A 144,179-nucleotide genomic window follows, 5' to 3' on the forward strand; every position below is an offset into this window, starting at 1 on the left:
AATTCCAAAAGACCTCACACACTCGAAACCTTGTTAGCGGGATGAGCATAGCTCAAAGACGGGTTTACAAGGCTTGTATTTTTTTTTAGTTTGGCTTTTGTAGTATTTCTCCTTTACAATTGCGAAATTTGTTATCACAACTGTCTTCCAAGAAAATAATTGTACGTATAGACTGCGTATAGTCTGCATATTGATGATTGATTGCTGTAATCTGCTTCTGTCAGTTCACAGGTGTGAACAGGGGCTTCCAGAGAGTAGTAAACTGAGTCATGTGCTGCTAAGTATGAACTGCCTTTATGATAGTTGTTGAAGATGACTTTTATGACTTTGGTGACTCGAGGAACTTGGAGGACTTGGAGTTTTAAGTCTTTATGACTTAGCTTGGATTTAAAGGACCTCAATATCTTCTCACCCAATTCGGCTCGACCAGTTCGTGCTGCCGCCGCCATTTGATGAATTTGATTAGGGAAGCTTTTAATTAAGCTTCTTTTGAAGCTTTATTGCTTATCCTTTAAGCTTGAAAAGCTATGGTAAAAATTTTCTTATTTGAGAAGAGAAAACCAACGACTTCTTCAAGGATATTCCCGCATGGTCCTCCGCCTGAGAGGCCGGTCCCTTGCGATCTGAGTGTACAGCAAGGGGTTCTTGACTGCCAGGAACACGCTGTTATCGACTGTTTGCCACGAGACTGACTGTAGAGCTCAATCGTTCCAGGAGCTCCGCCTTCACACGAGATGGTAAGCGATTAGAAGCTCTCGATCTCAGCTTCGCTCTGATACCACTGGTACACAGATCGGACGCCGTTGCACAAAAAACAATGAAGAAAGCTTGCACGACATGAACAAGAGACCAATTGGGTGCAATCTCCCCCCATGCCTTGTGTGAGCGCTCCACAAAGCATGTATTTTATATATTATTCATCTTCAAGCTCAAGAAATAGCCCAATTTACAATTAACACGCTTTAGCTTTTGTGTTTGCTTTTGTGCCACTAAAGAATTAAAGCTATTGGGCGCCCAAGAAGTCAGGCGGTACCCAAATACAATGTCCAATACAAATATTTAAATCATGTGCCCATGCGTATACAAAAATAATAAATAAATATCAAGCGCTTTAGTAAATAAGCGAGACAAAATATAGACGCCATGCCTAAGATACGCGCCCATCAAAAATTGATGATAATTTGAATACACGCTATCCTCCAATGCTTCCCAATGCCACCGCTGCTTGCTGTACACATCAACTGAAGCATTCACAATTGTTAGAAAAATAATAGAATTAAACCGACAAAAGTGAATACCTAGCAGTCTTCAGCTACAAAAATAAATTGGTTAGAAATCAATCCTAACCTTAATTTATTACGAGTGCGCACTCTAAACTCATAAATGTTTATTAATTTAAATATGTATTTTGCGGAATCACCCGCTATGGAATCACCCACTTACACATTAAATTAACAAAACGCTCGAAAAGGATAGGCGTCCCCATCAACTTTTCGCACAAATAATCCACCTTGTGTATGAGCCCTGGTAATAAAATTTTACGGAATCCACTGCAAAACCTCACGGAATCCACCGTGGAACTCATGGAATCCACCGTGGAATATGCCTCCCGGCATCAAGCACAAATCAAGGTCATTGATGAAGAACATGAGGTATGTGGTGTTAACATAACTTGGTTCAAGAGATGTAACCCACTTATATTGTGTATTAGGGGTGCACCCATAAGTGTGTGTGCTAGTGGAGTACACAAAGCATGTGTCACTCCCAAGGCATCCACCTCGACCAACAAGGTGACGAGTTACTGAGGGAGTTGCCTCTAGTTGCAAATATCCACCTTGAGTGGATTTTCCTTAAGCATGAGGATCAAAATGATCTCAATCTTATTTGGGAACAACAATACCTCGAGTAGATGGCATGCATGGTTATGGATTACTTCGAGCTACAACGAGGTTTATTAGCTAGAGCTACAAGATTGCCTTGAGTTGCTTGCCTATGACCATCTCAAGTAGCAAGGCATCAATTACCTCGAGCAAGAGACATCATTACCTTGAGCAGAATCCATGTGGGCGATTTTCAATTATTGTTGGCTAGCACTTGAAGTGCTTTTCCATAAAGGGTGTGCTTTTGTAGCCTAAAGGTGCTTTTCTTGCATAGCACACTTAGCAATCCTAAATTTTCCAAAAAGTGCTTCTTCTTTTTTTGGTGATCTCTTGGTACTCACTTCCCAAACATTTATGATTTTCGCAGCCTTGAGACAATGATGTGAGAGATAACCTCAAGGTGCAATTATGATAGCATTACTTTGAGCTAAGGAGATGGTGTTACATCGAGCAGATCACCTCAAAAGGATGTTATTGTTCACCACTTTGAGTTGCACTACCTCACTTGAAAACTCAAAGTTTGCCTCAAGTTGGTGTAGAGCATATTGTCTTGATGGTGAGCTACAATAGGGATGGATGATCTTAGCATAGACAAAAATGCCTCAAGAAGGCCAGGACAAGTTTGCCTCCAAGGCAATCATCACCTTTCTTCCTCAACAAGCAATAGTAATGTTGCTCTTATTTTTCTTGTCTCTTTTCTTTTTCTTGTGTTGCTAGAAAGCGCCTACAACTCGAGATAAGCATGATTGTCTCAATTAGGAGTAGGGAGTTTGTTTCAAGTTGATGATGGTGGTGATGTATCTTGTCTCAAAGTGGAGGCGGCTTTGGTTGTCTTGAGTGGCTATCAAAGAAAGTATCCACCTCAAGCTCAATAAGATGATTGTTTTGAAGGTTGTCAAGTTGCCTCTAACAAAGGTTGTAGGATATTGAATGCCGTGAGTGCATGATGGAGAAACACTACCTCAAGTTGGCTTGGTGTTGTGACCCTTTAGATCATGTAATCAAGCACATATGTGAATCCATGTACTCAATTTCACGAGTCGAGGAGTATGAGTCAAGCGGTGCTCAAAGATGTGCTCAAGGTATGTGAGTATGTATCGTGCAAGGTGATCAAGTTGGTTTGCAACTTGAGCTCAAATGAGTTCTTTTGAATAGATGGGCTACTTGTTTGAGCTGGTGCTTTTGATTCCACTAGTTCTCGACTACAAGTGAGTGACCTTTAGGTCAAGTTTACAACTCAAGGGTGGTAGCAAGAGGAATTTTAGGTAGGGTGTCATGTAGAACTCAAGGTGATCTTGAATAGACAATTTAGGATGGGTTAAGTCCATTGCTAGGCAAGTGGTGTGCACCAAGGGAGTCCCCACTCTATATGGGTCAAATTAGTGGTGTCGATAAAGATGGTGAACTTAAGAATGCTCACAAGATTTTAGTAATGGCGGTGCTCAACAATGAGCTCATTAAAGTTATACCTAAGAGGAGAACAAGAGCCAATCAAGAGAATGACCTTCTCTCCCTATGCTTTCCCCTTTGCATGTACCACATGACTTTCAAGATGCAACCTCTACCTTTGCAAAGCAAGTGCTGACACTATACCAAAATAGAGGTCTCTATCACTATGAAGCTAAAAGAGAGATCGAATGTATGATTCAAGACATAAGACGATCTTTGCAAGTCTCCCAAGTGGTTGGGATGCCAATTGGATGTCCAAACAACTTCTATGGCAACCATGGTGTAGTACCCTCCATGTTTAACTTCTTTGATCAACTTCACAGTGGTCATAAGTTGCCCCCTTTGATACTCAAGTGGATTTCAAAAGATGACTCGAAAACTTTTAGCAAAAATTCAATAAACAACTAGGCCACAAGTATCTCAATCCACTTAAGAATTGAAAAAGCAAGCCGATGACCTAGATTAGGTCTAGGAAGACTATCAATCTCTCTATCTTGTCAGTTTGTGTCACTAAGTATGGAAGGTTCAAAGTTGGTTCAAAACCTACAAGTTTCTATTCAAACCCTACAATTTTCATGATCTAAGTGATCCATGGGAGATTCAAAGTTGGTTCAAAACCTACAAGTTTCCATTCAAACCCTACAATTTTCATGATCTAAGTGATATCCTCAAACTAAGCATTGACATGGTCCTAAACTATTTCCTTGACATCCTCTAAAGACCGTGAGTATGCATGCAGTTGGGTAATAGCCTTCAACTAACCAATCCAGTCTCTACTTCAAAATTTTGCAAGAAAAACACTGAAATGAGGGTGTGGACAACTTCTCTCAATTATCTCAATTTAAGGCTCCCCAAACTATGTCGACATGGTTTGAGCCCTTTGGAAACTTGGAGATTTGCAATTTTCAAACCTACTTTGGTTACAATTTTGAGAGACAAATCAAATCTAGCAAACAATCCCAAACTTGTCAATTAATCCCTCTAGCTCGTTAGTATGTCTACTAGCTAGTTTGATATGAATCATGCTCAAAAACCAAGCTTGCGACATGAAATTTAATTTTCAAAAAATTTCAAAAACGTTTGTGTAAGTGATCAGAATTTTTGTAGTAATTAATCTTTTCATGATCACCCAAAACAAATTTCTCATAAAGTAGCCTACTAGTACTATTGATTGACTAGCTCATCACAATTATATCGATTTCCATAACTTGTCCCATCCATGACATTGAAATTTTAGAATTGTTTAGTGCATTTCTAGAAATAAACAACAACATTCTAGCAAGGTTCATGTGAATCTTACCCCACCAAAATTCAAGTAGCCTCTCACAATCCCTAGAAGGACATGCTCTCTAGTAATTACTCCAAAACCCTTACACATGTATTCTTTAAATCCATGAGAAATCCAAACTCTCAACACATAACCAACAATCCCAATATGTTTTTTTCGTTGTCATCCAACACTTAGCCCATGACATGTTAAAATTCTCCCATGAAAATAATAATAATAATAAAAAGCCAGGAACAACAAGAAACCTGTGATTTTTGTGATTTTTCTCTCCTTTTAAGTACACAAAAGATTGAAAGCACTTACCAGTTACTAAAATGCACATTTTGATGATTAATTGACAAGTGATGATGCTATTTTTAAAGTTTTTTTGATTTTTTATGAATCAAAAAAGGAGAATCTATGGTCAGAAGATTGACCAAGTGAGACTCCATCGTGTCTTGGCAATGGAATCAAAATGTAGTTCGAATCTACCTTGACACATTTAGATGGAACAATGCATATTGGATCATGCGCCCTTACTCAATCAATCACTCGTAGTCTCTCACCCTGAAAGGTCTCTAACCATAAATATCCACTAGCTCGACTAGCTACAAATAGAGTCCTTGGCTCTGAAGCTATGCAGACTAAGTCAAACCAATAGTCAAAGCAAGAAAACTCACCTACAGTTGTAGTTTCAGTGTGCCAAAGAGCTCCTAAGTTTTTAATGACCCCTTTGGCTATGAGGATCACCAAGCTCCATGTATCTCAATCTCCATGAACTCATCTTCACTTATGCCTCTAAGCCAAGCAAGCCCACTCTCTCTCTTCCCCCCCCCCTCTATCTCATCCTCTGGAGCTTTTCTGCTATGCCACAAACTCTCTATCACTCTACCTCTTAGTCTCATGCATGACCCAAGAAGATGAGGAGATGAGATTGAGAATCTTGCAACATAGAAACACAATCCTTACTTAAACCTACAAACTTGCATGCATAGAGAAGCTCCCACAAAGAAAGAGCCGTGAGAAGATAGTGAGAAAAGGATAAGCTTGTTTAATCTACAACCATTGGAATGAATTCATTAAGGTTTTTTCCCCACTTAAATATGGGTTTCATGTTTTACAACTAGGCAAGGCCTATTTTTCAAAGTGCTTGTAGTTCGAAACTTCCTTTATGCACTCCCTTAGGGTCACTAATGTCTCATCTTAGGTTTTCTCTCTTGAATTTTCCTAACACAATCATCTCTAACACTTGTCCATGTGCAATAATTTGAATTACAAGGTCCATTGAAGTGAGCCTCATGCTCAAAACATTAAAGAAAAAAACAAGGAGTCTTGACAAATGAATTTACAATTTAGTACATTTCTAGATCTTTGCTATTTCCCATATTTTTAGACTTTAGCAACTTCCATCTCGAGTTTTCAGTCTTCATTGCATCCTTGCTTCTCAACCATAAATTTTTTGTGAATTTTTCCAATCTTTGTTGTGCTTCTAGCTAGCTTCCCTTCTTTAAATTTTGAGTAAGCTCTTGATCACTCTTGGCTTTGCTTGTTGGACCTATATACGAGCTTGCATGCACTTTAACACCTTGCCCAAAGCTTAGCTTGTCTTTCCTTCCTTTGGAATCTATATAGACTTCCACATGGACTAGTGGTAAGTCTCGAAAATCTCAACTTTATAGTACAATATAGATTTCTTTCTATCATTTGGAGTTCTTGACCACCATGATGCACACATTGAAACTAGGTAAGATCTATTTCCATCAAAACTTGAGGATGCCATCTAGGGTTTATTTTTGCATATGGACATGTTGAATAATTAGCTAAAGTGGAAGAAAGAGTATGTGATGGACCAAAGGTCATGGGTTCCACTTTCTTGGGTAGAGACAAGGCACCACTAGGACAAAGGCAAAAAGGGCCTATGCAATGGTTCTTGATGGCTAGTTAGTTACCAAGGTGGACATTGTAAAAGGAATGGGAATGTTGGTTGGGTATCACAAGCGTTAAATGCCCTCAATAACAAGTTCTACACAATGTTATTGAAAAGTTGAGTTGGCTATCATGGGTTAGAACTATTAATACAAAGTATAGGATATAAGCCTCATATATTGAATTATTTCAATCTCATTATGCCTTAAAAAATTGGAATTTTTTCTGAGAAAACTTGAAATTTCAAAGATGCATTAAGGATATATCCAAGGTTATGTACCCCTTGTACATAACCACAAGTTCAAACAACTTGGGCTACAAAAGTTTTTGTTGTGATTTGTTCGGTTGGCCATCGCGGATATCATAAACGTGCCCTTCAAGATAAATTCGAGGATGAGGATTTGCGCTTAAAAAATTGGAGAATTTTCATGTTGATTTTTGCAATTAGCTTGATACAAAACCTTGGATGTCTAATGAGAATGATAACAGCAAAGCGTTATTTATACATTTACCATTCTTTTACTCTTAATTTCCTGAGGATGATCACAATACAACATTTTTAAAAATACACTTAACATTCCTATACTCTTGATTTGCTTCTGTCCGTATGCCAACTTGTTAACCGAGGAATTCCGTCCGAATCGCGTGCTGAAATGCGCTGCATGCCTTTCTGATGCCGCAGCAGGCAATCGATTTGGTGTACCGCTGTTGAATGTTGCAGTAATCAACCAGATTCCAGAGCTCATCTTCTCTCACCCGGACCATCTGAGGAGTTGATGTCCTTCTGTACCAGTCATGGTGTGCCTAACAGGAAGTGCTGCTCAAATCAGAGCACGGGAGACATGGCATGGTTAAGTTGTGCAGCCAGGACGTGAAGAATGGAACAAGCTACTGAATGAACTTTGCTATCATCACTTCCAAAATGAGCCTCAGTGGCACTCGTAGCATTTTCTCTTTGCAGCGATCTTTGGTCTCTTTTCTACATCTACAGACATACGCCCCGCCCGGGGAGAGTAATGGATAAATCCACCGTTTTCTGGCTCTGGCAGTCAGACAGGACCATGAATTTGCTGGCATTTTTGCTTTTGGTCCTATGCTTTGGTGTGCCTGTGTCAGCATCAAGGCGTGGTTCCGAAGAGTTTTCAGAAGAGCTGCTTCTGCGGCCGCTCCCTGATGGCAAAGTGATGACACATTTTCAATTTACCAACACGGTTCCGCAGACCAAACAGTATGGACATCATCACAGGCTATTCCCAAAGGCCATTTATCAGCTGGTGAACATGCTTAACATAATCTTTTAAACTGGAAGATTGTTTTTAAGTACCTCCTTTGATGTCACCAACTCTAGCACAATGGATGTTTCAGTACTGATCTTTTTGTTCTCGTATTTGCAGGTTCAGAAATTTCGGATTCGAGAGATGGAGGTCTCTTTCACTCATGGAAGGTGGAATTATGATCGGTGGGGGGGTGTCGACCCTGTGGCAGGAATGAATGCCAAACCTTCAGGTGTAGAAATGTGGGCAGTTTTTGCAGTGCCAGATGAACAGATTGACACTACTTGGAGAAATCTTACCCATGCTTTATCAGGGCTCTTTTGTGCATCTCTAAACTTCTTAGAGTCCTCAGCAATGATTGCAAATCCAGTCCGGGCATTCAAAACCAAACAAAGCAGATCAAATGGCAGACAAGACAGAGAGTTAAGGCATGCAACATATGGTGCCTTGCCACGAGAGGCAGTCTGCACAGAAAACTTAACGCCATGGCTAAAATTGCTGCCATGTAGAGACAAGGCTGGACTTGCTATGCTGCTTGACAGGCCGATTATTTACCGGGGCTCTTACCACTCCTTGCGTTTGTATGTTGCATCAGATGAGTTTGAGTCACAAGAAGCAGCAGGACTGAAAGGGACTTTCCTGCAACAGACCTTAACTCTTGTAAGTCAACTCTCTGAGAACACATTATCAAGAATTGGGAAGCCAAGGATGCAGCCTAGTTGGTCTCTTTCATCACTGTTTGGAAAAGCCCCATCTTCTGGGTGCCCTCTTGCTAAAACTAGTGCTGTTTACTTGGAGTTAGAAGGTGATTTACTTGAGAAGCTTGCTGCATTCGGTGTTGCCAGACACATGCATGAAATGAGCTCTTTATGTATTGAAGATGGTTCATCTTCAGACATTGTGGAGCTGCAAACAGACTTTACAAATAGAGGAAAGAACTGTCTTGTGGACAGCCAAAAGCCTTCTGGTCTTAATATTCTTAAATCTCTGATTAAGAATGATGCATATGCGTTGCGTGGAGAAGTAGGAAAGCTTTTTTGGGATTTCAAGGAGGATGCAGGAAATGGAAGACTTCCAAATGCTTTGCTTGGTTTTTCTGTTCCCATGCATGCAAACAGTCATGCTCCTCTTGATGTAGGAATATCATGGAAGGTCCCCTTGACATGGATGCCAGTTCGAGGACCTTATCGTGCAAGCCGTTTCTTGGTTGGAAGTGGCAATGCAAGGGGCTCCATTGCTATTCTTCTGAAATCCAATAATCTTAACACAAAAGGCTTAAGTGAGTCTTCAGAACCTGTAAGTCAAGCATTGCAACAATCAGGTGTTACAGATATAATGATTTTCCAAATTGTTCCATGGTACGTTCGTCTCTATCTTCATACATTCCAAGTCTTAGTCAATGGACAACAAAGGCCATTCCAAGAAGTGGTGAAATGGATGCAAGTTGTTCCCTCGGAGGACCGAAAATCACCAGGGATTATGGAGCTGGAGCTGAATGTTCCTTCCAATGCCTCTGTGATTGCACTTATGGTAGATTTTGATAAGGTTTGTCTCTTACTTGTGTTAGGGCATTGGTGCTCTGAAGAGTTTGTAAGTTTGATCTGGTATTTTCCTTTTAGTTCAGATTTTGATAAGGTTTGTCTCTCACTTGTGTTAGGGCATTAATGCTCTGAAGAGTTTGTAAGTTTGATCTGGTATTTTTCTTTTAGGTCAACTTTTATATGTTGTGAAGACTCTGTTATGTCAAAGCCCTGTGTGCTCCCATGCAAGTTGTTGACTGTGTCCTCCTGAGATTCAGTTTGATTTTCTGTAGGAACATCCTTTAAAATGGTTTCTCCCCATTTGTAAGGGAAGTCTGTTCGTGATGGTGTCATAATGGTGTGATTTGGGCAAGCCCTAGCTAGACCCTTGTGATATATTGTAGCAATCCATACCAAAAGATTTCCCTATATGCAGCTATAATATAGTTCCAATAGTGCATATTGTTCGCTAAGAGGATTGCTTTTCAGATGCCTTGGTATTGATCCCATGGTCCAATTATAGTGTTGCCATGAACTATGTATGTCAAGAAGGCCATGTTGTCATTCATTTAGGGGTTATATCCCCTAGGAAAAGATATTTGAGTCAAAGAAAGTGCTAGCTCATGAAAAAGAGCGGGTTGGTAAAGAGGTTGTGTAGTGCTAGTTTGGCATTAGGAGAACCCGTCAAAGTTTTGGTCTTAAGTTCTTGATAGTGACTTTGTGTCAATATTCATGAGAGAGTTTGTCAATTGATGATTTGTTGGAAATGGAGAGAGAGAGAGAGAGAGAGAGAGAGAGAGAGAGAGAGAGAGAGAGAGAGAGAGAGAGAGAGAGATGAAAAACAATAGATTGTACTTACTGAACTGGAAGTGATAAGAGTGAAAGTACAACCTTAGGTCTAAGGTAGATTAAACCCTAACTTAACTCAAGTTAGCTAAGGTAGATTAAACCCTAACTTAACTCAAGTTAGCTAACTCTAACTCTAAAAGTGGTGACAAAACTTATTAATGTAGTTGTGTTCACTCTGCAAACCAACTAACTAAAACGTTGGGCATTGCCTATAGAATTGGCAAATTGTGACACCCCCCCTGCAGTGCCAATGTGGTAGAAGTATAGGAAGATCGATCACCAAAGGGTAGCAAGTTGAAGGACTTTAAAAAATCCTCAAACCTCTCATGAGGAAGTACTTTGGCGAAAATGTTTGCAACATTCTCCTGTGTAGAGACATACATCAAACCAATATTTTCTGCATAGTATCTCTCTTTGACATAATGGCAATGTATCTCAACGTGTTTTATGCGAGCATGAAACACACGATTCTATGCCATTGCAATAGCACTTTGACTGTCGGAAAGAATGGGTGTAGGACCCTCCAAAGAAATCTGTAGATTAGCTAACAATCTACATAGCCATACACATTCCACTGTTGTAGTGAAGGCTGCCCTATCCTTAGCCTCACAAGATAAGGTAGCCACTATAGGTTGTTTCTTACTTAGCTATGAAATGCATGAACGGCTTAGAAAGAAAGTGTCCACTAGTAGACTGCCGAGTGTTTGAATCACTAGCCCAATCTGAATCACTGTAAGCCTGCAAGTGCAAGTCTCCCCTTTAGGAAATAATAAAGCATGTGATTGAGTACCTTGCAAATATTTGAAGATCCGCTTGACAACTTGCCAATGTACTGTTTGTGGGTTGTGTATAAACCTGCTCATTTGAGATACTACATACTGTGTGTCGTAAAGTAAAATAAGATAGCCAACATCTTGGCTGTAATTGCAACGTCAGACAACTCTTCACCATCATGCATGGACAACTTGAGTGTTGGCTCCATAGGAGTACACATAGGCTTTCAATCTTGCATATTGAGCCTATGCAAAAGCTTATTCACATCCTGTGATTGTGATGTGATGATGCCATGCTGATTTTGGGTGAATTGAATTCCCAAATAGTAGTGTAAACAACCCACATGTGACATAGCAAAAGTACATTTCAGTTCAGCCTTGAAATCTGCAATTTTATGCTCTTTTGGTCCGGTGAGCAGTATATTATCTACATATAGAATGATAACCAATATATCCCTCCCTTTCATTCACAGTGTAGAGAGTGGGTGCAGTTGAACTATTTGTGAATCCGATGTTGGCTAGATAAGCATCAATCTTAGCATACCATGCACAAGGAGCTTATTTTAAACCATAAAGAGCTTTATGCAACTTGCAAACTATGTGCTCTTTGCCTTTTAGCACAAACCTTGGAGGTTATGACACATAAACATCCTCATGTAGATCATCATTCAAGAATGCTGTCTTGATGTCCAATTGATGTGCCTTCCATCCATAATTTACAGCCATTGCAATAACAGCTAAATGTACTCATATGAGATGTAGGAGCAAATGTCTCGAATCTCCTCATAATCAATGCCCTTTTTTTGTTCATATCCCTTGGCTACCAAACGTACTTTGTACCTATCTATTGTACCATCAACCTTGCAACAATAGAATCCAATTTTTCTTGCATGGCCTGCATCCAATGTACATCCTGCTGGGCTTCTTCAAAGGAAGTAGGCTCATCATTATCTAACAGTGAGCTCATAAATGCATATTCATCACAAGAAGCCTTTACTTCCGAAAAATCAACAAAATGAGCCCCCCGTGCATGATATGTTGCATGTCTAGCAGCCCTTCTAGTGTGATGAGGTAAGGGACCATGCATTTTTACTTTCCTGGAGAGTCTATAGCAGCATCTTGGGAATGTTTTTGCTGCATTTACAGCATCTCTTTCTTGCTGTCTTGCATATTCCATTGCTGGAGGCAGAGCATCATCAAATCTTTGTTGTTCGGGAGCATGGGGTGCAGCAATGGCTTGCTGTAATAAATCTGTCTGGCCATTTTCAGCATGCTCAGACCCCATAGAAAGTGATACAGGTTGCAAATCATAGGTGGCCGGCATTTCAAACTGGTCATGTGAAAAGGCTGCATTTTCAGCAAAGATCATATCCTTACTGACTTTGTGCGTGGATCATATAAGTGATAGCCTTTGATTTTTGAACTATAGCCAATAAAATTGCATTTTATGGCCTTGTCACCGAGCTTGCCACAAAGTGCCTTTAGTACATGCGCATAAGCTATGCATCCAATCACTTGAAAGTAATCACCCTTTGGTTTCTTGCCATGCTAGGTGTGGTAGTCTTTAGTGCCCTTATAGGTGCACGATTCAAAACATGATTTGCGCACTGAAGACTCTCTAACCAAAACTTATGTGGCAGCCCTTAGCTCTTAAGCATGCATCTGGTTATCTCCATGAGTGTGCGATTCTTTCTTTCAGCCACTTTATTCTATTGAGGTGTCATTCTCACAAAGGCTTGATACGTAATGCCATGCTCAAGCAAAAATGTCTCAAATTCAAGAGACATATACTCTTCCCCTCTATCCGTAACACCCACATTGCCACGATCAGAAGCACATTCAAGGAAAAATTGGGTCTTAAACACTTTCATGTAAGTCACAAATGACCAATAGTGATAATATTGTGACATGGAAAGGATACGATGGACAAAGATCCCACAAACAAAACCATTAATGATAATACATTTGATAACTAGACCTAATAAATCAATCTAGATTGGCTACATGCATTAAAATTAGAAGTTGGACTTTCTTTAACCCTCTCTTTTGGAGAAATTATATAGGGTTATGTTTGTTTTTCTTTATTCTTCTAATATTAATGAAATCAATGAGATGCTTGCCTATCCTTGATTTTTTTTCAATTTTGCAACCAAGTGTTTGAAGTACATAAGTACATCTGATTTTGCCTCCAAGCCATATACCCAAGTGTACCTAGAGTAATCATCAATTTATGTAACAAAATACAAATGACCACCAAGTGCTCGAGTCCTCATAGGACCACACACATCAAAGTGTATGAGCTCCAATTTTCGGATAGCATGCATTGCACCATCCTTCTTGAAAGCAAATCTTTGCATTTTCCCAAGAATGCAACCCTCACAAGCATGGGGAGGTGGAGTATCCAAAGTAGGCAAAGCATCTACCGTTTGACTTTTGGAGAGTCATGAGATTGCCAAAGCTTATGTGACTATAGCGAGCATGCCAAAGCTCATGTGTTTTTGTATAGTGGTGTAAGAGTGTTAATTGCTAGAGCATCATGCGAACTCCTCTCATATGTGGCCAACAAAAATAGACCCTTATACAAGGTACTTGACAATTGAAGAGCATAGTTAATCTCTCTGTCTCTGACAATACACTTGTCATCCTCAAAAATAACCTGAAATCCATGCTAATTAAAAGCTGAAATGGACAATAAGTTCTTTGTGATACTAGGTACAAAGAAAACATCACGAAGCATGAAATCTGAACCATCTGGAGCAGTGATCAACACTGGACTTATACCACATACCTCATAGCTGCTGTTATTAGCACATGTAACACGTTTCCTTGCAAGGTTTGAATGCAAAGATGTGAATAAACACTTCCATGAATTGCTTTGCTTGGATGCTCCACTTTCAAAATACCAAGTATGCTGTGTTTTAGCAGGATTAAACGCACTATCAGCGATGGATGTGTCATAATTGCATGTGACGAGGGCATAGTCCTCTACAAAGTTGTTTATAGCATCCCCATTTGAAGATCGAGTGGGGGATGTCTCTTGAACAAACAAACTGGAGTTTGTATTCCATTTATGACTCGCATTGGAGTAACGAAGTGATGGGGCAGTTGAAGCTTTATTGGAGATATTCGTTTTCCTCTCCTTGGCCAACCTTTTCTTGCATTTATTAATGTAATGTCCTGGTTTCTTGCAGTGGTGGCATTTCCTCTTTTTCTTTGTCTTCTCTGACTCTTGGACAGCCTTGTTTGATTGCTGTCCCAAATCAACCTTTTATTGATTTTTAGCAAATTGTTTCGCTTTGCCCTTATATTTAGAGAGCATGACAATATCCCCTAACCTCATAGCAACATTCCTTTGAGTTTGTTTCTCTTGTAATAAGAGGCCTTTCAACTCCACACAAGTAAGGTAAAAAATAACAGGTATGCTTTGATACCATGTCAAAATAAGTGACATTGCAGAGAGACATTAGGGTTTGTGGGGAGTTACACAGTGTGTACGGCAAACACTGAGAGAGAAGATGAACTTAGAAACCCAAGAAGAACATGATGATGATGCACTAAATCATGCTATGAGAAGAAAAGCCAATACAGTGGAGTTGAAGCTCAAAAGATAACTGCACTGTCTTGTTTGAATCAGGTGGCAGCACCTACGGGAATTTGCACAATGAAGGGAGCAAAACGTAGTCCTTCAGGCAGTGGGCTATCAAAGTAATCACTGGAAGGTGAAGGACAGCTGTTGAGGGAGCGAACCGTTGTCTTTTGATGCCGTCAGAGATGTGGAGATGATCACCGGTTGTCGAGGAAGCGAACTGCAGTCCTCTGATGCCGGGGAGTGACTTGGATGTGAAGATATGCTAAGGTTTGCATTGAGGAAACACAACATGTACAACCAAGATTGAAACACAAAGACTCAGACAGAGATAAACGAAACTCAAATCCTAAACACAAAACGCAAAACGCAAAAACTCAAAACTCAAACATAGAGACAAACACAGAGAGAAGGAACTGCAAAGTGAATGAATGTTGTAAATGAATGTAAGAGTGTATAGAATGCCCAAGGGTGGAGCAGTGTAGTGTTAGAGAGTGACGTTCATCGGAGATGGATCCCAAGTGCTGTGACTATCAGTCAGAGTGTCGGAGTATGGGAAACACCAAACGTTGATCATTAGAGTTTAAGCGAATTGAGGCGACCAACAGGAGAGGTGTTTGTTGATGTAGATGGCCTACTGGATAGCAAAAACGCAAGTACTATAGTTGCATGGTGGGAGAGATGGCGGCAACTTGTCACCTGGCACCAGATGCTGAAAACGTAGGTTGATCAGGTGCTGTGATGCAGCAGATGGAGACCTCCAAACAGCAACACGATGGCTGAAGACAAGTTGCCTAGGGCTGGATAGTGATGGGCTACAGTTGGTGATGGCTGGACAGTAGATGGTAGGTGGTTGATGGCTGAAATCTGCACAGTAGAGTGAGAAACCTGTACAAAAGGATGAGGCTGAATGGTGGGCAGTGTGTCTATTTATAGATGTTGAAGGGTGCCCCAAAATATTAGGGTTTTGGGGGACCACTGAAACTCTCTCGAACTGTGTACCAAATTTGTGTTTTTCATCAATTAAGTGTGTTTTGGGGCTGTTTAAAAATGCCAATCAACTGTAAAGCATATTTTAGCTCAACATTGGACAGCAAGATGCAAATTCGAGAGTGTTGGTGCTGTCAAATGTAAGGAGAGCGGCCCATATGTTGACACCGAGTGGATAATGGTGACACCAAATGATGGAGGATGAGCCGGGCTACCAAAACGTAGGTCCCAGCAACATAGAAACAAGGAACGGCCATTCCTGCGTGTAGGAATGGCCTGTGAAGAAAATTGCTAGGGTTTGCATTGAGGACACACAGAGTGTACAACCACGATAGAAACACAAAGAGACAGACATAGACACAGAGGGCAAAACTCAAACCCTAAATGCAAAACTCAAAACTCAAACCCTAAACGCAAAACTCAAAAACTCAAACACAAATAGAAGAAGGGAGAGAGAGAACACAACTCTGAAGTGAATGAAAGCTGTAAATGAATGTAAGAGTGTACAATGTGCTCAAGGGCAGAGCAATGTCGGAGTGTGACGTCCACCGGAGACAGATCCCAAGTCTATGACCACTAGTTGGAGTGTAGGAGTGCTGAATAGTGAATGGTAACAGGCTGGTTACCAAAACACAACAGTCTAGAGGCCAGAAATTGGTAAATGCAGCAGTGTACCACCGATTTGAGGCTGGAAACTGTGCACAGTCTGCTGTAAACAGCAGGCTGAAACAGTGTCTGATGTGGCTGGCGATGACTGGATGATCAGATCGCAGCAGATGATGCTGTCGCCAGTAGCTGACGTCAGCATGGATGAAGGTGCCAGCAACAGGAGAAAACACGGATGGAGTGGCAATAGTCTGGAGGGCTAGATAGCCACGTGGGAGGAGGTTGATGGCTGAAATCTGCACGTGAAGTGAGAAACCTGCACAAACAGAATGAGATTGAATGGGGGCAGCCTGTCTATTTATAGATGTGGAAGGGCACCCCAAAAATTAGGGTCTCCACCAAACTCTCTCGAACCACTCCCTGTTTAGGGTTTTACTCTAAAAGAGCATTTTTTAGTGTGTTTTGGGGTTGTTTAAGAGGCTAATCAGCAAGTGATGCATGTTTTAGCTCAACACCCCATCTAGGCCCAAAACTTAGCCGAAAGGTTAGGCTAGCCATTATGATGTTTATTTACCCCAAGGTGTCCCACCCCAAAGCAGCTAGGGCATCAGACAAAGGGTGTACGTCGACTACCTAGTGGCCTACCAAGACTACAGAGGCGATGGTTATCATACCAAGGGAATCCAAGTAGTCACCCCAGAGAGGACAGGGCATCGGACAAAGGGTACACAGTGGTTGCCCAGTGGCCTACCAAGCCCTACAAAGGCGGATGGAACCACATGGAACCTTTTTTTTGATTGAATAAGTGAGGTAAATTTTATGGGATGTGGCCGATTGAGTAATAGTGACTGAGAAGATGGGAGTAGGGAGGGTACACCCAACACATCACAAAACAGAACAAGCTAACCCATCCACTCAGGGTGTCGATGGCGAGGAAAAATAGGTGATGAGGTATCCATGTGATGGAGGATGGTGGTGTGGTAACAACAGCCGCAGGTGGAAACAGCTTAGGATCCGCTCAAGTGGTGCTCTGCACAATGAGATGCAAAGTATGCTACATGCTGAAGAATGCTCATGCAGTAGGTGCCACTTGGACAGTGTCCCTTATGGAGAAATTGTTCACTTGCCCAAGCGCTCTAGTACAAAGATGATGAAATCATGCAATGCAAAGGGTAAGGTACAACAGGGGGGAGAAGCCGATGGCAAAGACAAAGTGCTGAAGCCTATAGAATACCAAGAAGGGTAGGAATCCCCTCTCAACCTGGATGTAGATGCCGAAGAAGGAAGAGGAGCCTGATGTCGGCCTTCATATGGTACCGAGAACCATAAGGAATGAAAGAAGATGAAGCACCCCGCTAGAAGAGCAAGGTCGATGGCAATGCCATGATAGCATCGAGAGAGATGCTGCACGATCCATGAAGCACCCCGCTAGAAGAGCAAGGTCGATGGCAATGCCATGATAGCATCGAGAGAGATGCTGCACGATCCGCCTCGGGAGGGGAAACTGCCATGCTGGAAGAAGAGCAAGCACTCCTAGGATGATGAAACCATGAAAGGAACGGTGCGCATCCCCATGTCTCTAGCCCAGGTAGGACCAAAGCAATCTGTAAGTTAGCCCTACACGGAAAGACAAAACCCTGTAAAAGAGATGAGAATTTGCAAACACAGAGGTTAGTGGTGAGATGGTCCAAAGCAAAACATAACAGAAAAAAAATCTAACTCAAAATAAATGCAATGAACGTGTATGTGTGTGAGTAAATGTAGCGGAAGTCAAAAGAATGGAAAAGCTAAGGACAATGAATTCTATGGGCCTGACTCTAAGAGTGCGAAAAATGAATGCTAGACTGACCTAGGGTCTAGAGACATGCTAGTCTAAGAAGGTGGCTACCATCACGTATGTCCAGTAGCAGGGCTCTGCTAAGGGAATGCCTGACGAGGTGGGGAGGAAGGTGAGATAGATGCATGAAGTGCAACGGGATTGGAACCTGCAAACCAATCAGCCAGTCCCTCTCAGGGGTAGTGAACGAGATGGGCTGCTAAGGCTATACTTGAGCCACATGTCCAGTAGCAATGGCGGGTGCTGAAGGAGCAGATGAAGCAGGAGCGGAAGGCATAGCCCCATTGGACTGTGCAGTCGCAGCGGTCTGCAGAGGCTTTTTAGGTGGAAGACCTTGGCCATTGGAGCGACACTCCTCGTCGACATAGCTTGCTCTCTGGCAGTGTGTGCAAAACCGGTTTTTCTTAGGGAGTTGTTGCCAAATAGGTCTAGATTCTTTGGTTCCATTTGAGGAAGAGGAGTCACCCTTTAATTGGCTTGCCTTTGCATCTTGCGAGTTTTTGCCATTGGTGGTTTTCCCTCCCTTTGATTGGCTTGCCTTTACATCTTGCGAGTTCTTGCCATTGGTGGTTTTCCCTCTCGAAGAAGAGGCAACCAACCCCCTCTACTCTGAATAAGGTTGTGATGAGGATTTCTTGCGGACTTGATCATGCAGTCTTGCGTAACGCAAGAACTGGCACTCAAACTCGTAGAAGGTTGGCAATCAAGGTTGGGAGATGATGTGTTGAAGGAAATTGAAGTATTTTTTGGGCAACTTATTCAAGAGGAATGTAACTTGATCTTCATCTGACTTTGGAGAGCGAGTAGTGGCGAACTCGGCAAGTAACTGCCTATATTCAGCCAGCTTGACTTTCAGATCATCCCCTTCCTTAATAGAGAACTCTTGAAGCTCAAAGTCGAGATTGATGCGTCGAGTACGATCATGAGCCGCATAGCGGTCAAGAAGGTGACTCCAACGCCCTAACACGAGTAGGAAGTGCTGCATCTGAGAGTGAAACTTAGGAAGCAATCCTTGCATCAGCTCAACATTGACTGTGGCATTGTGGGCTTTCCATTGACGGATGTAATCAGGGTGAGCTGGTCGAGGGTCCGCGGCATAGGCTCTAGACCAATGACAAGGTCCCAAAGACCCTGAGACTCAAGCACTTGTTGCATGAAATTAGACCAAGTGGTGAAATTTGACCCGTTAAAATGTGTCTTATCCGTGAAGGCATTCTTGACCGTTGCAACAGGAGTGGTAGTGCTCGGAGATGGATAGTGTGAAAAAGTGTAGTGTGGGTAGGATGGGGGAGTGGAGTACACTTGGGAATGGGCCATAGAGTTCCCACCAGGCATGCGGGTAGTGTGCAATGTGGATCCATAGGTAGGGATGGGCTGACTAGGCATGGGCATGGTAGCCACATGAGGAACCCAAGGAGGTGGAACGGGAACATGGGAAGCAGAAGATGGGAATTCCTACGTAGGTGTAACCCAAGGAGAGTGTGAGGATGGAAACCCTTGCGTTTGAGTGGTCATGTGAGATGTGAAGCTGGGGAGAGTGAGGGGGATGCCCATTATAGTTGACCCAGGAGTTATGGGTATGCTCATTTGCTGAAAGGTGAGAGGCACTGTGTTAAAGGGTGGCATTCCCCCTAACGAAGTACCATGGTGCAAAGAGGTAGAGAATGGGGTGGAGAAGGAAAAGGTTCTAGGAGCGGAGATGGAAGATCCAACCCCTAGGGTATGTGATGTAGATGTGGAGTGTAATCCAAGGTTTTGGAAAGATGATGAGAGGCGATCAAGGTGTAATATAGAAGAGGGTGGCAATGGAGGGAAGTGAGAAGTGTGTGTGATATGCTTAAATGAAACAGAAGTTGTAGATGTACCTGAGCTTTGTCTGCTTCCTGAGCCCCCTCTATTGAAGTTCACATACACAAAGCCATCCGGATCTTGTACCTCAAAAGAAGAAACATGCAAGGGTTTTGATTCATGCAACACAAAAGAATTGAATAAACCTGACATCGGACTTGGTTGAGATGATGAAGATTGATTGCCAGACGTTCCGAATGCCGTATGTCCTCCATGATCAGAGAGGTGGCCAACCTCACCAACCGGTCCGAATGTGGTAGCAAAACTAGTAGGAGGGGTGTAAACATCACCGTACTTGTTGTGATAGTACTCCTCAAAGTCCTCTGTCATGTTAGTGAAATTTGGTGAAGGTGGAGTGTTGTCCTCCTCACCGAGTCCATAATGCCGTCTCAGGGCCTCCAATGATGGAGAAGCCTGATAAGACATCATAGGAACTGGAGAAGAAGGTGTGTGGGACATTGTGATTCGGTTACGAGTTGTATTGTGTGCCTCGCACAAAGACTAGCTCTCCACAATATCCGTAGGATATTCTTTACAAGAGCACCGGCTCTAATACCATGTGAAGAAAACTGCTAGGGTTTGCACTGAGGACACAGAGAGTGTACGGCCACGATAGAAACACAAAGAGACAGACATAGACACAGAGGGCAAAACTCAAACCCTAAACGCAAAACTCAAAAACTCAAACACAAACAAAAGAAGGGAGAGAGAGAACACAACTCTGAAGTGAATGAAAGCTGTAAATGAATGTAAGAGTGGACAATGTGCTCAAGGGCAGAGCAATGTTGGAGTGTGACATCCACCGGAGACGGATCCCAAGTCTGTGACCACCAGTTTGAGTGTAGGAGTGCTGAATAGTGAATGGTAGTAGGCTGGTCACCAAAATGCAACAGTTTGGAGGCTGGAAACTGGTAAACGCAGCAGTGTACCACCGATCCGAGGCTGGAAACTGTGCACAGTTTGCTGTAAACAGCAGGCTGAAACAATGTGTAATGTGGTTGGCGATGATTGGATGATCAGATCGCAGTAGATGATGATGTTGCCAGCAGTTGATGTCAGCATGGATGAAGGTGCCAACAGCAGGAGCAAACATGGATGGAGTGGCAGCAGTCTCGAGGGCTGGACAGCCACGTGGGAGGAGGCTGATGACTGAAATCTGCACGTGGAGTGTGAAACCTGCAAAGACGGAATGAGGCTGAATGGGGGCAGCCTGTCTATTTATAGATGTGGAAGGGCACCCCAAAAATTAGGGTTTCCACTGAACTCTCTCGAATTGCTCCCCGTTTTAGGTGTTTCCATTTAACTCTCTCGAACAGCTCCCCGCTTTAGGGTTTTACTCTAAAAGAGCATTTTTTAGTGTGTTTTGGGGCTGTTTAAGAGGCTAATCAACAAGTAATGCATGTTTTAGCTCAACATGGCCTAATGCATTCCAAACCCTCCAAGGAGATGAAATGGCCAAGGAACATTCCTTGCTGTTCCCAAGCCCATTCCCTACCCTTCCCCACCGTTTCCTGCCGTTCCCTATCCGTTCTAGTCGTCTTGACCAAAAATTGATGATTTTCTTATTTTTTTTTCTTGCTTGTGTCATACCTCTATCACATGTTCATCCATCTCCATTGCCTAATGTGCATGCACCAATCTCTCTCTCTCTCTCTCTCTCACAGGTTGAAGATTCAAAGTGTCAAGACAAGTCACAAGCCAATCGTGAGTCCATGCAAAGTTCAAATTTGATGCATTATCAACTCTTGCAAATCACAATCAAATTTCAGCCCTATCCTCAATTCCAAGGTAATTAACCATTTTTTATTATCTAATTTCAAGGAAAATTAGGGTTATCGGGGCAATTTGGAGCAATGGGGATAGACATTTGGGTCAATTTGGAGCATTGAGGGGTATTGGGGCAATAAGAGTTTGGGGCATTTGGGAATGTGGCATTTTGGGGCGTTGAGAGCAATTTGGGGCATTTAAGGCAATTTGGGCGATTTGTAGCATTGGGGGGCTATTGGGGCAATTTGGGTCATGCAAGGTATATTTGGGGCACTTAAGATATGTGCCATTCTCCCCGTTCATGTTCCTTGACCTTGGGCGTTTTCCCTATTCTAGGGGGTCCTGTTCCAGTTTCTGTTTCCGTTCTCCATTCTAGGTAACTATGCCTAGAAGCCTCTGTGACAGATGAGTGACGCCAAGTAATGGAGGAGCCACACTGTAAAGCGCGAGTCCTAGCAACTCTTGTGATAGACGAATGATGAAATCATTGACGCTAGTGGTATAGATTGCCGCTAGAGGCTAAGATACTGATGCCGAGCTGGAGATGATGCCGCCAGGCAAGGAGATCTCCAAATTGAAAAATGCAGGTAAAGTGGAGCTTGAAGAAGGGTATTGATGCCAAGCAGATGATGGATGATGGTGTCTCGAGGTGGAAGATGCTCCAAACGTTAAGGCCTGATGTTGGAACATGGCGCTTGAAGGAGAAGAGAAAGGTTGAAGGCACCCACAAGCCATGAACTGCAATGTCCTCTTGAAGGGATGTGAGGGCAGTGGAAGGGGCTAGTGAGAGAAGGGAAGCGGTAGTGGTGGTTGAAGAAGTTGGTGAAGAATGACTGAAGAGAGTGGTAAAGAATGAATGAAGTGACTGGCTATTTATAGGCATAAGCCATCTAGGGTGGTGCACCATTGTGTGGGCGTCCATTGAAAAAGTGGCTAGAATGTAGGCACCAGCCCTTTTTGGGGCTATCAATGCGAAACCCTAAATGAAGTGTGTAGACTGAAGAAGTGGTTTCTCAACACCCCCCCTCAGGCTCAAAAAGAAATGAAGAAAGAGGAGCAAAGAGAGATACGACGAAGAAGAAGAGGATCCTAGAGATCCAAGATTTTCACATGAAAGGTAACGTGTAGTAAGGAATAGTAAACGGGATGAACTGTGGAACCCGACTCCACCTTGGGAGAAAAGCCACTAGCTTCATAACTCCATGTTGGAAGGAATTCGAAGGCCTTATCACCAAGTGTGGCAGGACCTCCAAGGCTCCAAACTAGGGGGTCTTTGAAGATCTTGGATATCAATAGGAGAAATGACTGCTCAAAGACAGCCATCCCCAAAGAGTAAATTGATGGTGTTGAACTTCAGGATGAGTAGGTGCTGCCCTAGAGGGTGGAGACATAGGGGCCCCCTTTGAAGCCAAAGAAGTAGAAGCCTTCTCTAAGGGCAAAGATAGTATATCCCTCTCTGAAGCCCCCTCTACGAGTGAGGGAATAAAAAAACTCATGGATCACGAACTCCAAATCATCTAATGACGAAGGAAGTGCCACCGGTTATGCTGAATAAGGTATTTGGGGTATTGAACATATCGAAGAACTCCTAGAGGTGGTCTCTTGAACCTGAGTAGTCAAGGGTGGGAAAAAGGGAGGCTTAGGCTAAGCCAAGGGTGGGGGCAACAATCCTACTATCTCTTAGTGGAGCGGATGATGGAGCCGAAGTAATGGAGGGTGTCAAACAATCACTGTCTCTCGAAGGAGCGGATTGCCAAGGGATGGTATCCAACAATCACTCTCTCTCGGGGGAGCAGATTGTAGAACCGCGGATTGTCGAGGTGGCATTTCTGAAACTCTAGAAGAAGTAGAAGCAACCTTCGTGGCGCATTGCGGTGGTTCCGAGACGGCTGTGGTACCGGATGATCCTCCTGTGGCTCGAAAGGGCTAAGTGCGCATCGGATGTGTCTTATTGCCTTGAGCAAAAAAATTTGAAAGACGGTGCAGAATAAACTCTGTGGCCCAAAAGGGAGAGGTGGCACGACGAGTATACTTTGGCCTAGGGGTAGACAATAGGGTTTGTGAGGAGTAACACAGAGTGTGTACGGCAAACACAGAGAGAAGAGGAACTTAGAAATACAAGAAGAACATGGTGATGATGCACTAAATCATGCTATGAGAAGAAAAGCTGATATAGTGGAGCTGAAGCTCAAAAGATAATTGCACTACCATGTCTGAATCAAGCGGCAGCACCTGTGAAAATTTGCACAGTGAAGGGAGCGAAATGCAGTCCTTCGGGCAGTGGGCTATCAAAGTAATCACTGGAAGGTGAAGGACAACTATTGAGGGAGCGAATTGCAGTCCTTTGATGCCGTTGGAGATGTGAAAGATGCTCACTACTACCTGTTGAGGGGGACTAGAGGATTGCGGTTCACAAAACACAAATCCTAGAGTGTTGGAGCTGTCAAACACAGGGAGAGCAGCCCAAATGTTGACGCTAGGTGGATAATGATGACGCCGGTTGATGGAGGATTAGCCAGCGGGCTACAAAAACACAAGTCCTAGCAGCCTCTGTGAGACAGACGAGTGAGGCCAAGTGATGGAGGAGCTAGGCTGCAAAAATGCAAGTCCAAGCAGCCCTTGTGATAGACGAATGATGAAATCACTGATGCTAGGTGGTGTAGACTACCGCCAAAGGCTTGGATGTTGATGCCAAGTTGGAGATGATGCCGCCATTAAAGGAGAAGTCCTCTAGACTGAAAAATGCAAGTGAAGGTGGAGCGTGAAGGAAAAGGGTGCTGACGCCAAGCAGATGATGGTGTTGCCAGGTGGAAGATGCTCCAAAGCAAGGCTTGATGCTAGAACAAGGCGCTTGAAGCAGAAGAGGAAGGGTGAAGGCAGCCACGAGCCACAAACCGCTATGTCCTCTTGAAGGGGTGTGAGGGTAGTGGAAGGGGTTGGTGAGAGAAGGGAAGTGGTGGTGGTGAAGAATGACTGAAGAGTGTGTTAAAGAATGAATGAAGTGACTGGCTATTTATAGACATAAGTTGTCTAGGGTGGCGCACCACTATGTGGGTGCTCATTGAAAAAGTGGCCAAAATGTGGACACCATCCCTTTTTAGGGTTGTCAATGCGAAACCCTAAATGAAGCGTGTAAACTGAAGAAGTTTTCTCAACACCTCTTCCCTCCAAAAGATAAATTCAGCAAGGTGTCGAAACCAAGACAAGACTCAGGGAGTGAGTTCAGAGTGACGTTCACCATTTCTACATCCAAAATAACCTAATCTATGTTCAATAGTTGCTCACGGATATCTCGTAAGTGTGTGAGGTGACCAGTCATGCTGTCACCCTCATCATTATGTGCATTAGCCTATTCTCTCTGTAGAGATTCTGGCTTCATTATGAGCTACAAACATGCGCTCCAAAATATCCCAAGTTGCTTTGGAGTTCTTGCATGAACGTATATGAGGTATGATGGCTCTCTTTGCTGACAACATAGAGATAGGGATCACCCGTTCCGGCACTTAGGAACAGATTAACGCGTTTTCGGAGGTTTGAACCCACGAAACGCTGGCAGAACGTTCCAGCCCGTTCCCTGCCCCATTTCTAGCCATTCCTTGGCCATTCTCTATTTGAAATAGTCGTTTGAGTGGGGCAATTAGAAAAAAAAGAGAGAGGTTAAAACGCCCTCTTTCCTACCCGTTGTGCATCTCCTGCCTGTCGTCCGTGTGCGCCGTGTCCTCTCTTGCTTGTGATCCGTTGCATCTCCCCCTTGTGATCTCCTGCCCGTTGTCTGTCTGTCGCCCGTGATACTGTCCATGTGTCCACGACTCTATTGTCAACGTTGCCACCAGCGTGCTGCAGGTCGACCATCGCTTGTAGGCTGCCCACCTCTCTCTCTCATTATTTGGACTCTCTCTCTCTCATTGTTCGGTCTCTCTCTCTCTCTCTCTCTCTCTCTCTTTTTCGTAAAAGGTAATTGTATTAATTACGAAAAAAGTACAAGATTACTTGATTACAAGAGACATGACGACAATCTAAGCCATCATGTGAAGAGGTTCTAAGTACTACAAGTTAACTCTCTCTCTCTCTCTCTCTCTCTCTCTCTCTCTCTCTCTCTCTCTCGTGCACACTTGCTTCAGCCTTCCTCTCATCTCATTGCCAAGCCTTGTGGGCTGTCATGAGCTGGTGTGGAGTGGGAGGTTCACGTGTGACTTGGCACATCATCAACAATCAATTTCAGTTTTTCTAAATTCCAAGGTGTCTACTAACCATGCACATCGCTTTTGATTTTATTTAAATGTTAAGAAATTTGTGTAAATCGTATCAATGTTGGGGCATTATGGACAAATTTTGCACATATGGAGCAATTTGGGACCCAAAATGTCCCCTTATTGATTGCCCCAAATCGCTCCCAATGTCGCAAATTGGACGATTGCCCCAAATGACCCCGATTTTCCTAAATTTCTCGATTGTCGAAATTTAAAGTGTTTACAATTGAGGCCTAAATTGCACCTAAATCTGGGGCATTTGGGATCTGAAATTGCCCTCAAATTTGGGGCATTTCAGATCAGTCTTTGCCTCAAATTTAGGGGTGATTCAGCAGGGATTTGCCCCAATTTAAAGCATCTATGATTCAGGCTGCAATTTCCCCCCAATTTGGGGCATTTTGGATCAGTTGTTGCCCAAAAATTGGGGCTTTCTCAACAAGGATCGGGGCCCAAATTTGGCTGCAGTGTCCCAAATTTGGGGCATTTGGATCCTGAGATTTGAAAGAGCCCCCAAATTTGGGGCATTTTGAATTAGTCATTGCCCCAAATTTGGGAGCTGAAAATGCCCCAAAATTTGGGGCATTTTCAACAAGGGAACGCAGGCCTGAATGCCCCAAATTTGGGTCATTTTCAGTAAAAGGAATGCAAGCTGAAGTAGCACCAAAGTTCGGGCATTTTTAGCAAACACATGCATGCTGAAATTTCGGCTGCAATGTCATTGAACTTTACTGATTATTTGTCACTTTTATATAGATGGCAACATTGACATCTATGGGATCTTCATCATCCTTAGCAGGTACTTAGTCAACAATTGGACGAAGTCAAAGCACTACTTGGTCATGGTGGGATGAGGTAGATGTAGGGGTGCCATTGAGAGGTGGAGGGGCTCGCCCTTGGAAATGCAAACTTTGCTCCACTAGTGGGGTTGATAAAGCGAGGGCCCATCTTCTACATGAGGAGGGGAAAGAGGTGCATTTTTGCACCAATATATCAATCATAGTTGCACTTGTACGTAGTACGAACTGGTTCGTACTATGGTACCGTACGAATTCGCACAAAAAAACAAGCACCTTTTTTTTTTTGGTGGCGTGGTTGTTGTTGTTGGTGGTGGTTTGGGTTGTTGATTGTTGTTGTTGTGGTGGTGGTGGTGATTTTGTAGCCTTGATCGATCAACCAAGAAAGGGGATGGAAGCTTGATTAGACTCCTCATACATGTTTTGTTATGATTTATCCTAGAGCCAAATGCTATACATAAGGTATTCAAGCAGTTCCAAATGTTTCTAATTGATGTCCCATCATTTTTCACAATATGTTAGTGTTATCAATTAATAAATTCAGCACCATTTGAGAATCATCAAGTAGCTTAATCCTATTGATTTTATCTTTGTTCACAGCTCATTTTGCACCACCCAACCCAAAGCATTAGTACACATTGCTAATAAAACTAGGCCAGAGGATAGCTTGGCCTAATGTACCTTCTGAGAGTACACGAATTAGTAAATGTACCATCGGTAGCTACTTTAGCCTTAGCAATGCCAAACAAAACCATAACAAAATTCATAAATCTTTTACCAAAACCTTTGGTGGTTTGTGTGGTAACTGTTGGTCTCACAGGTCATTTTGGCCTCTTGTAGATGTTAATAAAGCATCTCATGTCATTTCATCTCTCTCTCTCTCTCTCTCTCTCTCTCAACCTTCTCTCTCTCAAACATACATGCCTCTTATTTGTATGATCATTCATGTATGATGTATCCACTTCTATGTATGTACTTGTAAGTTGTAGCGCATGTTGCGTATGCGGCATATGCCATAGAGGTTTTGGCGTGTTACCCTCAAGTATTCATCTTATATACTCCAATAGCATTGCTATTTAGACTTTAAACATCTGTTCTATCATCTATAGTTCAAAATAACAAAGTTAATTTTTTTTTCGTACTAATATCATACCGTACCTTATAAAATCTTAAGGTATCATTTAGTACCGTATTTTATCATACCGTACCTTATAAAATCTTAAGGTATCATTTAGTACTAATATCATACCGTACCTTATAAAATCTTAAGGTATCATTTAGTACCGTATTTTATCATACTGTATCGTACCGTACTTTTCGTACCTGACAACTATGGTATCAATTGGTAAAAGGCATGAGTTACTTGACCGCATAGCCACTTCTATGGGGAATTCACATGCCAAGAGGATGCTAAATATAGCAGTGGAGCCAACAACATGGACTCCAAGTCCAGCAAGGCATGGTGCTTCATGCAGAAGACCGCTAGGATTAGTGGCTACGCAGTCTTCTCTTGGGCCATTAATGGTAGCAGGTCGTGGTGTTAGACAGAGTTCATTGCACACTTCATGGGAACCAAAGAAAAATGAGGAAATAGATGCAGCAGTGGGATGCTTTTTCTACCATGACCATATTGCATTAGTATGGACCCACATATAAGCCCCCTTCATAAAAACCATCGGGACTACATTGCTTTAGAAGAGAAAGCAGCCATAGAGATTGCGACAGCAAATATTCGCAATCAATGGGCAAGAAATGGAGTGACATTGATAGTAGATGGATGGAGTGACACACGCCATAGGTCCATACATGGTGTTGTTGTCGCATGTTCTTGTGGGGATGTATACTTCATTGGTAGTCATGATGCTTTAGAGATTGGAAAGAGTGCAGATGAATTGGCATCCGAGTGGTGCAAGGCAGTGCAGGTTATTGGGGCAGAAAATATAGTGCAGTTTGTGGCAGATGGTGAACCTACAAATAGGGCAACAGGAAACATTTTAATGGCAATGTATCCACATATCATCTTTAGTCCATGCATGGTGCATTGCTTGAATAACTTGTTGAAGGAATTTATGTGAGCTCCAATCTTCGCTTGCTAGCTTGTATATTATGTAAAGACCGATTCTTTTATACGTTGGAAAAAAGATGACAACGATGATGATGATGGTGATGGCCAGGATGTTGTTCAACAGGATGAGCATTCAGGGCACAGTGGAACCATCTTCCATGAATGAGAGCACTTAGCGGTTAGCATCTTCGAACTTTAGAGTATTGACTTGAAACTTGGAGCTCTTGTAACTTGGATCTTTAGACTTTAAAGTTTAGTGCACATTTTGTGTCTTTGCAATGCACACTTTTTGGACTTATGCAACATTGTTGATTACAATGTGACAATCCATTGCTGATTACAATGTTTTGAATCTTTATTATTGTTGAAACTTGATTATTATGTCTCTAATTTCACAAATTATGGTTGATATCGAAAAAGAATATTGATAGATCAATTTATAATTATGTGTACATGCCTTATGGCTGGTCAAAGATTTTGTGATGAAATTACTAAAGTCATTTTTGTGTTTCAATTCTTCATATCTCTAGATTCTAAGTGTTGATTCTCTCTCTCTCTCTCTCTCTATATATATATATATATATATATATAATGTATGCCGTTCCCTTCGTTCTTGTTTCCTAACTTTTGGCATCCCCCCCGTTCCGGGGGGTCCTGTTCCCAATCCCCGTTCTTGGTAACTATGGCTGACAAGGTAATAAGTGATAAAGCTTGTGCATCTTTCGAGTCCCATCTCCTTTGATTTTCTATAGAAGGAGCATTGGCAGCAATTGGAGCAACAACAGAAGCACTTGGCTGTCCTCTAGCACCATGCTGAAGTGTTTGAAGAGCAAGCTCACCTGGTCGTGGTAAATCACATGTAACATAATCCCAGAGATCCTTTGCAATGAGAAGTTTGCGCACTCTAAAACTTCATAGAGGATAATTGGCTAGAGGTGAGAGGCTAGAGATGGAAGACGGCATGCCGCCGTAGAGCCCAATCATTGGGGGGGGGGGGAACTAGAGGGTCTAGAGGAGCAGTTGTGCTGTATAGGTAGGGGCTATAGCATATGGTACAGGTTGTGCGGAGAGATGAGGCGGCTTGCTTCATGTGGATCAGGATACACACAGATCGCCCTTGGGATATATACATAGTAGTGTGCTACTTTTCTCCAGTACATTCTTCATATGCATGGTAGGGGAGAGAGTCACCATATTTACCATTCTATGAGGATATTATGTATTATTTCAACATTGGAGATGTCTTGTTGGCGGGGAACTTCAATGCACGTATAGCACAGAGACAAGTTCCCTTCTTCAAGGGTGAGGACCACATGTACAGAGAGAGAGCATCAAAGGAGATGGGGCTCAACCGGACATCACAGAACACAACTGCATGCATAGATTATGGTGACCACCTCCTAGCCTTGCAAGGCACACATGGATTAGCCATCCTCAATGGCTTGGATAGATGGCCTAGGTCGGATGCTCTCATATGCTTTCCACATAAGTATGCATCCAAATATACAAGAGGAGTCCCTTCGAGTGAGCATGGTGGACTATCTCCTAGGGCCCTTATCCCTCATCCTTGACATACAACCCTTTCAGAGTGTCCCCTCATCCACTAGGAGTGGTAGCTTACCACACCTACCTACAGTTTACCATCACCTGTAGACATGATATGATCCCTCCAGTGAGTAGCCAACCGAGATTCCCTAGATACCACTTTACTAGATTGAAAGCGAGTGCCTACTTGGATCATCTTTATTGAAGCTTGTAAGAGATGGATCCCCACATACCCTTGGAGGATTTTACGACAGCTTGTGGGAGCACTTCACACCTTAGCTGCCATGTATTTTCTCTATACACGCACCCATACACCCATACCACCCCCCCTAAGCAAGAATGTTCCAAAGAATAGCTGATATGATGAGGAGTGTATTAGAAGCGATGCAACAATGGAAGCATAAACAAGTGTTGGAATAAATTGTTGTACACAATATAAAAGCGAAAGAAAGAGAGAACACTGCAAAGAAGAAAACTTAGAAGAATGCTTGGAAAATGTATCTAAAACCAAACATGAGAAGTTGTGTATAAGAGTGAGTCATTGGCTATGTGGGCATTGGCATCGGCTCCTCTCTCCACTAAGGTATGCACTAGATTTGCAAGTGATGAATGAGAGACTGTGGAGGAGGAGCTTGATTAAGTAGGCTAGAAAGAATGCAAATAATGCATTAGGTCGACCAGCAATAAATGCTCAAATATGCATCATATGGGCCATAATAAAATGCCTAAAATAGCTCATAATACTAGGCATGGCCTAGACTCACTCATGAGCTGACAATAGTGTTAACATCCTCTCTCAGATCATAGGTGATCTGATACTCATGAACTGACAATAGTGCTAACACCATCTCTCAGATCATAGGTGATTTGATACAATACAATGATACAATGATAATGACACATCATAGTTCATACAACATAGAACCACTGGAGTAGAACCTTTAATACCCAAGCAGTGGGTGATCAAGGCAACACCAAGGTGCTGTGAGAGTGTGCAATGGAAGGGAACATGAATATAGAGACAAAGGAATTGAGAGAGACTATTAGAAAAGAAGAAAGAAATCTATATTGAACAAAGAACAAATGAATATAGGAGGATTGATCAATCCTTGCATGCAGCCCAAAGTGTCAGTGAGGGCACCATATTAGGCTGATGATGATGGTGGCATTGGAAATGGAGGAAGATGACGGAGTCGGAGTGTACACTTGCTAAGGAAGAGGGAAGATGTGGGAGAATGTGTCTACCGAGTGGGAGGAGTGCCAAATATGTAGGCACAACTATAAAAAACTGGCCGATTGCAAGTTGGGGCCAAAAATATGACTGACCAGCATTTAATGCTGGGAAAATGTTGGAAGTGCTAAAAAAAATCCCAAAAATAATGGACAATGTATGGTAGTAGGTGAGACAGACTAATGTATGCAGAAACTGCTCGAGAAATGCACAAAAAATCATGACTGGAAGAGAAAATGCATTGAAAGGCAATAGATTGACTACTCTAGAATGAGCTACCTTCTCCATCAAAATGAGTGACATTTAGTTTGAGCTTCTAAAGTCCTTGTTTGACTTAGACTGAGGCTCACAGGCAGGAGATGACAACCCATCTCAAATCTTGGATGTGGTGGAAGGCCAAGGGAGAAACGGAACTTGGGATGGCAAGAGGAATGCAAATGTCGATGAAGTTCACCGATGAAGACTGCCGATGAAGAAGCTCCTTATGATTGTGGAAAACCCCCTTTGAAATACTAGGAACTAGGAAATCCATAGTCGCATCACTGAGATCGTCCCCCTCTAAAAGTGATGGGGGGTACGAGGGAACCACTAGACAATGACAATGTCTGGTAGGTGTAGGTAGATTGTGGAAAGTGGAAACTAGCTTAGGAATACACAAAGGAAGTTGACAACTAAAGAAAATGCACCGAAACTGCCACAGCTCCTATGTCTCCTTTAGACTCTAATAAGAGCTCACAACCAAGAGATGATAGACTGACAGGACTAACATAGACAGACTAACATCGTGAACTTGGATGTCAATCCTAGCTCGAGAGTTTAAACCTGCTAGACTTTGGTCCATGCATTAGGGGCGTCCCTCTTTGGAACTTGTACACTTGTATACCTGTATAGATGAGGTGTGGTTGCCCCATCTCACCATGCTCTCACACTCTCTTTGGCATTGGAGAGTTGTGAGGGATGCCGCATCACCTGCACTAGAAAGTAGCAGAGGAAGGAGCTACCAAGCCCTTCCCTTGATCTGAAGAAGTTGATCCCTTCAGTGCCTTGGACTTCTCCTTGGCCAGAGGATCGAAGTCGGAGTCTAAGGAAGAGGATGACTCGTTAGAGAAGTCCGCATCTTGCTTCTTCTTCTTCTCCTTCTTTTGTGAGGTTGTAAACTCCCTGTAGTCCTTTCCCAAGTGGCCCTTCTTACACCAGCGATAACATTGGGCCTTTGAAGACTTCTTCTTGTCACCCCTCTTTGAAGTTACAAGAGCCTCACTAGAACCTTCATGAGATGGAATTCTGCCCTGTGTAGGCAAAGATGCCTTATGCTTAGGCAACGTCTAGGACTTATGGGTAAAGCTCATAGGTGTAGATGATGTCTGTACCCTCAAAGCAATCGCCATTCCATCAAACGCCAGGGGAGCTTGTAGAGTACTGATCCCATGAGATGAGCCTTTGGAAGCGTAGATTGCATGTGTCGAAGCTAGTCTTGCTCCTATGTAACATGGAGCAGAAATGACTGAATGTCCTTAGGCTCAAACTTCATCCACTGAAGCTTTCCATTAAGGATTGCTACACTCATGGTGGAGGGTGCCTTCTACAACATTTGAAGCTTCGACCATACTTTGGGAGATGTCTAGCAGGAGATAACCGCGGGTAGAACTTGTTTAGAAATACATTGAAGAAGAGCAGAATAGGCATGTGCATCATCCATATCCATGTAAGCACAGCTTCCTCATGGTTGTCCTCATCAAAAGCTTTTGGAATGGGAAAATGACGCTGAGGACGTGGAATAGCTCCACAAACAAGATACCATAACCGCTTTTGCATGAACCAGGCTTTCATGGTAGCACTCCATATTACATAGTCAAGTCCATGTAACTTACCATTAGTAGAGGCGCACGGGGGAGCCATATGGAGAGGATAACACAGAATCGATTGAAAAAAGGAAAACATCCAACAAGCATTGCTAGAAGGCAGCAAATGCTGTTGCCCAGCCTGTAGAGGCATTAAATGTAGTAAACGTAGGAGCTTGACATTAAAATGCAGGTTAATCAACAATAAAATAATGTAAAAAATCAGGATGCAGCCTGCTATGCTTTGTATCCACTTCATGTATCTAGTGTGCGTGACCATGTTATTGACGTGACCGAGCATCCAAGTGTTTCCTTGTGGCATGGCCGGTTGGGACACATGAGTCAAACTGGAATGAAAGTGCTTTCTTGTTTGGGTTACTTGTCTTGTCTTGGTTATGGTGATTTTGAGCATTGTGATCATTGTGTTTATGGTAAACATGCACAAGACGTCTCATAAGAAGTCTCTTTCGCTGAAATCTTCTTCTCTAGAGTTAGCACATTCCGATGTATGTTAGATGCCAGTGTTATCTCTAGGGAGAAATAAATATTTTGTCACCTTTGTCGATGATGTTACATGGAAGGTATGGGTTTACCCTATTCGTAGCAAGGACGAAGTGCTTGACAAGGTTAAAAAATTCTTGGCATTGGTTGAGAATTAGAGTGATAAGACACTTAAGTGACTTCGCTGTGACAATGGTGGGGAATATGTGTCCAAGGCCTTTTAGGCATTCTGTGACAGCAAAGGGATAAAGAGGGAGCTCAGTGCCCCTCATAAGCCACCCCAAAATGGAACTGCAGAGCGTATGAATTAGACCATATAGGATAAGGTCCGTACGATGCTGTCTCATGCTGCATTACCCCATGGTTTTTGGGCAGAGGCTGTTATGACAGCCGTATACTTGATTAATCGTTAACCAAAATCTTTGGGAGGGGGAGTTCCCCAAGAAGCGTGGTCGGACAAGCCACCTTTGTATGCACACTTGAAAGTGTTTGGCTGTGAAGCATTTGTGCACATACGTAAGGAAGAACGCAACAAACTGGAGCCAAAGTCCTGTAAATGTATTTTCCTAGGATATGGTGATGAAGGTGAAATGGGGTATAGATTATGGGAGCTCGAGAAAAGGAAAGTTGTACGCAGCAATGATGTTATCTTCTAAGAAGATCGCGTGCACAAACAGCCCGAAAGAACACATGAAGTCGGTAGGGTTGTATTCTGGGAAGAAATACCTTTTGGACAGCAAAATGTGGCCGGTGTACAGTAGCCAATACCTGATGTAAATGAACCTGCAAATGCAGAAAATAATGCTAGAAATGATCAGCCAGCCATTGCCCATAACGATGAGCCACTGGATGTGCATGAACAACCAAGATAGCAAGTTGTTAATGCTAATTTGCAAGCTGAAATGCCAGGACAACAAGGTGAGAATGGAAATTTGCAGGCTCAACAACGAGCAAACAATGACCATTGGGTTAGGAGATCGTCTAGGGCTACTAGACAACCTGATAGATTCATTCCTGGTGCAAACAATGCAGCTGATTATGTAATATTGAGAGACTGTGGTGAGCCGTCTTGTTTTCAAGAAGCAATGGACAGACAGGATATCAAGAAGCGGTATAAAGCCATGTTGTTAGAGACGGAATCTCTTGAGAAAAATGGCACTTGTGACTTAGTGTAGTTGGCTAAAGGACAGAAAACCCTTCCATGCAAATGTGTTTACAAGATTAAGGTTACTTCTAGTTCCTCGCTAAAGTACAAAGCAAGATTGGTTGCGAAGAGGTACAAGGAGGAACATGGAGTTGACTTTGATGAGATCTTCTCTTCTGTAGTCAAGATGACTACATTGAGAACTATTTTGGGCTTGGTTGCAGCTGAAGATATGGAGCTCATACAAGTGGATGTAAAGATTGCATTCTTACATGGTGATCTGCATAAAGACATATATATGCAGTAGCTTGAAGGATTTGTGGCAAAAGGAAAAGAGAAGATAATATGTAAACTCAAAAGGAGTTTGTATGGGCTTAAACAAGCACTAAGAGAATGGTATCAAAAGTTTAATACATTTATGCAGTCTCAGGGTTTTCATAGAAGTCAAGAGGATCACTGCTTGTATACCAAGAAGGCAGTAGATGGCAGTCGGATTATCTTGGTTCTGTATGTTGATGACATGTTGATTGCTGGCAGGGATACTCATGCCTTGGACTCACTGAAGCAAAGTCTTCATGATGGCAGCTTTGACATGAAGGATCTTGGTGATGCAAATCACATTCTTGGCATGCGAATACTCAGAGATAGGTCAAAAGAATTACTCTATCTATCTCAGGAGGAGTATATCTCCAAGGATTTGCAACGTTTCAATATGGAAGGGGGGAAAACAATTGGGGTTCCATTGTCTCCATATGTGAAACTCAGTGCAGAGGACAACCCTACATCTGATGATGAGAAGGCTGAAATGGCCAAGATACCATATACTTCAGCTGTTGGCAGTTTGATATATGCTATGGTTGGTACACATTCTGACATTGCCTTTGCAGTGGGAGTGGTTAGCAGATACATGACAAACCCTAGTAAAAAGCATTGGGAAGCAGTGAAAGGTATTATGAGATACCTCAAAGGCACAAAGGATTTGTGCATCTGCTTTGGAAAGCAGAAGGCATCTGTCATTGGCTTTACGGATGCAGACTATGCTGGTCATGCGGATTGTAGAAAGTCCACTTCTAGGTGTGTGTTTACCTTCACAGGAGGAGTAGTCTCTTGGATCTCTAGGCTACAAAAGTGTGTTGCATTGTCTACTATAGAGGCAGAGTATATGGCTGCCACTGAGGCATGCAAGGAGACTTTATGGCTTTCATGTCTGGTGGGAGAGCTTGGCATTACAGAGTTACCTGTTCTCCATTGTGATAGTCAAGAGTGCTATCATGCTAGCACGGAATCCCATCTGTCATGCAAAGACGAAGCACATACAAGTGAAGTATCACTTCATTAGAGATGTACTTGACAGCAAGAGCATTGATCTTGTCAAAGTGCATACAGATGATAATGCTACAGATCTTCTCACGAGGGGTCTTCCAGCAAAGCAGTTGGCTCATTGCTGACAGACATAGTTGCCTTCGTACGTCGTACAAACAGGTTCATACGGTACCAACCGTATGGTGCCATACGGTACGTATCTGTACGAATTCGTACGAATTGTTGGGTCTATTTGGGCCACGTTGATTGTGCCACCTGGATCTCGCGTCCCACGTTTTTTGCGCCCCCGCTTTTACTCCGCCTGCCTACGTGGTACTTTTTGGAGGGTGGGAAGCCTTGGATACCTCACCCCACCCCCTTTTCCAGCTATGTACTCCCTTCCCTAGCCCTCTTTGGATTCCTTCTAGTTGGTAGCTCTCTCTTTGACCGTTGACCCCTCTTTGACTGTTTGAACTTTGACCCTTCTCTCATCTACAAAAGGTGCTCCTCTCCTCCATGCTTCAACACCAATTCAGCAAGCACTTGTGACTTACCATTCTCATCTTCCTCTCTTGGATCTTGATTCTTGAATGGACTTGTGATTTGTCATTCTCAAATCTCACCTCCCATCCGCTCTTTCCCGCACCTTATCAAAGGATTTGCCATTCTCAAATCTCATCTCCCATCCTCTCTATCTTGCACCCTATCAAAGCATTTGCCATTCTCATCTCCCATCCCCTCTCTCATTCTTGCTCTTTCAACTTTACCCCAACCCTCGGGCCTCTCAAGTCTCCCTCTCAACTTTCAAGAGTCGAGACTCAAGCATCTCTCTCTCTCTCTCTCTCTCTCTCTCTCTCTCTCTCTGTGGCCTCTTTATCCGTCATCGGGACCATGACTTGTGAGAAGCATAAGGCCTTCAATTTGCATGCGATCCATGTGGAGAGGGACACAAAGAAGTCAAACTCCCACCATTTGACATGCAAGTATTGTGGGAAGCGCTATATAAGTGGTGCAACTCGGCTTCTCCAACATCTTTCCAAGACGGGGGGGCAAGTTACTCCATGCAAGGAGATCCCTCAAAACATTACGGAGGAGATTCTTGCCAAGATGAGAGGGGGATCCACAAGGGGAGGAAGTGGCTTATCGGCACCAACTCCTATGCCTACTAACGAGGAAGCAAAAGCAATGGAAGAAGATGGTAAAAGCCATTGCCAATGTGGGTCCATGTGAAGGATGGATCTGTGTCACATACAACTGTTGAGAAACCCTTCACCCTTCACCCGCAGTTCGCGTTTTTGCATTTCTGCGTTTTGCGTTTAGGGTTTGCAGCTCCAAAAAGGGGCGCCATCCTAGACTGACTGTGCCTATTTATAGGCCACTCTCTCATTCATTCCTTATGGCTGATTCATTCAGTCCGTCGCCTTTTCTCTCCAGCCTCTCTACTACCCTCACACCCCTTCAGGAGGACATTGCGGTTCGTGGTTCGTGGCTGTCTTCATCATCTTCCTTGTGCTACGGTACCCTTGTTCCCTTGTATCACATTCACTCCATGATTCAGATCTTCATCATTCCAGTCATCAGAGTTTCTTCTCTCTTCTCTTCTCTTCTCCATGTTTGCCAAGTTCACTCCATGTTCCTCCCCGCCAACCCTACTGTCTCGCTGGTACGTCATCTTTTGACATGGTATCAGAGTTGGATCTGCTCAAACAGCAGCAAAGATCCTCCACTCTTCTTCACAGTAAAGACCGATGGCAGGTTCGGCATCCACTCTTCTTCTTCCGGTGCATCAAAATCTCGGTTTTGTAGGTTTAAGGTGTTTCAGCTTGCTGCCCACACTCTTTTCGCGGAGGACATTGCAGTCTCAGCTGTCCCTTGCTATTATCTATAGTCTACCATCTGTTTTCAGCCTATCACACACTGTTCGGAGCTGATTTCAGCATATTGACTGCTGCTGCTGTTTTTTTCCTGCGTTTTTAGTCTTTTTCATTGCTGTTCGTGCTTCACACTACCCTCACACCCCTTGAGGCGGACATTGCGGTTCGTGGTTCATGATGGCTGATCTCTTCCTTCAGCAAGGCATACTGGTATCCATGGCTTCTTTACCAATAGATGACCAAACTACTGGGTGCTCCTATTGTGGCATCACCGGATACACCACCGATGCTTGCCGACTTCGACCTTTGCTCCCCACCCCCTCGGAGTATATGCATCTTTCACCAGGCACTCCTTGTGCCGCCTCTCCTTTCTGGGGCATAGAGATCGTTCTACATCGGCTATCAGAGTACTATGATCAAGGCAATAAGACGCATCCGATGCGCACTAAGTCCTGTCTAGCACATGGAGGATCGATTGGTGCTATGACCTCTTGGAGATCGTTGCAATGTCAGCGGCAGTCTTCTCCCATCTATTTTCGGGTACAGTGGCTACTACGGCTTGCGGTTTTGCAATCCACTCCATTAAGAGAGAGAGATTGTTTGATATCGTCTCCTCGTCAGTCCGCTTCTTCGAGAGACAATGGCTGCTCGACTCCTTCCTCTTCTTCGGCTACCCAGTTCGCTCCACTTAGAGACAACGATTGTTGCCCACCTCTTGCTCATTCTGAGCCCCACCCTTCCCCACTCTCGACTACTCAGGTTCGAGGGGCTACCTTTGGGAGCTCTTCGGCACTGCAGATACCTTCTTTGGCCCGATCGGCAACACTTCCTTCGTGATCAGACATTTCAGAGTCCGTGATCCATGAGTTTTTGGATTCCCTATCTACTTCAGAGGGGGATGCTATTTCTTTTTCCTCAGAGGGGGCATCTACTTTTTCTTTGACTTCAACAGAGGCCCCTCCACCTTCCACCTCGGAGGGGGAACCTACTCCACATGAAGTTCTTCACCCATCCTCTACTTTCTTGGGGTGGCTGTCTTCGACCAGTCATCTCTTCTATTGATACCTAGGATCTTCAGGTACCACCTAGATCGGGACTTGGAGGTTCAGCTGCGACTTGGTTACGAGGCCTTTGTATTCCTTCCAGTATGGATGCACGGAGCTAGTGGCTTCTTTCCCGAGGTTGAGTTTCGGGTTCTCCAGTTCACTCTGTCTACTGTTCTTTACTATAGGTTCCCTTTCCGGTGGAAATCTTGGATCTTAGGAATCCTCTACATCTTTTTCCTCCTCTTCTCTTCTTGCCTTGGTCACTAGGTTAGCATGGAGCCACCTCCCAAGATCGAGTACGGGCATATCCTTATGGTTCTCGGAACCCCACAAAGTCCAACATTCCTCTTATGCATTGCATGTTTTTTTTATCTTTGTACTAGGGCTCTTGGACAAGTGAACAATTTTTCCACGAGGGACACTGTCCAAGTGGCACCTGTTGCATGAGCATTCTTCAGTATGTAGCATTGCATCTCCACCTCACTCTTCTCTTGTTCCCCTTTTTGGGCCTGAGAGGGGGTATTGAGAAACCCTTCACCCTTCACCCACAGTTCGCGTTTTTGCATTTGTGCGTTTTGCGTTTAGGGTTTGCAGCCCCAAAAAGGAGCGCCATCCTAGACTGATTGTGCCTATTTATAGGCCACTCTCTCATTCATTCCTTACGGCTGGTTCATTCAGTCCGTCACCTCTTCTCTCCAGCCTCTCCATTACCCTCACACCCCTTCAGGAGGACATTGCGGTTCGTGGTTCGCGGCTGTCTTCATCATCTTCCTTGTGCTATGGCACCCTTGTTCCCTTGTATCACATTCACTCCATGATTTAGATCTTTATCATTCAAGTCATCAGAGTTTCTTCTCTCTTCTCTTCTCTTCTCCATGTTTGCCGAGTTCACTCCGTGTTCCTCCCCTCCAACCCTACTATCTCGCTGGTACGTCATCTTTTGACAACAACGACATGAGGACGAGAAAGATTGATGAAGAGAAGGAGAGGATTGATAGAGCCCTTGATCCTATTCGGGCTGCATGGATAAAATATGGTTGCTCCATTCTCACCGACGGATGAAGTGAACATAAGAAATGGGGCAGCATCAACATACTCGTCTCATGTCTACTTGGCACTTACTTTTTGCGGGCCGTAGATACTGGCAAGAGGCGGAGAAAAATGACGGGCGCATTCATCTACCGTTGCATTCGACAAGCCATCAATGAGGTATACATTGCAATTTGTGTTTTAAATTTGTTTCACTTTCTTTCATTAGGATAATATTATGATTCATAATTGAAATTTGATTTATACATAACTTGTAATTTGTAAATTGTAGTTGTAGGTGGGCCCCTCAAATGTGGTGCAAGTTGTTATCGACAATGCATCGAATTGTCGGTGTATGGGCCGTTTGCTTGAGGCCGAGTTTCCTAAGATTGTGTGGACTCCATGTGTAAGTCATTGTTTGGACTTGCTCATGGAGGACATTGGGAAGCTCAAGTGGGTGAAGAGGGTGGTCCGCAAAGCTACATCAATTGTCACATTCTTCACGGTAAAGGTAAAGGTGTTTGCGATGTATCGTGAGCATAGCACACTGGAGTTAAAGAAGCCTTCTTCAACTCGCTTTGCTTACATGTGGTTATTGCTGGAGTGTCTTTATGAGGTGCGGTCCGCCTTGTGCCAGATAATGGTGTCCACTCTATGAAATGAGTGGGATGGGCATGACACAGAGGAGGCCAAAGCCATGCAACGCTTGTGCCTTAATGAGCAGTTTTGGCAAAAAGTCCGTACTGTTGTCATTGTCGTGACTCCCTTTTATAGGGTGTTATGTATGAGTGATTGCGAGGGGTCCACCATGGGCCTTCTCGTTCACTTCTTTAGAGCGGCATTGGCGGAGGCAGGTGCTTGTATAGTGATCACAGAGACACAACGTGCACATGTTTTAGAGATAGCAAAGAGAAGATGGGCGTGGATGCATAAGCCCATCCATGGTTTTGCCGCAGTGGTATATCTGGCCTATAAGTCACCGGCGGTCATGGATAGAGAGTTCCGTTCAGACCAGCTTGCTTATTTGACTCGTGTGGTCCTTGTGGATGACCACAATGCAGTGCTAGAGGAGCTAGGATGCTATGCAGATCAGAGAGGGCATGTGGCTTTTGCTTCTTCCACTTGTTGGAGGAGAGAATCACTTGTGAAGCCTTTATTTTGGTGGCAAAACTTTGAATACACACTGGAGACCCTTTAGCCCTTAGCCATGAGGGTCCTTGCCCAGGATTGCTCTTCGAGTGCATGTGAGAGAAATTGGAGTGTCTATTCTCTCATTCACATGAAGATTCGTAATTGGCTTAGCACACAACAGTTAGAGCGGCTAGTCTATTGCCGCACTAACTTATGCATGATGAGGGCTATGATGAGCATGGTAGTCCGAAGCAAGTAAAGTTTAAACACTTAATTGTAACATTAAAAATTTGTTGTTTTAACTTTTAAACTTTGAACTTTGAAGTTTAAACTTTTTACTTTACAATTTAGACTTTAGTATTTACAATGATCAATCTTACGTGCATCACTGCATTGTGTAGGTGAATGTTGATACATTCAAGTTGATGTGCGACACTCTTCCGAGTATATACATAAGGAGGTGGACGAGGAGGAGATGATTTTTGCAGGGCTCTATAGAGAGCTTATAGCAGCAGATACTCGTGACACTCGCAGTCAGCATGCTCGTGGACGAGGAGTTCGAGTAGGTGGTAGTAGGGGCATGGTCATTCGATGCCCTCCATCATCGAGGAGGGGTGGTTCGAGTGGCTTGCAGACATATGTAAGGCGGGCCTCTAGTAGCTCACATCCTGTGCCTCATGATGACATCCCCCCCTTGCCTACACAGCCACCACCTAGGGAGCCATCATTTGATGATGATGGTAACCTCATCAGTGAGGATAAGTACGAGCGTGTCTCATCATAGGATGCCGAGGAGTCATCTTCAGACTTTGTTGATGAGCACTTAGATGGTTCTGATGATGATGATGCCTCATCATAGATTCATATGACATAGGTCTCTGTTTTTTTTGTATCAAATATACTAGACTGTAGTTGTATCGCATGTTTTGCGTAGTGGCTAGCCCATGCAACCGCTGACCGTGATGGTCACCCTCATGTATTCATCTTATTCTGTAATGAAATGGCTATTTCCACTTTAAACATGTATTCTATGATCTATCATTTAATGATTTATGATTTTTGTTATTTAAAAAATCATCTTAAATTTTTTTCATACTAATATCGTACCGTACCTTATAAAATCATAAGGTACCAATTAGTAGCGTATTTTATCGTACCGTACCGTATCATACCTTTCATACTTGACAACTATGCCAATAGATGATGGGAGTTGGATAGATATATGTATTTCAGCTTTGTACATAGACTTAGCTGATTCTTTTCTCCCCTTAAGGCACATTGCCTTTAGATGGGAGGTTGTTGGGAATAAAGAGCCATCATGCTTTTTATATGTGCACGGGTGTGAACACACCCTTAGCACATTTGTACTTTCATATATATATATATATATATATATATATATATATATATATATATATATATCTATCTATCTATCTATCTATCTATCTAAAAGCCTAAAGAGGTACACTTGTCATTGTACCCAAGAACATCAAGTGTCGTGCTCACTCTCCCCTCTACTCTACACTTTGCTCTCTACTCTTTGTGTGTATTATCTTGTGTGTATTATCCGTCGCGTTCACTCTCATCTCCGTATCAGGTTCTAACATGCAGAGCCCATGGTCCACACCTAGTTGGTCCATGCCATCGTAGGAGACCTCATTTGCAAATACAAAGGATAGTACATTGCCATCGAGGGATCATATCTCGCGCGAGATACCAATCTTTTCAATGAAAAATTTTGCAATATTTGTCGAGGGATGGCTTTGCATACATAAAGCTTGCAAAAGTGTCAACCTCAAAGCAACGATATGGAAATTAACATCCAATGAAGCTGCTTCCCCCATCCTTTTAGGAGTAGGCACAATGCTACCAAGAAATCCACACCTGGCCCAAATGATTCCCTTTCTTTTTCCACAACACAAGCAGATAGACTGAACGAGTTCCAAAAGAGACTTCTTAGTCCAAGGAAGTAAGGGCAAAAAAAACGAGATCATACTAATCATGATGCATTGAGCAACTTTAAGTCTCACATGAAGAGGCCGATCTTGAGATTTCCAATACATAAATCGATCGTGTATCCGGGGTGACATCCAATCAAGTAAGGCATGAGGAGCTACATCCACACCAATAGGATAACCCAAGTGTGGGGTAATATCTTCTTTAGAAATCATAGCTCCTTGTCAACCCAAAGCTTGCAAATCACTCTCCGTACAAGAAATTGGTGTAGATTTTTGTGCACTAATATGAAGCCTCGAAGCTAAAGCAAAGAGATTCCACGTAACCATTACCAGATTCACATTAGTTTGATCAGCCTTGAGAAACATAAAGGAATTATCAGCCAAAGATTGACCCAAAAGTTGGGCACCATTGGGAAGAGACAAACCAACAATCTCACCTTGATTAGCCAACTTATCCAAAAAGAGAGCATTGGGTGAGTGACTTAAGGCAAATATCAAAGGACTGAGAGGGCAGCCTTGCCGAAGAGAACGAGACAAGGCAATTTCATTAGTGATTCCCCCCCATTAAGTACAATAAGTGCCACAACACCTTGACTAATGATATCAATAAGAGAAGTCATGGGAGGACCAAAGTCCATGGTAGACATGAGCTGCCGCAAGAAAGACAAGCTAACATGATCAAATGCCTTTTCAAGATCAAGCTAAAGCATAACAACCTGCTGGCGAGAGGCTTTGGCATAATCAATCCCTAGTTGAACATTCAAAACATTATGCATGATATTCCATCCCTTAATGAAACTATATTGACGTTGATGAACTAAGTGCGGAATACTTTTTGCAATCTATTGGCAATGGTTTTAGAAAATATTTTATACAAAGAATCCATAATAAAAATGGTTCTCCATTTTTCATCGAAGTCGGAGAAGGAACCTTGGGCAACAATCGAATCATTGCAATCTTCCAATTTGAAGGCATCAAACTAGAATTCCAGACTTGTTGACACAGGCAAGTTAATGGGTCCTTAAGTTGCTCAACATGGGCTGAAAACAGCTCATTAGGAAGCCCATCCCAGCCAGGGCTTTTCCCACATGGTAAATGGGACAACACATCCTCCACTTTAGCCTCTGAGAAATCAGCCTCCATCAAATCAACCCATGCAGGCTTAATCTAATTACTAACCAAGTCACAAATGTATCGAGAGTAGAGATAACAACATCAGAAAGAATCTCCTATGGACCCAACAAAGATTTATAATAGTCGATGCACATTTGAATGATACAGTCAGTAACCATATCACCTTGCTCATCCAACAAACACACAATATTTTCCCGAGCGTATTTTTGACGTAAACAAGCAAAGAATTGATGAGATTGACAATTATTATAATGCAAAGCTTCCGCTCGGGCCAGCAATTTGTATTTAGCATATTCCTCCTCTTGAAGAGATTGAACTCTACATTTCAACCATTCAATGCATGTAACCAAGTCATCAGTAGTATCCCCTGATTGATATAGAAATGACTGAGCCAACAAAATTTGTGAATGTTGCAATTCAGCTTGAAAAGAAGAAGCATGCTGAATACCATACTGTTGGGACAACACATGTGCATTATTCCTAAAAATAGCCCATGCTTCCATATCCCCAGATAGAACCCTCGAGCTAAAAGAAGCAATCAATTGCTAGATACACTCCAAAAATAGATTTTGTAGCAAAAAAGATTGATTGAAATGCAAAGGCAAACGAGCAAGCAGAGCCTTAAAGGCATGAACCGGCCCATGAGTCAATTCCAAAACCAAGGGAAAGTGATCTGACAAGACATGCTATCGCTTCACCCACATATCAATCACTACTGGAAGAAAAGAATCACTCTGACACATGTATATCCTATCAAGTCTGACCCAAGTATTTGGATGCTGAAGAGAGTGATAAGTATATCTAGACTATGAAGGATGCATCCAAGACCACATGTCTTGTTTCAAAGACATAGTTGCCATTGCATCCCAAGCCTGACGCTCAAGACTATTCATGACCGAGTGAGGTGAAGTCGCTTGATCCGCAGATACGCATGCATTAAAATTAGCCATAACAAAACCTTGATGAGCCATGGAAAGGCAATGCAAGTGATTCCAAAAATGATGGCGTTCCCGAGCAATAGAGGGAGCATAGACGTCCACTAGCCACAAAACCTCACCCTCATATATGATTTCTAGCATTAGAAATTTGCCGCGAGCATCTTGAGAAACCAAGGATGGTTGCAAGGAAGATTGAACAGCCAACATAACTCCAGATTTATGTGGAACTTGTCCACTTAAAAACATTGTATAATCCTTATATACATAAGAAGAACCTGCCAAAGCATGTTGTTTGTGCTCCACGGCTCAAAAAACATCCGAATTACCAGCAAAAGCAATTCTCCACAATTGATACTGCTTACTGCCAGAAGAAATGCCTTTAACATTCCATAAAACAAGTCTCACGATAAACAAAAAGAGAGAACTACTGAATCATAACTTTCCCCTTAACATCTGTAGCTTTAGTAGCTTGAAATCTCTCCATCTCACTATGGATCACATCCACAAGATGGGCAAGAGGCAAAGGAGGAGAAACATCTCGTCGCTAAGTCAAAGGCTGGGGATCACGCTCTTGTATATCCATGTCAGGGTCCAAAGAATGCTACAAAGCCTCAAGGCAACTATCACACTCAAAAATAAAATGGCCCAATTGGCTACATCGAAAGTAGCGTCCAGCAAATGTCCCCATTTGGGCTCAAAAACCAACGTTTGCAACCGAGGGACCTCAAAACGAATTTTAGTAGGCTGAGGTTTGCTAGTGTCCCAAAGCATACAAGCCCTGTTTCTATCACAGGAGGCCAAATGGGATTCCACCAACACCTCGCCAAGGGATCTCAAAACCAAAGGAAGAAGACGCCAAAGATGTGCAGGAAAATTAACTATCTCCACCTAGATTGGGCATGCCTGCCTAAGGACCTCCTGAAACTTTTCAAGGCCTCCATGGACCATATGGACCAGTTGACCATCCAAAAACAAAGGAATACGTTGCATAATGCGAGCATGCACATCCGGAGTACAAAAAAGGACCTCAAAAAACCCCTTTGGTCCATCATAAATCTCTTCCATGAGAGAAGCTTGCACTTGCCCAAGAACGTCATCATGATGGGCATCATCATCACAAGCATGGACTGCAGCCAAGCCCAAATCCGAGCGATCAAAGGAGTCCTGCTCGTAAAATAAAGAATGGCTACCCTCTCATGAAAGGCAGCAATCTGCTATAAAACTAGGTCAGTTCCCATGACAGCAACCGCATGATCCCCTTCCGGTAAAGAGCTCGCTTTACTCTCATTAGCATGAACATAATCAGACATAAGATTGTTGGTAGTGGCAAGCATGAACTGGAAAGACTCATCAGCCTGTGAGCAAGAAACACGAACACCTTGCTCAAGCAAATCTGGAGTACACAAAACTGGTTCATCAATCATCATCTTATGGCATTTTCCCATCTCATCCCCTTCCATGAATTGACCAGAATCCTCGGCCAAAGAGTCACCATCCGACTCAACCAATTCTTTCTCATTTCATGCCCAATATGCTCGTCAAGAAAGGCCACATCAATACCACTTAACGCCTGCATATTAGCCATAATAACTCTCTCTCTCTCTCTCTCTCTCTCTCTCTCTCTCTCTCTATGTGCTGGTTACAAGATCTGTTCTCAACCCTGACTGGCTGTCTCAGTGTCTGTACAGAACCTGCCTCTGTCTTCAGACCTGTGTGTAGACTGCACCTGTTATGCAGTCAAGCTGTGCTGGACTGCACTTGTGCAACAGACCTCACGATGTGCCTTCAGACCCTCTATGCAGGTTGTCAGTCTGCAATTTGTCAATCAAGCAGGTTTTCCCTGAAGCAGGTCGTCAGTCTGCTGGTGATCTCATCAGTCTTGAAGTGAGCAGTCTTTTCAGCTGTTTGCCATCTCCTTCCAGAGTTTGCGATAGGGCAGAATAGATCTCCTCTCTGTGCTGTACGCCAAAGGTGCCTCACAGGCCGCAGGTATACAGTGTGCCATCATGGACAGCATTTCCTCTCTCTCTCTCTCTCTCTCTCTCTCGGCCGGCTATAATCTATTCACTGTTGGGAGCTATCTTGGACTGCAGGCAAGTGTTTTTTCATCGTGGATGCAAAAATTGATGCTGTTATTATAGATTCGGTCAGATTCTGTATACATACACTCTCTCTCCTGAGAGGGCTGCTATTTCGCTGTTGGGAGCTATTTTGGGCTGCATACAAGTGCTTTTTCATAGTGGATGCAAAAATTGATGCTGTTATTACAGATTTGGTCAGATTTGATGCCTGAAGGTTAGGATTGGTGAGAGTAATCCGGACACACTAATGGGGCAGCGCAGGGCTAATCTGCATGAATTGGCATAGAGATATTGGTTGCTGTTTGGGATTCTTTGCTGCTGAATTAGGGCTTTCAGTGGGATCTCCTGATTGAATGTCAGAGATCTAGAGCATGGCCTCAATTCTAGTAGTTTAGCATGTTCTTCTAACTAGAAATTTCCAGTATAAGGTAACGTAATACCATAAGGGGCGCTGACATTTGGGACCAGTCTTTCTTTGTCTCTAAGCAGGAGCACTCTAGCTCACACCTCTATGTGGTCTATTTCATGACTTGTTTGATTAAGTAAATGTGCTTGTAGATTAGTAGTTAATACTTCCCTTTGGTTTCTAAATGCCGGTTTCAAGGGGCAGCATCACTCAGATAACCCAAAGAGCACCAACAAAAACATGATATCATGGGCCAAAAAAAAAAGAGCTCCTGCAAGAAACAAAGACCCAAGGTGCAGAAGAATTGTCCCATCTTGCAATTGTGATCACCAGCAAGATGCAACAGCTCATTTGAAGATGAAGGGATAGTGCACAAGTGCATCAAATTTTAAATAATGAATCAAGACAGCGAGGGATGGATTTACTCAGCCAAATCCACAAGCCAAAAAAGAGTGAGTCCAAATAAACCTCTAAGGCCAATCACCAAAGCAAGCCAAAGCTGGGGGTGTACAAATTAGTCTAAAACAGGCTCTTGTAGACATTAAAAAGGAAAAACCACACTATTCAAATATAAATTCATGGTAAGACAGACCAATAAAACTTTTGCTTTGTACATTTTTTTGTCACAGATATTCTTACATGAGCCAAGAGCATACTTTCAGATAGAGTTCAAAATGTTTACTCATAAGAAGATGGTTTCCCTGCTGTTAGCTGGCTGTGAACTTGTTTCCAGAATTTTACAATTTGATCAGCCAGTTTGAAAAGTATTGTTTGGTTTGACATATGTTACAGGGCTTTCTACGCATTGATGAACATCCTCCTGATGCTAACAGAGGCTTTGATCTTCCTTCAGCACTGATCACTTTTCCTGATCAAAACTGTGAAAGACATTATGAGCTTCTTATTTCTGATAATGAGGAGGCTCAAGACTCTCAATTGCTAAAAGATTTTCAGGTAGAAGCTCGATAGACAATTTATTGCCTCTTGCTATCTCTTGTTGTTTTGAAAATACTGCCCTAGGTGGACAAGCAGTAACGTGAAAATAAGAACTCTGACTGCAAATGATTGATACAAATACAAGAGGCATCATGTTAGGCATGGTAAGCTAATAGCTTTGCTAAGGGTTTGTTTGAGGAGGGTTGGGAGCTAAGTAGAGTCAGAAAAACTCAAGTTATTTTTGCTTAGATGTCTAGTTTTCTGGCACAGATTTCAAAGTCCCTCTGGGGTGTTTCAAACTCATGTATTGTCTTCTTCTGTATGGCCTTCCCAATACTCCTTTCACAAAATTGAGCCTCTAGGTGACTGATGCAGTAGTTGGACTCTACATGGAAGGGATGATGTCTTTGATGAAGATATCTCTTCTCTTGAAAAATTGGTGGTATTTATCTTTACTGAAACACCAGCAAATTTTATGATCGAGATTCATAATTTTTCTTGATTTAATTGGATCTCTTTCATGCTTTGACCTTGCCATGTAAGCTGAACTGGAATCAAAGTACAATTTTACCCTGGAAAAATGTGTATGGCAACTGGGCCTAGAAGATCTCAGATGGGTTATGGGTTTGACCTAACTTGAATGTCGGGTAGCTGGTCCTGTATACCTGTATGCATTCTGGGACATGTTTAAGTTGACAGTTGGCTTAGAATATTCTGGTGATGGTTTCTTGAATCAGGCATAAAACTGAGGTAGGATGAGTGAACTCATGCTGTACACTTGAATACTCTGAAATATCTACAGTCAAAGTACAGACAAGCAGAGCGTGCACCCCGACACTAAATAATGATCCAAATAAAGCCGTTTTGGGGCTGTACATGGAAATCAAAATAGAAATGAGGTAGGGAAATATACTAAATGAGTTGATTTCTCAACAAGGGTAGCTTAGAGACAATGAACTCAATGAATAATAATGAATGATTACTCAATAGAATACAATGCTCAATGCGGCAAACACACTATGGAGTTAACAATACTGACCCATGAACTCCCATGTCTTGAGGAACGGGGCAAAGAGTATGAGCTGGAGAGTATATCATACTTTGGTGGATCCCAAAATGCAGCAATGTAGCCTTCATTTGTGTCTGCTAGCAGCAAATGCAGCAGGAAGATGCCGGATTATTGAATAGACGGGCAGAAGATGAAGAGAAAGCTGAAAACACAGCACAAGATGATGATATGGCAGCTGATGGAAGGCCCATAACAGCAAAATGCAGCACTGGAGGCAGCGACCAGTCAAGGTGGCAGCAAGAAGGCAAAATGCAGCCCTTGAATAGGTCGTCTATTGTTGGTGATAGTAGTGCAGCCCAAAACGCAAGGTTACTAGTGAAGATGAGTAGTAAATGCAACCTGCAGATGGTAGATTGCAGCCGCCTTAGTGACCAGCCGGGTGATGTTGGCTGGAAACAGTCTGAATCTGCAATGGGTGGTTGAGAAGTAGGTGCTTGATGGTAGAAGACAATGGTGGGCAGCCTTGGTGGTTGGGATATCCTCAGCGAGAACGGGTTGTGGATAGCACAACTCTAGCACTTGTAAGCTGCAAAAACGAGATTGTGGCCGAGTGGAGGGTAGCATGACTATTTATAGAAAGTTTGGTTTTGTTGGGAATAAAGGGCCATCGTGCCTTTTATATGTGCACTGGTGTGAACACACCCTTAGCACATTTGTACTTTCATATATATATCTATCTATCTAAAAAACCTAAAGAGGTACACTCGTCATTGTACCCAGCAAGTCGTGCTCACTCTCCTCTCTACTCTGCACACACACACACACACTCTCTCTCTCTCTTTGTGCTGTGAGGAAGCATTGCGTGTCTCGATCCTCGCACTCCCTAACTTAACAATCTGGTACCAGAGCTCATAGGTCGTGCACGCTTTCTGGAGTTGGCACTAGTCGTCAGCATTTGGCAGTTGCAGGAGAGGTGTCGCTGGTGAGGAGGAACTGTTGCAGGGTTGTAGGCAGGTAGGTGCTGTAGGAGTCCTAGGCGGGCTCGACGAGCAGTAGATGGCAGTATGCAGTCGTCATTGCAAGGCACATGACAGGTCGTGGATGGCGGGTTAGGCAGTGTGGCGACTGACGATCTGTGACTGGATGAGACAGCACGTGACGGGCTGGTGACGATAGGCGGAGGTGACGACCTGTAGGCGACTGGACGGCGACAGTCGCGCGGTGACCTACACGTTGGGTCAACCGAATGTGCACTGGTGTGAACACACCCTTAGCACATTTGTACTTTCATATATATATCTATCTATCTAAAAAACCTAAAGAGGTACACTCGTCATTGTACCCAGCAAGTCGTGCTCACTCTCCTCTCTACTCTGCACACACACACACACACTCTCTCTCTCTCTCTTTGTGCTGTGAGGAAGCATTGCGTGTCTTGATCCTCGCACTCCCTGGCTTAACAAACTGTTATCAGAGCTCACAGGTCTTGTACGCTTTCTGGAGTTGGTAAGAGTCGTTAGCATTTGGCAGGTGCAGGAGAGGTGTCGTTGGCAAGGAGGAACTGTTGCAGGGTTACAGGCGGGTGGGTGCTGTAGGAGTCCTAGGCAGGCTCGACGAGCAGAAGATGGCAGTATGCAGTCGTCATTGCAAGGCACATGACAGGTCGTGGACGGCGGGCTAGGCAGTGTGGCGACTGACAATCTGTGACTGGATGAGACAGCACGTGACGGGGCTGGTTGGTGACGATAGGGGGAGGCGACGACCTGTAGGTGACTGGACGGCGACTGACGCGTGGCGACCTGCACGTTGGGTAAATAGACACCAGCCCCCCCCCCCCCCCCCCCCCCCCCCTTTTTTTCTCAAAAAAAGAAGTTTTTACCCATCTTCTCTAATGGGGGTGTGCGCATAAGCACAGAGTTCAGATTTGTGCAATCTTGGCCCGAAAATTTGGGGCTTTTCCCGTATTTGGGGATTGTGATGTAGAACAAGATCATTTGTCTCAGAAATTGCAAGAATTTGTGACATATTGCCTCTGACATTTGGGGCTTTTCATGTACATGCAAGAATTGGGCTGAAATTTACCCAATTTCTCGACATTGATGCACATTGGTCCCCTTGCAATTTGGGGCTTTTGCTATTTGGGCGAAATTTGTGCACTGTTTGGTCATTTTATCTACATGCGGGTTTAATTCCATGCAATTTGGACATCTAGCACTTGGAAAAATTTGGGGGTTTTGCTGAAATTGCTCTATTTTGGCAAAATTGGCCTATTCTATGCATGTCAGAGACAGTGTAGATGTATGGTTGATGCTTTGAGCACAAAAATTTTGGGGCTTTTGACCTTGCGTGTTAAATTTTGTGCCCGTTGGTACATGTACAACAGAAATTGCAGCTAAAATTTGGGATTTCTCATGTAATGTGATGTATTTGTCCTTGGAAAAGCTGTAATTTCGAAGAAAGAGAAAGGAAAGGGCAAGAAGACAGATGATAGCAAGGAAGAGAAGAAAGAGAGTTAGCCTAAGAAGACCAATGTCAAAATTGAAGAGGTGAATGTAGTCACTCAAGATAGTGACAGTGGGAATGAGGTACTTTTTGTCTCTTCACACTTTAGTACACATGCTTTACTTGTAGATACGGATGATGACATGCATACTTGGATTCTAAATTCAGGTGCTAACTATGCATGTGACATTGCAGGTATTGGCAGTGTCTAGTTGTAGTTTCAGCATGGTTCTGTCAGAATGTATGGCATGTATCTTAGCTCAAGAAGAGCTTGATTAGTATAGGGCAGCTAGATGATTATGGATTTCATACCATCTTTGGTGATGGGAAATGGAAGATTTGTAAGGGATCTAGGGTTATTGCAAGAGGTTGCAAGAGTGATGCTTTGTATCCACTTCATGTATCTAGTGTGCGTGACCATGTTGTTGCCGTGATCGAGCAGCCAAGTGTTTCCTTGTGGCATGGCCGGTTGGGACACATGAGTCAAACTGGAATGAAAGTGCTTTCTCGTTTGGGTTACTTGCCTTGTCTTCGTTATGGTGATATTGAGTATTGTGATCATTGTGTTTATGGTAAACATGCATAAGACGTCTCATAAGAAGTCTCTTTCGCTGAAGTCTTCTTCTCTAGAGTTAGTACATTCCGATGTATGTTAGATGCCAGGGTTATCTTTAGGGGGAAATAAATATTTTGTCACCTTTGTCGATGATGCTACATGGAAGGTATGGGTTTACCCTATTCATAGCAAGGACGAAGTGCTTGACAAGTTAAAAAAATTCTTGGCATTGGTTGAGAATTAGACTGATAAGACACTTAAGTGACTTCGCTGTGACAATGGTGGGGAATATGTGTCCAAGGCCTTTTAGGCATTCTGTGACAACAAAGGGATAAAGAGGGAGCTCGTTGCCCCTCATAATCCACCCCAAAATGGAGTTGCAGAGCATATGAATTAGACCATATAGGATAAGGTCCGTACGATGCTGTCTCATGCTGCATTACCCCATGGTTTTTGGGCAGAGGCTGTTATGACAGCCGTACACTTGATTAATCGTTCACCAAACATGTCTTTGGGAGGGGGAGTTCCCTAAGAAGTGTGGTCGGGCAAGCCACCTTTGTATGCACACTTGAAAGTGTTTGGCTGCGAAGCATTTGTGCATATACGCAAGGAAGAACGTAACAAACTTGAGCCAAAGTCCTGTAAATGTATTTTCCTAGGATATGGTGATGAAGGGTGAAATGGGGTATAGATTATGGGATCCCGAGAAAAGGAAAGTTGTACGCAGCAATGATGTTATCTTCCGGGAAGATCGCATGCACAAACAACCCGAAAGAACACATGAAGTTGGTAGGGTTGTATTCCGGGAAGAAATACATTTTGGACCACAAAATGTGCCCGGTGTACAATAGCAAATACCTGCTGTAAATGAACCTGCAAATGCAGAAAATAATGTTGGAAATGATCAGCCAGCCATTGCTCATAATGATGAGCCACTGGATGTGCAGGAACAGCCAAGACAACAAGCTTTTAATGCTGATTTGCAAGCTGAAATGCCAGGACAGCAAGGTGAAAATGGAAATTTGTAGGAATAGCCAACAAACAATGATCATTGGGTGAGGAGATCATCTGGGGCTGCTAGCCAACTTGATAGATTATTTCCTGGTGCAAACAATGTGGCTGATTATGTCATGTTGACAGACTGTGGTGAACCGCCTTGCTTCAAGGAAGCAATGGACAAACAGGACAACAAGAAATGGTATAAAGCCATGTTGTCAGAGACGGAATCTCTTGAGAAAAATGACACTTGGGACTTGGTGCAGTTGCCTAAAGGGTAGAAAACCCTTCCATGCAAATGGGTTTACAAGATGAAGGTTACTTTTTGTTCCTTGCCAAAGCACAAAGCAAGATTGGTTGCGAAGGGGTATAAGTAGGAACATGGAGTTGACTTTGATGAGATCTTCTCTCCTATAGTCAAGATGACTACATGGAGAATCATTTTGGGCTTGGTTGTAGCTGAAGATATGGAGCTCATACAGATGGATGTAAAGATTGCATTCTTACATGGTGATCTGCATGAAGACATATAAATGCAGCAACCTGAAGGGATTTGTGACAAAAGGGAAAGAGAAGATGGTATGTAAACTCAAAAGGAGTTTTTATGGGCTTAAACAAGCACCAAGAGAATGGTATCAAAAGTTTGATACATTTATACAGTCTCAAGGTTTTCATAGAAGTCAAGTGGATCACTGCTTGTAGATCAAGAAGGCTACAGATGGCAACTTGATGACATGTTGATTGCTGGCAGGGATACTCATGCTTTGGACTCACTGAAGTCAGAGTGCTATCATGCTAGCATGGAATCCTATCTTTCATGCAAAGATGAAGCACATAGAGGTGAAGTACCACTTCATTAGAGATGTACTTGACAGCAAGAGCATTGAGCTTGTCAAAGTGCATATAGATGATAATCTTGTAGATCTTCCGACGAAGGGTATTCCAGCAAAGCGGTTTGCTCATTGCCGACAAATGATAGGAGTTGGATAGATATATATATTTTAGCTTTGTACATACCCAGACTTAGCTGATTCTTTTCTCCTCTTAAGGCACATTGCCTTTAGGTGGGAGGTTGTTGGAAATAAAGGGCCATCGTGCTTTTTATATGTGCACGGGTGTGAACACACCCTTGGCACATTTGTACTTTCATATATATATATATCTATCTAAAAACCTAAAGAGGTACACTCGTCATTGTACCCAACAAGTTTTGCTCACTCTCCTCTCTACTTTGCACTCTCTCTCTCTCTCTCTCTCTCTCTCTACTGTGAGAAAGCATTGCATGTCTCGATCCTCGTGCTCTTTGACTTAACAAATTTCTCCCAATTAGGGCTTGTGTTTATGGGACATTGACTTTCTTTAGGAACACATTTCTTTTTAATAAAAGGTTTAGTTCATCAATTAATTAAGTTTTGGTGTTGTTTTAATAAGGCTAATGCATTTTTAGCTCAACACACCCTCTCAAGCCCAAAATTGGAACTAGAAAGGGACTGTACTAGACCAAACCCTAAATTTCTTTTTTTTTGTGAAGGTGTTCCATCCCAAAGTAGCCAAGACATCGCACAAAGGGTGCACATTGGCTATCCAATGACCTATAAAGACGTCGAATGGCAAAATAAATCAACAAGGGTAGATAAAGGCAAAAAAAGCAAAGAGAAGTGCAAATCAAGGGAAGATGCAACTACAATAATTTTTTTATCATAGTTCAAAGTTATACAATTAATTGTAATATTAATTTGAAATCTGAGCATAGCACATGTGCAAGTTGCAATATCTTCTTCCAAGTAGAAAGATCCATAGTTGAGCAAGGTGTGTGCACTAGATTTTATTCACTTTTGTGATGGTTGATGTAATCTAATATATATGTATATATCATAAAAATTCGGCCAAGTGTCACAAGACTGTGACAACTATTACCTTTTTGTTGATTTCTTTATTACATATTTTATTTGGTTTTTCTTTTTGGAAGGATCCCTCTTGAAATCTAAATGCCTGAGTTGCATGGCCAGCATGTGAAACAGACAGGAATGTCTAGTGAGTCAAGACTGGACAGTTAAGGCCCAGTATAAGTCTGGAAGAGACTGATGGCACTGTAAATTGACAAGCTTGGAAGAGACTTGTGAAAGTGTATATGGACAAGTGTGTTGAAGAACTAGCCTGGAAGAGATTAGTCCAAAGTGAAGATGGACAAATCTTCAAGAGATTAGTCCATGTGGGGTCATCAGTGGAAATTCACTTTCAGTTGAGCTACATTACAGATTTAGATGTAGCCATAGTTTGCAAAGATGGTCAGAAGACTAGTGGGGATGCAATGGAAGCAACTCCTAAAATTTAGGGAGTTACTATTTTTGGACCCTAGAATCTGTTCGCGTCATTATCTTCGTTTTTGTACGAGGATTAATCTTCTGGTCCGTGCCAAGGTCAAATTTTGAACTGAGGATGGAGAATTTTAGACCGAAAGGTTTAAACAGGAAAATTGTTATATATATGCCATGTGTCACAATTTGGGCATAAATTCCCAAAAGAGGGAGAGAGGGCAACACAAAAACGAGTTTCAATGCATGGGGGGCTCATTTTTGTGAAAGGGAGATGGATTGCTGCAGATGGAGAGCTCTTGAGAGCTGGTCTACCTTGTCTATGATGCACAGAGGCTTGAGTTTGCTTCCTACTCTCTCTCTTTCTCTCCCTGACAGTATGGTTATGCTGCAGAATCAAGGGCCTTTCTTCTGATTCAGGTACAGCTGTGTGGAATATGCTGTTTTTGCATGAGGCAAGAGCCTCTTTTCTCCAGGAACAGGAGCAGTTGTTTGCTGCCCACAAGCAGGGACAGGTGAGGGTGGTAACCTCACCAAGCAAGTGCCTGAAACAGCACTAAACCAGAACTGATTCTGGACTATTCAGAGGGTATTTTAGAGCCCAATTGATGTCAGAATCAAGGGGCACTTGGCCCAGATGATGCAGGACAGTGCAGGGAACAATATGAGCTGAAAACAGGTGTCAGAACAGGTCTGAACCAGTAATTACAGTGGGCTGAATAGTACAGGGAACAGTATGAACTGAAAACAGGTTTCAGAACAGGTCTGAACCAGTAATTACAGTAGGCTAAAATGGTCAGTTCTGCACTCCAACCAGAAGTTTCAGACTTGGGCAGAATTTCTCCTCCTGGTCAACTTGTTTTGGGTCAGTAATTGTACTGTTATGCTACCAAATTTCACCCAGAATTGGTGAAAGACAGCTCATTGTACTCTCTCTCTTAAAAAAAAATAAGAAATACTGCAAGGGGCGCCTAACTTAGGGGCCAACAGGGTGTCTGTGTTGCAACATGAGCATTCTAGCTTCCTGTATTTCTTCTTGATTTTGTTTCTTTAAGTTCAGGTAAATTGGGCGACTGTGAATTGGATGAAAGCATTTATATATTTTAGTTGTACACTACCGCCCTTCCCAGTGAACAGGCCGGTTTCACCAAGAGCCGAATAGGAGAGATGGATACCCAACTTAAGTGAAAGCCCAAACTCTAAACCCTATGTATAAGAAATTGAAAAGTGAATGGATAAACTCATTCTTTAGATGATGATTATCTTACCAAGGGAGCCCAAGTGATCAGCCTAGAGAGGCCAAGGTATTGGACAAAGGGTGTGCATTTGCTACCTAGTGGTCTATTAGGCGATGGTTATCTTACCAAGGGAGCCCAAGTGATTAGTCTAGAGAGGCCAAGTTATTGGACAAAGGGTGCGCATTGGCTACCCAGTGGTCTATTAGGACCTGCAAAGGCAGATGGAACCACAATGGACTTTACTCTTTTTTGAAAATTTTTGTGTGGAAGGGCTTTTGATTGTTTTAAATAGATTCAACTTTAAGTGAGGGTTTTCAATTAGTTTTCCTCATAATGAATAATCTATGTCCTTTTTGGGGAGAATAAAGAGATAGTCAAACCCAAGACCTTTGCAAAACAAATAAGCTATCCCAAGCATCAGTGGGTATCGGTGGTGAATAAATCTACGGTGTGTGGTGGAGGTAAAAAAAGATAAGTGGAAGGAAGCTAGGCAAGTTGAGCAAGCAGAGTAAGCAAGGGAGATTGCTCAAGGAGATTGCAATGCGGGTTGCTACGAATGTGGTCGAACCACTCTAGGAGGTTGAAAAGAGAGAAATGCGCACATATGTATGTTTACAAGAATAGAATGCCAATGCATTGGAGTTATGTAATACGCAATGTAGATCATTATGCTCATGCAAAATGCTATGCAATGGTGCTAGTTACACAATGCTCTCATAAGGGAATTGTTCACTTGTCCAAGTGTCCTTTTACAATCATGGTCATCCAAAAGATGTGGATAATGATACAATGTATAAAATAATAGATGTCTTGGAAGCAATGAAGCTAGAGGGAATCACCCTCTCCACATTAGTTCGAAGCAATAGGAGAGGGTGCACCCAGGCCGATCTTGGGTAGCAAGTACTAGAGCATTGGGCGGTTGATCCCCTTGGTTAAAAGGTGCATGGTGCCTAGCTCAACTTTCTCTCTGGTGAAATGGTGGTGGACTCCAACATGCCGCAGTCGTGGTTTGATTATTGGGTTGCCAACATGTGGTATGGCACTCTGGTTATTGCAATAGATGATAGTCGGGGGAAATGAAGAATCGCCAAAAGCCCCCTCAAGTAGACAGTCTCAGTGGTGTCATCAAAGAGGGTTAGCTATTGAAGCAACCAGTGTCGTGCCTAGGGCTTGACCATGAAATGGGAGCCGTATCCAAAGAAAACATGTAGCCACCGTGAGATTATTGGGTGTTAGGATATCTAGTCTAGTTTGAATCATAGTTTTCCTTTTGCAAAAGCAAACCATGACCATATGTCAAGCTATAAGAAAAAATACACCGAACATATCTCAACACACGCATATAAGCAATCCAATGTGACATTTTAGGTGCATTGAAATATTGACCAAGTAAAGAAACGGAATATGCAAGATCTAACCTAGTATGAATCAACCAAAGAAGATTTCCTATAACAAATCTACAGGTATGCTTATCAAAGAGTTGACGTAGGGGATCCTTAGAAAGATGGGAAGTGGGGTCAAGTGGTGTGGCTAGATAGTACCGTTCCACTAATTGAAGGGTGTACTTTTGCCATGAGACAAACATACTATCCCTAGATCTAACTACCTTCATTCTCAAGAAATAGGATAATTGGCCAGGGTTAGTCATCTTGAATGTGGAACAAAGGCATGCCTTAATTGTTGAGCTAAAAATGCATTACAAATTGATTGCTCTTTAAAACAGCTGCAAAACACGTAAATTATTAAAAGTTTCATTAGATGGTGCGTGGTCCTAGAGAGTTTTTGTGTCCTAGAAGCAAAACCCCAATTTGGGAGGATCCTTCTACATCCATAAATAGACAGGCTACCCACCATTCAACCCATCCTTGCCTTGCAGGTTTTGGTCATCAGCCCTTTTACACTATCTATCAAGCCCGCCGCAAAACCCCCCCCCCCCCCCCCCCCCCCCCCCCCCGCCCCGCGCCCCTTGCTATGTGTTTTACAGTTGCCACCCAACCTCCCATTGCTGCCGGTGATCAATTGCCATCATCTTTAGGTGGTTACGTAGCTGCGTTTACTAGTTCCAGTCTCAGAGACTGCCATGTTTTGGTTTCTTTCCTACTGCCCTTCCATTTCTAGCATCGTCCTGATTTGCGTTTGCATCCTCAACAGGTCGTTTTTGTGTCTTTAGCTCTTTTCTTTATGAGTCTTTGGTCTGACTGGTGGGTTAGTGCACTTGGGGTTTGTTTTTGGTGGACAACACACATCAATATCTCCCTCATCCCACTCCCACAAGAGCCACTGGTTGTTGGACAACTCTGCCCTCGGGCATTCTGTACATTCTCTCACTCATTTACAACATTGATTCATTCACTTCAAAATTCTCTTTCTTCTTTGTTTGTGTTAGTGTTTTTGCGTTTTGCATTTTCCATTTTACATTTTGTGTTTAGGGTTTGCGTTCATTGTGTTATTGTCTGAGCTATTGTGTTTTAGGAAATATTCATACATTCTGTGTTTTCTTTGTGCAAACCCTAGCGTATCTTCATATGGTATCAGAGCCGATGCTCTTTTAAAGAGTATTGTATGGCTATTATGGAGAGCTTGATTTTGTGGGAGATGCACAAACGATTCATATTTGATTCATGATGGCCCAAATGACTCCATTTTTGAATCCTTTGATGTTTTCTCCAACTACTCCTTCAATGGAGGCCCTGAGGAGGCATTATGGTCTTGATCTAGAGGAAAATACTCTACCTATTAACTTTTCTCTTAGCAATCATTTGCAACAACGCAACTCTTCTTTGTCTCATACACTTTCACAAGATATATCTCAGTTGGAGCACTCCACTAAGGAGATTGATCACCTCTTAGTTGAGGAAAGATTATCCACTCAGAATACTAAACTCTTCAAAATCAAGCCCAGTGGCAGGTTCATACAATCCGTTTTTGTGTGAGTCTGAGTTTTTCTATATTGCTCCTTTTGTTATGCAGAAACCAATTGTAAGACACCATGGTATATTGGTATGCTTTTGAAGAAAACCCTATGTTTAGAGATATTCCACAAGGTAATCCTTCATCCTCTATTTTATTTGAGTATGAGTTTGATGCTTCCCATTCTTCTTTCAATCTAGATCCTTACTTTTGACCAATAGGTTATCCAGTCTTAGTGCACATTGTCTTTGATGCATATCAAGGTTTTGGGCCATCACTAGATACTCAAAAGTATACCACTTTGCACCTTGGCACATTATTAGGAGGAATCCAATCCATATTACAAAGTTCAAAATTTCAAATAAGACTTGAATACAGATTACAAAGACTAAAGTGCACACAATCAAAAAAATTTAAAACTCTAATGATTAAACTTTGGAATCAAAGAGTCAAAGCTCAAGAGCAAAGAGCCATAATTTATAAATGTGAAGGAGTACTCAATAAAATATCAAAAAAGATGCATCACATGTGCCATGATCACACTAGGAACTAGACTCTAGAGTCTAGTGACTAGTTTGTAGTACATAAAAAAGATACATTTGTCTTTAATGATCATATAACATATATGTCTCTAGGACCTCAAGACTCATCGCCCATGTCACCAATGCTCTCCTCTGCTACCTCCTATGCTGCCTCCTCAATCTCTCTTGAGTTTGGAGTTTGGAACTTGCCCTGCTCTATGCTCTTGCTCCTACTACATCTCCTACTTAGTAAAGGCATCAGCCTTTGCAGTCACACTGTTGCAAAGCATATGTAAGTTTGCATTGATGAAGACAAGATCACTAGCCTTTTGCACACCAAGGTTGCTTCTTTTCTTGGACACATTGTGGCTGTAAGAGCTCCACAATTGCTCCAAACTAGAGGAGCTAACAGCCTTGCTCAAAATGTGAACTGCTAGGCATTCAAGCTCGAGGCTATTATATTCATAATCCTCCCACCACAGAGAGGACCACCTTTAGTGAATTTGTCCACCTTTGCACTGGCACAACCATATGAACCACAGAAATTCCTATAGAGTGCAAGCTGATCCTTCACTATGTACCTCGTCTCAATATCATGAACCATACGCTCCAAGATGCGCTTCCAACCATCAGCAACCTCCCTGTCACTCTCTTGTCCACGACCCTGAAACTTTGGGTCCAACTTGTAGTTGAATGTAAAAGAGACGCATAGGCATCCCAACATGTCACACATAAAGTGCGGATCTTATCATACTGATCCTCATTTGGCACCAACTCTTCTAGGTGCTCAATTATCTCGTCCGTAGCCTCGTAGACCTTGCCAATACATGACTACATCGGGTCTACGAGACACAATAAGCGTATAATGGGTTGAACCATGGCATCAATCCTCTTCATCTCATCCCAAAATCCCATGTCCTCAACTGTATCTATGTATGACATCCTTGTAGGAGTAGAAGCCCAAGGGGAGCTCCTAAACTCACCACTGATGAATACCTGCCTCAATGCACCACTGCACTTCCTCAAATGACCCAACATAAAGAAGTTGTAAGCAAAGTGAATGTTAGAGTATTTGAGGAGAATCTTTCTAGATTTTTTTGAAAATTCATGGAGAATATATTGATGGCCAAGCACAAATGTCACCATCTCAATAGCTTTAGTAATGGTCGGCTCAACCCATGAAAGCTTACCAATATCCTTGAGAAGATTGTCTAAACAGTGAGCCATGCAAAAACAAACTGTAATGCGGGGATAGTAGCTATCAACTATGGCACCAATTGCTCTATTTGTTGGCTCACCATCTGCCATGAGTGCCACAACATTCAGTGGCTCCCAACCATGTCAATGCTGTCTATCTACTCATGGGCAAGTGCACTAGCACTCTTGCTTGTGCCTTAAGCATCATGAGATGAAACAAAGTACATCTCACCACAAGAATATGGTACTAGCCCATGAATGGATCTCGTGGCTATCACTCCATCCATTTGCAATTAGTGTCGCACCATGGTGTGTCCAAAGCATCCTTGTATCCTCTCTCCCTCTCCAAGAGAGTAGTATGCAGGTGCTCTGATGATGGTGGCGTGTAAGTAGGGCCATATTCGGCAAACTTCTTTAGTATTTCCTTGAAGAACTCTGACTTCATTGATTATTAAACACAATACACATCATAATTTTAGATTTCACAAGTATAGTATTGGATACAAACTTCAAAGATTTATCATTAAAAATCAAAATTTACTCCATTTAAATTTAATAGATAAACAAAAAATATTGATTATTTTACAAAATTTACCTTGTAATATGAACGGGAATGTGATCCGCATAGAAAAAGTGAGCGACAGTAGCATCGGTCTCCTCTCTCTTCTATAGATCCCATGAAGCCTCAAGGGTCCTCTGTTGTTGTATGTGAGGTACATCAAAAGTAGATGCCCCAACCTCCAATACACTTTGCACATGGGAGGATGAGGGTGTAGTCGTAGTCGATATCGAAGAGGGTACAATTGTTGTTGCTCATGGAATGCATATGGCAGGATCAATAGCCACACGTCACCTCGATCAAGCCAAGACATCTTCATTTGCTGCATGCCCCTCGAGCTCTCACCTCTTTTCAAGTGTCATTTGTGTGTGAAAGCACATCTCTTTTCCTTTCTCTTCCAAGAAATGAGCGTGCACCTTATTAGACCTGCTTGTGCACCCATAATAACATAGCTTGCATGTTTATCAATGTGCTTCTCCACCATGAGCAAGGCGCTGAACATTCACTTCATCCTACCATGACCAATCTCTAGATGCATTGTGCCGAGTTCCGGCCTTGGGAGGAACCAATAGTAACCATTTATGATTTTTGTGATGAGCGGACACTGGGCTAAAGCCTAGAGAGAGAAAGAAAGAAAGAAAGTTATATTAACGTCTACAACAGGCCAAGTTGGCCTATGAGACCAAAATGTTGCATACAAATGTCTGGGAGATTTCAAAAGTCCAACTGAAGCTAACATTTATGCTATGTTGAACTAAATTGAGTAGGTACAAAATGATATCTGGACTAGATACAATCTAGAGGTACTCCCAGTGCGGTGTGGAACTGCTCTTGGGGTGTTCATCCTAAGATGTCCCGCATGGGTCGGTCTAGCATGGAGAGGCTAAAGCGGCGGGGCAGGGCCCTCCGATGGCGGCGTAGTATCCCTTGTATCTTCGACCAGTGTCTTCTGCGGGGACGGGGGCCGGCGGGGCGTGGGCGCTGGACTTTACCTCTCGCTGTGGCTATTTCTAAGGTGATCCCTTGGGGCCGGGAGGCCGGTTGGGCTGGTGGGGGCTCGGTGGTGGGGAGGGTAGCTGGTATTTGGTAGAAGTCGTTGAGTGTGCGTTGGTTGGTGGCTCCTTGTCTTCGCTCCGTGGTTCGCAGGAGGTGGTCTCTGTGGCGTCGTATTTCGAGTAGAAAGAGCCCCAGGCATCTCTGGTCTTTGAATTCCATCACCTTGGAGAGTGGTCCGAACCCTTCGCTGAATAGGCAGTGGAAGCGTCCCCGGATTTCGTAGTACACTGGGCATCTACAGATGTAGTGTTCCTCTGTCTCTAGCTCGAGATGGCAGAGCTGACAGATTCGGTCTTCTGGGGGGAGGGGGTTGGCCCCGTATCTGCCCGTTTCGACCCGTAGTTGGTGTGAGGACGTGCGGATCTGTCCGATGGCACTTTTGACCCCGTGAGACAGGTGTGTGTCCATGTACCTTGGACGGGTGATGAAGCCGTCCGGGGAGATATGCAGGAAGTGTTCTCGGTAGAAGGCCTTCTTGGTTCCTAGTTCCGACATGGGGGTCACCCATGTCTTGGCGGTGTCTGTCTGGATGATATCCATTCTGGTGATGCGATTTACCTCCTCTCGGCTGAGCTCCAGGTGTGGGCAGTCTAGGCTGTATTGTAGTGGGGGGAGGTGGTCCATGTGCAGGCCATGGAGCCGTAGCCAGGTCTCTGTTCGGGCATACCAGCACTCAGTGTCCCCTTGTGTTGCTAGCTGTTTGGATGACTTCAGGGCGAGTCTGGGGTACCGGTGTCGGGGCAGGTCCCATATTCGGCGCAAGAAGGTCACGGTCTGGAAGAGGGCCTCAGCCACGAGGGGCGGTGCCCCCAGGTCTGCCCGGATGATCTCGTGTGGTACGGAGGGCTTGCTTCGGATCATCCGTGAGATCATAAGTATTAAGGGTCTCTCCATCTGCTCCCATCCCTCATAGGTGGCCTCCTCCTTAGGCAGTGGCTGATCCTGTGGGGCCCTCCGCGTGTGGTAGAGATTGGACCCCCAAATGGGAGCCCCGTACAGGAGGGCTGGTGTGACCAAGGTGTCAAAAAGCCAGAGCTTTGTCCGGGGTTCCTGGAACTGTATGCGGACACATTGGTTCTCCATTGACCCGAGGGCTGCATAGCCTCGGGTTAGTCTATCTTCCGCGGCTTTTCTCAGGTAAATCTCGGTCCAGAGAATGTAATCCCCAGATAGCCGTATCTTTGGACCACGTCCACGGTTTCTCCGCCGTATGTGAAGGGGGGTACCGACCGTCGGAGCCATTGGGTTGACGTGTTGAACACCATGACCTTGGTTTTCCCCAGATTCACAGTTAGGTCTTTGTCTTGGCAAAAGGCCTGTAGTGCGTCCAGTTGGTGCTGTAGCCCTTCGGGTGTGCTAGAGATGAGGACTATGTTGTCCGCATATAGTAAGATAGGTATCAGTGTCCCTCCCAGGCTCGATCCCTCCTCGCCCAATCTATCTATGTACTCTGAGATCTCATCAATGTAGAGGCCAAATAGGGTGGGCGAGAGTGGGCATCCCTGCTTGACTCCGATGGTACTGGTGATCTCCTTTGACAGCCCTCCCGGTGCCCGAACTCGGCCCGTTACCGATTCGTATAGTGCCAATATCCTCCATCATATTTCGGTTGGTACCTCGAGTTCCTGTAGTCTCTGCGTGAGCCTCGCTCGTGGGACTGTGTCAAAGGCCTTGCGGAAGTCCACGAAGCAGCAGTACACCTGTCTTCCATGTGCTCTGCCCTCCTCTATGATGGCTCTCAGTGTGAGGATATGGTCAAGGGTGCAGAACCCCCTCCTAAACCCTGCTTGTCCTGCAGCTCGGTGTTGGTGTTGCTCTGCCCACTTGCTCAGCTCGTGGTCCAGTATGGATCCATAGAGCTTGGCTAGTACATGGCCAACCATGACTGTTCGGTAGTTCGTGGGAACCATGGGGTCTCCGGCCTTCAGGATAGGTATTATGGTGTTGGCTGACCAACTGGCTGGGAAGCCTTCGCATAGGGCTCTGTTGAACATGTGTGCTAGGAGAGGTGCCAGTATGTCTCTAGCATGGGTCAAATGCTCTGCTACCAAGCCTTCGTGGTCTTGGGCACGGCCATTTTGGAGTCTATCAATGGCGTCCCGAACCCGCTCCGTGCTGAAGAATGTGGATGATCCGGGTCTGCTCCCTGGGGGCCGGGGTAGCTGGGGCTGCTTGGGTACTTGGTATAGTGAGGTTGCATATGCGTGCCAGGTGTCCGAGGAGGTGATGGGCGTCTGGGCTCGGGGTTCCTGAAACGCCTTCCATGCCTCTTTGCTGTCTTGTCCTAAGAATAGCTGGTAGAATTCGTGTTCCACTTTGGAGAGGTAGGCTCGTTTCTTCCGTCGCACTAGGCGACGGAAGATCAAGCGTGCCTGTTTATGCGTGTGTACTCCCCGTGCTTCGTCCTGTTGAAGACGGAGCCGGGTTTCCCTGCACTCTGCGTCGTACCAGCTATTCTGTGGGACATTCTTGTTCGGAGGGGTGGGGTGGGGGGAGGGGGATGTGTGGGGGAAGTATTCGGCAGCTGAGGTGTGTAGTGTGCCCGCCAACTGTGCAGTGACCTCCTCCAGTGGTGCGTGGGGGTTCATTTCTTGCAGGCTCCAATAGAGATGGTCGGAGTATGCGCTCGCAGTTAGCCTGGTAAAGTGGTACCTGGGGAATCTTGGGGGGTTGCTTGCTGGGGGGGTTAGGTCATACCTGCAGGTTATATCAAATTGTAGGTATGCATGGTCGGCAGCCACTGCGAGTGGGCGAGGTGATATTTTAAAGGACTGGACGTCGGGGATAAGTGATAGAGGGCCGAGGATATAGTCCACTGTGCTTGCTCCCAGTTTCTGTGTGGGTGCTCCATGTGCCCCCCGTCTGATGCAATTGGCCGCGTGCTTGTGTGGGAAGCATGTGAGGGCATCCAACCCGAGCCATCTGTCGAGACCGTTGAGGATGGCCAATCCGTGTGGCCCCCCTAATGCCAGTAGGTGTTCGCCATATTCGGTGCACTCAGCTGTGTCCTGTGACGCCCGGTTGAGTCCTATCTCCTCCAGTGCAATCTCTTTGTACATGTGGTCTTCGCTCTCGAAGAAGGGGGTCTGCCTTTGTGCTGTGCGTGCGTTGAAGTCTCCAGCCAACATGACATCCCCCAAGCTGGAGTAGTGCATGATATCTTCGTACAGTGGTAGGTATGGTGACTTGCCCTTCTGTGGTGCGTATGGGGCTTCCTCATCTTTCCGCATGACTTGCACCATGGGCTGTAGCTCCTCCCTGTACAACTCAGCCACCTCTCCGGACCCTCGGGTCCCTCCTTTTGTTCGGGCTCTAGGGCGGCATGCCGTCTCCCATCTATATCCCCTCACTTCTGGTAAGTAGGTGCCTGGGCTTTGGTGGGTTTCTGTGTAGAGGACGATGTCCTTGCCGGTGAAGATCTCCTGGAATAATCCTGCATCTGTTTTCATAGCTCCGTTGCAGTTCCACACTACAAAACTCAGGTGGGTCTCATAGGCCGCGCCCCGTCATTGGCGCTTATCTGTGATGATGACCCGACCATCTCTGTATACTGCCCATTTTCCCGCTTTGCGAGCCTCTAGGATCTGTGGCATGCATTCTTTACGGTGTGCCACCTGTGCGGGTGTGAGGTCATCCTCCAGGTAGACTTTTTCCCCTTTTAGAGCTGTCCTTTTAGAGAGGAAGGCTTGTCTGGATTCTAAGTTGGCAAATTTGAGGATAAGAGGCCTCCCCTTGGTGAGGTCTTTCCCTACACGCCATGCATTCTCCACTATTTGAGTGTCCTCTACTCCCAACTTTTCACATATCTGTTGGGCATCTGCCAGGGGGCTATCCCCTTCCTTCCATCCGACCACCCGGATGTGGAGCGCTCTAAGCTTTCTCCTTTTCTCCTCCTCCAGTGCTGCATTCACAAACTCCTCCTTCTTTGTTGGTGACTTCTTGGCTACCTTAATCCATTTGGAGTTCTCGGCCACTTCGGCTTGTGCTTGTTTCACTATATTCGCCCACGTGTTGAGCTCCTTTGTTACTTGTGTCTTCAGCTCGTTGATCTCAGATTGCACCTTGGTGGGCGTTGTTTCGGTGATTTCTCCTTCCTCCTTCTTGAGTAGGTCCAGTTGGTTTCTATATTCATCGAGCTCGTGCCTCAGTTCTTCGATCACCCTGTTTCTCTCCTGGAGGGACGTTTCAATGTCCACCTTCCAGGAGGTGAAGTGTGATGTGATCTCGGCGTAGATTTCGTTCTTCCATTCTTGCACTTTCGTGCTTATTTCCTCCTTGATTTGGTGTGCAGTTTCCGCGCACATTGCTGCCATGATTTCCTTGATGTTGCTGATGTCTTGGTCATGCGCCTTGCATACATCTCGGAGGGCCTCCATGCCTTTCCTTGTGTGGTAGTCTGTCACCTTGTCAATGCTGCTCCAAATCGCTAAGTATTTCTCATTCTTCTCCCCCCTTGTGCGGCTGCTTGTTGACGGGGATGTCTTGTTCGAGCCCATCCCTTCCTCACGGTTCCGGGGCTTGCTCAGGGGATGTGGGCATCCGGCCTCATTGTGGTTGCGGATGCGTGATGGGCGGTGGTGGGAGGTGGCGGAAAAGTCGGGTATGGGCAGGGCTAGTGGCGGTGGGGTGATATGGGTGCTGAGGTCGGGGCTTGCGAGGAGAGGAGAGATGGCGACTGCTCCTATCGAGGGAGCAGGGAGGGCGATGGCCGGGGCGGGCTGGCGTGCGTGGTCCGGCGACTCGGACGGTATGGTCCGGTCGTCGACTTGGACGAGGCGCGTGGTCACGTGGAGAGGGGGCGTCCGATTGTGCGACTCGGACGAGGGACTGGTGTCCGAGTCGGATGAGGGCGAAGACTCGGATGAGCGTCGTCCGATTGTGGAGACTCGGATAGTTTAGTCCACGTGGCAGTGTCCAAGTCGGACGAGAGGGCGTCTGATTTTCAGTAGACTCGGACGGGGAGTGTTGGGGATTTTGGGGATCCGGAAGAGAGGTTTGGGGACTCGGACGGAGCGTGGCGTGATGTCGGGAGCAGGTGAGTAGAGCGATGGCAGGAACGAGATGAGCCATGGCGGGGGCGAGTCGGTGGCGGGGGCAAGTCGGTGACTGGGGGGGGGGTTTTGGGGACTCGGAGCGTGGCGTGACGGTTCCGAGAGACGGACAGGCGAGACGGACAGGTTGAGACGGAGAGACGTGCGAGACGGAGACGGGAGAGACGGACGGACGGGGCGAGGCGGACGGGCGGATGGACGAGAGAGAGAGAGAGAGAGAGAGAGAGAGAGAGAGAGAGAGAGAGAGAGAGAGAGAGAGAGAGAGAGAGCAAGTTGCAGGCAGGGCCCAAGTGTTGGGCAAGTAGCGTGGTAGTTGGCTGTGTGACAATGCGGATAGAGTCGCAGACGGAGCGGACAGACGGGGCTAACGAAGTTGCAGATGGAGTGAGAGAAGTAGACCATGTAGGCAAATGGTCAAAGGTGCTGAACGGGCACGTGACTAGTAAGTGCCAAGTGACTCCCACTTCAGCACTATCACCAAAAATACATCTGCAACAATCCTAGATTTGGAAATGATCTCTAAGGCTATTGCACTAGGATTATTTTGCAATACATCAACTCAATAGGAGCTGCCTAACATGTATACTGCATACATATGTGCCTAAATCAGCTTCTGATACACAAAAAACACCAAAAATTCTCTGCAATTTTCCAAAATCTCACATGTGGGAGATAAAAAAAACCTAAAATCACACTGCTTCCAGCACCAAGATTGCTTCAGCATTGCCTCCAAAGTGCATTTTACACATCAATTTTGCCAAAATCCACAAATTTCAGCATAAACCCCAAAATTTCGTTGACCAATTTGCCCCAATTGCATTAACACATATTCTTGAGAGCATAAAGCGAGCAAATTTAGTAAGATTTCACCAATTTTGCAAAAGCCCCAAATTTCTCGGGATCCAAATGTGCACCAATGTCAAAATTTCATTGATACATAAAAAACCCCAAATTTTCCAAAGCCAGTGTGCACAATGTTTGCAATTTCTGGGTCAAATGTCACTATTATGCATGAATAGCATCAAATTTAGGAAAACCCTCAAATTTCAGCCATGAAATTGCTGAAAAACTTAACTGTGCTTCCATGCGTGAATTGAGGTCTGCATAAATGTGACAAGTTACACAAGAACATCAAATAGACTGTCGACTAACTGCCATGATCTATTGTGAGTTATCACATGTGTTCCGCTGGTCAAAACTGATTGCCGCCTGATTACGTGAGTTGTCGCCCTGCACTCACGCTTACCTAGGAACTGTCGCCTGCACTCACGTTGATCTGTCGCCTATCTGTCCAGTACACACACGTGCTTGATGTTTCTTTGTCGGATGACCCGCACCGACTTCCGGAAGTGCGCGTACCTTAACCATAGCTTTGATACTAGTTTGAAGGGGAGAGTGAGCAATGGAAGTGTGAGACAAAAGTGCAAGTAGCAACACTGAGAGTAAGAGAGAGTGAATATAGAGATAGGTGTACCAGATTATGATGGTACATAAAGAATAAAGAATGTATGAATGTTAGGATACAATAAGGGTGTGTTCACACTCGTATAACTTTATACACGGAGACGAAGGGACTTTACACCCAACATATAGTGGCTTTGTGTGTGATAGATTACGGATGCTAGATTTGAGTAGATCCCTAGAAGAATGCACAAGAGATTTGACCAAGGCCCTATGCACTTTATCTATGTATGCATTTCCACACACCTTGTCCCCATGTAAGCCCCCACTCTTTGTGGCTATCCAAAATGGTTGGTACGATGATGACTGTAGGGATACTTGCACACACCTAAAGAGAGAGATTGCTTTGGACACTCAAACACATTGCCAAGCAAGGATCAGGGTTGTCACGTCGAATGGCATCCGATTAGTACAGTCCGATGCTAGTACGATACTAATCAGACTAATAAATCTTGGACCTACGTCCAATGAAAGAAAAAATACATGTAATTTTAAGTCTATGCTTAATGGTTGGACTTAAAAGTTAAAACATAAACGTAGAGATTTAAGTCAAAAGTGCAAAAGAGTTGAAAGAAGACTCAAGAGTGTAGCATGCTACATGAATAACGAAACCAACAACTTTATTATGAGCCAGATGTGCAATCTCACACAAAAAGTATACAAAAATGCATTGAGATAAAAGCCATCATCCATGGCTCAATCCGAATCAAGATACATGATTACTCTAGGTGCTCATTATCACTCTCAGCATCGAAGGTGGAGCATCCTTGTTGCCGCTTGAGGAGCCATCACTCTCCTCAACAAAATCACCCTCACTAATGACATTGCCATCGTTATCATACTTGGGCTCTCTAAGCTCTACGTGAGAGGCAGTGATAGGTATGTCCTCTTGGGCCGAACTAGGAGTACCTCTTGAGCCACTCCCATGCCTTGTGTAGCATCTAAGGGCCCTACAAGCATCATAGGCAGCCGATGTGGATGCCGAAATAGACCCACCAAAAGCATATAATTCCAAAAGCTTCATAGAATCCAATAAACCGTAACCTTCCAAGTCATTCACGTACTTCTCAACACCAGTGTGAGGGCGAATAACAACACAGGCATGGCGTGCACGAGTGTGAGAGACCCGCCAATCTATCTCCTCGAGCTCCAAGTAAAGCTCCCTAAAGATTTGCTCTTCCTCCAAGTCTCTCTCACGAGTCACACTTTTAAGTGCGCTAGTAGAGAGTTTGAGTGAATCCACATTTATCTATACATTTAAAGGATGAAAAACTTAGATTAAACAAATGAGACTTCTCTAAATTATTTCATAATCTATGAATAAAGTTATTAACTAAAAAGCATTAAAATTGGATATATGATACCTGTCTTGCCATAGACATTTCATGCATGTTGCATAGCATGCATAAATTGGAGCGACAATAAATTAGTCACTCCAATTATCATGTGCTAAGCTTATTACGAATTTCGGTGTGCACGAGGGAATAGGCAGACCAATTCCTCTCACATGCACTCCATAAATAATCCTAAATTAAGTGAAGAAAAAGTAAGTTTAAACTTCAAACTTGCAAGTTGTAACTAGAATTAAATTAAAAAAGAGAAGAGATTTTCAAACCTGTACAAGAATGCGTAAGGCCACTCTTTGGAGATGGGGCAATTGGTAGCCAAATGACTCCCACAAAAAAAGGGGGCTTTACCAACGATTCTCGCTTCCAACAAATGGTAGGTGCGAAAGCGGTGCCCCTTTGATCGCTATTATTGATGAGCTCTTGGAGGAAGGCACCATGGTGCTCTTCCGCTAAGGCCTTTGGAAGAAAGGCATCACGATCGGCAAGGACATTGGCATCCATGAAGAGAGAGGGTTTTTTGAAGGCGGGATGCAAGAGTGCCGTAAATCGATGTATGGGTCGTTTCATCCACTCCCATTTTTTCTTTGTCAAAAAGAGAATATAATCTCTTTTAGGGGTGGTATCTAAGATATCACTACAATAGGTGTAAGATGATAGAGATTTAGAGGTAAAATTTGAAAAGAAAGAGAGTGAGACAATATGAATTATAAATTTTAAAACTAAAAAAAAGCATGAATCATTAAAAAAAAGAAATAAAAATAATACCATGAAGAAGAGGCGTCCCTATCCAAGATGGTCGATGATTGTATCTCCTCCATTGCATCCACCATGAGATGATAGAGGAGGCCAATAGTAACCCCCTCCATGTTCGTCATGTGAAGCCCCTTGTAGATGGGAGTAACGGCAACGACAATGCCTCTCACATCCATCCAAAATTCCTCCTTTAAGCAAAGCCTTTGAACGGCCTTTGCTTCCACTTGGCTTGATGTGGACTTCCCTTCAAGCTACTCCTTAAACTCATTTGATACGACCGTTTTTTGTAGCTTATTGCGAACGTCATAGAGATACTCAAGGAGAAGCCATATGACCGTAAACCGAGTCTTCGAGGGCTTCTTCAACTCCAAGTCCGAGTATGAGCAATAAATCGTAAGAACTCAGACCTTTGAGTTGACAAAGCCAATGATTGTGTAAGTATGGTTGACAATCCTTGCCACCCACACCAACTTGCCTATATCTTCCCTAAGAAGATCTAGACAATATGTAGCTCATGGTGTCCATACTATGGACAGAAACTCGGCCTCATGTACAATTTGAGGCATTGTCCGTGACAATTGGCACCATATTTTGCGGCCCAACCTAAAGATTATACACGATGAAAGTATAATAAATTTGGGAGGTAAAAAGAAAAGAGAGATTACAAAAAATAATGGATTTAGAAGCATTACCTCAATGATGCCTTGCCGTATGTGCCGATACATGAACGAGCCTGTGGTTCTCCTTCCCCTTGTGCCCGCATCCACTGCTCGTAGGAAGTATGTGCCAAGTGGGCAAGAGACGAGGATGTTGATGATTGTTGTAGTGGAGTCCGTGCGTGAGTTGAGCTAAGAGTAAAGGTGCAAAGAGTTGAGAGCAGTAGAGTGAGTGGGTGAGCACGACACAATGGGTATTCGGTACAATGACTAATATACCACATTTTAGGTTTTGAATATGTATCAAGTACAATGTGTAAGGGTGCGTTCACACCTGAACACACTAAAAGGCACGGTGAGCCTTTATTTCCAACAACCTCCCACCTAAAGGCAATGTTCTTGATGGTAGAGGAAATAATCAACTAAGTGTATATATGTACAAAGCTGAAAGACATATATACTATCCAACCCCCATCATCTGGTAGCAATGAGCAAACCGCTCAGCTGGAAGACCTTTCGTGAGAAGGTTTGCAGGATTATCATCTATATGTACCTTGTCAAGCTCAATGCCTTTGCTGTCACGTACATCCTTGATGAAGTGATACTTCACCTGTATGTGCTTTGTCTTTGCATGAAAGACGGGATTCCGTGTTAGCATGATAGTACTCTGACTGTCACAATGGAGGATAGGAACCTCTGTAATCCCAAGCTCTCTCACCAGACATGAAAGCCATAAAGCCTCTTTGCATGCCTATGTGGCAGCCACATATTTTGCCTCTGTAGTAGACAGTGCAACACACTTTTGCAGCCTAGATATCCAAGAGATTGCTCCTCTTATGAGCATAAACACATATCTTGAAGTAGACTTCTTGCAATCAGGATGGCCAACATAGTCTACATCCGTAAAATCAACAACATATGACTTTTGCTTACCAAAGCAGATACACAAATCCTTTGTGTCCTTAAGGTATCTCATGATACCCTTCAGTGCTTCCCAATGCTTTTTACCAGGATATGCCATATATTTGCTAACTACTCCCACCGCAAATGCAATGTCACGACGTGTAGCAACCATAGCATACATCAATCTACCAATAGCTGAAGTATATGGTATCTTGGCCATTTCAGCCTTACCATCATCTGATGTAGGGCTATCGTCTGCACTGAGTTTCACATATGGAGGCAATGGTACACTAATACCTTTTCCCCCCTCCATATTGAAACGTTGTAGAACTTTCGTAATATACTCTTGTTGTGATAGATAAAGAAGATCCTTTGATCTGTCTTTGAGTATACGTATGCCAAGAATGTGATTTGCCTCACCAAGATCTTTCATATCAAAGCTATTGTGTAGAATTTGTTTTAAGGAGTCTAAGGCATGAACATCCTTGCCTGCAATTAGCATGTCATTCACATATAAAGTTAGGAGAATAAGGCTGCCATTTACTGCCTTCTTGGTATATAAGCAGTGATAAACTTGAGAACAATGAAATCCCTGAGATTGCATGAATGTATCAAATTTGTAATACCATTTGCGTGGTGCCTGCTTCAGTCCATACAGACTTTTGTTGAGTTTACATACCGTGTGCTCTTTTTCCTTTGCAACAAAACCGTCAGACTGCTGCATATAGATTTACTCATGTAGATCACCACGTAAGAAGGCGGTTTTTACATCCATCTGTATGACTTCCATGTCCTCGGATGCAACCAAGCCCAAGATGGTTTGCAAAGTAGTCATTTTGACTACAGGAGAAAAGATTTCATCAAAATCAATTCCATGTTCTTGCTTGTACCCTTTAGCAACCAAGTATGCCTTGTACTTAGGCAAAGAACTAGAAGCGACTTTCATTTTGTAAACCCATTTGCAGGGTAGCACTTTTTGTCCTTTTGGCAAAAGTACCAACTCCCAAGTACCATTCTTCATGAGAGATTCCATCTTTGATAGCATTGCTTTTTGCCATTTCTTACTATCGTGACTGTCCATTGCTTCTTGGAAGCATGATGATTCACCACAATTTGTTAACATGACATAATCAGCCACATAGTTTACTCCAGGAACAAATCTATTTGGCTGTTTTTGCACTCTGGTCAACCTACGGACCCAGTGTTCAAAATTTGCTGGCTGTTCAGCCTGTAAATCTGCATTGACAGCTTGCTGCTCTATAGGTACAGCTTACTGTATAATTGGTCTAGGTTGTTCGAAGTGCACACATTTTTGCTGAATTTGTGGGACATCATGGGTAAGATCTTGTTGATCATTTACAGCATCATTCCTGCATTTTGAGGGATATTTTCAGCAGGTATTTGCTGCTGTCTAATGGGCATTCTTTGCTGTCCTATTGGTATATCCTCCCAGAATACAGCCCTTCGGGCCTCCTCTGTTCTTTTGGGCTGTTTGTGCATGCAATTTTCTTGAAAGATGACATCATTGTTGCATACTACTTTTCTTTTCTCGGTATCCCATAATCTATACTCCATTTCACCTTCATCACCATATCCTAGGAAAATACATTTACAGGACTTTGGCTCAAGTTTGCTGCGTTCTTCCTTGTGTATATGCACAAATGCTTCGCAACCAAACACTTTCAAGTGTGCATACGAAGGTGGCTTTCCCGACCACACTTCTTGGGGAACTCCTCTTCCGAAAGACCTGTTTGGTGAGCGATTAATTAAGTGTATGGTTGTCATAACAGCTTGTGCCCAAAAACCATGGGGTAAAGCAACATGTGACAACATTGTACGGACCTTGTCTTGAATGGTCCAATTCATACGCTCTGCAACACCATTTTGGGGCAGATTATGAGGAGCAGTAAGCTTCCTCTTAATCCCTTTGCTATCACAAAAGTCTTGAAAGGCTTTGGACACATATTCCCCACCATTGTCAAAGCGAAGGCATTTTGACGTCTTGCTGGTTTGATTTTCAGCAAGTGCCAGGAATTTTTTAAATTTATCCAAGGCCTCATCTTTGCGACGGATCGGATAAACCCAAACTTTGCGGGTGGCATCATCAATAAAGGTAATAAAATACTCATTTCCTCCTAGAGATAATCGTTGCATTTGACATACATCTGAATGTACTAACTCTTAAGGGTAAATACTTTAGAGAGAGAGATTTTTTGTGTGACGTTTGAGCATGTTTACCATAAATACAATTGATCACACTGTTCAAAATCAGCATACCTCAAAGATAGTAAATAACCCAAATGAGAGAGCACTTTCATTCTAGATTGACTCATGTGTCCCAATCGACTATGCCACAAAGAAACACTTGGCTGCTCAGTTATGGTGACAACATGGTCACACACACTAGATACATGCAGAGGATACAGAGTATCACTTTTGGACCCCTTAGCAACAATGCGGGAGCTCTTACATATTTTCCATTTGCTATCCCCAAAGGTAGTGTGATAGCCTTCATCATCTAGTTGCCCTGTGCTTATCAAGCTCTTCTTTAGCTGAGGTACATGTCTCACATTATGCAAAACAAACACGGAGCCATGTTGAAATTCAAGTTTCACATTGCCAATGTCTGCAATTTTACATGCATAGTTATCCCCTAAGTGGACAACACCACGCACTGCACCATTGTAGTCAGAGAACCACTCATGATGTGGTGTGACATGAAAGGACACACATGAATCAAGAATCCAAGTGTGAATATCATTCTTAGAATCTGCAATCAATGCATGTGCATCCAAAGAAGAAGCTAGAAGTACATCACCGTCATTGTCATTATCATGAGTGACTACATTAACCTCTTCTATTTTCACATTGCTCTTTTTGGCATGTCTGCTGTCCTTGTTTTCGGCCTTGTTGGCTTCATTGTTTTTGTTTTGCCCTTCTCTTTCTTCAGCTGAAAACAATCCCTTTTGTTGTGCCTCTTTTTGCCACAATGATGACACTCCACATTCTTTCCATGAGATTTGCTACGTGCTCTGTTTTCAGAACTGCTCTTATGGTGAAATCTGCCTCTAGTGTGTAATGCATTTCAAGACTTGTTTGTTGATTTATTCTGCCTATTGAGTTTTTCCATTAGCAAAGAACTCTCCACATCAGAATATAACAACTGAGCATTCGAATTACTCAAAACTGTCTTGAAAGTATCCCAACTTTCAGATAGAGTGCATAGCAAGAAGATAGCTTTCAATTCTTCATCAATATGAAAATCCAAAGCAATCAGCTGACTGAAAATTGAGTTAAACTCATTCAAGTGTACAGACATGGCTGTACCGTCTTTCATGCGAAAGTCCATCAGTTTTTTCAGCCAATAAACCTTACTGGCTGCACTTTTGTGAGCATACAATTCTTCAAGCCTTTGCCACATTGCATATGCTGAATTCAGCTTCTCAATGTTGAAGAGCAAGTTGTCTGACACTGAGAGCTCAATGGTAGAGCGAGCAAGCTCGTCCAAGTCATCCCATTTGTCTTGCTCCATGTCTGTTGGTTTGATTCTCTTTGTTTCGATGGGCTTTACATGTTTCCTCTGCACCAAGACATTATAGCATTGTTTTTGCCAGATTGCAAAATTATGGGCACCCTCAAGCTTCTTAATGTGCAAAAGATCACAACTGTCACTGTTTCCAGCCATAATTTGCAGTCCCAAATTGACTAACTAGTCACCAAAGGCAAGCCCAAATATGACACAAGTGACCACAATGCACAAGAGTACGAACTAGCATTGAAAATCCCAAGATTGTAGAAAATTTCAGATCTGCAAATGAATTTTCAGAATTAAAAAATGTCGTTTGCTGCACTCAAGCAATTTTTGACACAATTAGAGACCAAGCCAACAGTTATATGTGAAATCCCCAAAATTTCACTGCAATTTCTGCTCCAAAGGCATTCCCGAGCACAAATTTGACAATTTAGGTCAAAAGCCCCAAAATTTTTGAGGTTAATTTGTTCAAAATTGCATCAATTCAAGTGCCCAAGTGCATATACCAAAAGCAATTCTTTCACAAATTGATGAAATTCTGCAAAAGCCTCAAAATTTTCAGGTTCGGTGTGCACAAATTTCACTGAAATATGAAAAAGCCCCAAAATTTCACATGCAATTGTGCACTGATTTTGCAATTTTAGAGTCAGATTGTCTACTTCTGCATTAGAGTCCCCAAATCTAGGAAAAGCGCCAATTTTCTTGGGGAGAATTTGGCTTTGTGCCTTGGCGTGTGAACACCTGATGAAGGAAAGAAAAAAAAAAGATATTTCCTTTAAAAAAAGAACATTGACTTCTGCTTGCTCGCATGCCACGTTTGTGGCGATTGGTCGCAGCTCGTCCTGTGTGCCGTGTGCCTGCAGCCCGTTTTGTCCGCGGTGCGCCTTATCTCTTGCGGCCTGTTTCGTCTGCCGTGCAATGTGTCTCCTTCGTTTCGTCTGCCGTGCAACGTGTTGTGTCGCACCTGCCTGTCGAGCCCGCCTGCGACTTGTCTGTCGCACCTGCCTATCGAGCCCGCCTACGACTTGTCTGTCACACGCCCTGACTGTCATTCATCACCTCAGGTGTGTCACCTCACGCCAGTTACCTCACTCCTGTCACCCGCTCTGATGCCAATTTATTGTAGTGGAGTCTATGCGTGAGTTGAGCTAAGAGTGAAGGTGCAGAGAGTTGAGAGCAGTAGAGTGAGTGGGTGAGCACAACACAATGGGTATTCAGTACAATGGCTAATATACCACATTTTAGATTTTGAATATATATAAAGTACAAAGTGTAAGGGTGTGTTCACACCCGAACACAGTAAAAGGCACGGTGAGCCTTTATTCCCAACAATGATCCCTTTTTTTTTTTACAGTCACTCCATCCATCGGATAGGATAGAGCATCCATACTTCGCCCAACCAGCACGCACGGGCTCAAGGGACTTGTCAATCCTCTCTCTGTCCTCATTAAGTTTCTTGGTACGCATGTCATTGTATGTGACACCGTACCATCCCATTGATCCACTTTGAGAATATGGAAAGAGAGATTGCACTCAATTATGGTGTGTGTAATCTCTATTTCTGCTTGCCTTTGCCTCTCCTTGAGAAAGATGAGAGGACCAGAAACTTACCTCGTTGCTTGGGCAAGAGTGGCTTGTCTCTTGGGCATAGGTGCACCACTTGAATGGCTTTTTCTAGATGGGATAGAAGAGGCTCTTCCAACGGAGGAAACCATGATAGTTGGAGAGGGATTGTCTTCCGCATCCGAGACCTCATGATCAGGAGAGATCACCTCCTCACTTTCCCTTGAAAGGCCTTTGCGTCGCTTCAATGGCAAGTATTTCTGATGAAAATCTTCATAGACATTGTCAAGAATACCGGGGCATGGTGTGGCCTCCCCTTCTAATTTGCAAAGGTGGATGAGAAGGCGAGTGACGGGTGAGATTTAGAGCTTTGGGCAATACTTGCATTGCCACTTGCAAATGTTGGATTTCTCCTTCACTTGTTCGAAGTAGACACAATGCAAGCGAAAGGCCTCATGGAGAGGGGGTGCCATTGATGATGTATAGAGAGAGTCTAGAGGGTCATGGGTGGAGGGTGAGATGATTGAAGAAAGGAGTTGAAAGGGTAGAGAGCTTGAGGGAGTAGAGAGAGGTTAGAGCTTGATGGAGGAGGAGGTTGGAAGGGTTGAGAGGTTAAGGGAGGAGAGAGCTTGAGAGAGTAGGAACAATGGAGAGCTTGAAAGGAGTAGGAGGGGTGGAGAACTTGAAAGGATGAATGAGATGGTTGGGGGGGGGGGGGGAAGATTTTTATAGAAAGGGAGAGTGCTTTGGGGTTTAGGGTTGTGAGAGAGAGAGAGAGAGAGAGAGAGAGAGAGAGAGAGAGAGAGAGATTGGGGCTGTTGGCATAACTGGACCATTCAGAATGCTTTTCTTTTTGACTCCGCCTATAATGTTCAGCGGCATATTGCGAGGCTTAAGGGCCTCTTGTTTTGGCAGTTAGATCTTCTCCACCATTTTGATTTGCTCTCTAGGGAGGACTTACGTCCCTGGCATATGGCAATTTCCTCCGCGTCTTTGCCATGACATTGTAACTTGTAGTACTTAGAACCTCTTCACATGATGGCTTAGATTGTCGTCATGTATCTTGTAATCAAGTAATCTTGTATTTTTTTCGTAATTAATACAATTATATTTTACGAAAAAAAAAGAGAGATTTCAAATTCTGAAATTTGAATGGTGGCATTGTGTATATACGAGAGAGAGAGATGGATGAAATTTGAATCATGAGAGAGGGAGAGGAAAGGAGAGAGAGTTTTTAAACTTGTTAGTTTAATCTTTAATCTTTTCTCTTGAGTCTTTGTGTGAGAGAAAGAAAAGTTAGAGAGAGAGAAAAGAAAGATAAGAAAGAAAGAAAAGAAGAATAGAGAAGATTCAAGAAAGAAAAGAAGAAAAGAAAACGTTGAAGGAAATAGGGGGAAATGGTAAAAAAAAGTGACTGTTTGTTGGCCATAGGTGTACATGGTATGGGTAACGGTCGACCGTCGGATAGGGCGCAGTCGGCGTAGTTAGGCGACTCGGGTGAGGAACAGACCGGGACGAGAGTGGATAGGTCAGACGAGTTGACCCGTCCGTCGGACGTGGACAACCTTGGCAAGGATGCTCTTTAGATGCCTTGTGTAGAAGAAAAAGCTAGACTATGTGGCAAAAATTGAGATAGAGATATACTAGATATTTTGGGATGAGATAGCAAAAGAGCATAGAGAATGTTTTACAAGGGCAATCCCCCATACAAATTGCATTCCCTAATACTTGGTTCCATTATGAGAAATAGTTCTATGATATATTGAGCCAAACACCCAACCCCCACAGGCCCTTAGGCCAACGTGGTGGTCCTTCTTCACGAGTAAGATGGTTCGAGGCAATCTATAGACTATAGAATGGAAAGGCACAGGATGAGGATGGTCCATAGTTGCATTCGTACTATGTACGGACTACTTCGTTCGGTACGGTTCGTACTATACCGTATGGTACGTATCCGTACCAATTCCTACCAAAAAATAGTATTTTGAGCCTATGAAGACTAGACCACACAATATCTTCCAACTCCCAAGCCTTATGTTTATTATCATAATTTCAAGCCTCTCTTACTCTTTCTTGAATATGCAATTCCAAGTGCATCTCTTGCGTGCCTCCCCTACCCCCCCAAAAAAAAAGAAAAGCTAAGCCTTTCTCTCTCTCTCTCTCTCTCTCTCTCTCTCTCATACACTCACTCACACAAAAGAATGAAGAGACTCTTTGTCCATGCACCCTACGATTTGCTTTGTTGTATGATGTATTACATATATACTCCCATCTGTCTTCTAGTAGCACATTGCGCATGTTGTGCATGAGGTTTTGCCTTGTTATGCTCATGTATTCATCCTATTAACTCAAATGACATTGCTATTTTAGCTCTAAACATGTGTTCTATTATCTATAATACAAAATAACCAAGATAGACAAGGTGTTTGACTACATTGATAGGGGAGCTAGATCCGAAGCTAGCCTTGTTGGAAGGTTAATACCAATACTACTATATGCTGATGAAATTGTTCTCATTTCAGACTCACCGGAGGGCTTGACTACATTGATAGCGGAGGTGGATCCGAAGCTAGCCTATGTCGATGAAATTGTACTCATTTCAGACTCATCGAAAGGCTTGTAGCATCACTTGGATGCACTATATAACTTTTGCAGAGATAGAGATCTCACAATGAATATTGGGGAAACCAAAGCCATGGTATTCAATACTTTTGCAGCATGGGTGACACGATTTATGTATTAGTTTACATTTTGAGGAGATATAGTGGAGCATGTGAGAGAATATGTATACTTAGGAGTCACTTTTTTTGGCCCGAGATTTTCATTGAGGGGGGCAGCTAGCGTGAGGCTATGTAGCCCAAGGGGCCCTTGCGAGCAAGTGTACCCGCATACAATTTCAGGAACCTTGCACCAAACTATCGTTGTTTGACACTCTATTCACACTTATTGTCCTGTATGGAACCAAGGTTTGGGGTCACAACCTGTATCACAGATGATTGAGTCCACTCGTTGACCAAAGTGGCCTAGAGAGAGACTTTTATGATTGTTGGGACCGCATAGAGAGGCCATTGACGATGATGATATTACACATGATTAGGAGCAAGCTCTCCATCTTTCTCTCTATTACTAGAGCAAGTTTAGGTGCAGTACCTATGGTTGTGGAGGTAGTCTTTGTAAAGAAATACCCTAACATAGAAACATAAACAGAAACCATACGACAAGGCACAGACTGATAAAAGAACAGAGTTAGGGTTAGTGTAACCAAGAGACAATGAACACAATGAATAAATGAAGTGATATAACTACTCAATAATACGATGCTCAAACAACAAACACACTATGCAATGAATGAATACTGAACCTCGAACTCCTGTATCTCAAGGATCAGGGCAGGGGTAATGAGCTGGAGAATGTGTCGTACTCCGAACGGATCCCGAATCGTAGCAAGGCAGCCTCCGAATGTCGAATACCAGCAAACGTAGCAATGAGAAGTTGGATCTGATGCAGACAGCAGTGAGGAGAGAGAAAGATTGAAAACGCAGGCAACAAGTGAGAGAAAGACTAAAAACGTAGGCAGGACAACCTACAGGAGAGAGAAAGACTAAAAACGTAGGCAATAGGACTGTGATGATGTGGCAGGCTGTACGGCAGCAGGTCTGCACAAGAACAATAGTCGCCTAGCTGGAATCAGCTCCAAACTATGTGAAGAGGGCTGGAAATCAGGCGCCAACTGATGGAGACAGCAATGGATAGCTTTGGTTGAGATGTCCTCCGTGAATGGTTTGTGGGCAACAAGCTGAAACACTTGAAATCTGCAAAACGAGATTAGAGAAGAGTGGAGGGCTGGCTGCCTATTTATAGAAATTAGGGTTCTAGATCCTCTCCCACTTAACTCTCTCGATCCTCTCCCCATTTTAGGGTTCTGGCTAAAATAAGCCTAAAATAAGCATGTTTTGGGGCTGTTTAAGTGGTTAAGTGCATTTCTTAGCACAACATTCTTTAGAGTAGTGACTTCCTTACACAGGATATTGGAACTCCCATGCCACAGATATCCCAGATTAGCATTGACATTCTCCACTTTCTCCAGATAGCTAGTAGAGGCGGGTGAGGAATGTTGATACTCATAGATGGCAACTTGGATGGGCTTAGATGGGCTAGACATCAATTGGCTCCTTCCTTTTGACTATATCTTGGACTGTCCTACACTCCCCCTCAGCTGATCTGAGCTGAATTCAATCATTAGGGCCAATGTTCTAAGAGTTGAGTTAGAGAGGATCTGAATTGAGCTTCCTCTCCCTCTAGGACCAAAGATTGAGTTTTACTGGAGCCACTTCCTAATATCTCTGAGGATGGATTTATTGTCCGACCACAATATATGGATATGCACCTCTCCCATGGTATGAGGGCTGCTATTGGATAGATATGCTCTACCTCCCATCAGCTGAGGATAGAGACAGATAGATGGACAGATATTCCTTCAGAAGATAGGTTGTGCCAACTTTGTGACAGAGGGCCTGAGACAGAGGAACACTACATATGTAGATTACAATGTATTGTGACATACGGGGATTGCCTCTTCCATGAGGGCTTTGGACACCTCCACCATGTCATGGAATATGAGGACCGGAGATGTCTAGGGCTTTTTCTCTTGGAGCTTTAGAGGCACTGCACAACATTGCTACATGACAAGAGACGAGTCTATCCAGAGGGACGTAGGTAGAGTGTAGTGACGGATTTCTTCCATAGACCAGACCCCACATGCACTACTAGCTCAGTAGATATAGATTCATCCCGCCAAACTGGACCTACCTCATGTTGTGGAGACACACTAGACAGGGCCGTTGCACTTTGCCAAGCATGGTGATGTTGACTGGGTGGTCAATGTCAATTGAGAGGCCCACCATAGTCAGATCAGAGCCATCATTGTGAAATAGGAGACTCACCCCTCGACGCATTAGCAGAGCAGCCTTGGACCATATCATAGCTGGGATCATGTGCAAACCTTGAGATAGCTCCTCCTTTACTTCGTCAACATCCTTGCCCTCATCCACAACAAGGACATATTCTCCATCTTCAACTTTGTCACCCCCGTTCAGCCCCTTGTATATTATTGCTGTCTACCAATCGGTGCTCCCTTTACAACTAATGTCTCAGCCTGCTCCTCTCTTCCCCTTATCCAACACACTATTTAGGCCATGAATGGACCATAAAATTCAGCAGGTTGGCCAGCTGGAAATGGCGCTAAAATACAGGTTGGCCACTGCGATAACAGTCAGGTCCAGAGATGGCAGATGTGCCACCCAGACTGGCCTAAATGCCCACCTAGCTACCCATTCGAATACCCCTGAACATACTGCATAAACCCATGATGTGAACAATGGCAACATAAGAATGGCGATGGAATTAGGGTAGAGTAGTGAAGAGTAAGGGCACATGGATGATGAGATCAAGGATGGAGTGGCCATGCCCCAGGTGCCCTATTTATGGAACTTTTTGAGCCATTTATCATACCATTAAGTTCTAGAATATCATATTTCTGAATCAATTCTCTAAATTTGTGTTCTGGGGTTGTAGGAGAGCTGAAGAAATTCGTTAGTAATCATGGGATCAATTTAGGCTAAATCTTTGATAGCTTTACATCTTTACTGATGGGCTTATGAGAACTGAAATTACATCATAGCCTTGATTTGTGCTGGACAATTCCACTATAAAATCCATGGATATGCTAGTTCTTTTCTAATCATTTTTATCAAGGATGTAATAGTGTGCCTTTTTGTGCCATTGAGATTTAAGAGATGCTTCACTTCTCTGTATGCATGTGCACACACACTGCCTTTGTTTGTGATTTCTTATGTCAGCAAGACATCTGCGTAACTTACACAATCTCTTTGACTCAAGTTATGAGTGTTGTTTTCAGAAGTCCAGATCGATGCAAGTGTACACTGAGGTGTTGCTGGTACCTTTGGCTACTCCAGACTTCAGTATGCCTTACAATGTGATCACTTTGACTTGCACGGTTCTGGCACTATATTTTGGTTCATTGTTGAACATCTTACGGCGCAGAATTGGTGAGGAAGAAAGGTTGGCAAGCAGCAAAGGTACTGTGCTACTGTATTTCTCAAGCTACAAAGTACATGTGTAAAATCTCTTTTACATACTAACACTCTTACATTATGTGCTCTTCAGAAGTCTCAGCTTCAGGAAAGATTGAGCAGTTGCTATCAAAGTTATTTGGAAGGCGCAAAGAGATCTCGCGTTTTAAGCTCTCAAAGCCTTTCAAGTTCATTTTTGTTGCAATTGTGGCAGTGGCTGCAAACTACTACTTTACAACAAATTAGTCCACAATGTCATCTTACCGGCAATTTATTTAATGAAATTCATAGGGGATGCTGCATTTGGTCCAGAAACATTTCTAATGTTTCCAGTCAGGCCTCAGTGTGGGATAGATAGAGTTTCTAGCAAAATGGGTTGCAACTTCCTGCATGTGCTCACTGTAGTTTTGCCTATATTCAAAAGATGATATTTGAGGGTCTCTTGATAGCTCATCAGTCCACACCTCCATCACCTGTTACTTTTCTGAATCTCAAACAGAGAGGACCATTTTGTTCAAGTTTGTATATCTGCCGGCATTTGAACTGATACACATGCTTCCAAAGAAATGTGATTTTTTGTCTTGTCACAGAGGGTTGGCTTTTCATTAATCTATTACAAAGGTATTCATCTGTGACTCTGGCTTGTTTGCTGATGTAATTGTCAATGAAGTCCCTCTATTCAGATTCTGCTGGTAGAAAAAAGTTATTGCATGTGCTGAGAAATGGTGTACAATTTAGTAGGAATCTTAGTCACAGAACAGCTCAGCTTGATTGCATGATAATGACCAAATGAGGCCAAGCATGATAGTTACCAAGTGCAGTTATAGCCAACTTGGCATTTTTTCAGCCACCTTCTTGGCCTACATCTGAGTAAGTTTCAGGAGCTGCAGTATAGTTAGCAGCACCCACTTTTGTCCCATATGATGTGTACACCTGACCAACTGTAGTCCAATGAACATAGCTGAGCCAGCATAGCCCCTATGAGGAACTAGCATTTCTACACCTTGCCAGAGTCTAGTAAGTGGGGTGGCAGAGGTATTAATATTCCTGTCTGGCATCCATTGGTATAATCTATTAGTGAAATATGTCTGAAGGATTGAAAGGTTTAGTAAAAACTCAGAGGCTTTTGCTCTTCATCGTCTGATTCTATGAATTGCCAACGTTAGTGAAAGCATTAAAGGCTCCCTGAGGTTCCACTATCGCCTTGGCTGCAGGTTCTTCACAATCTGAGTTTATACACAATCTGGCTTGTATAAGTGGGTAGGATTATAAGATAGTGGATTTGAACTGATAAGTTGAATTATAAGACTGAAAGCTTATGTGACAAAGGAGTAGAAGAAGATGAATGCAATAAGCAACGTGATGGTAAGGATGGAGGCATGATAGGAGTTGGGAGTATGAAAGTTAGACCTTCCTTCAACCTCTCATGGAGTCACTAGTCGCTGATGGTGATGATCGTGAAGATGATGAGAGGGGGTATGAGGGGGGTATTATAAGTAGGTGAGAGGGGATGGAGTGTTGCACTTAGAGAGCTCTTTGCATCGTATTGAGGAGCCATACAATTCTTGAGAGAGTAGTTTTTCACGTTGAATACGGCTCTACCCCTAACACTTGAAATTGTCAAAATTTTTTACTGTTTGAGGAGTTGCGATTTAATTTTCTGTCACTGGCATCTTCAGCCATGCAGAAGTTTTATGGGGAATCCAGTAAATTGCTTTCTTGGTGGAAACTTGATCTTGATGGCTTTCAACTTCAGTTGGAAGCATCTTGGAATACATGTCTTAAAATAAGTAGAAGGGATTATAATGTAATGGATACATTACACCTTTACCCCCTTCGAGAAATGGAAATAGATGTCCTCAGCTTGAGAGAAATTAGGGTTATTGTTTTTACATGGGTGACTTCGTCTATCCAAGTGGTGTTCGCTTTGGGATAAATCTTTCCATTGTACAAAATATTTTCATAAGATATGAGATCTTAAGCGTTTCTTCCTTATGCAAAGAATCCTTTCTAGTTGTGGTTTGAGAATTTCTTGAGTTGGCATTATAATATGCTCATCCTCTAGAATATGGTCTAGATTAGGCACATACGGTTTGAGTGGACTCACATGAAATACAATGTGGACCTTGAGATGATGTTGCAATATGAGTTTGTAGGTTTCTTTACCCATTGTTGTGATGCTCTCATAGGGTCCTAGTATCTTGTAGTAAGATTCTGGTACTTTTAAGGATAGTAAAAATTTTAAGGGTTTTTCCCTCAGGAAAATTGTCTCCGTCCTTGAATGTTCTCACCATTATTTGGGAATTGAAATAAGATTTATGTGGGTCTTGGAAAGCTTTAATGTTGTGGCAAATAATTTGGACTTATTGACCTGTCTCTTTCAGTACAGCCTTGAAAGTTTACACCTTAAGAGTTAGTTTGAAAAGTTAAATGGTGTTCAACTCTTGATCTAGAGGGCTTGCAATGTGCTTGTCTTGATTATCTCTTGTTAGGAAATATTGTAGGAAAGTTTCACTAACGGTTAGTATTCAATCAATGTTCTAGGTACTCTTCCATAGCAAACCCTTAGGATATTCTTGATAACTTAATTTGTTCTTTCAATTTGACCATTGGTATGAAGGATATTAGGTGGTACTAAAGTATGAGTTTAAATGGACCAAAATAAGCAAGTGTAATGTTTAGAGATGATCTTGGAATCTCTATCATTGACTATGCTCATAGGTAATCCATGAAGTTTGAATCTCTCTTTTATGAATAGTTAAGTAATATTAGAATATTTGTAACAGAATTAAATGAGTGACCGTCGTTAATCTATCTAGTACGGCTACTATGATTGAGTCATAGGTGCTTGTAATAGTATGCAATTTGACCATCAAATCCATATTTATGGACTTCCACTTTATTTGTGTAATGTTTAGAGGTTGGAGTTTTCTAGTCGTCTTGATTCTCTCTATCTTAATCCTTTAGATAAGATAGACACTAGTTGATATAGCACGACAGATCTCTCTTCATTCTTAGCTAGTAGTAACTCTTTTGTATGTCATTAAGGATCCTTATGTTATGGTAATGGCTATAGAAAGATGTTATTTATTTATTTATTTTGTAAATTTTCATTTATCTATTTATTACATAATAAGGACTTGTTTTCCGTACTGTATATTTTTTTCATAGCAACTACATACCAATGTTGTAACTCTTTATCATATATCACCATTTATAAATTGAAAATTAAGAGAACACAAACGACATAAGAGAAAACATGAGACCATGGTGTACGACAAGAGAGTGTGTACAATCTCCCTCCATACATGTGTGAGCATTTCCCTCATGCATTTATTTAATGGATTTGTATTTCTTCACTTTTGTGCTGAAAAACAATGAAAAACATAAAATTTCACCTTTAGATTTCATTGCATAAATGCTATGTTTTCACTAATAACTTTCTAGCACATATTTAATTAATTTAATATCACAAAAACATTTATATTACCCTTAGGTCTTAGCAAAAGGGGTTTACAATAATAAGAAATAAACCCATGCATGAGCACACAATAAATATATACAATTGAAGTGCTCAAAATAATAATGTCTATCCATTGAATTTGTTTAACTAATATATAATTTCATATGCATAACTCCATCTTATAATCAGCTCATCACTAGAAACATAAGGCACATTAGTTTCCTCCCATCTATTTACTAAGCACAATGTTACTAGTGTCACATGTAGCCCTATACATAATTCAATAATATGCAAAAAATTCATAAATAAAAACCCATTAAATGAATAAATCAATAACATTGTTTTCTTTAAATTATTATAGCACTAGTTGGGAGTTAAAAAGCAGTTTATCCTCAGTTGAGGTGAAAAACAAAAAATACGTATAAATAGGCACATATTAGTATTAATTTATGTAGCAAATATGCACTAAATCTATGAGATGATCAATAATATATATGTACTACCTCATGCCGTAAATATATGCCTATTCGACATTAATGTGGCTATGAATAGTATACATATATTAGATAGTCATAAGTTGGAGTTAGTGATGACTTCTAAATCCATTCTAATGCTTTACTAGAATGGTTTTTATATTAGCCTAAGTATTTATGATATAGAGTACTTGCTTTGATAGTGGTCTACTCATGCTCAAGGATAATTTTGGCTACTACGATTTAAGTGTTTTTCTCTAGCAATAGAGAATAATCTAGCTAATCTCTTTACTCTTGTAGTTCTTTTAACAGCTCTTCAAGACTTCGTGCTAGTTGGTCACGATCTAACATCCTACTCTTTCCCATTGTGCTCATAGAGTAAACCAATGCTACAAGAATGAGAAGTTGGTCTGTGCAAGACAATTGAGGTTGGCTAGTTCATTAGGCAAGGGCTCAAATTAACTTTGTTTAAAGGAGGTGATTAATCATTCTTTCAGGGCTTTCTCGTGAAATCTAAGTTGTAATAGGCTCCCCATCGATTGAAGCAACTTTGGTGAAGATGGGTTCATATTCTTGCCATGAGCATGGTAGGGACCTCATGCCGTCTATAGTGTTTTTATCAAGGAGGACTAGTTAAAGTCATTCATAGCTGTGGGCGAATAGAACATAGGTATTATCGAGCCATCGAATACATATGACTATGCCATTGCTAGTATCTGCAGCCATGCTGGCAGCTAGTTTTTCAAGAGAGACTATATCTCATAAGAAGGTCTGATGTCGAGAGGGATATTTGGATTTTTATGGGATTGATTTGATCAAGCAGTGTGAATGCTTGTTGTAGGCATTGAATTGAGGGTACTTTTAGACACAAGTGGGAGTCTACCATCCAATGGGTGGTTTTGGTTTTGTGGATGAGATTGGGACAGAATTCTAGTGGTCTTTGACATTTCATCATAGGTGGGCACAACTAGTTCCGGCAACTCATTGGACTCTAATCCTTTGCAAGTTAGTTATCAACGTTTAGAGGTTTGGCTTTGTATAGGATTGACTAGTGGTGTATGCGGTTCTTTCATTTTGTGGGATTGTTGAGAGCCATGATTGGGTAGAGGTGTTCTTGGTGCTTATTTCCTTGGTTATGGGGGTTTAGTGTCCCAAGATTTTATTTATGGGGATATTAGGGTAGTTTTGTGTGTGAGCTTCGACAACTAGATGAATTTGTTGCCCATGTAGTAGCCTTGTGCTTTGAGTAAAGCTTTAGGAACCCACTGACTTGGGGCACATGGTTTATGTCACCATAGTACTTGGTTGCTCTTATGTTGGAAACATGTGTGTGAGTGTTACCTTTGCCTATTCAGTGTTGGCATCCACCATTGATGGTTCATATAGGATGGATGTACATGATTGGCTAGTCTATCATGGTGTGCTTGAGCTTTGGGAAAATCATTGAGGAGAGCATCATTGCTCTTTTTAAGGGATGAATTGGGGTGTGTGGAGAGCATCGATGGTACGGCCTTCTCCATTGAGGCATTGGTACCCTTGTTAACCCTTAGACAAACAAGATGGAGAATCTGGAAAATCTAAAGCAGAAGGAAAGGCCAAGGCAAAAGTGAAATGGAAGATAAAGGCGCACGAAGAAGAATTTGGAAACACAAGAAGTGTAGAAAAGTCCTAAATCAAGGAGAAAGGCGCACAAGAAAAAGCACAAGTCAATACTTTTGTAAAAGAGTGTAAGGCGCACCATGATTTAATTTAAGAGCAGGGGGCTCTCACCCGTGCAATTTGTAAAGGTAGATGGGCGGTAGGAAGGAAGCTAGGAAGATAGGAGGACAATGGGAGAAAGGGCCTAGGCCACAGCCAGCCATGTAAAAAATGGGATAAGGGGATGATTGCCCAAAAGGGAATTAGGGTTTTGTATATAAAGTTGAAAAGTGAATGAGAAGCTCATTCTTGTGTGTGGCCAAAAGTAGCTCTCCTCTTTTTTCTCATTCTCTTCCTCTTGCTTCTTCTTTGTCATCTTCTTTTCATGCGTCTTCGCCTTCCTCTTCCTGGATTGAACTTCTTGCTCTCCCTCTTCTTCACTAACCGTCCTCTCACTTGATTGTTCTTTATCGTGACGAGGAGGTGACCTCTCAGGTGTTTCATCTGATCCCTCTTCTCCGTCTTGTGTCTCTTTTATCACCTCTCGGATAAGGGCGGTCAAGACTCCTTCATACCCTATGAATGAGGCCTTGGATGAGGGCTTCTTCTTGTCGGTTCCCTTCGATGCTGGGGATTCTCCACCTGCCGGTCTGCTTCCAAGGGCTAGTGTCATGGCTGATTGATCTATAGTTTTCCTGAGGTAGCCGTTCCAATCCACTTCATGCAGGGAATGAGCTGCCACACTCTCTAGCACGGGCATGCTAATCCTATGCATGAGTGCATTGTATCTTAGGCTGGAGAAGAGGGAGTGGATCACCTTGACCTACAGCCTCTGACCTCTATGTTGGGAATGTCCTGGATGCTTATACCATCATTTGTCAAGACACTTTCCTTCCTCATCCCCAGCATGGCATAGACATATCTTTTATGCCTTTTCTCCCCTTTTGGTTCCAATCCCAATGCTTTTTCTACTAAGGCCTTATTGAGTGGGACCTACACCTGCTTGATTCCTTCTTTGCTTGCCAAGTACACTGTCCCACTTTCCTTATCGGGGTCATATGTCCTCTAGAATTCCACACACTTAGTGTGGCTAGGCTCTTGTTCAAACTTTTTGATTTACATGGAGAGGTTGCACTGGTCCATGATCCTTGTGACGGCTTCCTCACTGGTCACCACCCCTTCGATGTTGTGGATGCTCCTAAACCTAAGCTAGTTGTACGCTCGATTCTCAAGGGAGTACTTTGCTCTTTTCTCATTCGTGAAGGGTAGACCATGGGCTCGGTCTTGCTGCGACATCTTCAGCTCGTGTCATAAGCCATGGCTTGTCATTAGTACTTTTCCAAACGGTCACTTATTGGAAGAAAATACTTTGTGCTAGGCAGATTAAAATGTTTTTGGTACAGAAGACTTTTTCATCCAAGCATTCTATTGATTTCACATTTTAAATTCCTCATTCACAAGTTGCTTCATCCTACCATTGAGGTTCCCCATGTGTGCTTTTCCTTTATTGTTCTCCCTATGTATTTGGTTTGATTTACCTTACCCCCCTCTCTTTGAATTGAGAAGAATCCTTCCTAGGATTAAATGTTTAGAGGACGAGCAGCTTACATCACACGATCTTAGTGTTTTACTGGTGCATAAGCCAAGCATAGCAATTGGGGTTATATTCTAAGGTAGCATAGGTATCCATGTTCAAATGGCGTATGCCCACATGCGTAATATAAGTGAGTACATCGAGCAAGAAGTCATCGAAGTCCACTCGGCTAGTGATGTGCAGCTCTTCCTTGGTGAGGATTCAATCTAAATAAGTACGTCCCTTAATGTGTTCTTCCAGGGGTCGGTGATTTTACAAATGGTAGTCAACACCTATAAGAAGTTGGAGCTACATAAGTTGGGTCATATTCCGATGACTTGATTGCTCGTCGCTGCTCAACGTTGGTCATGATTTGGCATCCTTCTAGTTCCCATTGTAATCAAAGAGTGTACCATTTTCGCAAGAAGGAGGATGTGTGATTGGCAAGCTGTTGCAATCACGCGATTTCTTGGTTTGTGGCCATGATTGCGGTTTTGTTATGTGACGTAATGAGACGCTGTTTGATTGTTTGTTCCTTGGATATCTCAGTTGCAATTAACTCCTCAGCTGCTTCAGAAGCCTTAACCAATACAAATTCCGAATCCTCCCAAGAGCAAGGGATTGTTTGTACTTCCGTTGCTATAGGTCCTTCCAGGAGACCTAAGTCTAGTCAATCGTAGCTTTTAGCCAATGCCATGAAAGTAGTGTCCAAGCATCGGAGGCAAGCAACCAAGTCGTCCCCAATATTTTTAGCTAAGTCCGCGGCCATCGTCACTCATAAGAGGGTCTAAGCCTGGTAGGTGGTTGAGGTTTGACCGCACTAGAGAGTTCAGCAACTAATGTTTGCTACTTGATTTGCTTCTGAGGTCGTAGATTGGTGATGGGTTCGGTCGTAGTTGTGGTTGATACACTATTAGGCACTTCTGAGGTTTGAGGGGCACCATTGGGACTCTTTTTGGACGGTTTGTTAATAGCAGGTTGCGGTTTTGGGCAATAGACTGGTTCAGGCCCTAATGAGCTAGGCTTTGGAGGTTCTATGGACTTAGCGACCTGATTCTCTTGTGGTTTGAGTGTCTTTGGCATGATGTTTCATGTGGTCAAGCTTGAGGGTGGTGTTTGAGTAGGACCCTTGGTTGTTTTGGCTTTAGGAAGCCAAATCCAAGTGTTATTCACATAGTAGCCTTGCGCTTAAAACAAGGCTTGGGGGACCCATTGCGGCTTGATCATACATTGATGTTTATAGTTTCATCTTGGCTTCCTAGGTTTTGGGTGCAGATCATTAACCTTGTGAGGCCATGGGCTTCTATTCCTAGGTGGCGCTTTCTGTTTAGGTACCCATTTGAACTAGGGTTCATAGGCTTCAACATTGGTTCTAGTGGGTTGTTGGCATCGAGACTTGGCAGGTTGTGACGAGTCACGACCCCCTCCTTAGACTTGATGGTGGGGTTTCTCTACCGGTGGCTTTGTGGACTTGGAAAGAGTCGCACCGCCCTTACTAAAAGCTATAACAACGTGAATGTTGCCCATGGCTAGGTGGATATGTTGCGACTGATAGTCGACATTGCAATGAACTTGCTTCTTGAAATTTTGTCCTAATAGCGATTCTGTGCCTGCTTTCTTAGTGTTGGGCAACACATAGAAGATTATCGACACGCTTTCAGACTCGATAGAAACTGCAACCTTGCACTTTTCTAAAAGCGTGTAGGATTGGCCTCCATAAGGGGTGAGATTAGCATTAGTGGGATGCAATTGCGGTTTGCCAATTTGGGTCCAATGGCCATGAGTCAAGACATTAAAATTAGCTCCCTCATCGATCAATGCACTGATGGTGCATGTGTGTTTAGTAGTAACCATCATGTGTAGATAAGCTAGTGGTACTAATTCCTCATCCTCACCATCTAGCTCAATGATAGTGGCTACTTGTATGTAGACATGGGGTGCTAGCATTGGGGAACTCATGCAATGGGTGCGTGGGAGGGAAGTTCTTCTTTATGCAGCTGCCATTGAAGAAGCCTATGCCCTCGCCCTCTAGGATTTCAAGTTCCACATTACTAGTTTTTACTTATGTCCCTTGATTGAGTACAACAGTACTAAGTCACCTTGTTCGAAGTTGCACTACTTGACATGCTTGTCAAACCAGCTTTTGCATCTTGCCTTCTCACATATTAGCGGATAGGTGGCTGGAAGCTAGGTTTCTGATAAGCATTTGAGCTCAATTAGGTGTCTCTGTCCATGCTACCTTCCCATCCCATCTTTCTTGCCAGGCTATCCTAAGGCTAGATACGAAGAATTCCAAGGGTAGGATTGCTTCCGTACCATAAATCAACCTAAAGGGGGTCTGTCTTTATAGCTGGCTTGTAAGCCGTGTGATAGGCCCACAAGGCCGCCATCAAGTTGTTATCCCAATCACTGCATGAGGCACAGATGACTTTGATCATGACGTTTATTAAGATTTTATTTGTGGAATTAGCTTGACCGTTTGCCTGAGGGTAATAAGGCAAAGACTTCCGATGGATGATTAGGAAAGAGGACAGGAGGTGAGCTATCACTTCGTTGATGAAGTGAGTGCCTTGGTTGTGTACTAGTTCGATGGGGCAGCCCAACTGTGAGAGCATCTGCTCCCATAGGAATTTTAGGAACTTGGCAGTGGTCATTCTTTCTTGTAGCTCGTGCGTCTGCCCATTTTGTGAGATAGTTGATGGCTACAATGATGTATTTGGCTTGTGAATACTGTGTCGCAAGACTAATGGGTCTGATGAAATCAATCCCCCATTTCTCGAAGGGTTGCCATGCGATAATTGGGGTTAGCTCCATGTGATTCTTACTAATCAGAACTTTAGTCAGTTGGCACTTATCACAATGCTTCATAAATCATGTCACATATCGGAAGAGGGTAGGCCACCATAGCTAGGACTGTAGCACCTTGCGGGCTATTGCATCTCCACTGAAGTGTCATGCCATTCCGTCGTGTGCCTCTGTCATACATCATGCATCTCATGCTCACACACACATTTGCGCAATAACCCATCCTGCCGCAGGCTATAAAGGTTGCCTACTATCAATTGATATGGTTGGATTTTCAAGATGAGCTGCCTAAGTCGGGCTTTTTCTATCGATCGTTTCGGTAGTTTGTGCTGAAGCACTTGAACTATGTTGTCTACCCAATACGACATCATGTCAGCCTTAAAAAAATCTTCTTCGCTGGATAAGTAGAATAAATGTGCATTTGGTAGTTCATCCACAATGCCTTGTCTGACCGCTTCTCCCGTGGGGATGCGAGACATATGGTCAGCCATGTAATGCTGCTTCCCTTTACGCACCATCATGGAGAAGTCAAACTTAAAAACAAAAGTAGCCATCTAGCGATACGTCCTCTGTAGCGCATGGTTTGTTAACAAGATACAACAAGGCTTGATGGTCAACAAAGAAAGTGAAAGGCATAGCTTTTACGGCAAACACCATATCCAGGTCCTCTCTCTCCCTTGTCAAGTAATTTATTTTAGTCTTAGTGAGTTGTCTGCTAGCAAAGCTCATTGGATAATCCAGGTTATGTTCACTAGGTTGGCACAACACAGCTCCTACAGTGAATTTCGAAGCATCGATGTGCACATGGAACGTGTGTCCAATCTGGGGCTCGTAGAATCGGTGCTGTGGTCAGAGCCTTTTTCAGCTCCTCATATGCTCATTGGCATTCCTCAGTCCATTCGAATATGATCAACATCTTGTATATAGGTCTAGCAATTAATGCATAGTTCAACATGAACTGTTGATAATACCATGTATTTCTTAAGAAGCACTAAACACCCTTGTAATCAGTTGGGGGTGGAAGATCGACAATGACCTTGATCTTCAAGAAATCTGTGGCAATGCCATTCTTTGATACCATGTGTCCTAGGATACACCCATGCTTCACCCAGAACTGGCACTTCAAGGGCTTCAATGAGAGGAGGTATAGTCGACATTGTTCAAAGACTGCTCGGAGCCTAAGTGTTCTCGCCAAGTAGAGTGAACACACAAGTCATTCACGAAGACCTCTAACTTCTTCCTCAGCATGTCTTTGAATATTGTACACATCAGTCTTTGAAAAGTGGCTAGCGCGTTAGTCAATCCCAAATGCATGACTATGTAGGTAAAGACTCCCCATTCAGTGGGGCGAATGCAGTTTTATACCTATCATTAGGACGTCCTTGCACCTAATTGTATCTAGAGAAGCCATCCAGGAAACTGTAGGCCTCTTTGCCAGCCACTCTCTCGAGTATGTGCTCAATGTATGACAGTGGGTAATTATCTCTCTTTATAGCTACGTTTACCTTCTTGTAATTGACACACACTCTAATCTTTCCATTCTTCTTTAATACGATGACTATGGGGGAAACCCAGTCAGAGGCGGCGGCTCGATCTAGGACGATTTTAAGCGCCAAAGTGCTTTAAAGGCGCTCGAGCGACGCTTGTTGATTTTTCATAATTTTTTAGACTGTCCTGCGGGTTGACAAGAGTTACCGGCCAATGTGGGATGCCAAGCCGAATGCCCAGGATTTTTCAGAGCTCGATTCGGAGTCCAGACGGGGAAATGGCCAAGGAAATGGTCAAGATATGAAAAGGTGGACACTTGGGAAGCCAAAATTGAGCATGCCTTTTGAGTTTGGACCCCCCCCCCCCCCCAAAAAAATTTTATGCACCTTATGAAGCAAAAAACGTGGAGAGAGAATGAGGGATGAAAAAACGTGGAGGAAGATGGCGCCCAAAAATTGCGCTTCATGGCATGGAGAGGGTGATGGCTGGCTGTGAATAACCCCCCCAATCGATTATGGGGCTTCAATCCCCCCCTGGATGCTGACTCTATCGCTGTGCTTCGCTCCTCCAATGGCGGTCTCTATGAAGATCTCTGATTTCAGTCTTTCTCTCTCCTCTCTCTCTCTCCTCTAAAGGCAGATTCATGTGGTGAAGAGGAAGAAGAGGAATGAATGAGGGATGCTTGTCCAATGAAGACCGAATTGCTCCATAGTGCAAGAGGAAGGAAGATTGCTGAATGTGGACTGCATTCAGCAGTAATGGTGGTTGGAAATCAGTCCCGAGATATGGCAAATAAAAACCCGCAACCCGCAAAGAACGGTAATCTCATTTTTACAAAGGAAATTGGTGTTTTTATGCAATTTGCTTCATGAATACTTGTTCCCATGAGATGATTATGCATTATAATGTTGTCTTCAATGTCTTTCAACTGTTTATGATAAAAAAATCAGAAAATCATAAGTGTTGTGGATGAAATTAATAGTGTAAAACCCGTAAAATACACAAAATATGGGAAAATTGGGTGTTTTTGAGATATCAATGGAAAATATAGTAAGACACACTGAGTAAATTTGTGTTTTTGCTGCAAATGAACCTAAGGGCCACAGCCCATAACTCATTTTGAATTTTCAGTCATTTAATATTGCAAAAAAGTACAATAAAAATAGGGAAAATGAGAAAAAATAGGGAAAAAATAGATTTTGAGTGCCGAAAATTAAGGAAAAATAAGATTCATGTTTGTGGATGTATGGGGGGTCTGAAGTATGAGGTTTAGCCTCAGTTCAGCCCTACCTTTATATTCTAGTGAGTTTTTATGGCTTTTTATACAATAAAAATGTGAAAAATGAACCCTAAACCAATCAATGATGCACAACCTAAACGGGTGAGGGGGATAGAGTGTATGAAAGGTGTTTAAATGCTGAATGGAATGATGAAAAGATTGCTGGTTTTTATGCATATCATTTAGGTCGGTCGTTAATTTAAATTAAGGACCTAGTAGCACGAGGGTTTCTTGGTGCTAGGTTCATGCAACGCTGCATACGAGTGATAGTCAAAATCATTGAAAGAAATGTTTTCCACATGTGCACCAATGCTGATTTTCTTAATTGTTTGAGCACGTGAACATTCACAATTTGCATGAAGCATGAAATTTAAAGGTATCAGACAATACCTCCTGGATGCATAACAATTGCTTTTTAGAGGAATATGACCAACGTTGAGTGAGTAAGGTTGTCCAAGCTGTAGGCTAGGCGTTGGGTCCAAGGGAAAGTAAAGTGAGGAAGCATGGTATATATCCTGGCAATATGCGAATCATGAAAGAGAGAAGTTTATGTGCGATGAAATGTTATATATGTTTAGTGACGCATCGAGGGGCCAATCCCCAAGGTGTAGGAGAGTCGCAGTGAGGTAGTGGCAATCAGCCGTGGGAGGATCTCCTATGTTTGTACTTCGTGCTATTTGGCAATGTGCTAGGGACTCCCTCTGAGGAGTGTTGATTGGGTTAGAGTTGGACTACGAGACATGATACAAACGCAAGATGTTCAGGAAGATGATGTATGTATCATCCACGCTCCTGGCCGCGAGGCCGTGGGGTTGTTGAGCGCATGATAGAGGTCCGGCTAGTGCATGAGCCATTGCCGGCCCGTTTTAGGTCCCATCAGTGGTGCGTCTGTCGGGAGCTGCTTATAAGTGGCGGTTTTTGAATCTAGGGTTTCAAGGGACCCTAAATTATCCATAAAATGGGGTTTGTTCAAGGATGGAAAAACTTGGCTTTTCCCATACAAAACTTACTAATGGACTTAGTTAGTTATGTAGAGCATGAGTCCTCTGCAGAAGATAATTTATGTGATGAAAAGAGTAGGCCATTAGTGGTTACCCCATCCTCTAAAACGATGGCATTGGCCGAGGTTCGCCTTGGTGTGGTCTCGACCCAAGAGAAATCATGTTTAACCATCCATCAACCTAGAGAGCATAAAACAAGCATGTTGGAAACTATGGTAGTTGTGGCATCAACAAGTCATCATGCTAAAGTCATAATGCCATGGGAAAGTGCAGATATACGATGGAATATTCTTGTGGTTGAAACATCCCATGTAATGGCCCACCATGATGACATAGTAGGCATCATAATGATGTTAGAAGCCCTAGCTGTCAAGGGAAAACCGTTGCTTAAAAGGCACGGTTCCCAAGTTTTAAGAAGTAGTAATGATAAATCTGCTTTAGATAAGGACCAAAAACTCTTATATAAACCCGTTATGGACTTTCCTTTTAAAGGGAAAGGTATGGAAGACCCTCTAAGAGGGGATCAAAAGGATATATTGAAATTTATAGGATTCCCTAGACCACTCAGTGAGTTGGCAGAAAGGGATGTCAATGAGGATATTAACCCCCCTACACTGAAAAGGGTGGGGATGGAAGAGGTTAAAGATCCTAAGAGGCTGGACCCAGATCATGATGAATATGAAGATTTTAATGACCCAGTGTTGATCCCAAAAGGAAGGACTAAATGTTCTCCTCTTTATAGGGATCTCCCAGTGTTTTATGGGTTGCCAAATGAGAATCCGATGATTCATTTAAGAGAATATGACCTAACTTGCATTGCAAGTGGGTTCGACGATATACATCGGATGCTCGTATTCCCAAGTACCCTAAAGGGAGAGGCAAGGAAATGGTACTGGAGCCTCCCAAGAGGGCCGATCAAATCATTTGAGGAGACTTGTGATAGATTTCTAGATGAGTATGAAAAACAGCTCCCTATGATTCAGGTCTTAGGGCAGCTTATGCAGTTTAGACAGGAGTCTTATCTTTCTGTTAAAGAGTATGCTAGAGCCTTTGATAGTACTCTTAGGCTTTGGCCAAGAAGAGCCATTGCATTAGCAGATGATGTGCTATCTGAGCTCTTTCTGAATGGCTTAGAGATTAATACGCAAATCCACATGGGAGTGCGGAATCCTAAGTCGTTAAGGGAAGCAAAAATGCAAGCCATTGATTATGAGGGTCATATTCAGAGATGTTGGAAAAACTTTTGGAGTTTTCCCCGCTCAGTACAAGTGCATCCTAGCTTCCAATCATTTCTGCAAGAAGACAGCTCACTTGTTGATACCAAGGTAGCCTATGAGGGGAACCTTGGTGGCCAAAATCTCAAAGCAGAAAATGGCCATCCTATGAGTAGTAATGACATGCCTCTCAGTGAACAAGTGCCAAGCCATGTAAGTCTCATTAGGGCTTGCAACACTTCCACGAGAGATAGTTGTGATGGAAATATGGATCACACCAATGGGCCTATGAGTGTTGATAAGAATTCTGTGTGTGGTTCTAATTTTGTTGCAAGTAAGGCTCTTGAGAGACCTTTGATGTTGGAATCATGCTTCCGGGTGGATGTTGTTCCCTCCAGTGAAAGCATGGTTCTTATGGAAGAAAATTTACAGTATGGACGTAAACAAGTAAAGACATCTTTTGTAAAGAGGATGAAAAATTCTAAAAGTCCACCTGTGCTTCACAAAGGTCATAAGGATGTGAGGCCATTTGGCCATAGGGATAAGTTTGCATTGAGTTCGTTAGGACAGTGCAGCAAATTGAGGGAATGCAAGAATATTAAGGGAAATGTGAGATGGGTTTGGAGACCCAAAATCTCCAAAAGTATGGCAGGAGTGTCAGATGCAAGGCCAAGGATCCCATCTAGATATATTCTGTTGAACCCCCAAGAGGATAAGACTGGATATATATCTGACAATATACACTGCCTTGGGATACACCCATGTGATGTGCCTAGGCTTGAAGCTCTACCTAGTTTGGGTCGCAGCACTGATTTATGTAAAAACCCAAATAGAGGAGGTTCGAATGAGTACAAAGCTATGATTATTTCTCCCAAAGGGGCTACTCAGCCGCTTGAATGACCAGTTTATTCAGATTACAGTAAATGTGGGACATGCGAGCCCACTAAGGCCGTTCATTCAGCTCATAGTGCCCAAGAAGGGATCGGTCTTATTGATGAGTTATTTGTGGAAAGGCTTGGACTTGTAGCTCTATAGGAAGAAAACCCTAAGATTAAAAAAAAAAACCATACAAGATCAAGCTTTTAGCTAACTCGCATGAGTAGCATGGGGCTAGTCGACCTATGATATGCTATCTTTGGCACCCTGGGTAGTCTGAGAGGGTGTGATGTATATGCCAAGGACATCAGTATTACGTGGACTAAAATGACCTATCTAGTTTTAAGCTAGGCAGGCTAGCTGCTTTGGATATTACGCCCAGATTTCGTTAGGCCAAGAGGGCCGATTAAGTTTGGTAGTGCAGTGCTTTATTTCGTTAGGCCAAGAGGGCCGATTAAGTTTGGTAGTGCAGTGCTTTATTTCGTTAGGCCAAGAGGGCTAGTTGTCTGTTTAGTGCAGGTGCAGTTAATGGTTTCTTGTTTTAGTTTTGTGCTAGACAAGTTGGAAGAAGAGCTTGGAAGGAGCCTTTTGTTGCGTGGAAGCTTCTTGTGGCCCTATCCAGGTGATATCCCTCCTTTATGAGTACTGTGGTTTTTATGCTATATGTGATTGTGTACTTGTTAAGGGGTTTTTCGTTTCTTATTGGGGACCGGCGTCCAAGGCATGAAGTCCCGAGGTTTAGGTTCAGTATGTTTGAGGGAGGTCTGAGTAGTCATTGCCTCCTGTGAAGACCCAGTTGTCTATTTAGTGCAGGTGCAGTTAATGGTTTCTTGTTTTAGTTTTGTGCTAGACAAATTGGAAGAAGAGCTTGGAAGGAGCCTTTTGTTGCGTGGAAGCTTCTTGTGGCCCTATCCAGGTGATATCCCTCCTTTATGAGTACTGTGGTTTTTATGCTATATGTGATTGTGTACTTGTTAAGGGGTTTTTCGTTTCTTGTTGGGGACCGGCGTCCAAGGCATGAAGTCTCGAGGTTTAGGTTCAGTATGTTTGAGGGAGGTCTGAGTAGTCATTGCCTCCTATGAAGACATTGCCAAGCATTGAGAGATCTGTGTTAGAAGGAAGTTCTAGTGACCCTGTTCTGCTAGCCTGCTAGGCAGCTGTTCTAGGAGTTCTTGCTAGTTGTGAGGCAGTTAGGGAAGCCTACCAGAAGAAAAATAATGATGGTAAAAGGAAAAAAAAAACCCTGAATATCTGACAAGATAATAAATATAGATACGAAGGTGTGTAAAAAGGGGTTCTAACCCCTATAAAAAAGGAAAGAAAAGAAAGAAGAATTTATACGCAGTTGATCATCGCCTAGTGAAGGCCTGGTAGGTTCCTGGGGACGAACAAGACCCGGGGCTGATGCCTTGTCTTCCTAGGGGTGGCATCTTGCTGGAAAAGAAGAAGATAAGGAAGGTTGGAGCGAAAATAAAAGTGAGCGTCAAAAAAGGATTAAGTGTCGCCTTGCGAGGGCTTGGTAGGTTCTTGCATACCGAGACAGGTCCTGAGGCCGATGCCCTATTCTCCTTGGGTCACTACGCTCAGCTCCCTCCTTTTTACATGCCCAAGTATGTCAATAAAATAAGGGAAAAAAAACCCTAAGAGAAGAAGAAATGTGCTACAAGAAAATACTTCTTGATCAGGCTATAGGAGTCCTTGCCTAGTAGGAGCTCCTAGTTGTGTTGCCCTTAGTTAGATAGGTAGTTCAGACCACCACTTAGGGCAACCTCTTTGACAGTTCTTTTTAGTTTGGCTGTGTTGGAGCAGTTGGTTAGTGACTAGCCTTGGAGCTTCTATCAGATTATGCTAGGCCTACTCCTTGTGGATGTTATGCCTTGGTTTTGTCAGGGGGTAGGGTGAGCATTGTGCTGTGTTTAATATATATCTATTTTGTATCAGCTTGATGCTTCCTTTGGTTGTTTTGTGCAGATCTATTGTGGGATTCGACGGGCTGAGTCGCCCTATCCCGTGGTCGCCAATGAGAGCGGAATTTTGATGCCGAGAAGTGCTTAAAAATAGCTAAAAATTACGAATATCAAGGGAAAAATATTCAACGTCAGAGGCGGCTCGATCTAGGACGATTTTAAGCGCCAAAGTGCTTTAAAGGCGCCCGAGCGACGCTTGTTGATTTTTCATAATTTTTTAGACTGTCCTACGGATTGACAAGAGTTACCGGCCAATGCGGGATGCCAAGCCGGACGCCCAAGATTTTTCAGAGCTCAATTCGGAGTCCGGACGGGAAAATGGCCAAGGAAATGGTCAAGATATGAAAAGGTGGACACTTGGGAGGCCAAAATTGAGCATGCCTTTTGAGTTTAATCCCCCTCCCCCCCCTCCAAAAAAAAATTTTATGCACCTTATGAAGCAAAAAACGTGGAGAGAGAATGAGGGATGAAAAAACGTGGAGGAAGATGGCGCCCAAAAATTGCGCTTCATGGCATGGAGAGGGTGATGGCTGGCTGTGAATAACCCCCCCAATCGATTATGGGGCTTTAATCCCCCCTGGATGCTGACTCTATCGCTGTGCTTCGCTCCTCCAATGGCGGTCTCTATGAAGATCTCTGATTTCAGTCTTTCTCTCTCCTCCCTCTCTCTCCCCTAAAGGCAGATTCATATGGTGAAGAGGAAGAAGAGGAATGAATGAGGGATGCTTGTCCAATGAAGACCGGATTGCTCTATAGTGCAAGAGGAAGGAAGATTGCTGAATGTGGACTATCATGAGCAGTAATGGTGGCTAGAAATCAGTCCTGAGATATGGCAAATAAAAACCCGCAACCCGCAAAGAACGGTAATCTCATTTTTACAAAGGAAATTGGTGTTTTTATACAATTTGCTTCATGAATACTTGTTCCCATGAGATGATTATGCATTATAATGTTGTCTTCAATGTCTTTCAACTGTTTATGATCAAAAAATCAGAAAATCATAAGTGTTGTGAATGAAATTAATAGTGTAAAACCTGTAAAATACATAAAATATGGGAAAATTGGGTGTTTTTGAGATATCAATGGAAAATATAGTAAGACACACCAACTAAATTTGTGTTTTTGCTGCAAATGAACCTAAGGGCCACAGCCCATAACTCATTTTGAATTTTCAGTCATTTAATATTGTAAAAAAATACAAGAAAAATAGGGAAAATTGAGAAAAATATGGAAAAAATGGATTTTGTGTGTCGAAAATTAAGGAAAAATAAGATTCATGTTTGTGGATGTATGGGGGGTCTGAAGTATAGGTTTAGCCTCAGTTTAGCCCTACCTTTATGTTCTAGTGAGTTTTTATGGCTTTTTATACAATAAAAATGTGAAAAATGAACCCTAAACCGATCAACGATGCACAACCTAAATGGGTGAGGGGGGTAGAGTGTATGAAAGGTGTTTAAATGCTGAATGTCACGAAAAGGAAAAGAGAAGGTTGATCAGCCCATGTTTGATGTGAATGCAGGTCACTCTTATGTGGATGGTGAATCCAGTGGCTCAGAACAGAGCATTGATGATGAGTTGGGTATTCCTTCTATTGTTACACCTGGAGTAAGGAAGACTAGGGATGTTTTGAGAGCACCTGGGAGTGAACCTACTTTGCGCAGGTCTACGAGAGCTAGGTATCCTGTGGATAGGCTGAAATATGATGGATTTACAGCCATTCACTACGCATATATGGTCAAAGTGATACAGGAACCAGAACCCACTTCTTTTGAGCAAGCCATGGGAAAAGAAAAATGGGAGAAAGCCATGGATGAAGAAATGGATGCCTTGGAAGCAAATGCTACATGGGAATTGGTACCTTTGCCTAAAGGTAAAAATGCAATTGGCTGTAAGTGGGTTTATAAGGTGAAGCACAATGCAGATGGTTCTGTGAACAGATACAAGGCAAGATTAGTAGTCAAGGGGTATGCACAAACATATGGCATTGACTATGAAGAAACATTCAGTCCGGTTGAAAGGATGGCAACCGTAAGAGCAGTCATTGCTATGGCTGCATCAAAGGGATAGTCTTTACATCAGATGGATGTAAAGAATGCCTTCTTGCATAGTGATTTGCAAGAAGAGGTCTATATGGAGCAGCCACCAGGTTATGTGCATGCTGTTCATCCTGAGTTTGTTTGCAGGTTGAAGAAAGCCTTGTATGGCTTGAAGCAAGCACCTAGAGCATGGTCTGACAAGATAGGACAGTATCTTGTCACTATTGGCTTTCAGATTTCCAAGGCAGATTTCTCACTTTATGTGAGAAAAACAGAGAAAGATATTATGCTGCTTGTCATTTATGTTGATGATTTGATTATGACAGGTGACAGTGATGAAGATATCCTTCATGTGAAAATGCTATTGAAGCAGAAGTTTGAGATGAAGGATTTGGGAGAGCTGCGTTATTTCTTGGGCATTGAGGTGATTAGATCACCAAGTGGGATACAGCTCTTGCAGAGGCAGTATGGATTGGACATGCTGTCCAAATATGGGATGACAGGCTATAAGCCTATTTCAGTTCCTTTGGAGCAGAATGTGAAGCTGAGCACATATACAGGTGAGCTTCTAGAAGACCCTACTATGTACAGACGCATAGTAGGAAGTTTGATTTATATGACTATTACCAGGCCAGATTTGAGCTATGCTGTTGGATTGGTAAGTTAGTTTATGCAGGCTCCAAGGAAACCACATTTGGATGCGGCTAGACGCATACTCAGGTATGTGAAGTCCACATTGCAGTATGGACTATTTTATGAGATTGGGGTTCAGATACAGTTGCATGGATACACTGATGCTGATTGGGCTGGTAGTATTTCTGATAGACGATCTACCAGTGGATATGTGTTCTCTTTTGGGAGTGCTGCAGTTACTTGGAGCAGCAAGAAACAGCCTACAGTTGCCTTATCGAGCACAAAGGCTGAGTACAGGGGTGCAGCAATGGCTGCATGTGAGGTAGCTTGGTTGCATAAGCTACTTTATGATATGCATCAGTCTACAGATGGACCAGTTGTCATTTATTGTGACAACATGAGTAGTATACACTTGGCAAATAACCCAGTCTATCATGCTAGAACAAAGCACATTGAGGTGCACTATCACTATGTGCGAGAGAGGGTTTTACTAGGTCTTATTGATCTAGTTTATGTCAGCACAGAGGATCAGACAGCTGACATATTTACGAAGGCATTGGGCGCAGAGAATCTGCGCAAGTTTAGAGACCTACTTGGTATACAGGAATTGGGATTGAGCTCGAGGGGGAGTGTTGAGATATCGAGTTCCACTCGTGATACGCCAGGGTGACCGTTGTATATTTATGTCACCGACTTGTCAGTTGCAGACGCGGTTGGTACACCGCCCATGAATAATAGCTACATGATAGCTATCCTTATCTACTCTAGTTCGTGGCTCAGTTAGTATGCCACCTTAGTTAGTTGAGTTTGGTTTGAGACCTATATATAGGGTTCTTCTATTTCTTTGTATTGGAGCTCTTTTGGCTTACACAACTAAAAAGAGGAAAACTGTTTTCAGCCTCCACCTCTGTGTGTATTCCCCCATTGTGCAAGCAAGAAAGCTACAAGTGAGACTCCTTCCTTCTCTCCCACAATCTTGACACGATGACTCCTCCTGCTTCTAGAGTTTGATTTCTCCGTGGTAGTACGAAAGGGAAAACAGCATTACATGGCTGATCACATGTCACGCATCCCCACGGGAGAAGCTGCTGGACAAGGCAACATTGATGAGTTACCCGACGCCCACCTATTCCACCTGTCCAGCGACGAGAGAGATTTATTTAAGGCTGATCTAATGCCATATTGGGTGGACGACATAGTCCAAGTGCTTGAGCATGGACTACCTGAGCAACCAATAGAAAAAGCCCGACTTAGGCGCTTGATCCTGAAGATCCAGCCCTACCAGCTGATTGCATGCCAACTCTATAGGCTGGGGCAAGATGAATTGCTGCGTAGATGCATGTGTGAGCATGAGATGCACGATGTGCTCTCGGAGGCGCACAGCGGCATTGTGGGAGGACACTTTAGTGGAGACACGACCCCCTTGCGCATTGATCTGGACGATGGGGATTCTCCTCCAGTGGCTCTTCCTCCCGTTGCTAGAGCCTTAGCCGAAGCCTCTATGGTTCTCCTCACAAACCCATTTAGGTTTACCTCGTCCAGTGATTGTGCCGCAATGCTGTCGGAGCAGAGGCACGTTGATCCGACTCATTATGTTGTTGTACCTCTGGCTCGAGAAAAAAGTGTGTACCATTTTTGCTTGTAGCTGGATATCTGGGTTTGGGATGTCTGCCAAGCTAATTCCATCGTTGGTATGGACCTTCACCTTGTCCATTCCCAACATGGCATAGACGTCCCTCTTCGGCTTTCTTTCCACTTTATTTGGCAGCCCCAGTGCCCTCTCCACCAGTTCTGGGGTCAGCTCAATCTATACTTGCTAGGTGGCTTCATTCTCACACACCATGATGGTGCCTCTGTTTTTGTTAAAGGTGCGCAGAAAGTCGGCGCACTGGGTGTAGTCCACCCTCTGGCCCACTGCGTCTAGGTATTTCTGCAGATGGCACTGGTCTATAATCTGATGCACTGCCGGCTCTTCGATGGACACGTCTTCAAGGTTGAAGATGTGATAGAACTTCAACTGGTTAAAGGCTCTAGTCTCCACCGTGATCCCGTACCTCGCTTGCTCCTCCTCCGAGAAAGGGAGCTTGCCAACCTTATCCTAGCTTGCCATGATCGATGCCTGCAAGTTCAGCCATTTCCACTATTAGTGCTTTTGACAAGTAACTTGCTGAAAGAAGAAACGCGTAGCAGATTTTATTGATCTGAAATATTTTGAGTATAGCCTTAACTTTTCTTTTCAGACTTTTACCATTACATTTTACCATTGCATTTCAATTTTTATTGACATTTCATACTTGGTTCACTTTTTAAATTCCACCTTACCCCCTCCCCTTTTGGAACGGGAAGAATCCGTCCCATAATTGGAGTATGAGAGGACAAGGGCGTTCAGCATAAAGAGCGTTGGTCTATTTGCGCAGGAGCCAAGCATAGAAGTTGGGGTTGTACTCTAGCTGAGCTTCACGGTCTAATTCGAATGGACGGATACCCACGTGCGTGATGTATGTCAGAACATCGGTTAGGAGATCGCCAGAATCGACCCGACTAGCAATGTGGAGTTCTTCCTCTGTTAAGAGGTGGTCAAGGTAGGGATGCCCCTTGATGTGCTCTTCCATGGGTCAGCCACGAAGAGTGGTTAATACTCGATACGAGGTTGGCGTGACGTAAGTGGGGTCGTACTCTATTGTTTTGATTGCGCAGCGCTACTCAGCGTTGGTCATTATGCGGCACCCCTCAACTTCCCATTGCAGCCTAAGAGTGTACCAATGCTTCAAAAACGTGGAGTCAGTATCAGCAAGCTTGGATAACTCTGTGATTTCCTGATCAGTGATAGCAGAAGTGGTTCGCTGATCATAGGATGTGATGAGATGTTTAATGGCTTGCTCTTTGGAGATCTCACTGTTTAGCAACTCAGCAGTAGAGCGAGAAGCTTTTGCAAATGCGAATTCAAAGGTCTCCCAAGAGCAAGGCATATTGCACACTTTCGTTGTGCAAAGGGTTCTTCCAATAGACCTAAGTCCAAGCGGTCGTAGCTGAGGGCTAGTGATAGGAAGGTGGCATCGAGTCGTTTAATGCATTCCACCATGTCATCCCCTGTGTCCTCTGCAAGGTCAGCGGCTAGCGCTAGAAAGTATTTTCGTTCATAGGAGGGCGTAAGGCCGACAGGTGGTTAAGGTTTGACAGAACAAGAACTTTTAACAACAAAGATGGGCAATTGGGAGGGTTTGTGAGTTTGTGGTTGGGCCGTTTGGATGTTGAGTGGGTTGGGAGCAGCCATTACGGATTGGTTGTTGCATTCAGGTTGGAGTTGGGGAGGCAGATTGACTTCAGCGGGTGATGACTCTTGTGATGGAGTCTACAATTTGGGCCGGTAGGCTTGTGGGACTCCCTTGGGTCTAGATGTGGATGGGGCGGATGGTTGTGGTTCAAGAGAGCACTACGGCTTGTGGTTTTGAGGGTTGATGGAATGCGGTTTGATCAAGCTTGAGGGCGGTGTATGAGTGGTGCCTTTGGGTGTGTGGGCCTTAGGGATCTACAGCCAGGTATTTCCCTCGTAGTAGCCTTGCGTACGTAAGAAGGCTTTAGGAACCCATCTTTGCTTGATCATGTGACGCTTTCTGTTATTGCGTCTTGGCCTCCTAGGGCTAGAGTTTTTGGTCCTATGAGGATAGGAGTGTCGACTCCTAGGTGGCAGTTGCGGCTGTTTGGGCTTCCATTGAAATTTAGGCTGTTTTGAGCCTGATGTTTTACGACTGTGGGTTGTGATTCCTGGATTCTGGAAGGTGGCGGCCGTGCACTACCCCTTCTATCAGTGGCTTTACAGACGGTGATGAAGTTGCGCAGCCCTTGCTAAAAGCTGTGACAATGAGAACGTTGCCTATTGCGAGGTGGATGTGCTGTGACTCATAGTCAACATTGCAGTGAGTCTGCTTTTTGAAGGTGCGTCCTAATAGCGACTCCGTGCCTCCGTCTTTAGCATTTGGCAACATGTAAAAAATCATTGCGACAGTCTTAGACTCGATAGAAATGGCTACTTTGCACTTGCCGAGGAGTGCGTAGGAATGTGCCCCATATGGGCTTAATTTAGCATTCATGGACTGAAGTGGTGGGCTGCCAAGTTTGGTCCAATGATCGTGAGTTAGGACATTGAAGTCTGCTCCCTCATCGATCAAAGCATTGAAAGTGCACATGTGTTTTGCAGTGACCGTTATATGGAGGTATGCGGGCTCGTAGGGCTTCCTCATCCTCATCCTCAATCTCAGTAATTGTGGCCACTTGTACTTTGACAGGCGGTTCTACCATCGGTGGTTCGTGCAAAGGATGGGTGGGCGGGTAGTACTTCTTGACACGACTGCCATTGAAGAAGCCTATTCCTTCACCATCTATGGTTTCGAGTTTGACATTGCTTGTGCGGCTGATTGCACGAACTTTGAAGGGTCCAAGGCCTCGAAATTTCATTTTCTGTTTATGTCCCTTAACGGAGTAGAGGAGCACTAAGTCGCCATGTTCAAATTCACGCTGCCTAACATGCTTGTCAAACCAACTCTTGCAATAGGCCTTCTCACATATAAGTGCATGGGTGGCTAGAAGACGGGTCTCTAATAGGTGTTCGAGCTCGACCAGGCATTGCGTCCATGCCTCCTTCCCTTCCCATTGTTCTTGAAGGGCTATTCTCAGGCTAGGAACAAAGAATTCTAAGGGTAGGATTGCTTGTGTTCCATAGGTCAGCCTGAACGGGGTTTGACCGACAGTTGTTTTATAAGCTGTACGGTAAGCCCACAAAGCTGCCATAAGCTTGTTGTCCCACTTGCTTCATGAGGCTGAGACTACTTTGGACAAGACATTGATGAGGTCCTCGAAGGCCTCAACCATAGGGTTTGGAGGTATCCTTACTGCCATAATCCAAGAAGCATTAGGGCATGAACATGAAGAAGAAGATAAGAAGGGAGACGAAGAAGGAAGTGACGAGTCACCGTCACAATCCCCACCTCACACAGAAGAACAACAAAAGTCTTCAGATGAAATAGAGACTGACAAAGACGAAGAGGGAGAGTCCCAGAGCAACCCATAGAGGCACGCAGAACAAAGAACGAAAGCCCTACATGGAAAGAACAAAGAAAAAGAAGATCTGGAGAGGGCTCGGAGGGAGTCGCTCAGGGATGAGGAGAGAAAAAAGAAGGAGCAAGAGGAGGCGAGATTAGCTGAGATGGAATCAAAGAAGGCAGAGGAGGAGAGGAAGAAGACTGAAGAGGAGTTGAAAAGAAAGGAAGAGGAAGAAATAGCACTGGCCACCCGTCGCTCCATTGAGGAGCAGCACAAAAGAGACGAGGAGGGTGCAAAGAGCCCACATAGAACAAAATCACCTGGTTCCAATACCAGTGTGCCGGAAATCGCATCCCCACCCCCAAAAAAAGGAAAAGGCAAAGAACCAATGATGCCAACTCCCCCTCTCTTCGTACCTACCACACCAGCCACTCTCATCATGACAATGCCCACTACCGCCGCACCCAAGGCTCCACTCCAAAGGTCGATGAGAGTAATATGGTCACATGACTGCAGTTCCTGGTGGAAAGGGAGTTGGCAAGAGAAGCGAGCATGGCCACCCCAGTGTCAGGAGTGAAGAGGGCAGCCATGGTTGATATGGAGCCAAGGCCAGAGCTTAAAAGGTAGAAAACAGAAGCCACTATCACCGCCGCCACCATGTCCCATCCCCCACCTCCAGCAGGCCAATACAATGAATACGTTAAAGAGCTGCTCTCGCAGCTAGAAAAGGCCAATGAAGAAAAGAGAATTGCCATGGAAGAGTTGGCAACAGAGCGAGAATCAAGAGCCACTCTCCAACTGGAGAAAACTAAACAGATAGCAGAATACCAAAGGGAGATTGCTGTGCTAAAGGAGGAAGCTAGCAATAAAGATGCAGAAGAAGCAAAAGCCCTAAAGGAATGTGATGCTGCCTGGGAGGGAAGAAGAAAAATCCTAATGGATCGCCTCAACGGAGAGAGGGAGACCACTGCTCACCTACGATGCAAGAACGACCAGCTCACTGCAGTCAACCTGGAGGCACAAAACCAGCTTGAGAAGATCAAACAAGAGACTGCAAAGCTAGATCAGCTAAGAGGAGAGCAGGTGCAAAGAATGCAGGCGAAGCTGGATCAACTCAATGTGCAGATCGCCAATGAATACCAGGAGCAGTCTCGCCTACACCGCGAGCTCGAAGACCAAGAGCAACGACTCATGGCTATGACCCTCCATCAGGGGGAGAGCCTGGACGATATGGAGAAGAGAGCGAAGGAATGGGCGGACCACAACAAAAGAAGGGTACGAGACCTGGCACGCCGACTGGCGAAAGCAGAAGGGGATAGAGTGTTGGCTGAGAATCAGGCAGAGGCGAGGATCTCCCCGTCAGATTCCATGCTGAGTTGATCATCTGGGAATAGCAGGAATGTGCCTGCAACCCCTTCGACTTGAGCTTTGAGATTCCCACTACACTACACAAAGTAATGCCCATTGAACTTGTAAACGATGTAATTGATATGGGTGCAAGGGTCAAGGACAAGTGGCTAGCGGAGCAAGAGGCCAATCCAACTGCTTGGGGAGCCGAGGACCGCGAATTTTGGCATGATAAAGTCCTCTAGGTGCCTAGATCAGTGGAGGGCTATAATTGCCAACCCACCTGGAGAAGACACATTTTTTATGTCAACCTTGACGCTTGGATGGTGTTTTGTAACACCCTTTCTTCTGAGAGAAACCACCCCACTTTCATGCCGTATCCTCGAAGGGTAGGTGTGTGGAGCCCCAAGAGGAACACCAAGGAAAAGGGAATTCTCTTGCAAGAAAAGCTATCTTATAACATCAACAAGCTTTTATTTCATTCTTTTGATCATCAAAACAAAGAAAATAGCAATTCTTTACGCAACATCATAGTAGATATCTCCCACGGATTTGATAGAATCAACCACATTCTTCAACATCTTCACAAAATCCATCAATAGAACAAATAACACAAATTAATACACCATCTTTGAATGGAAATACATCACATATTATTCATCTTCAATGTCTTCATAGTTCTCTCTCTCAATCTCTCATAGACAGTTACACTGCTTTGATAGAATTGACTATCTCTGACTCTCTCTCTCTCTCTCCATCAATAGTACATCATATCCTCACTACAATACTCTCATAATAACCCTCAATAATCCTTCTTAGGTCGTGGATGCACCTCCCAAGAGGTATGTCTGATATGAAGAGGCACCAGAGCCACTACAGTGACTCTTCATAGCTCACCACTGTCACTTCACTCTAGTCTTTACTTGAGTCTTCAGTAGCTACTTCTTTGACTTCTTTTAGCTCTTTTGCACTTGTATTCACCTCTTTCCAAGGCTAGAAAACTTTTCCAAGCTACACTCTCATCCAACATAACACATACAGAGGCATACAGAAGGTCTACAGAGGCTCACAGAATTAAGCTTTCAAACAATCTCAAACCCTATCAATCAATACTCCATCCTTCATTACAGAGAGAAAATAGAACAAAACAGAAGCTCAACAGAAACTATCAGGACCAAACAGAACATATTAGAACATCAACAGAACTTCACATCTCTACTAATAAACATCATGAGCTTAATAAAACCATTCCAACCTATCCAAAACACTCTCAAACCACTTCCAAACCAATCAATCATCTCATAAAATCAACCATTCAGCTCTCAAAAACAACAAAAATCAACCAAAAAATAGGTCATTTCAACACTCAACAGTGCGGATTTTAATCCGTCCATCCACGACAGGTTCGACTTCCCCATTATCTATAACACCAATAGCACCTCCTATAAGGATGCCCTTGTATTTACCCTCCCTAATTTGTACAGTTCTATAGATAGATTCCTTAGTGAGTACACATTTTGTCCTGACCCCACCTTCATAACAACCTGTAATTATCTTAGACTAATTAGGGTCCTAATCCACCAAAAGCCTGCACCTCAAGAACGCCACCTCCCACCCCTTTACTTTGACCCCAATGCCATAGATAGCAGCACCATGACTCGCCTCATGATGCGCGCTACCCTTTTGCCATACTTCGGTATTGCACTGCTTGAGTATATGAGCGATAGTAAATTCACACAGTGCAACCACCATTTCCTTTCCACCACCACTCTCAAAACCCGCCTCAATCTCAAGGGCTACTTGATGAGTCACAAATTCCTTAACAAAGCCCCCCGCCCTCCACAATCCCCTACCCGCCATTCGGATGACGAGGATTAAACTCCCGTCATGCCCTTATATCACATGCATCTATGTATAGCCTCTTCAAAAAAAAAAACCACAAGGCAACAAAGGAAAAGGTGAACTGGAAAGAAGAGACAACAGCAAAGAATAGCAAAGCCAAGGGATGAATCTACTACTAAGCAAAGATAAGAGAGAGCGCCTTGTTGTGCACCACAGTCATGGCACCTAGGGTTCTCCCTAGCCCCTTCCCCACTTCACACTTAGGGCACATCAAGGGCAGGACTTTCAGACCTGTCACCCTAAGACTTGCACCACACCTCCAACGACACACGAACTGGGTCCTCAATTGTGGGACATTACCAAGGGCTTGCCCAAGATTAGACCCATCTCCTAGTTCCACTGCCATGGGCACCACGCACTACACGGAGAGGCAGACACACCCCTTAGGGAGTGCACAACTTTTCTTGTAGGTTATGTTCGAGTTTCAAGAACTGGCTACTCAGTTGAAGAAGATCACCCACGGCATCCTTTAATGACCAAAACTTTTTCCATGTGCCGGACATGACACCATTGCTGTTGTTTTAGGAGCTTTTCTACATTGGAGTGGACAGACCAACATGCTTCATGTTGCCAATCATCTGCCTGCTGTGGCTACCATGATTGAACCAAATTAAGCAAAAGGAGTACTTAGTAATAGATCTGCCATTAGCATAGATCTTAGAACTTCATCTTTCAAAGATGCATGCCTAATGCCTCAAGATCTACGGATCCCTTATTGATTTCCCACGCCTAAAGATTTTCAATGCAAGGTTGAAGATCTTCAACACAACACTGAAGACCTTCAACTCAAAGACAAAGATCTTCAAATCAAAGACACAGATTTTCAATGCGAAGACAAAGCATATCTTTGTCAAGGCAGAGTTCGAGGGGGCTTCTCCAGGATAAATCCCTCCAATACCATCCTCCTAAGGGATTGCTTATTGATCAAGCATTTCTGATGCTCAAAGGACGACCGGCTACATATTTTCCACTAGCCAACTGGAACCCCAATCAGCCGCGGCAGAATGGAAGCCACAACTGTGTGAGAAATGCCGAGCATCTTCATGAAGCCTAAAGCACGCCGGAATCTCTCCGGGTCATCGTCATTAAACTCCATCACCTCTCATTCACACAATCACCTTTGAATCAGTGTCATCTACCTACAAAGCAGTAGACCTAACTCGCCACTACTTCCCACCGCAGTGCCATGGGACTGGCACTTGGCTAGGAGGGGGTAATGTTTACAGTGTTTACCGCAGCATAGAGGAGCGGGAAAATGGAGCAAAGGAGCGGGAAAATGGAAAAAAGAAAATAGCAAAAAAAGCACAGGATAAAAGCAGAAAAAGGCGCCTTGATCGGTAACTAGACCCTAAAAATTTTAAATGTCCGAGCACGACCCTCAGAAAGTCTTAGTGTCATCCCGAGACAACAAAAGAGTAAAAGGCGCACCATTAAATGTGGAAGCGCTCCCAAATCCTTGTAAAAGAGCACCAGGCTCGCTCCTATGAAAATTGTACGCATTAGTTGGGAATAGGATAAATTAGAATGGTGGAAAATGAGAAAAAGGGCCTAGGCTACGGCCGGCCATGTAAAAAAGGGAAAAAGGGGATGACCGCCCAAAAGGGATTTAGGGTTTTGTATATAAAGTTGAAAAGTGAATGAGAAGCTCATTCTTTGGGTGTGAGGCAAAAGGAGTCTTCTTCTTCCTCTCTTCTTCTCTCCTTCTTGCTTGTGTGTGCTCTTGAGAGAGGGAGTGAGTGTGTGGAAGTGAGGGATCAAGAGGGTGAATCTCTTCACCATCTCCTCTTCTCTTTTTCTCTTCTCTTCTCTTCTCTTCTCTTGCGCGCACGACTATGGAGGATGGAGCTTGGAGATGGAGGAGGATTGAGGATGCTTGAGCTAGCATCGAGAATCGTGGAGCTACCGGTGTGCAAGAGAGAGGAGGGTACTCGATCAAGCAGCAAGGTAAGCTCACTACACTTGTAGGATCGACGGCACGTCGGCTAGGTGAGAGATAGCCATTAGAGCTCGCTTGAAACGCTTGAAGAAATAAGCGGTCCGTGGGTCTTGGCGGTTGAGCGAAAGCTCCCACACTAAGCCCGTCACCTTCCAAGTGCCAGGCAACAAGAAAGAACTCTAGGAGGCCCTCGAATACTTAACAGACAAGCTGGCTGACAACTCAACAGCAAACCTCACACCTCTCGAGGACCTCTTAGGTGAATCTGAGTGGCAATGGACCAAAGTGCATGACTTGAACCTTATGTACAACTGGGCCTTAGTCCCGGATCACCGACAAGAGAAGTACCAAGCCCTATGGGACAACCAACTGGCTAGTGCAGAGGACTCTGATGATGAGTACCAAGACTGCCAACCCTTTAGGGATGAAAGTGAGGGTGAGGTGGATTTGGTAGAGTACGACATGGAGGGACATGAAATAGAACAAATACGGGCAGATTCCAAGCCGCAAAAAAGAAGTGTCTACAAGACAAAGCGAGGACTCTTGCACATGAATTGTGACCGTGCCTGGTTAGAACACGTAGCAGCCATAGACCTTGAGCAAGCAGGCCTAGCTTAACCAGGGCAACACAAGGGCTTAGAGTGGAATCGTCATCTGAACTATGACCACCAAGGGAGACCCCCTCTTCTACCAAAGACGACGAGTTTGACTCTAAGTCAGAAGTGAGCTCAGATAGCGACCCAGAAATACCTAGGCTGTGATGCACAGCCAGGGACTTACCTGTCCACCTAAGGCACAAACGATTGAAGCAAGAAAGGGCGAACCAACCCAGGGACACCCGAACAGACGAGCAATGAAAACCACGGGACCTTCCAAAATGATTTACAAAATTCAAGAAAGGCGATAGGGTAGTGATCTTGATGGGTGCCAAATGGCAAGGGAAAACGAGCGAACCAATCGAGGGACCAGCTAGGGTCAAAGAGGTGAACTTAGCCCAGGAAGGGGAGACACCTTGACCAGTATTCGTTGCCGATGACTTGGCTGAGGACGAGGAGGCAAGTCTGGTCGCCCTCTTGCGAGAGTATGTGGGCGTGTTCACGTGGTCCTTGGAAGACCTTAAAGGGGTAGATCCGAGTGTGGTGACTCATAACATACCCATGACACCAGACGCAGTGTCGATGAAGCAATGACCGTACCCAATGAATCCTAAGCATGCTCATGCTGTCAAGGAAGAAATTGATAAGCTGATGAAAGAAGGATTCATTTATAAAATTGAGCACACATACTGGGTATCACCCATAGTCATTGTGATGAAGAAAAATGGAAAAATTAGAGTGTGCATCAATTATAAAAAGGTGAACACTGCTACCAAAAGGGATAATTAACCATTGCCATACACCAATTAAGCACATGCTTGAAAGAGTGGCAGGCAAGGAGGCCTACATTTTTCTGGACGGCTTCTCAGGATACAACTAGGTGCAAGTGCATCCTGCCGACAGGCATAAGACTACCTTCGCCACCGAGTGGGGCGTCTTTGTGTACATAGTCATTCCTTTCGGGTTGACTAATGCCCCTGCCACTTTCCAACGTCTCATGTGCACCATATTTAAAGACATGCTTCACAAGGAGTTAGAAGTCTTTGTCGATGACCTCTGCGTTCACTCGACCTAGATGGAACACTTGAACAAACTCCAAGCAGTATTTGCTCGATGTCACCTATATCATCTCTCCCTGAACCCCCTTGAAATGCCAGTTCTGGGTGAAACATGGATGCATCCTCTGCCATGTGGTGTCGAAGAATGGCATTGCCATTGACTTCTCGAAGGTCAGGGCTATTGTTGACCTTCCACCCCCAACCAACTACAAGGGAGTTCAATGCTTCTTAGGCCATATGGGGTACTATCGACGGTCTGTGTTGAATTACGCATTAATAGCAAGACCTTTGTACAAACTGCTAATTGTCTTCGAATGGACTGAAGCCTACCAACGCTCATATGAAGAGCTGACCACAGCACCAATTCTACGAGCCTCGGATTGGACCATAACCTTCCACGTGCATATCGATGCTTCTAAAATTGCTGTGGGGGTAGTGTTGTGCCAACCTGGCGAGCAAAACCTAGATTATCCAGTGAGCTTTGCTAGCTAACAGTTGACAGAGACGGAAATGAATTATTGGACGACCGAAAGAGAGGGCTTGGCCATGGTGTTTGCTGTAAAGAAGTTTTGGCATTATCTATTGGCTATGCCCTTTACCTTCTTTGTAGACCATCAAGCCTTGCTATACCTAGTGAACAAACCTTATGCTATAGGACACATAGCTCGGTGGCTTCTTTTGCTTTTGGAGTTGACTTCTCTGTGGTTGTACGGAAGGGGAAACAACACTACATGGCTGATCATATGTCACGCATCCCCACAGGGGAATCCGTTGGAGAAGCAATTGACGATGAATTTCTAGATGCCCACCTCTTTAACCTCTCCAACGGGAGGGATTTATTCACGGCCGATCTAAGACCATATTGGGTAGATGACATAGTCCAACTGCTTGAGCATGGACTGCCTGAACAACCAATAGAGAAGGCAAGACTGAGGTGACTTATTCTCAAAATCCAGCCCTACCAGTTGATAGTAGGCCAGATATATCACTTAGGGCAAGATGGATTGATGCGCAGATGCATGTGTGAACATGAGATGCACGACGTGCTCTCGGAGGCATGCAGTGGGATTGCTGGTGGACACTTTTGCGGAGATACAATGGCCGCAAGGTGTTGCAATCTCAACTATGGTGGCCAACACTGTTTCGTGATACCACGCAATTTGTTAAGCATTGTGATGAATGTCGACGGATGAAGGTCCCAATTCGTAAGGATCAGATGGAGTTGACCCCAGTCATTGCACGACAACCCTTTGAAAAATGGGGGATCGACTTCATGGGACCCATTAGCCCTGCTGCACAATATTCTCAGTCCAAATACATCATTATGGCCACAGACTACCTAACGAAGTGGGCAAAGGCGAGAGAAACCTGAAAGAACGATGCTCTAATGTATGGCAAGTTCTTATGGGAGCAGGTGATCTCATGATTTGGATGCCCCATCGAACTAGTCAGTGAGGACCAGGGGACACATTTCATTAATGAAGTGATAACTCATCTCCTATCCACCTTCCTAATTATCTATCGAAAATCCTCTCCATACTATCCTCAAGAAAACGGCCAGGCAGAATCCACAAATAAGATTCTTGTCAATGTCCTAACCAAGGTAGTCTCAGCCTCATGTAGTGACTGGGATAACAAGCTGATGGCGGCCTTGTGGGCTTACCGCACAGCTTACAAAATGGCCATCGGATAGACCCCCTTTAGGCTAACCTACAAAACCGAAGTAATTCTCCCCGTAGAATTCTTCGTTCCTAGCCTACGAATTGCACTTCAGGAGAGATGAGAAGGAAAGGAAGCATGGACGCAATGCCTAGTAGAACTCGAACGCCTCTCGAAGACCCGTCTTCTAGCCACTCATGCACTCATATGCAAGAAGGCACGATGCAAGAGCTGTTTTGACAAGCATATCAAGCAATGTGACTTCGAACAAGGTAATCTAGTGCTCCTATACTTAGTCAAGGGGCACAAGCAAAAAATGAAGTTTCGGGGTCTTGGACCTTTCAGGGTCCGTGCAATCAGCCGAACAGGCAACATTGAGCTCGAAACTCTAGCCGGCGAAGGAATAGGCTTCTTCAATGGTAGGTGGTCAAGAAATACTATCCCCCCACGCATCCTTTGCATGAATCACCAATGTTGGAACCACCAGTCAATGTCCGAGTAGCCACCATCACCGAAATCAATGACACGGATGAGGAAATCGTGGAACATGCATAAATGCACATCATGGTCACTACCAAGCGGACATGCATCTTCAATGCCTTAATTGACGAGAGAGCGGATCTCAATGTCCTAACTCACGATCATTGGACCCAACTTGGCAAACCACCATTACAACCCACTAACGCCAGGTTAAATCCATATGGGGGCCGCTCCTATGCACTCCTCGGCAAGTGCAAAGCCACCGTTTCTATCGAAAGTAAAATTGTACCAATGATCTTCTACCTGCTGCCAAACACCAAGGACGCAGGCATGGAGACACTGCTAGGGCGAACCTTCAAGAAGCAAACTCGTTGCCACGTCGATTATGAGTTGCAACGCGTTCGTCTCGCCATAGGCAACATCCGCATTGATACACCTTTCAGTAAGGGTGGCGCGATGGAACAGTCCGCACGACCACCGATAGAACTATTAGCATCTGAATCTAAGGAGAAGGGTAGTGCTCGGCCGCCCCCCACCAGCTCTCAAGAATCACTACTTGTGGTGAAAAAAGCTAAGGCTCAATAGCCTGGTTTCCAATGGAGGCCTAAACAGCCGCAACCACCGCCCAGGAGTCATCACACATGAACTCATAAGACCTATAGCTCTAAACCTAGGACACCAAGGTGGAATTACAGAAATCGGGGCATTCTAGGGAAATCCTTTAGGCATTCTAGGGAAAATTGCTAATTCCACCTATGAGATTGGTGAGGCTTCACATAAAGGCAATGATCATTTGAATAATGCAAGTGGGGGTGGCTATGTAGGTGGATGTAGTTTCTTTGCCACTAAAGTATATATTTGAGGTGTTAGCCTACCCTAGACCTAAGCCCTTCCTTGCCACGAACTACTCTAACAATGGTAGCTATGGTGGTACCAATAACGATCAGCCTCATGGTGGTGGACAACTAAATCATGGTGATAGAGAATTGAGAGGTAAGATCATATTGTCTAAGTATAATGGCCAATCATTTCTCCCATTAGACCTTAAGGAGTGGCGTCTATTTAGAGCAAAGGGGTCTTTTGTGAGAGAATATACTAACTATGTATGTGGAGTCTATTAGTGATGATGCTAAACTTCACAAATACATGTCTGGCTTAGATTATAGTCTTTTAGCTAATGTAATGGAAAAATTCCTAAAAGTTTGTGTAAGGCTATTGAGTAGGCTGAAAGGTATTCCAATAAGTATAGAAGAGAGGCTCCTTTCTAGTCATCTTTTGGGCAGCAAAGAAATACCTTGAGACAAGGCCAATCAGGGGCAAGTTATGGTGGAAGTAATGTGTCATTTAGCAACCCTAAAGTACCTATGTATCAAATGTGTTCATTTTGGTTGACAATGGTAGTATCCATAGCTTCATAAACAAATCAGTCATAGACAAATTGAGGTATTTCCCTACCACTTTGTAGTAACCTATTAAAGTCCAAGTGGCAAATGGAGATGAAGAAATCAACAATTAAATGTGTTGTAAAGTGTATATTCAGTTGACTAAAATTTATGGGTAGCAAAAAGACTTAATTGCTTTGGATATGGACCACATTGACATTGTGTTAGGCTGTGATTGGCTTATGAAATTAGACAAAATCATTATGAACTTTTCTCAGCTATACCTAGAATTTTTCAATGATGGACAACCCATACGCTTGGATGGAATCCGTAACAAAACTAATTTTCAAGTTATTATAGCAAAGAAAGCAAAAAAGGAGTTCAAGAAAAGATTATAAATCTTTGTCTTGAATCTCAATAAACAAGTGCCATGTCAACCCAAAGAATTGGCCAAGAATTTTGCAATGAAATCTCTTTTGGAAGAGTACAAGGATTTGTTCCAATACCTACATCATTGACCCCTAAACGACAAGTTGATCATCCAATTGATAGAGCCTCATTCAAAGCCAGTTAACAAATTACTCTGCAAGCTTTCCAAGTGTAAAATAGAAGAAGGTGCCAAGCATATTAAAGAGCTGTTAACACCATATTAGGGAATATGGGAATTACCCGTAAGTTTGGGGCACATGGTCAAATCTTTAGATTTGTCATAACTTGAACACTATAACTCCAAATCGAGTGCTCTATAGCTCAATAGATTCCATTTTTCAAGCGCTTTCCAATTATAGGTCACATCCTATGGTTTTGAGAAACTTACGTGCATGTTATCTGGGTGCCACCTTTTTAGTATTAAAAAAATGGGAATTGGGAGATTCCCAAACTCATTAATATTGTGTTTATTGGGAATGTGATTTATAGAGCTAGTTCCTCACCTTATGCATCCCCAACCCTATTGGTGAAGAAGAAGCATTGGTCATTTCGGATGTGTATTGATTACAAGGACCTCAATAAGATTACAATGAAGAACAAATATCCTATCCCTAGGGTGTATGATTTACTTGATGAGCTAAAAGGAGCAAAGTATTTTACCAAAATATATTTATGATCTAACTAGCATCAGATTCGCCACAAGGGAGGGTGATGAAGTTAAGATTGTTTTTAGGAAACATCATGGCATCCATCATTTTCTAGTTATGCCCTTTGGATTGACAAATGCCCTAGCTACCTTTCAAAGGCTTATGAATAAGATTTTATATCCTTTCATCTTTCACTTTCTGCTAGTATTCTTTGATTATATACTAAGTAAGACATTACAAGATCATTTAGCACATATGAGGAAGGTATTTGATGTCTTGTGAAAGTATATGTTATTTGCTAAGGAGACAAGAGTTCATTCATGGAGATTGAGATGGAATATCTAGGACACATTTTCAATGAAAAGGGAATTTATACTAACCCCAAAAAAGTGCAATGTATTAAAGATTAGCCTATGTCCATGACTACTACTTCCCTTTATGGATTTCTTGGTCTCTCTTCATTCTACAAGAGATTTATTTTCCATTATGCTACTATCTCATCCCCTCTCCACAAAAAGGCTAAAGAAAGAATATTTCTTCTAGGATGCCACATATTATAGGAGTTTTAATTAGCTAAAAGATTTGCTTACCTCAACCCCTATCCTTATTTTTCTTGACTTTTCTAAAGAGTTTACCATCCAATGTGATGCTAATGGTTGGGACATCTTTATTGTATAAGCATGGGATAATAGACTTTGAGAGTTGTAAGTTGAATGATAATGGGATAAAAATGAATGTTTATGGCCAAGAAATATTGGCCATTTTTCATGCAATTAAGAAATGGCATCACTATTTGTATGCTAGTTTATTTAGGGTGAAAAATGTGTTGCAATATAGGCATGGGAATTCACCCTAAGCAAGGATATATGAGGGTAGATGGATGTGAATGGCCTTAAGGGGCAAGAGAATCCCTAACCCTAACTTGGAAGAGGCTATATAAACAACCTATGGGTCACTATCAAATGTGAGATAGAGTGTACCCAAGTTGTACTTTGAGCAACTTAGTAAGCAAGATTTTGTTCTTGTACTTTGAGCTCTCATCTCCCTCTTGTGGACATTCTTCTTGCTGCAAACTCTGATTTTCCACATGGTATCAAAGCCTCCTCTGATCCCTTTAGCTTCCTCTATCCTCAGCTTCACTAACTGTACATGATTTTCCATCATCTTCATCTTTTCCCTCTTACCTCCATAGCCAACCTTGACCCCCTAACCTTGGAGGACCTGGGTAAGACAAAGAAGGACATTTCAGCTCCTAACTTCAACTGAGGACTTCTTCCCCAACACAAGGCCACTTGGCGTGGTACATTAGAGGGCAACATTGGGCAGCATGGAAGGCGGCATTGTGCAAATTGTGAAAACAACACAAATCTACAGGCGTCAACTCCCAGAGCTCAGCATTGCCTGAAGATGTAGCAATCCTCCCATCCACCATAGGGCTTTCAAAGCCCCCCCAATGGGCTATCTCCCTCTAAGAGGGTTTGGTGAAATTCCTGTGGTGGTTGCAATCAGTCAAACCCTAACTGTCTATTTCTTGGTAGCCATAGCCAAAAAGCTTCAAGCTTTTCCATTCTTCAAATTTTTCAATTTCTGAGCACTAATAGTGATTCTAATCACTAATTGATCTTCTCCAAAGTTAGTTGAAGGTTTGAAAGCTCTATTTCAAAGTTCTTACCCTCGATGGACCTCTTTAGTTCATCAAACAATCCGCATGTCACATCTCAAGTGGCATAAAACTTTGAGATGAGTGCTTGTAAGCACTAATGTGGCATTTTTACAATCATGTCACTAGTTGGATGTTGACTCAATCTAGTGTTTTTTAGCAAAAAAGTAAATCCATCAAGTGTTTTATAACATTTATCTCTTCTTGCTTGGTTGTAAGGCTATGTGTACAACTATAAACACATAGATCATATCCCAATATTAGTCTGCTGGTACATCAGAGATATGAGTGTTATTGTACTCTCTTCTGATTCATCCAAGAGCATAGAGTTGATCGATAAGCCGTGCTCCATCATGAGCTCCTCTAATAGGCCACATTATCAGGAAGAGCCTAAAGTCCAGTCAAAACTCACCTCATTGAAACCTAGGAAAATAATAAAGCCTAAATCAAGGGTTGTTCGAAGAACATGACCTCCTAAATCCTATCTTGACATATTGCATATGTATGATTTTCAACCGTTTCAAATCTACAACTTTAAAACTTGGCTATCAGTTCTGCTATTTGGTTACTTGGCACCCTATAAAGGACTAGACACTACCATTACTAAAGGCAATTGGTAAGACCTTCCTATAATGGTCATGGCCTATGCAGATGTAAGGCCTCAAATTTGAAAGTTCAATGGAAAATATTTCCATCCTTGGCAAGTCTTGGTAAAATACAAAATGATGGAAAGAGACTACTGACCCTTCATAAAAGGGACCAAAGTAATTGACCCATCCAATCCCCTTGGTGTAGAAGATGATGAACGAGCTCAGGCCACCATCATGCTTCATTTAGATGAATCTTTAATTCATCATATTGGCCAACTCTCCAGTGCCAAGGAAAAGTGGGATGAGCTTGAAAATATCTACGGTGCTACAATATATTTCTCAAGATTGAGTTTTTCAGCTTCAAATACAAATAGGGAGAAGATCTAAGCAAGTTTATTTCACATATGAAGGGGCTTATGGCACAGCTTGCCTCCGTTTAAGCACCCATCCATGATGAAGATGCCATTGCCATCCTATTAAAGTCTGTGAAGAAGGTTTTTCCAACCCTTGTGACCTCCCTAACTAATATCCCAAACCCAACCTTGACAAGTACCATACAGTCTTGCCTGGATGAAGAGAAGAGAAACCATACTAAAGGAACTTTAGCAATCACTTCCCGTGAGCAAGTGTTAGTCCATACCACTTCTACTAAGTGCTCCTTCTATCACAAAAAATGACATATTGTAAGTAATTGTTGGAAGAAATACCTTGACAAAATGAAGTGCAACAAATTCAAAAAGACCGGGCATATCACCAATAAGTGTCCTAGTGTTCCACCAGTATCTAAGGAATTGGAGGCCAACTTTGCCTCCCAATCCATAGATGACCAACTCTTTTGACTCTTGTAACATCCTCTACCTATAAATATCCTTGTAGCCTGATTTATAAAGGCATCCTAGTTGATTGAGGGAGGGAAATTTAACATGTCTTATGATGTAATGCCACCCTGGCATTGAGGGGGAATGTTACAATATGCATGGGAATTCATCCTAAGCAAGGGTATATGAGGGCAAATGGATGTGAATGGCCTTAAGGGGCAAGGGAAACCCTAACCCTAACTTGGCAAAGGCTATATATACAGCCTATGGGTCACTATCAAATGTGAGATAGAGTGTACCCAAGTTGTACTTTGAGCAACTTAGTAAGCAAGATTTTGTTCTTGTATTTTGAGCTCTCATCTCCCTCTTATGCACATTCTTCTTGCTACAAACTCTGATTTTCCACAAAATGATCATAGGGTCCTCAAATATTTCCTCTCTCAGTAGACCTCACTCCAAAGAAACGTAGATGGGTAGTTACACTACAAATTTATGACTTTGGTATCACACATACCAAGGGTAAAGACAATATAGTTACTGATTTTTTATCCAGTATGTGGGCATGTAAGGTTTTAGCTATTTTAGAGCTTCATAGTGATTGGATAGAGGAGATTCATGAAGCTTATCTTTTGGACCATGAATTTAGCCCTATATTTTAAAACTTACAACAAGGCATTATGGATGAGAACTCCCAATTTTAGTTGAGAAATGGTCTCATATGGTATCATGGTAGGACTTTCTCATTTAAACAAAGATGCATTCCTTACTTAAAACTAGTCATTTTTGTGTCTTCAATACCTATGACAAGATTGCTATGAGTTTCCATTCGAATGTCCTTTAGAAGAGTGTTAAAAATTATGTTTCTAGTTGTATGTTATGCTAGAAAAACAAGGACATCGCATTGAATCCAAGTAGTATAAAGGTAAATGTGGTGGTGGATAGACTCACTGAGGTAGCCCACTAGGATTCATGATGTCTTCCATGTGAGTCAATTAAAGCCTATTATTGGATATACTATCGATTATGTCGAGGAGCTTCCACCCATGGATGAGGAGAGCATTATTCAATATGTGCTTGAGAAGGTCATTGACCAACAAGACAAGAATTTGAGATCAAGAATGATCAAAGAATACTTGATCAAATGGAGAAGATTACCTTTGAAAGAAGGTTCTTGGAGACCAACATCAATTATGGAGCAATTCCCTTATCTCAAGAAAGCAATCTTGACTAAAGACTAGTCATTTCTCGTCTTATTCTAGCATAAATAGATTGCAGATAACTATCTATTATAAAATAGATTTTACCCTATTTTATTGACAAAAAAACATAATCTACATGGTCTAAAAGCATTTGGAAAGAGCTTCGTTTTGATACCTAGTACGCCCCAATCATAGCTTTCTACCAAAACTTATGTCAAATTTACTATAGTAGGGCACCAGTAGATAACATGTTGTTCCATGTGTCTACAGCCTTCATTTGGCCAAATATTTATTATGTATGATCAAGTTATGTATTTTCTCATTCCCTAATGATATACATCCAATATACTTGATCATAGCTCCTTTATCCTTTCCACATTCTTGAAATATTCATTGATTCATCCATTGCAATGGTGGCTTGAAACAAAGTAATACTATGATTTTCTCCATCTCATACTTTGTAATAAGTTCCAAAAAAAATTTGGGGACAAAATTTTTTAGGTGGGGATAAAAATATAAGAAATTGGGAATAATAATGTGAGAAAATACCAGCTATAGTGGCTAGTATATAAGGTGTAAGAGGCTTTTACTTTTCACCATTCACATTAATACAAAAGCCTATTCATCTACATTTGCTTTCCCTCAACTTCCATGCCTCCCTTCTCTCCCTTCCTATCTTTCTCTCTCCTTGAATAGTCTTTCTCTCTCCTCTACATTCTTCTTCTCTCTCTTCTGCAATCATCTCTCTCTTCTTTCTCTCTGTTGGCTCACTTATTTACAAACACTCCCCTTAGTAAGCACTATATGTGAGATTTTCATTGTAGGTACTAAAACTTGTGTTGCCAATATGAGCAACATGCCCATTAATGACAATCTTTCCTCCTCCATTCAACTACATCACTTAAGTCCCAACATTCCATATCTCTAGTGCATGCTACATCATGCTTCCTTTGATTATAACTATCAAGGCACTAGTACTCATCAAAGAGGGGGAAATTTTAACGCTCAACATAAACATTGTGAATGTTTAAGAAGAGAACCATATTCTACAAAATACCTTAAAAAGTGGTTGTTAAAAATGGTAAATCACAATTATTGGAGTCAAAAGAATAAGGAATCTACCAAGGGCACCAAAAGTTATTAGAAGCATCATTCTAACAAGTTGCCATAAACAATAGTTGTTATACATAATAGCTTCTAAAATAAGTGATGGTTGACACTTGAAGACATTAAAGACCTCATTGCATCTTTAAAACTATATATCTATTTATCTTTCACTCCAAAAACTAATTCATTTTATTCTAGAGTTAGTCTATAAAATGTCTACAAAGTACGACAAGAATATATATTGTAAGATCCAAGCACTGAGCTCATTCTCATGCAAATTACATGAAACTAAAAGTGAAACTAAAATTTTCAACAAATTTCTTCACACTAACATATCCTATAGGCTAAATAGAAAAATCTTGCGCATGCATTCCAATACCCCATGGGAAAATTGCAATGACCTAGTCTAATGTCCCGGTGGATAACAAAGATAGATAAAAGAGTTGAGTATTTCCCACCGTAAAGGAAACGATGTATACAATACAAATTTGAAAAATGAATAGAGAGCTCATTCTTGTGTGTGCAATCTTTGAGTCTTTCCTCTATCTTCTCCCTTCTTGTTTCCACCATAGCAAAAGCTTGAAAGAGAGTGTTCACATATATGTGTAGGCAAAGTGAGGGATTAGAAAGGAGAAGACTCTACTCTATTCTTATCTTCTTTCTTCATTTTCATCTCTTATCACATGAAAATCTTGACACAACCATATACTCACCATGAGAGAGAGAGAGAGAGAGAGAGAGAGAGAGAGAGAGAGAGAGAGAGAGAGAGAGAGAGAGAGAGAGAGAGAGAGAGAGAGAGAGAGAGAGAGAGAGAGAGAGAGAGAGAGAGAGAGAGAGAGAGAGAGAGAGAGAGAGAGAGAGAGAGAGAGAGAGAGAGAGAGAGAGAGAGAGAGAGAGAGAGAGAGAGAGAGAGAGAGAGAGAGAGAGAGAGAGTGTGTGTGTGTGTGTGAAGCTTCTTCTACAAACTTGCATCTATTTCTCCTTTCTCTTTCTTTTCCTATCTACTCGGTGGCAATGAAGATGAAGGTGGATCAAACCAAAGCTGCACTTTGAAAGCTTTAAGTGGTCAAACCTTAAACTATGAGGCCATCAAGCCACTTTTAGTTGGTTGGACTCCAACAAGAAATTTATTTTTTGTAATTTTGCTAAAATATTTGAGACTTATTTTCTATATAAAATTCATGGTATTGAGTGAAGGAGTATGCTTTATTCAGAGCTTATGATCCAACTATGTAATAGATATTTTGAGTTATAAAAGAGAGGGAAAGTCTTGAAAAATGATAGTTTCAGCAATGTCCCACCATTGTGCATAGAAGAAACGACTTAAGTATCTCCCTTCATGCTCCTTAGGTTCTTTCTTGGACTCTAACTCCATTCTTGAGCTCCTAGGATGACATAGTAGCATTGGACAACATATATCACTAGATATGAGGAATTGATACCAATGATTGACTTAGATGACTTAAAGTATGTAAAAAACATATATTGAATACCTCTTGCATTGTCCAAACTCACATACCTTAAGAGTGTGCATTCCTTGACCTACAAGTTCATATGCATTGACTTGACCTTATTGCGCCTTACTATCTTGCTGTCAAGCTTGGTTTAGAAGAGATGCTCCTATTCCTTAAAGCAAATCCTCGCAAGAAACCACCAAACCATCTAAGTACACATCAAGGTGAAAATACCTCAAGGGTCTATAGCCTAAACCTTGCATCTTTTGCACTTCTAGAACTATCTCACTTAAATTCGAATGCCTTGGATTGACTAGACACTTGATTTGCCTTGAAGGGCACCAAAAATAGCTCAAACACCTCAAGCTACTCCTATCTAGATTAGCTTGAGGGACTATAGTTAAAGGAATTGCACTCCTCTTTTACTTTTATTTTGCCCCATGATTAAATATATATATTCTTAGTGCTATAGCCACCTTATTCATAGCCCAAAGAAGTAAACTTCTCACTCTACTTGACTGAAGAGTCCATTAACCACTTTAGACAATACCAATAGTGTGTATCATACTTGCCCTTGGCACCCACTTGAGAAGATAGCACTTGGATACCTTATTACTTCTATTCTCTACACCTTGAGGTGCTAGAGCTAAAAAACAATAACTTCCACTTGAGCTTGATATAGAGTCCCATTGGTACTAGCAAAGTCCCCCTTAATGTATTCCAAAAATAGTACCTTGAGGGTGTGTATGTTTAACTTCATAGACAAAATTTAGCTTGTAGCCACCCAAAGCATTCAATGGTTCCTTGAATCACTTACCATTGAGGTTCAGGCAAGGTGAGTATGTAAAAGGACTATAGTCTCCATCTTTTGTAGCCTTTAGACCTCACACAATATCCTCCATTAACTTATCCTTGATCCTAGTGTGACACTAGCATTGCATTGAAGAGTGTGCTTTCTTGCCCTTGTAGAGAAAAAACATATTTGCATGCAAGATGTAGGTTGCATTATCTGGGCCAAATAATGGTTTGTATACAGATGATACGCCATTATATAGGGTTTTTAACAAATAATATATATATATCCATATATAAAAGGCTTTTTAAACAAAAATATTTTGATTTATTTCAATCAAAAAATAATATATATATGGCTTTGAAAGAATTTTGACCATTCAGCAATATTTTGATTTGTAGAATATCTCCTCATACTCTGCTGGTAAGCTCTCCTACTTTCAGCTCACACTAGTTATCTTTGACTCTCATATTAGAGATCATTATTGTAATAATTATTTTTTGTATTTTTAAAATGGTTGATATTTTAAAATTAAATTTATTTTTTTAATTTTTTTAAAAAAGTCTTATAGTTTCATTCCACACATCAAAAGTGTCTTTCTAATTTTTAATCTCCATTTATATGTGTGTTGTAGAGGCTTACCTCACACTCCAGAAATGGGTTATTAGGATTAACATGTTCTATTGTGTTATGTTAGAGGCTTGCACTCATGCTTCCACCTTCATTGTCTCATGTTTACATCCAATGGGATAAAGATCCACTTGAGAATTTTGTGATCTGTTACCAAGGTGAATTTCTTACCAATTAGGTAATCTCTCCACAACTTGAGAGCATGTATCATAGCCAACAACTCTAAGTCATGAGTAGTATAGTTTCTTTCACAGCTCTTCAACTTCTTTGAGGAATAAGAAACTAGAAGTCCCTCTTGCATAAGTTCAAAACCCTATGTGAGAGAGACGTTGCATCTATCACAACCTCAAATGCTCAATTTAGGTCAAGAGGCTTTAGAATGGGAGTACCAACTAAGCTTTGCTTGAGTCACTCAAAATCTGATTTCTCAGTTATAGGCCATATATTGTAGGTCTACTTCTTTAGCAAATCAATGAGGGGTGTGGGAATCAAGGCATAGCCTTTAATAAAAACCTAGTACCAATCAGTCAATCCAAAGAAGCTACACTCTTCTTTGACCTTCCTTGGGGATAGCCATTCTTATACATCCTTGACCTTAGCAAGATCTATAGCAATTACTTCTTCTAACATTATAAATGCCAAGCACTCAATCTACCTTTTTAAGAGTGCACTTCTTCTTCCTTGCATAAAGCTTGTGCACCCTCATTGTTTCAAGAACAATGTGGTGAAGTTGTGATTCATGCTTGTCTTTCTTAGAGTATGTCAAAAATATAATCAATTAAGACAAGAAAAATTTCATTAAGATAATATTAAAATATGTCCTATATTAATTTGTTGAAGGTTGCAAGTGCATTGCTTAGTCCAAAAGACATACCAACCTATAGTGCCCATACCCTATACTAAAGGCAATTTTGGAAATATCTCCTTCTTTTATTCTTATATGATAGTATCAAAACCTTAAGTCAATAACCATTATTCAGCACCCTTGGAATATACTCACTCGTTATTGTTCAAATGTGGAAATAAGGAAGGATCTGGTATAAAAAGCCTTTTCGAATGCACGCACGATCTTGCATAGGAATACCCTATGCACTGCACCATGCACCTACTCAAGTAGCCTCGTACACATAGATGGAGCACTGTACCACCTTCACACCACCTCACACATCCTCACTTCACTACAAACCCTAGGGGCACATTGACAACACATGCACACTATGCCTTATAGAATGCTACATCTTGCATTGTAAAACACCCCACCAAAAATACTCATGCATGCACATTGCCATTGCGACATACACATACCCTCACTCACACTTAATCGTGTAGTCACTAGTAGGATAGCAATTCACCTATCTTGACACTCTGTAGCCACCAAAAATACCTAGGCTGCATGACATTAGATCACGAGAATAGTTGATACATACTCATGCACTTGTTTGCACATAGAACCACATCCAAACTTAGACACTTGCCACACCCAATTGCCATCACAATTGGCAACTTGTGCCCCTAGTCAAAGACTCACATCACTTAGGCACTCTAGGACCCTTATCACCCAACCACCTTGCAATGACACAATATAGACCAAAGTACTCCATCACACATACACACTAGGATCAATTCGTATAGGTCCTAAAGCAAATACTTCCACACACATAGTAAGATGCCCTTAGCACACATTCAAAAACACTAACACTAACCCTCCACATCCTAGACATATACACACACCTTAGCCCAAGAACCACACAAGAGTAGGCCTCTATCAAACCCTCATGTCAAGTTGTTGAATAACTCATTGACCATATTGAGACTCTCAAAGGCTTGAGCATTTATTTGTAGATGTGCAAAATCTAGATATCGTACAAGAAAGATTGTTTTTACCTAGTGGAGAGTGAAACTGAGTTCGAAGGTTGGTAGGAGAAGTTTCTTTGTGCAAATGAAACTGTGCTTGAGAGCAAAGCAAGTTTACACTGGTCAACCATCCTCACTTAGTTGTACTCAAAAGCAAAGACCCCCACGTTTGCAGTAGCTTTCATTCAAACCTAGGATCACACAAAGTAACTCTAGCTTTAGGTTAAACTTATCAAGGCCATTTACTAGGTGTGTGCGCTACAATGAAGCCCCACTCTCTCCACTCACATTCACCACACTAAACCTAGGTTTTGCCATCACACGTGCCAGCATTAACACACCATCACTCTAGGGAGACATTGCGATACTAACCACACACTTTCCCTCAACCATGTATTGCACTTGCATGAGCACCACTCTAAGTACACATACCTAGGCACATGCCTAGACACAACCAACTAGGAACACCTCAAATTACCTAACTAATTCTTAGGATGCACTTAGTTGTGGACACTTGTAAGACATAGTAGGGTTAGGTACATGACACTAGCCTAGGTTATAGGAAGTTACCTCACATTGGACCACTAGATGACTAGAAGGATTCTTAAATCATGGTGAACTAGAGAACCACAAATAACACCATTTAAAGGCTCATGAGTCACCATACATCACAAGACCCTAATCACAACTACATTCTTGAAACTATTCTCAACCATACTGCAATGCTTGAACTAGCTACTTTTGGGATACTAAGGGAGTCATTTCACAATTGTAACTTCCGAGGCAAGAGGGATTGTAGAGTCGAGTTGAAACCCACAACTATAAACCAAGAGAGTAGACCACCTTCCACTTGGAAACTCTTGAAACTCCATTCAACCAAAAAGATAATCATTGTTGAGAAACTTTGAGAATTAGGACTGATAGCCAAGGGAAACAAAGCATAAGACAATCATTGAGAGCACGAAATTAGCATCCAAACCCCAAGGAAACCATAAACTCAAGACCAACAATAGAATCTGACAACACCTAAAAACATGCCATTTATTGCAACAATTTTTTGGCAAAACTGTATACAATTGACACCTTATTACTAAATTTTTACATGAATTTAATGCAGAAGCGGTGTTCGTTGTTGCTGTCTTTGGAGGCCGTGTCCTTGCAGTCTAGCTAGGAGATGAATCTATGAGAAAGTTCTTGTATGAGAGGAAGGTGGAGTTTTAGATAAAAATCTGATAGGTTTACTTAGTGAATCTTAGCTATGACTGTTTAAAATTTTCCTGTAGGGATTATTATCACTTAGAGGAGATAAGACCTTGTTATAAATTAGGAGTCTTTGGGGGAATTTTAGACTTGGCAAGGTCTTGACAAGTTGATAGGATATCTTAGTATTAATCTAAGGGATGGGGGATTTCACTAGTTAATATGCTACCTCCTACCTCCTAAGGATTAAATTCTTTATGAGGAATGCACAGCATCATGATTGTGATTATTGTCTACAGTAATACTGTAGTGATGATCAAGGGGTGATCATTAGATCATTGGTGATTATTATGGAGATTCCTTTGGGGAGGTGTTGAATATCAGGTAATTGGAAAGCTGGAACTTTTTCGCAACCAACATAAGATTTTTTTCAATGAGACAGTCAAATTGTCAAGGCCAAGAGTATCAGGGGACTTTTGGTTCGTATCCCTACCATTAGTGTAGCAGAATATCTCTTGCATTGAGGGTCTTCATCATTGCCCATGTTTGAGGATTCTTTACTTGACTAAGGATAACATGTGAAGAATTGAAAGTCTAAAGAATTGCACGAGGTTTGCAAATTGGAGATGTTCTTTTGAATATAGGTTAATTAATTGAAAGATTTTAGAGTGAGTAAAATGAAAAGAAAAGAAAAGGAGGCCGTTATATTTCTTACGGGAGCAAAATATGGGGCGTCGACCCATAGTCCTATTTGCCCTTCCACCCTCCAATTGTAGTATTCCTCTATGCCTAAAGAAACATCATTATCTCCATGTCGTCCTAGTATAAAAATTGAACCATTAATGAAGATCAAGGAATGGACATTAGAAGGTTTATTTTTGAAGTAGATTCAAGAGGATAGACTCTTGGCAAGGACGAAGTGATCCAAAGGGGGCATACCAGGCAAAGAGAAGACCAGATGTACCACCTATAGACACATAGGCTACAAGAAATATGATCTTGGACAAGCTTTAGGAAGACTCTTTTGGTGAATTAATGCCAAACCAATATTGTTATCTTTGTTGTTCATTATTCTTCACTCTTTGTAATCAAATATACTTCATAGATAGAGTGATACGGTATTTGACATTCAATCAAGGGAAGAGTGGGTTCTCAATTGTAAACAATTGTTCCCTCGTGCATGCCAGGTGTTAGGGGCTAAAAGGGACACCACATTAATGAATGTAAATGTCCGTTTATGTGGTGCCAAGGGTCACAAAATTGGGCTATGGAAATGAATTGAGAAAAAAAAAAAGAAAATTAGAAGAAGAAAGAGGCCGTTACAAAAACGATCGTAAAGAAGAAGAGGAGGGCATTGGATTTCGAACGACGCCTGCTGATGATGACGAATGTGGAAGAAGAGGGGGTGCCATTTTCAGCGGACGAATGTGTGTCTCGTAGGCTGTGATTTGTTTATGAACAGGGGGACCACCATGAGAGAGAGAGAGACTTGTGCAACAAGCAAGATATGGCCCCTCAGAAATCAATGGCGAAAGGACGCTTGAGGGAAAGGGCGCGTCTCTGACGGGAGAGGTAAAACGACACAAGGCCTGGAGGAGGAGGGGTTGAGGTTGGAGGGGCCGCAGGCGCCCCCTTCGTAGTCGTAGTCTCGCAGGGACTCCGCCATCGCCACCCGCTGCTTCCGGCGCACCTCCGGGTCCCGTACCTCCGGATACCCATCCGAGAAGTTGAGGTTCTGCAACTTCTTCCGAGGTTGCTCAGGAGGGTGGCAGAATGAGAAGGCCGGAAGATCGTCCGTGGCCATTGCCGCTGACACGTGCTAATCCAGACTGACACACAGAGAGAGAGAGAGAGAGAGAGAGAGAGAGAGAGAGAGAGAGAGAGAGAGAGAGATAGGTTACTCAGGAGGGAATTAGCGACGAAACATCGATAGGCCTATCCCAATGGCAACTCGATTTTGGTGAAGTCCATGGTGAAGCATTATTGGTTGTCGAAGGAATGGCTGGCGCAGCTGCTAGCTGAAATTGAATATTATACTCAGAGATAGATTTTGAATCACTATTCGTCTACAATCTCTATCTTCTTCTGGATCATCTTCACCACCTTCTTGATCATCATCGCCATGCCTTAATATTCAATTACTATTTTTTTCCTCTAAAACATAAATGCACATGATGAGAAAGATAGAGAGGGAGAAGGAAGATTGCATGGTGCCTAGTAAAGAGGGAAAGAAAGAAAGAATTTCCAACATCAAAGCACCATCGCCATCAAATTGAAGATCATTGCCATGCTTTCCCTCTAAACATGGAAATGGAGCATCAATGTAACCACATAATCAGAGATCATAGGCTGGGAGAAGTTCTTCTCGTCAAATCGCTCTATCTCGCGCAGGATTTGGTGGACAGATCATGGAGATATTGAATTAGTCTCCACCTCCTTCATAAGTCGTCGCTTCCTCAACCAAAAACCAATCAACCCTTGATTAAGAGTTTAATCTTTAATTTAAGAGAAAAATGTCATTCCCATTGCCATAGACTAACAGTCGTGTGAGGAATGGCGAGAGAGTAAAAGAAATTGGTGAGCTCACGGTCGAAACGAGTGGCTGGACGACAGACCTACCTTGGCCGGACTGCAAGAGGACGCGGACCCCAAAGACGCAATCACGACCCGCGGGTTTTCCAAGTAAGTGTCTAACTGATTTATCTAAAATAAATAATATGGTATGAAAATTTCTCTAGTTTATAATTTTTAAAATATGTCTTTAAACCTGTTTTCTCATGCTACATCGTTGTTTGCATTTATCTGAACTGGTTTTTATTTATTAAAAATCAAAAACAGTCGAAAACACTAAAAAATGACTCAAAATTATCATAAATAAAATTTTATAAAATTACTGATTGAAAATTTATAAGTTCTGATATTTTTTCCTATAAATCTTATGAGTTAGGGAATTTACTGAATTTCTATCAAGATTTTTAAAGATGTTTTGTTATATTTAAAAATTAGAAAAGAGTTATATTTAGGAAAAAAGCATAGTTTTCCTTTACGTAAAATGTGTTATTTATTGATATAAACTATGGATTCTTAGTGAAATATTGGAAACAAAATCTTTGATTTGTTAGTGCATTTATGTTGTAAGGGTTAAAGTAAAGAAATAACAATTTAATAATATTTTACTAAAAAATGTTTGTATAAAGATATGGTGTTTTGGTTTTGATAAGAGGAATTACACATGTCGTGGACATTTATGAAACATGGGAGGGTACAAATAAATTAAAAAACTTAACAACACTTTATAATAATTAATAATGTTATGTTGCTATTACAAAATTTAGTTTAAATTAAAACCAAAATAAAATCAAATAATTTAACGATTGGATGGCATGGGGGAAAAAGCCTCAGCATCTATATTAAATTTTTACATGTTATTCATTTTACAACCAATTTCTTAAATACATGGAGTGGAGGGCCACTAGGATAATTTAAAGAAAACTAAGGGGATATACGGGATTTAAAATGAACGTTGTATGTGAACCATAAGAGTGTGGAAAGAACTTGTTTTATCATGCTTGATACTGGTTATAGAAGAGGAAAAGAAAGGACGTGATTTTCGCAGAATGAAAAAATTATTTAAAAATTAAAAGCAACGACGAAATTTATATACGGAGTGGGAAACGTCTACCAAGGGAGATTAAAATTTAGGGGTTTATGGTACGTCAGAAAATTTGATTTGAATGTTTGTTTAAAATTAAACAAATAAAAAGAATTAATTTTAATCAGGTGGAGAAAAACATAAAAAGGAACTTTAAACGGAGATATACAAATAGATCTAAGAGATCTATATCCCTGAAACAACCTTTCCAAAGTCAAACATTAAAAACATTTCTTGGATAAACCGCCACTAGCATGGCAGGAGAACATTATGAGGAGCTGCCCCTGAGAGATGGGGAGAAACCATAATCATCTTAGGTTTAGCAATTTAGTGCCCAGTATAATTTATTGAAGTTTAGAATCTTTGCAGTTGGACTACTACAAACAACGTTGTAGATATTAGGGAATGTTAAGTCGAATTAAAACAATTAGTGCAAATAATCACTTGTTTAGTGCAACAACTCTTAGGAGTTGGCTTGCTAACCTGGGTAAAAGTGGCTTGGTCTTTGGCCAGTCATTTTTTGGTGCGTCTGCCGGGAGCCAAGTGCGCTCGAACGGGTGATTAATTTTCCTAGGGTATTCAGACCCTAGGTGTTACTTATGAGTGAATACGCAGTCTCTTTTCTAAGGGACTATTTTCCTAATTTGCCCCAGGAGTGCCAAAGAAAAGTGCTAGACTGGGCGAGAGATACAGAGTTAGTAGAGGGAGGCACATATTTTGGGCCACAATTAACGGTGGACGTCGAACAATTATCCTCTTGGAGCTGGGGTTATAACGACTGTGCGCAAACCATAGTTCTATTAGCGACACACTTTGGGTTAATAGACGCAGTGGAGTTAAATACAATCAGTGTATCGTACCACTTTGATTGGTATCACCGCACAGCTTATCGGACGTTTAGAAGAGTAGTGTGGGATGATGTGTTGCCTTGGATACGTGTATCCAGAGGTTTAAAAATTGCTTTTGACACGAAAGACGTTAGAGAGGTTGCTGAAATTCTAGGCTTAATCCCCGAGCAAGAAGAAAAGTTACCTTTTGGGGAGATAGACCCAGAGTTGCCGACTATTTTGAACCTTCTAAGTGCGCATATAAGCGACAACCTAATTTTATAGCTTCCAATAAAACGAGCGTAATTTTGGAGTATGACAGTAAAAGCTAGTTTAGTACTCGTGGATGAATTCAGAAGAGAGACGGAAGCAGCAAAACGAAGCTAGGGATCAGCGAGTTAGAGAACGAGTAGTGCGACAAGAGGCTTGGCTATTAGAAAGGCTAGAGAGGGTCAACGCATTGCTGAATTTGGGAGTAGACGCTGTGTCTAACTCAACTGTAGAACCTCTTCAGCCTAGCTTATCAACTGATAGAACACTATCAAAGGAAAGTGAAGCAGCTTCATATCAATGGGATCAAGTTGTCTCCAGTGCTAGCAGTGTCACTGGGGAAAGAGGTAGGCAAAATAGTGAAAATAGGGAGAGTGAAGCTAATGCTACGGTCGGGAGTATTGAACTGCTCTTTGACTGGGATTTAGAGTCAAATTTCGGATTGCGTCAATTATTTAAGAAACCTCAGGAACCTCCGTGGTTTGATACTATCAACGATTTAGGGTTAGGGCTACTATTTAGAGAAACAATGGCTCGCAACCCAGTCAGATTAGCTGATTTCACGCAATTCGGGGGGCTATGGGACGAAGATCCCGATGCCCATTCGCAAAGATTTGAGGTGACTTGCGTCGCCAATGAGATAATAGATGATGACCAAAAGCTTCATATCTTCCCTGCAACATTAAAAGATGAAGCAACGAAATGGTATGGGAATTTAGATGCTCAACATAAAGGGACCTATGATGCCTTATCAAGAGCTTTTCTAGAAAAATTTAGACGACAAGGTTTTCAAGATAGATTGGCTCTTCAACTGGATTATCTGTCCCAAGGAGCAACTGAAAGTGTTGAACATTATATTGAGCGCATGGAGACAATCATTCGTAAGATGAATCCTGCTCCTGACGATCCCACGCAAAAACGTAAGTTTATTGATGGACTTAATCCTGAAGTTCATCAGCATGTTAGTTTACAACGACCAGCTGCGTTGGCAGATGCTAAAACACATGCTAGATGGTGGGAAGAAGTGCAGCTTAGTCAACAACGACGGAGAGATCTATTCAAAGAATCTCGGACAGAATATCCAAGCACTTCAGGTGGGGTACCTAAGAACGTGTCTTATGTGACCGTTCCTTTAAATCCCTCGGTAACCGCAAGCTCAAACATGTCAAGTGTACCCTTAAATCCGTACACTTCAATTCCAGCCTATATGATGCAGACAGGAATGCCTTCTATGCCGCAATCTCAATCTCCTCTGGATGAAGCAAAAGTAGCAGATATTATTGCGAAATCTCTAGGAAAATTAAAGGAGGAAATTATGACTGCAGTTCAAGTGCCTTTGAAGGAAATTTATTCGATAACGACACAAGGATCTAGTGCTCAACAATCGTCGGGAAATTCGACTTCAAACCCACCTCGATCTAATATCTGGTGTGGTAAGTGTCATGGTTACGGCCATGTGGCTACAGAGTGTCCGACGCCTTCAAGGTTAATGCCCGATCATCCACCATTTTGCTCTTTTTGCCACAAGACTGGTCATTTAGATACAAATTGTTGGCATAAATTAGGTCAAGAGCAACAACAAGCTCCTTCAATGCAAACGAATTACAATTTCATGGATCGTAATAATAGGACTTATGAGATTGGACCACCCAATCAACCTTTTAGGCCACGAGGATTGCCCACCCAGGGTAGACCCCCAGTGCCTCGAAACAATTACAACAGTGATGGCAATCGAGGGAGAAATTCTCCTTTTAGAAGAAATAATGGAAATTTTCGTAATCCAATGGGACAAGGTGGTCAACAAAGACCTAGGGGACCAGTAATTTGTTATCGATGCCAAGAAGAAGGTCACATAGCCACATATTGTCCAAATGCGTGTAAAAATCAAGACTATACACCTCTTTGCAGGAGGTGCAGTGGTGAAGGACACTATGAAGAGAATTGTCCTAAGCGAGAGGATAATAAAATGTCTGACAAAGGGAAACAAACCTCTAACGAACCTTCAACGCCTGCTGCAAATTTAGTTGAAGTAGAAACAATAAGGAAAGATACTGGAGTTAAGTCAAAATTTATACCTCGCAAGGTGACTTTTAGAGCTGACCCGATGATTGATGTCATTACGAGGGCACAAAAGCAACAACAGAAGGAGCAAGGTTTAGAGGAAGAGAGTCCACAATTAAATGGAGCAGTGAAGGATAAGTCTAAGGACATAGATCCTAATATAGAACTGCCTGAATCGGATTCTCCGCAGCATTCCTCTGACCATCCGCTACTACCTGTGCCTTTGGCAAATCCGAAGATTCAAGTGGGAGTAGCTCCTTTTCCCGAAAGATTGGTTCCTCTTAAGGAAGGGAGTAAAGATTTTGTAGAATCCGTAAATAAGACCTATGATCTTTGGGCTGCATTAAAAGAAATATCATTGACTATTAACCTTCGGCAATTACTAGAAATAGCGCCTGTTTGTCGGAAACAACTTTACCATAAATTAGTTCGGCGTCGAAGGAAGAGGATTGAGATAAACCCTTCTAAAGTCAGTGAAAATTCTTCCAAAGGAAAAACAACTAAGGATGTAAAAATAGTAGATTTATTTGTGGACCCAGGAGCTCCAGTTATCGATACTACTATTAATGGCCACTTGCTACATGAAGTGCAGTTGGATGGCGGTTCAGCAGTTAATTTGATGACAGAACAAGCTATGCAAGAATTAGGGTTGAAGGATCTAGAACCTACTCATATTGTTTTACGTGTGGCTGATCAAAGAAAAGTAACTCCTTTGGGGTTACTGCGAAATGTGAAATCTGTAGTAGCCGGATTAGAATTTCATGTGAACTATTTGATCGTTCGTTCGCAAACAAATATTTCATCATATTCTGTCCTGTTGGGAAGACCTTGGTTATACCAAGCAAGATGCATTCAAGACTGGTATAAAGGTTCAATTGTGATTGGTCCTCGAAATGATAGGGTTAAAATACAAGTTATTTCAAAAGGATTTTTGAAAGATTCAGGAGATGAAGCAGTTAGTGAAATGGATGAGAAATCCAACAGTGAGTTTTATGATTCGGGTATGGAGGGGACTGATCATGAAGGGCCTTATGCCTGGTTATTTAAAACACCACACCCAGCAGGAGCAGAGAAAGTGGAGGTCAATATAGTAAATCAGCCTCACAAGGTAGAACAGACGGGTATTGGTGAATATGCTGTAGCGTTTTCATCTGACAATGATTCGGATAGCGATATTACTCAGTGGTTATCTACATCCGAAGATACAACCCTCGACTGCTTAATGCTTTCAGCAGAAGAAGCAGAATATCTTGATGATTCGCTTGAAACATGTTTTCAATTATCTACGGATCAAGAAGGAAATAATCAAGAAGATGTATTTTCTGCTTACAACAGGTCGGAAGTGATTTCTATGGATGAATTAGAGGAGGAAGAAATGCCTGAGTTAATGATATCTGATGTGGCTGACATTTCAATAACCTCTTCAGAAAGTATGGGAGAAGATGATGTTACTGATAATCATAATAGTATGCTTGAGAGTAGGATTTTAGAAGCTCTTCCTTATGGGGAAAATGCTTTACCCTTTGGATTTGGACAATTGCCAGATAGAGCTAAAAGGATTTATTACTATCAGCTAGAAGCGAAGGAAAGAGAAAGGAGAAGTAGGCATAGGTGCAAACCCTTACAAAGACCACTATCTCGTGAGGATGAGGATGATTCAGCTTCGGTTTTTAACAGGTTTTCACAGACTTCTCGTGAACATCATGGTAATTACGCTAGGATTATTAGAGAATTGGAAGAGGCATTGGAAGTAGAGCATGAGGCAGCGTTGACTACTGTAAATGAAGCAATGAAGAAGATTACTGAGTTGCAAAAGGAAAAGGCAGAGTTTCAGTTTAGAGAAAGGCGATATCTAGATGAAATCTCGCTTTTAGAATTTTATTTAGAAGAAGAGAAATCTAAATTCAGTAGGGGTGAGTTACAGATGGACCAATCGTTATCTATGGATACAAATTATTGGGAAGAATATGAAGACACTGATAGGTTTTTGGAAAAAAATAAATCTAAGAATACTTTTGAACCAGAGACTCAAGAGAAAAACCCTACAAATGTTCCCTGGTTGTGTCATTCTTTTAGGCGTTCGACCGGAATTGCGCAGAAGATTTATCGCTGTTCTAGGGGACCGATAATTGGTTATCAACGAGTCCAATCTGAACCTACTAAGGTTAAATTGCACAATATGCAAGAGGTGGTGTTGCCTCATCCAAAAGAAAGAGTAATGGATTTTACTATTTATGGGGATGGGCAAGAGCCACAACTTAGATGGTTTGAACCTGCAGCACCTAGGAATTTTGTGGAACTGAAACAAGTTATACATTATTTGGGCTGTCGAATTCAGGGCAAGGAGGATGAGAATCTACATTCATTAATTCTCAAGTTTAAAGATAATCAATGGTTTTGGAGTTTAGATGATCAGGAATGTCTAGAAAAGAATAACGAAATTTTACGTCGATATCGCCGTAGGTTACATGCTCAATATCCATGTAATTCAGAGCAGATACCTAGCGTAATTGACTCTGTAAGAACCTCATTTACCATGAAATCTCGTAAAAATGTAAATGTCAATAATGGTGATTTAGATAAATATGGGAAGAGATATACTGAAAAATCCTTTCCTGAGTTAGTAAATGTCTATGGAGTAGAAGTTGATGGTGTTACGCAAGATAACCTAGCTATTATTCCTTATAGGGCTTTACCCTTAGTAAATTCTATGAATGTGGGAGAAGAAGCACTGGAATCAAGTACTAAGAATAACCTGCTTGAAAATGTATTGATGCAGATATCCGAAGATGTGCCCACAATTAAGCCACGAAGAATAGACTCTCTATTTATTGAAGAGCCTGAAGTTGAAGTAGTTAAGCTTAAAATGGCAGAAGGAAAATATTTAAATTTAGGAGACCAATTGGAATCGCCACATCGTGAAAGATTCGAAGAAGTCTTACGAGTGCATGTTGACGCTTTTGCTTGGTCATATAAGGACCTTAAGGGTATCAAAGCTGAATTATGTCAGCATTTTATTGATCTAGAACCAGGCACAAAACCTGTATGTCAACGTCAACGACGAACAAACCCTATGTATGCAGAGTTAGTGAAAGCTGAAATTACTAAGCTTTTAGATGCTGGATTCATTTATCCTGTTGCATACAGTGAATGGGTATCTCCTATTGTGGTAGTACCCAAGAAGAATAGTAAGAAGATTCGCATTTGTGTCGATTATAGAAAGCTAAATAGCAAAACACGTAAAGATCATTTTCCTTTGCCATTTACTGATCAGGTACTTGATAAGGTTGCTGGTCATGAGCTGTATTCTTTCATGGATGGATTTAGCGGTTACAACCAAGTACTAATTCATCCTGAAGATCAATCCAAAACTACATTTACTACTAAATGGGGTACATTTGCTTATAGAGTAATGCCTTTTGGTTTGTGCAATGCACCCGCAACATTTCAGAGAGTTATGATTTCAGCTTATCAAGATTTTCTACGTCAATGGATGGAAGTTTTCTTAGATGACTTTTGTGTCTATGGTACGGCAAAAGAAATGCCTGAGCTACTAACGCAAGTATTTGAACGTAGTGATGAAGTAGGTATATCCTTGAATCCTGATAAATGTGTTTTTGGAGTACCAAAAGGAACCTTATTGGGGCATATCGTTTCTAAAGAAGGTATTGCCATGGATCCAGCTAAAATTATTAAGATTTCTGCACTTCCACCTCCAACAAATCTTAAGCAATTGCGTGGATTTTTAGGACATCTAAATTATTATCGGAGATTTATTTCCGATTTTGTAAAGGTGGCATCACCTTTGACAAATCTACTACGAAAGGATACTCCTTTTATTTGGGATGGTGTCTGCCAGAAAGCATTTGAATTTCTTAAACATAAGTTAATTGAAGGACCAGTACTCGCACCTCCAGATTGGACAAAAGAATTCCATATTCATGCTGATGCATCTATGTATGCTGTAGGAGCTGTTTTGTGCCAAGCAGATGATAATAAGGTGGATCATCCAATTTATTATGTGAGTCGAAATTTAAGTGATGCAGAAAGGAATTATACCACCACTGAGAAAGAATGCCTATCAATGGTATTTGCGGTGGAGAAATTTTGTCATTATTTATTAGGGAATAAGTTTACTATATATG

The 144,179-nt window shown here is 42.7% G+C and overlaps 2 protein-coding genes and 1 pseudogene across 4 annotated transcripts; 1 reads left to right on the forward strand and 2 right to left on the reverse strand.

The window, feature by feature from the left end:
* Positions 1 to 7,061: 7,061 nt before the first annotated feature.
* On the forward strand, positions 7,062 to 85,625 carry LOC148015173 (GPI transamidase component Gpi16 subunit family protein). Of its 3 annotated transcripts, none has more exons than XM_087665094.1 (5): positions 7,064 to 7,796; positions 7,917 to 9,341; positions 48,635 to 48,796; positions 84,826 to 85,003; positions 85,092 to 85,625. In XM_087665094.1, the coding sequence occupies exons 1-5, from the start codon at positions 7,539 to 7,541 to the stop codon at positions 85,241 to 85,243; spliced, it is 2,175 nt and encodes a 724-aa protein (XP_087521220.1). In that variant the 5' UTR covers positions 7,064 to 7,538; the 3' UTR covers positions 85,244 to 85,625. The 3 variants fall into 3 exon arrangements, with proteins under 3 accessions (XP_087521221.1, XP_087521220.1, XP_087521219.1); XM_087665093.1 differs by having other exon boundaries at positions 7,066 to 7,796; positions 84,823 to 85,003; XM_087665095.1 differs by lacking the exon at positions 85,092 to 85,625 and having other exon boundaries at positions 7,062 to 7,796; positions 84,804 to 84,911.
* Positions 61,259 to 64,389, reverse strand: LOC148015174 (uncharacterized). Its single transcript, XM_087666038.1, has 2 exons — positions 63,522 to 64,389; positions 61,259 to 61,343 (listed from the first exon to the last, which is right to left on the reverse strand). Exons 1-2 carry the CDS (start codon positions 64,259 to 64,261, stop codon positions 61,259 to 61,261), a joined length of 825 nt encoding a protein of 274 aa, XP_087522164.1. The 5' UTR covers positions 64,262 to 64,389.
* Positions 70,874 to 72,817, reverse strand: LOC148015175 (uncharacterized; annotated as a pseudogene).
* Positions 85,626 to 144,179: the final 58,554 nt, after the last annotated feature.

The sequence above is a fragment of the Lygodium microphyllum genome, chromosome 24, assembly GCF_053477565.2.
Source record: "Lygodium microphyllum isolate KBCC chromosome 24, Lygodium_microphyllum_v1.1.10, whole genome shotgun sequence".
NCBI classification, from domain to species: domain Eukaryota; kingdom Viridiplantae; phylum Streptophyta; class Polypodiopsida; order Schizaeales; family Lygodiaceae; genus Lygodium; species Lygodium microphyllum.

Excerpts from the sequence above, each read along its gene's own strand:
- LOC148015173 (XM_087665093.1), top strand. The coding sequence starts at position 7,539 with ATGGATAAATCCACCGTTTTCTGGCTCTGGCAGTCAGACAGGACCATG. Across the intron at positions 9,342-48,634 it reads TTATGGTAGATTTTGATAAG|GGCTTTCTACGCATTGATGA; the intron begins GTTTGTCTCTTA and ends CATATGTTACAG. Across the intron at positions 85,004-85,091 it reads AAGGTTGGCAAGCAGCAAAG|AAGTCTCAGCTTCAGGAAAG; the intron begins GTACTGTGCTAC and ends TGTGCTCTTCAG.
- LOC148015174 (XM_087666038.1), bottom strand. The coding sequence starts at position 64,261 with ATGGACCACCTCCCCCCACTACAATACAGCCTAGACTGCCCACACCTG. Across the intron at positions 61,344-63,521 it reads CGTCCCCGCAGAAGACACTG|TGCAAAGGTGGACAAATTCA; the intron begins GTCGAAGATACA and ends TGGTTGTGCCAG.